Genomic DNA, 144,179 nt, shown 5'->3' with positions numbered 1-144,179 from the left:
AAGAAAGTGTGGGAGAAGAGGTGGAGAAAGGGTGTAAGCAAGACAGAAATCACAGTCTTTCAAAGCTCAACTTCAGAAGTGAAATCCATCAGTTTGCCACATTCTCTTTGTTAGAGACAAGTCATTATGTCTAGCCTACACATAAAGGCATGATACCAGGAGTTGGGGAGCATTGGGAGCCACTTTAGAAGGTCACCGACCACACTGTAGCAATTTGGAAGTTGTAAAGTGTATTAAATAATATGTTTATATTTATATTTCTCAGTTCACCTTAAAATGAAATGATGGTGAAAGATGATGAACTTAATCTACTTAGACTATTTTCTTCTCCCTGCCCTCCCCCTTTATGTTAGTTTTCAGAGCAAATATGATTCTTGTCCCTATTATCATCAAAATATTATTCTTTATATTATGTAATTTTTCTTTTAAGCATTATAGCAATTATATTTCATTTTATGACTTAGGATTCTAGTTACTTAAATATAATTTTATGTACAAAGAGATTCAAAGCTCAACACCAAACCTTTTCTACCTCATGACTTTCTCCTTTGTGAATTCATTATTGTTACTCATCTGTCCATTGTCTTGATTTTTTTTCCTCTGATAGATTCTTCAGAAGTTCATAAATGTTATGTTTCTTGAGCTCTTATGTATTTGAGATTTTCTTTTTCTTACCATTACATATGAAAGGTTAGACCAGGTATAGAAAATTTTTTTCCTTTAATATTCATTAACCACTCTTCCATTTTCTTCTGGTATCTAATATTGTCTGATTTCTTCATTTTTGAGGATGACATTTTTCCTTCAGCCTAGGTGACCATAGGATTTTTTTTTTTTTTACGGTCCTTGAGGTTTCCAGAAAAAAGCTTTTATTAAATTTTCTTGGAATGTGGTGAGCCCTTTCAAAATGTAATTTTAAGATCTTTTTTATTTCAGAAAATTCTTCTGTTACGTAAATTTTTTTGGTTCCATGTATTCATTCACAGCTTCAAAGATTGCAGTCATTCCTGTCAGTTTTCTCTTGTTTTCTGCCTCTTTCATCTTCCCCCTCGTCACTTTCATTCTGTGTCATTTTCCACTAAATTCTACGTGATTTTTTTTTTCAATAGCTTGCCCTCCATGTCCCAGTTTTCTTCAGTTTAAATTCTACTCCTTGATGCTTTCAGTGTGATTTTCAGGGATTTAATTTTTTCTACTTATTTCCTCTGCTTTTCCAGATTTCTTTTATTTTTACTGTTGCATGGGTCCTGTGCTATCTTTTTTCTTAATCTTTGAAGGAAGTCAGTGAGATCTCATTGATTTGCTCAAGAATAAAGTGAGCATCTTGCCTCCCCTTCCCTGTTTACCTGTGTACTGTTTGAATCATCCACCTAAAATGTAAACCAGAGTACTGAGTGTTGATGGTTCATAGTCTTTGATCAGTCATTGAGTGATGGATAAGCTGGGACAGGAGGAAAATCTGCTGTAAATAGAAGAGCCAGGGAGAAAGAAAGGGGGGGAGGGGGAGAAGGAGAGAGAGAGAGATTTACTTATTTCTTTTTTTTCCCCTTACTTATTACTAATATTTTTAAACAAAGTATTCAAGTGACTCATAATAATATAAGAAGCAATTTTAAAAACTACTCAATATCCAAATGAAAATAAAATATCAATACCACAGGTCGAAATAAAAATGAAGGTATGAAGCTGCAGCATCCTACAAAGTTGTTAAAATTAAATTATGGCTGAATTTTTAAGCTTCCTGGCAACCAAAGCAAGAAAAAACACATAATTGAAAAAAGAAAAAAGAAAAAAAAAACACGTACTTCAATATATGGTTTTCATTGACTCTAAATGAAAGTGTTTGAGTTATTCAGGGGGAAAATTTTTGTAACGTTTGGTTCTGAAAAAAAATAAAAGGGGGCAGGGTTGTTAATGAATTTGATTAGTAAATACAATAGTGGCATTCATTAAGCTATTTCTTATAGTATTGTTTAAATGAAAGGTGGAAACCTGTCATCTACATGTAGTCCAGAGAAGACAAATTCCTGTAGTTGAAATATAGTGGGATCCAAGCCTATTTGGAAGATAAAATCTTCTCTTTGGAGGAACAAATAATGTAACTGGGTTGAAATGTATCCTCCAAAAAGATATGTTGAAGTCCTAATCCCCAGTACCTTAGAATGTAAGCTTATTTGGAAATAGAATCATTATGAGTATAATTAGTTAGGATGCGGTTGTACTGGAGTAAAAGGTATTCCTGTAAGAAGAAGTGAGACATAGAGAGGAAGGTGCTATGTGAAGACAGAATCATAGAGGGAAGATGAAGGGAAAGACTGGAATTGTGCTGCCTCAAGCCAAGGGACACCTGGGGCTCCAAGAAGCTGGAAGAGGCAAGGAAGGACCCTTCCGTGGATGTGTCAGAGGGAGGTTGGTTCTGCCAAAACCTTGATTCAGACTCTGGCTTCCAGACTATGAGAGCATACATTTCTGTTGTTTTAAGGCACCCAGTTTGTGGTACTTTATTACGGCAGTCTTAGGCCACTAATACAGATGGACTGCATTTCATTCAACAGTGTTTTATAAACATTAGTTCTCCCAACCAAGATTTGATATTGGCCACTTTGATATTGGATATTGACATTTGGTGTTGGACAGTAGAGAGTTTATTAAGGGACTAAAGGAGGTCTTGTGTGCTGATATTGAGGATGAATCCATATGCTTTAAATGATAAACCTGTAAATATTGGTAAAGTAAATGTTCCTGGTGAACATTGTTATATCTAAAATTCACACCTGGAACGCTGGCCATCACACCTACATGTATGAAGCGTCAAGTGTACACTTGAAAACCAATTCCGGTTTTTTTTTTGTATTTTTTTTTAACAATGTGGGATCTGTTTTATCACATGAAATAAATAAACATTGCTGAGACGATTTAGTCTAGAAAGTTTACAAAATGTAATACCTTTCCCTTACTGTAAGAATTGGACTGACACAGGATCACAAGCCATAGATCAGTTAGAAAATGCAGGATAATTTTAGTATACTTGATAAGCCAGGATTTATAACAATGAGTAAATAGTAGATCAAATTGTTGTTGAAACTACCTCTAATTGTTGAAAACTCATCACTGGAATACAGGATACCTGCCCTCATGTTCTCCATAGTGGGAAGGATGTATGTATAGACTTCCCCAAAAATGTCTTCCTTCCTTTCTTATTTCTTCCTGTCCAGAGATTTTTATTCCCAGGCAGATGGTACTAAGAAGCAAAAGTTTGTGCAGCCTCATCCCCTTATCCAAAGGTCAAATTTTTGGACATTCTCCAAAACACAGCAGCAGTCTAGAGATATGGAAAGGAGGGGGTAGATCTTGAGATTTAGAAATAATCATAAACTCCTGAATTAAAATCATGAAGTTTGCAGTAGAGACATGACCAATTGGAGGCTGACTCAGTGGGAGAAGAAAGACACACTTATCAGCAGTTGTAGGGTGATTGGTTTACCTAGAGTAATGGATGTTATATAGTGAGATGTGTGCCCAGAGTGACAGCTGGACACAGAATTAGATATCTAGGAACAGGGAAGGATCCAGTGTTAAGTTTCTTATATCCTAAAGTTTAAGCAATTTGAAGTAATAAAAACACTAAATAAAAATAGGTGGAACACTTACTCTGAAGCACTTAACGTAAGTGATAAAATATATAAATCATTTGTTAAATGCATGGATAAATTTAAAAGTAAAATGAATGTTTAACATGGTAAGATAAATTTTAAGGGAAATAAAAATGTGAGGAAGGAGAAAGAGAATATAAAAATATCCATCACATTTGAAAAAGAACAAAATAGAACTTCTAGAAATGAAAGATGATAAGATTGAAATTAAAAACACAGTGGAAGAATTAAGAGTATGGAGGAAACCATAGCTGACAGGAGAATTAGGGAGTGGGAAGCATAGATTAGAAAACCTTACACAGAATAGGCACAGAAAGACAATTGCTGGAAAATACGACAGAGAGGTTTGGTCATGGAGGATAGAATGAGAAGGCTCAGTATGCCTCTAATCAAAATTTCAAGAGGAGATAAAACAAGAAAGGACAAAGCAATAGTTGAGGACCCAATGAATGAGGCATTTTTAGAACTGATGAAAGATAGTAACCTCAGATTCTAAAACCCAAAGAACCCTCAGTGAGATAAATTTAAACAGACACAGACACATAATCACCTAATCACATTGTTGTAAAACTTCAGAATACCAAAGACAGAAGATATTAAAATTATCCATAAACCAAAAATACAGTTTACTAATAAAGGAATGACATTGAGAAAGGTGAATTCTGAGCAGCAAAAATGGAAGACAAAAGATTGTGGGAAAACATTTTAAATGTGCTGAGAGATAGTAACTGAAATAACTATTTAGCCATTAAAACTGCTTGTCAGAATAAGTTAGATTATGCTGTGGTAACAAATTAACTCTGAAACCTCTGTGGCTTAACAAAAGTTTATCTCTTGCATTATGCATTAAGGAGAGGTCAGAGAGTGCCCTGCTCCACACAGTCACTCAGGGACCCAGGCTGACCGAAGCTCTGCTCTTTCTAGCTCCATCACCAGAGCTTCATGAGCGATGAGGTCATTTCAGGAGGGAAAGAGGAACACAGAAGAACACAGATTCCAACTACCTTTCTCTGGAAGGGAAACACGTTACTTCCAGTTACAGTCCTTTGACCAGAATGAGTCACAAAGTCCCACACCATATACAAAAGAGAGTGAGAAATGAAGAGAATTACACAGATATTTAGTAAATACTAACTTTCTCTAACACAACTATTTTTTTCAAAATGGGGATAAAATAGAGGTAGTTTAGATCAACAAACACTGAGAAAATTTAACATCAGTAAACTCTTAATAAAAGAACTAAGGATGTCTTCAAGAAGAAGGTAAATGAGGAGTGCCTGGATGTCTCAGTTGGTGGAGTGTGTGACTCCTGATCTTGGGGTTGTAAGTTTGAGCCCCATGTTGGGTGTAGAGATTACTTAAAAATAAAAAAATATATATATCTTTAAACATTTTAAAGAACAAGAAGAAGGAACGTCTGATCTAGAAGAAACGTCTGAGTGACAAAATCTAATGTTGAGTAAAGGACAAGACAAATGGTTGAGTAAACCTGAACAATACAGAGAATACAAATAATAAATAATAAAGTACAACGTGTGGTATTAAAAAATAATAGCTTTTAAGGTAGAGTGATGATAGGAGTTCCATCCTTACATAATTGGGAAGGTTATAAAAATAATAAGTACAGACTCTGTTAGGTTAAGTATACATATTCTGATTTCAAAGGAACTACTTAACAAACAACAATAAAGCTTATAATTCCAAAACTAGAGGAGGGAAAATTTTGGAATTAAGAAATTGAATCAATTAAAACAAGGCAAGAAGGGAAAAACAAACAACAGAAAAGTCAGAACAAATAGAAAGTTTAAAAATTGGGGCGCCTGGGTGGCTCAGTCGGTTAAGCATCTGCCTTCAGCTCAGGTCATGATCTCAGGGTTCCAGGATCGAGTCCCATATCGGGCTCCCTGCTCCACAGGGAGCCTGCCTCTCTCTCTCTCTCTCTCTCTCTCTCTCTGTCTCTCTGTGTCTCATGAATAAATAAACAAAATCTTTAAAAACAATAAAAATTGATGATAGAGATAAATTAAAATGTATCAATAAAAGTAAATGGACTAAACATCCGGTTGAAAGTGAGATTGTGAGATTGGATTAAAAAATCAAAATCTGTGTCTGTGCTGGTTATCAGAGACATGCCTAAAATATAAATAAAGAAGAGTTGAAAGTAAAAAGATAAAAAAATATATTTTGAGCAAATACTTAAAAAAAAGAGTTGGAATATATATATCATATAAAATACATCTTAGGGCAAAAAACTTGATAGACAAAGGAGATCCTTCAGTAATGATAACAAACTTAATTCACTGGGAGAATAAAATGATTCAATTTTTACATACCTGATAACATAGCTTCAATATCATAAAAGGAAATGTGACATAATTACAAAGAGAAATTGTCAAATTCTCCACTATAGGGAATCATTTAAATGTATCTCTCAATAATTAATAGATAAAATATCCCAAAAAGCATGAAAGGTAGGATTAGGCAATACAGAAATTGAGTTTATCCTTAGAACACAGAATAGTTTAACCTTTGAAAAATCGATTAATGTAATTCACCGAATTATAGGTTAATGAAGAATAAACACACGCTTATCTCAAGAGTTGCAAATTGTTGTATAAAATTTAATATTCATCTTAAGACAAACAAGCAAGCAAACAAGAACTCTTAGCCAACTAGGAATAGAAATTACGTTCCTTGAGTTGATAAAAAATATTTGCCAAAGACTCACAACAATTTTACTCACTGGTGAAAGGTTAGAAGCATTCCTTTGAAATCAGTAAGACGAGAAGAATGCCTGCTAATGCTGTGTCTAGCCAACACATAATGGGAGTCCTAGCCACACAGTTAGAAAAGGAAAAGAATAACAAGTTTTAATTACCGTTACTTAATAGATGATGTAATTAGCCACATAGAAAAATAAAAAATCTATGGAAAATTATTAAAATTAATAATACAATTTGATAGATATGAGATTAATATCAATTACCATCAAAAAGAGTAAGAAAACATACTTTGAAAAATATATCATTTTCAAGTACAACAAAAATGTAATATACCTGGGAATAACTCTCATCAAATATGTGCAAGATTTTTATGAAAACATCATATAACTTTATTGAAAGACATTAGAGAATGTTTAAATAAACAGAGATATATCATGTTCATGAATAGGGGTATTCATTATTGTAAAGATTTCAACTCGACCACAAATAATGTATAGTCACAGTGAAGTTGTAATAAAAATCTCAACAGGGTGTTTTGAAGAAATTGAGCTGGGTCTAAAATATGTGGGAACACAGAGGATAAAGAATATCTAAGGCACTCTCAAAAAGGAACAAGGGTAGTAGAGATTTGTCTTATCAAATGTAGAGATATATTACAGAGGTAATGCATGAAGAAACTGTGATATTGGCAGAAGAAGAAATAAATTGACTAATAGAATATAAGAGAAAGCCCCCAAATGGACATGGTATATGAGGAACTTGATATGATGTAAATGGCACACAGGTAAGTGTATTTGGCCTTGGACAATTTGTTATCCAGGTGATGGAAGATACAATGCAATTAGATCTTTGCCTCACATCATACCAAAAACATCAATTTCAGATGGATTAAGAACATAAATATGAAAGGAAAATCTTTACAATTTTTGGAAGCAAATATAGGAGACCTCCCTTATGCCAACAGGATAAGAAAGAATTTTCTAAAGACACAAAAATATAATTTGTAAAGAAAAATATTGAAGAAATTCAAGCACAATCAGAGTAGAAACTTTGGTTCATCAGAACATAAATGGGGAGAAAATATTTGTAGTACATTTAACTGACAAAATACTAATATCCAGATGAATAAAGAATTGCTATAAATTTTAAGAAAAAAGCTAGCAACCAAATGAAAAAGCAGGCATTTCACAGAAGAGGAAACCCATGTGACCAATCAACATATTAAAATATTCAATCTCAATATTAGCAAAATAGAAATCCAAACTCTGAGATATAGTTTTACACCCCCCAGACGGGCAAAATTTTAGAAGTCTGAGCAGGCTGCGTTAATGAGGTGTGGAGCAAGCAGAGCTCTTACTTTGCTGGAGTGAGTGTAAATTGGTGTGATTAATTTGGAAAATAATTTGGCATTATGAAGCAAAATTGAAAATCCATATACCTTATTATTCAGCAATTCCACACCTAGGCTTATAGCTGTGGTACACAGAATAATTCATACCCTCCCATGCCCACATCCTAATCCCCAGAACCTATGGTTGGGTTGGGTACATGGCAAAGGAGCATGAAGGTTGCAGATAGAACTAAGATTGCTAATCAGTTGATATGTAGTTGATTATGTAGGTGGCACTACCTTGTAATCTGTAGTGTATTCAGTTGTCTCCTCCACCAATCGTCTGTAATGATAATAATAACTGTTATGTAGGGAGCAGTTCTAGGCAGGTGACATCCCTCAGTTCTAATTGCCAGTCCAACTCCAAAAGGTACTGATCTTTAGCTGCACTTTAAGGTTGAAGAAACTGAAGTTTTGAGATCGAGGTAGTAAGCATGGTCATGCCATTATAATGGCAGCATCATACTCACATCTGGTTCCATTAATGTCTTATTTGATTCCATCTGTCTAGCACCTGTCATTAGTGCTGACACTTTCCTGGTTAGATGGATGTGAATGGATGGATGGCCTGGGTTGCCATAAATCCAGGTTTCAAAGAAAGAAAAACAAAGCCAACTTGAAATCAGGCCGAGAATACTTGTGCTTGGGTTGGGTTTCTGCCTCTATCTAGCTGCTAAAATAGGAGAGCTCTCTAATGGTAGGTATGTCCAGAGGCGATTAGTGTGGAAAGTGGCCTTCTGGGTGGAGAAAGAACTTGGAAATACAGGCTGCGGATCAGAGGGGAGGCCAGAAAGAGTCTTAACTCAAAAGTGGGGTGACCACAGATGCAAATTTTCTTTGCGGAAGAACTATGTTGTCATGCAATCTTTATCTTAGTTCCCCAGATAGGGAGATAGCGCTTTGCTATCTCTGTGTGCAGCTGTGACCAGAGATTGATGTGGGCTCGGTCTCAGTGCAAGTGCATACACACCGCCTACCTTTTTGGTTTGTGTCCAAGGGGGCTGTTTTCTGAAAATAGAAGCTGATACTGCCTCTGACTCAATCCCTTTTACCTCATGTTCTTTCTGGTACATGTGCCCTAAAGTACCAACCCATCTCAGATTCCTTGCTACATGCCAGATTTGCAAAATCTGTGAAATTTGTGAGTAATTACTGAGAGATTTAAACTTTCTTTTATTAATCCCTAGAAGCTGATGTACTGTGAATCAGAGGAAATATATATATATATATATATATATATATTAGGTTGCTTCCTTAATGATATACAAGGTCATGGGGGGTCTCCTTTACTCTGAGTCCTTTGAATGAGGTAACAGAATTCATTAAATCCACCCCCTTGGGGTCCATCCCACCTCAGTTGGCAGGGAGAGTTTCTGCTTCTGGATTAACCTTTTTAATTCCCGTGACTTCCTGACTCCTCTTAATCCTTCCGCAAGAGCCCTCTCCTCCCCTCTCCTCTCATGTCTTCCCTTTAAAGTGACCGTTTCAACAGGGCTTCTCGGCAGCCCATGTAACAGGAAGTGGTAACGCTGCAAGTTCTCAGCACCTGCAGAGGCTCCCTCTGTCTTCTAGTCCGTGGGTTCCAATCTCCAACTGGCATCTCTACAGAGAAGCCCCGAGGAGGATACTGCTTTGCCCTCCCACACCCACCTGCCCCACCCCCAAGTTGTGAGACTTAAAGAGTAATGGTCACTTTTCAGCTCTTTTTGTATTTTCATCGACCAGTTAGGCTCTGAGCATTTCATTTCCTATGACGCAAACTCTCTTAGTTGTAGGTAACTAAGTCTGTCTGTTTCTCCCTGCCTTACTATCTCAATCAATATAGTATTGATTGGGTAACGGCAGAACCGATTCTATTTTTTGCCTCTAATTCTCTTTTCTCTCCACCAAGAAAATCAAGGATTTGGGGGGCAGGCAAGTATCTGGTCCATTCAGTGACGAACTAACTTCCTTCCCTTTTCTTTTTACATTTAGTATTTTTATTATGAAGGTAATGCATGCCCATTATCAGTAACCCAATTTTAGTATATGTGCTGCCGAAGAGAGCACCATTATCAGTAACCCATCTAGGACTGTAAGAATTCCCCAATCTTACTTCTTGCTAATGGTGTAGTATCTTTCCAGTTATTCCTAGGAATTTACAAAAATAAAATGAAATGAAATAAGATAAAATAAAGTAAAATTCACACACAAAACACACTTTACATACACAAATAGAATGCTACCAAAGATATGGTTCTGTAAATTGACTTTTTTCATTTGATAATCACTGTGATCATCTTTTATATTTGTCTGTCTATTATTCTCTTAATGTTTATAGAATACTTCTATTAGTTAGAACACTCTGACTGCAAGTTACAGAAACCCAACTCAAACTATCTCAAGCAAAAAAAAAGAGAATTTACTGGTACATAAGAGTGAGAGGAAAAAAGGCAGGGCTGGCCTCAGAAAAGGATATGTCCAGAGACCCAACAGCATCATCAGGATTCCTTCTCTTTCCATTTCTCAGCACTGATGCTCTGTCTTGGCCTCATTCTTTCCTAGAGCAAAACAAATTTTTTCTTCCATGCAATAGGGACAGGGAGAGTTGCCCCTGCTGACACCTTCAGGCTAACGCCATCGCAGATCTGCCAGATCATGTACCCAACCCATCCACAGGGGTTGGGTAACCCTGAGCTCATTTTTCTGCCTCTCCTAACTGCAGCTCCATCACGTAAGCAAATGTCCTTGGGCTCACTCTCCTGAGCCTCTCCTTGTGGCCCAGCCAGTCCCAGGCCGGGTGTGGAAACTGGAAATCCGAGAAGCAAACTTTCCTATTGCTGTCCTGCAGGTCCCTGGAGGTGCAGAAGGCCCCTCCTGGGAGAGAAAGACGACCACATCCTTGAAGGCCACCTGCGGGCCGCATCTTGAGTTCATCCCTTCTCACCTGTGCCTGGTCTCAGATAGCCGATGTTGGCCCTTCATTTTATTGGGTGCACTTTCAAGGGTAGAGGAAGAGCCGCCCAAACTATGAATCTGTCATTGATTGTCTCTCTAAGTAATGAATAACCTGGAAACTCTCCCACCCAGTTTTTGGGACTGAGACTGTTTGTCCTCCCAGGAATTCCTAGAGTTACACCTTATTATTTCAAAAGTATGTTTCAGAAGCCCTAACACACTGGTGCCCATGGGTGGAGCTTTCTTACAATAAAGATTCCTGGACTCTGCCCCCTGAGATTGAATCAGTGGATCTCAGACAAGGCCCAGGAATCTACTTTTTTAAAGCAACACACCTGATTTTATGATCAAACAGACTTAGGAAGGACAAACACAAATCCTCCTACAAATTCTCTTGTTTAACTGTACCTTTCCAAAGGGCAGAATCGGGGGAGTTGTTAACTCCTTTCCTGGGGTATAATGACTGGTCCTGGCCAAGTGGGCTTAACGGGTGTGTCCAGGTCCTCCTGCTTTTACCCAAGTCAGTTATTTTTATTCCCAAGAGATGTCTAAGATGGAATGTTTTTCCTAAGTAGGAGAAGATCTAGGTCTTGTTGATCCTGAAGTGTATGCACTTTTTTTTTCTTTAAGGGAAAAAAAGTATGAATACAAAATCCAGTCTAGAGTGCTAGAAAAGGCTTCATAATTAAGCTTCATCACCTTCATGGGAATTCTGCCTCTGAACAGCTCTCTCATTCTGGAGCAAATCAAAAGAACTCTGTTGTTCACATTGTCTACACGTTCTATATATATTAGATGAACTGAATTTGTGGAGAAGAAAAGAAAAAAGACCATAAAAATAGATCGTTTTGGCCTAGGTAAGTCTGAAGCTGAGTTTTTATCCATAACATGGTGGCCTAAGTTTTGTTTTTTGGTGAGTTTACTTGTTATACTCTATATTTTCTGAAATTGAAGGGAAAGCAACATGGTTCCTTTATTACCCACATCCCATTACCTTTCTGACCACATTCCTGCTACTTTCCTCCTTGTTGGCACCTCTTCAACCACACTGGTATTACCTGAGCTAACCTGGTACACTTTTGCCCTACAGCCTCTGATCTTGGGGTTCCTCATCCTAGAATGGTGCTGTCACCTTCTTACAGAGAAACACACGTGGGCTCAGAAGAGTGAAGTGCTTTGATCAAGTGATTAAAACCCACGAAAATTTTTTTACTGGTCTCCTTCTCGACTCCCCTTTTTCTCTCATACTTCAGTCAGTCAAAAAACCCTGTTGGCTCTATCTGCAAAATAGGTTCCGAGTTCAACCATTTCTTCCATCTCCGCCATTATCCCTTGGGTGGGACCACCACCATCTCTTGTCTGCATTACCACCACAGCCTCCCATCTTGTCTCCCTGCTTCTCCCCTCACCCCTTATAGGCTATCTCAACATGACAACCAAAGTGATCCTTTAAAATATAAGTTAGATCATGTCACTTCTCTGCTCAAAAATCTGTCGTAGTCTAGTGAGTCAAAGCCAATGCCCTTACAAAGGCCTATAAAGCTCTATAACTTTGCTGTCCAAAGAGGTGACCACTGTTGGCATGTGGCTATAGATCACCCGAGATGTGGTCAGCCTGAATTGAGATGTAAAACACACATTAGATTTTGAAGAATTAGTTTGAAAAAAAATGAATGTGAAGATTAGTGGTTGCCAAAGGCAGGGGCTGGTGAGGGGTGGTGGGTAGGGTATTGGAGGAAGAGGTGAAAGGGTCAGAAGGTACGAACCTGTAGTTATATGATACGCAAGTCATGGGGATGTCATGTACAGCATGGTAACTATAGTTAACAATACTGTGTTGTATATTTGAAAGTTGCTAAGAGAGTAGATCTTAAAAGTTCTCATCATAAGAAAAATCATAACTATGTGAGGTGATATAAGTTAACTAAACTTATTGTGCGAATCACTTTGCAATATATACATACATCAAATCATTATGTTGTACATCTTAAACGAATACAGTATTACATGTCAATTATATCAATAAAACTGGAAAAATAAAAAATAAAAATGTAAAATATTCAATCATCTTTTTACTGATTATATATTGAAATTATAATATTTTGAATATATTGGATAAACAAAATATATTATTAAAATTAATTTCACCAGTTTCTGTTTACTCTTTTAGACTGGCTAATAGAAAATTTTAAATTACATATGTGGCTCACATTTCTGGCTTGAATTATATTTCTCTTGGTTAGCACTGGTCTACAGTATCTGGTCCTTCCCTAAAACCTTTCTGGATCTTGTTTTCTGCTCTCTCCTGTTCTTACTCACTCCAGTACAGCTATGCCGACTTTCTTGCTAGTCTTTGAACATAGGAGCTTACCAGGCATTCTCCTGCTTCAGGGCCTTTGCACCTGCTGTTTTCATTCCTTCCTTTCCTTCCAATTACCTGAATGATTTGTTCCTTAACCTCCTCTGGACTTTATTCAAGCCTCACCTTCTCAATGAAGCTTTCTCTTTCTTCATTGACCTCTCCTCCTGTATTCACTGAGCTCCTTTCCTAACTTATTTTTCTCCATAGCATTTGTTATACTATATATTTTTTGTATTTATTTTTATTGTCTAACTTACCCTCTAGAATCCGTGAGGGTAGGATATATTGTTTAAAGCTATGCTCCCAATGTTTGGAACTATGCTTGGAACATAGTAGATTCTTAACAGATATTCGTTGAATAAATACTGAATGAATTTTAATCAATCATTTAACTATACAGGTGAAGTAACTGGGAATAAGTGGAGTTTTCAGGGTTTCACAGTGAGTTAGGGGCAGAGTATATGTACCCTCAGTAAGATCAGATGCTATCAATCAGAAATGCAGGTGCCACTACCTAGAGTCCTGGCCCTTTACTGATATTTGTGTTTCTTCACTGGACTGTCCACATTTTCATGTCTCTTCTAAGTCTTACGCTTAAAGAAAGATCTACTCCAGAAATATATTTCACCTCAGTCATCACACCTGGGAGATGACCTTTGACGTTCCTTTTAGCTCCAAAGATAAATCTTTGAGATCTTTTTTTGTAGACAGGAATTCTAGATCTGCCTGGAAACTAATGACACTTCACCAGGAAAGAAGATTTCTTGGAGGAAGTCATTACATTTGATTATACAATGGAATATTTAATTTATAGCCTAAAGAATTTAAACTAGTTTATGTATTTGACTAACCAAAACATTTTATTGAGCACTAATATATGCCAGGCATTGTTTTAGGTTCTGGAAACAAACACGATTTTCAGGGAGCTAAGAGTCTAGTGTGTGTATATGGGGTGGGGGGTGTGTTTAACAAACACACACAGGATGTATGAGTTTCCTATTGCTGCTGTAACAAATGATCACAAGTTTAGTGGCTTAAAACATTTGTTCTCTTATGGTTCTGGGGATCAGAAATCTAAACTGGATCTTATTTGACTAAAATCAAGGGGCCAGGAAGCTGTGTCCCTTTGGAAGCTCTAGAGGAGGATTCATTTTCTTGCCCTTTTCAGCTTTTAGTGGCTGCCTGTATTCCCTGCTTGTAGCTCCCTGTTCCTTCTTCAGAGCACATTACTCCAGTCTCTCCTTCCACCATCTCTGGCTGTCTCTCTCACTCTGAATTCTCCTGGGTCCCTCTTACATGGATCTTTGTGATGATATCCATCCACCCACATAATCCAGGCTGATCTCTCTATCTCAGGATCCTTAACTAAATCACATCTGCAAAGACCCTGTTGCTATAGAAAGTAAAATTTGTAGGTTCTGGGGATTAAGACATGGATACCTTGGGGGACCATTATTCAGTCTACCACACAGGACAATGTGACAGGTGCCACAGTGGAGGTAAATGCCAGATACCATGTAAAAAGCACAAATGACAGGCCAGACAGGATGTTGGAGGAGGAGTGGGACAGCTTTATGGAGTAAGTGACTTTTGCACTGAGGCTTACGTGATGGGAATGGACGGTAGGTATCATGTATAAAGAAATGTGCAAAGGAAATGAGGTATGAATGAAGAGGACTTTTGCATGAATTATCTGTTGCTACATAAGAAATTACTCCCAAATTTAGAACCTTACAACAATAAATGAGATCTCATACAGTTGCTGAGAGTCATGAGTCTGGGCGAGTCTTGACTGGATGGTCTTGCCTTATGGTCTTTCACGAAGTTGCTCTCAGGCATTGGCTGGGGCCACAATCATCTGAAGGGGCTGGAAAAGCAGTACCTGAGCTCAGTCATGCGACTGTCAGCAGGATGTTTCAGGTCCTTACCATGTGAGCCTTTCATAGGGTTACTTACACACGTGGGTTCCCTGAGGGCAGGTAATCTGAGAGACAGAGTTCCAGATAGGCGCCTCAGTCACTTATAACCTCATCTCGCAAGTGACACACCACCTCTGCCATTCTATTGGTCACCCAGAGCAGCTCTGGGACAGTGTGGGAGAAGACTTAATAAGAGCATGAGTACCAGGAGGTGGGGATCATTGGGGACCATCTTGGAATGTGACTACCACAATATTCTTGGAATTAGAAGAGTTTCCCATTGCTGGACTGTGGGGCAATCATGAGAGATTGGCAGGAATGAGGTTGGCATAGGAAGGGAGAGCCAGAGCATGGAGGGCTATATGTTTGGCCCAGGAGTGTGGAGATTATTCTTTTATTAATAGGGAGTTATTGGAGGGACTTCGTTAGAGAAGTGACATGACCAAACTGCTTTTTAGAATGACCACTGTATGTGTGGTAAGGGGGTAAGAGGGGAAAGCAGAGGGCAAAGAGATTAGGGAGAAAAAGTGGCTAAGAGGCCATTGCAGTAGTGCAGCAGAGAGAGGACGAGACTTGATAGAAGGCACTGGTGGTCAAGGAGTGCCAAGGGTGATGGGTTCAGGGTATTTTCAGGAGGTGGAATTGTTAGGGAGGCCGAGGGTGAGAGACGGAGGCCTCAGAGTGAGTCCTGGTTTGCAGGAAGGATAGATAACAATCAACAAATCCAAAACAATGGACATGGTTGATATGAGAGTCATTTTCTAGATGCCATCTTTATAATAGCATCATCTTTAGATCTACCATTTTTGAATGCCTGCTGTATACCGTACCCTGTGCTATGAACCTTGCGTTCATTTACTTCATTTTGTCTTCACACTAACCCAGTGAGATTTGTCATGTTGTTGTTTCCTTTGTATAGATGAGGAAACTGAAGTAGGTACTACTAGTATCCTATTTTACACGGGAGGACATGGGCTTAGTGTGAACAACAGTGCTCAAGTTATATAGCAAGTACATGACAGACACAGGTCTCAAATCCAGATCTTTTGACTGCAGACCCCATGCCCTCAACTGGAGAGACATTTTCCAGCAGGGTTGGGGTGAGGTGAAGTGATGATTTATAACCTCACATGTGAGAGACAGCAAATAAATAAAGCAGGAACAAGGTCAGGAATCCACATACGCAGTGGTGTGGAGAAAGGGTCAAATGCCCTCTTCCTGTTAAATATGTAGAGACTTCAGCATATTGGCAATGCTTGCTAGCTTTCCCCTGGGACTCTCTGCCAGTTTTTTGTTATTTCTGAAAAAATGTGCAGAATTATTTTCATTCACTTAAAAAGACCCGAATTGCTTATTTTCTTGTTATGGGAAAGTCTAGTGTCTTGTGTTCGCCAGATGGCCTTTCAAGTCTAAGACTGATGCAAAGGTAGCTTTACCACAGCACATTTTTCATTAGAAAAGAGAAAGTGGAGGGGGTGAATGAAGGATGTCAGACAGATCATGTCTTTTTCTTAGAGAGGGTTCCCATAACAGCAGATAAATTGGTCTGGAAATAGCTAGCAGCCATTTCTTTATGTAAAACTCAGGTTAAAAAAACAAGTTCCCATACCTAAGGTTATGCTATGGAATTTAAGAGGGGATAAAGGGAATGGCAGTCATGCCCTGCTTTGTAACTGGCTCCTAGACTCTTGGTGTCCTAGAGAAGATGGACCTCTGGACGTCAGGTTTCCTGCACATCAGAGTGTGAGAGCACAGGGTCCCACCGACAGGCGAGAAAAACTTCACAGCTTCTCTGCAGTTGTCTGGAATTTCCCGGAGAAAGCAAAAGACAAGGCTAAATATAGCCTTTCACCTTGAAATGCCATAAAGGTAATAAAAACAGGGTTATGATAGGTTGGTTTGCAACGCTCCCACTTCACATTTTATGTGAGTTTCCAAGCAACAGAGCTTCACTGAAACCAGAGAAGTAGGCAAGTGAGTGAGGAGCCCAGAACGTTCAGCCATGGAGGTGCCCAGACAGCTCTGGCCATCAGAGAGCTGCCTGTCCCATCTCCCTAACCTAACCCCCTCCCCACCAACCTGCCTCTCCCCTGCTCTACCCTCAGAACCTGCAGAACCCAGCACACAGTAGCTGTTGAATCGGTACTCTCGTCCTTGCCTCCTTGTTACCTGACCAGACACCGTACGTTTCCACCCTGATTTACCTAGGAACCATCCAGTGTTAGAAGGAAAAGAGGTTCCATCTTAATTTTCTTCAGTATTTGTTAGTGAGGTATATAAAGCAGCTTATTAAGTCATCATCATTCAACTTCTAGGACACAGCTCTCCCTGTGCGTATTCCTCGTAGGTCTTGACAAAATTTCTGGTTCTAGTTTTGGGTTTCAAGATATTTGCATTTAATTAAAATTAATTTAATGAAAGCTCATCAACGGAATTTTCTTAACTAATCTCAACACATAATGCTTTCTACTTATAACTTTTATTTTTCTATTGAAAGAAATGTCTATTAAATAAGAGAAAATGGTGAAACTTTTCCAGTCTGGGTTAACAATTAATACGGTGCTTTGGTGCCTATCAGTATACTTGTTTGTACTAACATCATAAAAACCACAAGTTCCCACAAATGGGAAGGACAGAAAATGGGCTAAGGACAGAAAAAGCCATGTAAAGACTGCCTGACAGGGAAGTAATCCACATTTCCAGGAGGCCCACTGTAATAAAGTCAAACGCTGAATAGATGGAGATTTATGACACCTTAGCATGATATTACCACACGTTATATGGCTAAGTCAGTCATGGGAGATCAATTCAGGGCCAGAAGGAAGTCAGTCCATGGACACACTTAGCCTTCAGTTTGAAACTGTCTTATCTGCCACAGTCACAGGAATCTTTGAGTGCTGGAAAGTCAGCGTCTCCTGGACGTTAACATTAGGACATTAGCAAATGTTGGCTGAGTAAGATTTTAGTAACAAGTGTCTGTTTGCACAACTTGTCCAAGTTTTCTCTAATTGTCTTTATAATCCTACTATTATGAATGTTTCCAGTTGAAGAAATCATCTGATGACATTACTGAAATGAACATTGTCTGGCAGGTTTTCAGAGAATGAGAGAAAATTCCAAAATTGTATTTCAGAGTAGAATTTGATGTGTTTGGTGTTCTCCCTTCTCAGGGACACATCTAGCCATCTCTAGGGAGAGGTGGCACCAGGAGCCCCATAGAACAGGAATACTCAAGCTGGTGCTCTATACTTCTGAGGTCCTGATGGAACCAGACCGACAAGTCCCAGCACCTTACTCTGACTCCATGATAACTCTTAGCTTCTCTCCCCGGTTTGTCATCTTGTTAGTTCTTCCAGTTTAGAAACTCTATGCCAACGGATGGGCTTTTTTCTTTCTTCTTCCATATCCTCTGTGTTTTCTCCCCTCTTCTTTGGTCCGGTGCCTGTTTCAATCACTGGTCTTGGTAACTGTCCTCTCCTGCTCAGTCCAGGATCACTTCCTGCTGCAGTGCTGCGCCATATCCAGGAGACCTCAGCCAGCTCCTGAGTTTCTTTCAAGACTTTACTTTCTTAGAGTAATTTTAGGTTCACAGAAAAATTTAGAGAAAGGTACAGAGATTTTCTATATTCTTTCCTGCCCCCCCTCGTGCATAGCCTCTCCCATTAGCAACATCCCCATCAGAGTTTTATATTTGTTACAATGGATGAAACGCATTGACACGTCAAAATCATTCAAAGTCTATAGTTCACACTAGGGCTCACTTTTTTTTGAACATTTGACACACAATATTACATTACTTTCAGATGTACAATGTAGTGATTCAACTTCTCTATATGTTATGCTATGCTCGTCACAAGCGTAGCTACCATCTGTTACCATACGACCCTATTACAATACCATTGTCTATATTCCCGAGGCTGTACCTTTTATTCCCATGACTTATTCAATCCATAACTGGAAGCAAACCTGTATCTCCTACTCCTCCTTCACCCATTTGCCCATCCTTCCACCCCCATCCCCTCTGGCGATCATCCATTAGGGTTCACTCTTGGCATTGTGCATTCTGTGGGTTTGAATGAATGCATAATGACATGTATCATCAGAGTGTTTTCATTGCCCTAAAAATCCTCTGTGATCCACCTATTCATCCCTTTCTCCACAACTAACCCCTGGAAATGACCATATCCATAGTTTTGCTATTCCTGAATGTCATAAATTTGGAATCGTATAGTAGGTAATCTTTCAGATTGGCTCCTTTCACTTAAGTAGTAGGCATTTAAGCTTCCTCTGTGTTTTTTATGGCTTGATAACTCATTTTCTCTTAGCGCTGGATAATACTCCATTGTCTGAGTGGACCTCAGTTTATTTATCCGTTCCCTTACAGAAGGACATCTTGGTTGCATCTAAGTTTTTACAATTCTGAGAATAGCTGTCATAAACATTCTCATGCAGGTTTTTGTGTGGACATAAGTTTTCAATTCTTTTGGGCAAATGTCAAGGAGCACGATTTGCTGGATCATGTGATAAGAAGATGTTTAGCTTTGTAGGAAACTGCCAAACTGTGTTCCAAAGTGACTATACATTCTGCATTCTCACAAGCAGTCTATGACAGTTCCTGTTGCTCCACACCCCACCAACATTTAGTGTTGTCAGTGTTGTGGATTTTGGCCATTCTAGAAAGATGTGTAGTAGTAACTCATTGTGCTTTTAATGTGCATGCCCCTGATGACAGATGATGTGGAGCAACTTTCCATATGCTTTCTTAAAAAATACAGAGCATTTGTTATATCTTTAAAATATCACAAGATATTTTATCAAGAATCATCTTGATAAAATATGAAGAACATCTATCATTTTGTTTCTGTTCCTGAACAACCTAGAAGTTATTCATCAGCCTGAGGAGCTATTCCTTTTTCAGAGACATAGATCCATCCCCAAATTTTCTGACATCCTTGTTTTCAACTGTTGAGGCTTGCTGAATCAAAGCAGCTGAATTTGATCTAAGTTCAATGTTGTTTCCTTCCAGAATTAATTCATCTTTCTGGGCACGAGACACTGAACAAAAGCAATGCCTGGCCTCATCCAAACCCTGCAGATGTATTTTTCACCCAGGAAATTTTCAGTAAAGAGACCTGTTCTCCTGAATAATGACATTGATGGGGAAGTGAGCATACATAGATCTCATCTTGTAATGAAAGCCCAGTGTGACACCCTTGATCACATTCTGTACGTGACTACAGAAAGTATGAACAGTACCAGCTCCTTTCTATTTCCCCACCATTTGTCAACGCAGAGCCTCTTCTTTTTCTTTCCAAGAAGACTGAGTTTTTGGGGTGCCTGGGTGGCTCAGTTGGTTAAGTGACTGCCTTCGGCTCGGGTCGTGATCCTGGGGTCCTGGGATCGAGTCCCACATTGGGCTCCCTGCTCAGTGGGGAGTCTGCTTCTCCCTCTGACCCTCTTCCCTCTCGTGCTTTCTATCTCTCATTCTCTCTCTCTCAAATAAATAAATAAAATCTTAAAAAAAATTAAAAAAAAAGAAGACTGAGTTTTATATTGAATATACTGTGCTTGAAGTCCTTCTGCAGGGTTCTTCTGGGGCTCTTCACATTAACTGTGCATCCTTTCAGAGTGATGTTGACATTTTCTGGAATGTCAGTCATCTGATTGCTGAGAATGGTCTTCATTCTCACAGCTGATGTGGCAAAGAGCTCATATGCTTTTTTGTCATCTCCAGGTCTTCTTTGGTGAGGTGTCTGTTAAGGTGTTTGGCCCATTTTTAGCTAGGTTGTTCATTTTCATATTGTCAGGCTTTAAGAGATCTTTGTGTATTTTGGGTAACAGTGCTTTATCAGATGTGTCCGTTACAACATATGCTCCCAGTCTCTGGGTTGTCTTCTGATTTTCTTAACATTGTCTTTCACAGAGCAGAAGTTTTGGGGCACCTGACTGGCTCAGTCAGTGGATCATGCAACTCTTAATCTTGGAGTAGTGACTTTAAGTCCCACATTGGGTGTAGAGATTACTTTAAAAAATAAAGATAAAAAAAGTAAAATAGTCACCCTTCTTGAAAATTTTCACAGAGCAGTGGTTGTTTGTTTGTTTGTTTGTGGTGGGGGGAGAGACAGAGAGAGAGGGAGGAGGGGCAGAGGGAGAGGGAGAGAGAGAGAATCTTAAGCAAGCTACATGCCCAGTGTGGAGCCCAACATGGGGCTTGATGCGGGGCTTGATCTCACAACCCTGAGATCGTGACCTGAGCCAAGATTAAGAGTCTGATGCTTACCAACTGAGCCACCCGGGAGCCCCCAGAAGTTTTTAATTTTAACAAAGTACATTTTACCAATTATTTCTTTCATGGATTGTGCCTTTGGTTTGTATTTAAGTCATTTCCATGTCCAAGGTCATCTAGGATCTCTCCAATTTGATCTTCCAGGAGTTTTATAGTTTTGTGCTTTATATTTAGGTCTGTGATCCATTTTAAGTTAATTTTTGTGAGGGCACCTGGGTGGCTCAGTTGGTTAAGCAACTGCCTTCGGCACAGGTCATGATCCTGGAGTCCCGGGATCGAGTCCTGCATCGGGCTCCCTGCTCAGGGGGGAGTGTGCTTCTCCCTCTGACCCTCACCCTCTCATGCTCTCTCTCTCTCTCTCTCATTTTCTTTCTCAAATAAATAAAATCTTTCTAAAAAAAGTTAATTTTTGTGAAGGTGTAAGGTCTAAGTCTAGATTAATTCCTGGGTAGTGAACAAACTGTTATCTGGCAAGATCAATTAAGAATAAGAAAAATAGAAGTTTTTTATTTTATCTTCACTATTTCTTCTCTGATGCTCTTCCTTTCTTTATGTAGATCCAAATTTCTGATCTGTATTATTCTCCTCTCTAAAGAACTTCTTTTAACATTTCTTGTAAGGCAGGTCTACTGGCAACAGATTCCTTCTTGTTTGAGGGAATTTTTATTTCTCCCTCGGTTTTAAATATTAATTTTGTAGGGTTCAGAATTCTAGGATGTTTGGTCTACGTGGATGGACTAGGATGATTTCTGAGAAAAAGCCAAATATAATTCTTACCTTTGTTCCTCTATAGGTAAGATATTCCCCCCTCCCCTTCTGGCTTTTTTCAGGACTTTTTCTTCACTTTTGATTTTCTGTCATTTGAAAATGATATGCCTACATGCAGGTTGTTGGTGTTTGTTTGTTTGTTGCACGTATCCTGCTTGGGGTTTCTGAGTTTCCTGGATATATGGTTTGGTATCTGACATGAACTTGGGAAATTCTCATTAATTATTGTTTCAAATCTTTCTTCTGTTCCTTTCTCAATTTCTTCTCTTTCTGGGATTCTCATTACATGTATATTACATCTTTTGCAGTTATCCTCAGGCTCAGAGATTCTTTCCTCAGCTGTTCCCAGTCTACTAATGAGAGCCCATCAGAGGTATTCTTCATTTCTTTTATAGTGTTTTTTTTCTAATCTCTAGCTTCTCTTTTTGGTTCTTTCTTAGGATTTCCATCTCTCTGCTTACATTGCCCATCCATCCTTTCATGCTGTCTGCTTATCCCTTAGAACAAATCCTAGTTGTTTTAAAGTCCCAGTCTGATAATTCCAATGTCCCTGCCGCGTCTGGTTTGGTGATTTGCTCTGTTTCTTCCAAAAAAATTTTTTTTTGCTTTTTAGTATGCCTTGTAATTTTTTCTTGATAACTGGACATGATGTACCAAGTAAAAGGAACTTCTGTAAATAGGTCTTTAGTAATGTGGTGTGAGGTGTGGAGAGAGGGAGAGTTCCACAGTCCTATGATTAGGTCTCCATCTCTTAGTGAGTGGATGCCTCTGGACTTTCAACTTCAGAAGTATTTCTCAGGGTTTGTTTTCTCCCCGCTCCCCACTTTAGGTGAGACAGGATGGGCTATTTGGAGTTGGGTATTTCTCTTCTCCCAGGCTAGTTAGGCTCTCATAATACCTCAGCAGGTTAGTTTCTGGTTAATTCGTTTCCCCTGTAGGCAGGCCTTGTTGACAATGGAGAGCTCTGGCGTATTTCAAAATGGTTCCTTTTCCCCTCTCCCTGCTGGAAGCCCATGGGGATTTTTCTTGGCTATTTACTGTGAGAACCTGGTCAGGTTCTTGGGGATAAAACTCACAAAAGTTTGGGGCCGTGTCTAAAACTGGGTTCTCCTGTAGTTTTGAACTCTCAGACCTGCCCACATTGAGCCTTTTATAATTCATTAATTGCAAGTCGGGTTTTCTTACCCTGGTGCTGGTTCCCATAGCAGTTTCTGCTCAAGAGTCTGCTCAGGTAAGCTGTGACTTCCCATATTTGCCTGTCTATCCAATATTAGGGGTAGTGGTTTGCCTTTTCCTCCTCTCTCTTATATGTTCAAGAAGCACTGTTTATTTTTCAGTTTGTTCAGCTTTTTACTTGTTGTGGGGACAGAATTGTGATTTCCAAGCTCCTTACATACAAAACTGGAGACTGTGTTCCTGGGTTTCTTGCCCTGGCTGGAGGAATTTATGAAATCTCCAGGCTGGGGCACCTGGGTGGCTCCGATGGTTAAGCGTCTGCCTTTGGCTCAGGTCATGATCCCGGGCTCCTGGAATTGAGTCCCGCATAGGGCTCCCTGCTAGGTGGAGAACCTGCTTCTCCCTCTGCCTCTGCCTCTCTCTCTCTCTCTGACTCTCATGAATAAATAAATAAAACATTAAAAAAAAAAATCTCCAGGCTACCTGGGTCCCAGGTGAGAAGAGCATGTGGTATGAGTGGCCTTCCACCTGACCAGCCAGGCCCAGGAAAAACACTTACATGCAGGAGAATGTTCCCTGCTCAGAAAATATGATGGGGCTCTGCCGGAGATGACTTTCTGTCTCTATGAATTTACTACTCCAGGTACCTCAGATAGGTGGAATCATATTTGTTGTTTTGTGACTGGTATATTTCACTTAGCATCATGTCTTTAAGGTTTATCCATGTAGTAGTATCATGTGTCAGAATTTCCTTTTTAAGGCTGAACACTCTTCCATGTATGCATATACCACATTTTATCCATTTATCCCTCATTGGACTTTTGGGTTGCTTCCATCTTTTGGTTATTATGAATAATGCTCTATGAACAGGAGAGTACACATATCTGATCCAGTTCTTGCTTTTAGTTATATTGGGTATATACCCAGAATTAGAATTGCTGGATTGTGTGGTAATTCTATTTTCAATATTTGTGAGGAGTTGCCATGCTGTTTTCCTCAGTGGCTACCCCATTTTACATTCCCTCTAGTGGTACACAGGAGTTCCAATTTTTCCACATCTTAACCAACTCTTGTCATTTCCTTTTCTCCTCCTCCTCCTTCTTCTTCTATAATTAGCTATCCTAATGCGTATGAAGTGGTACCTCATTGTGGTTTTGATTTTTATTTCCCTCGTGATTCACGATGTGCATCTTTTCATGTGCTTGTTGGCCACTTGTGTATCTTCTTTGGAGCGATGTCTGTTCAAGTCTTTGCCCATTTTCTAATCATGTTGCTTGCTTTTGAGTTGGGTCAGATCTGATTGTTTTTAATTGTCAAACAAATTTTATTTTATTTTATTTATTTAACAGATAGAGGGAGAGAGCACAAGCAGGCCGAGCGGCAGGCGGAGGGAGAGGGAGAAGCAGGCTCTCCGCCGAGCAGGGAGCCCGATGCGGGGCTCCACCCCAGGACCCTGGGATCATGACCCGAGCCGAAGGCAGCCGCTCAACCGACTGAGCCACCCAGCTGCCCCTCAAACAAATTTTAAATATTGGTTACCAATTAACCATTTAAAAAACATGGGAAAAAAGCCCCAACAACTGTGGAGGTCAAACAAATCCTCTCAGCCCATGGCGCTGGCCCCAGTGTTGCCCACTCACTGCCTCAGCCCTTGATGGGTATGGATGGCTCCACTGGGGATCGTCCAGAAAATGAAACATGGTGGGAAAGACCAGAGGAAGGGCATTCCTTGCTTAACAAATGTGGTGGTTTCCAAAATCCGGGTTTGTTTCCTTCTGTTTCTGAAGCCTTACCTGCGCTCACTACAGCTATGAAAGCAAATTACATATTTGGTTTTATTTAAGGGAGGGCCTCACCTGGTGAGGAGTCAGAGAAAACTTCCCATCAACCAGATGTGGAGCATTAAAGACCTTTGTTCCATTGTACAGAATATTCCATTGCAAAACATCTGTTAACTTGCTATATGCAGGAGGAGAAAATAGCACATTGATCTGGAAGTATGTATATATATATATATTTCTTTTTTTTTTTGAAAGTATATTAACTAGATAACTCAAGGAGATGGCAATTGACCTCCATGCTGCTGTCTTCCAGTACTGCTGGGAAAGGTGCTTCAAGTGAGCTCAGCGGAAGCGACCTGCCGTGGAAGGTCCCACGATTGATTCTGCCCCTGCTACTGTCTGGTTGTGACCTTCCGTTCTGAGCTCTATTTCTTCCCCTTATAAGATGGGCTTAATAATACGTTACTGGAGGAGCTTTTGGAAGGAGTAAAAGATTTTTTCTTTTGAAAAGTAGAGGTGCTTTTAAAATGTAATGTTCGATGTAGCCCTAACCTTTGAATCTCATTTTTTCCATTGGTCCTGGGAACAAGCGTGGGAGGGGTGACACTTGCAACGGTGTTTGGTTTGGGTGTCCTCGAGTGTTTTAAGCAAAGCTCCAAGCCCCCTAGACTTTGCCTTTTGAAGTCCAATGAAGTTTTTTTTTTTTTTCCTGCTGTAATTATTATTGTCCTTGATGTTTTCCCTTGGCAACTTGCATGTTTCCTCCTGGCTTCCTTGGAAGCCACTGCCATCCCCCTCCGACACATCCCTGGCAAAGGCACTGCTATGGTTAGCCAGGGGGTCCGTGTCCTTTGCAACCCACAGAAAGACAAGCTCAGGGCTTGCTCCTGAAATTCTCGTCCACACCCGCTCAGGGCACAGAGGCAGCTCCCTGCAAATGATCACCATTCTCCAGGCCAAAGTCTCTGAGACTCAAGCAAAGTGAAGGCGCTCTAAAGGAAGAAAGCATTCTCACAGACCCTGAGAATACATTTGAGGACCTCCAGAAATCCTGGGCTCCCGGTGTAGCAAACAGTGTTCCAGGAAACCCAATGATGGAAAACGGGAGAGCACATAACAGACAAAAGCATGGCCTTTCCATACCCCAGGCCCTCTCCTTGCTAGCTGGGTCACCTTGGGCAAGTTTCCCAGCGGCTTGAGTTTTAACACCCTCTTCTGTAATACTAGGGTAGTAATATGATGAAAGAGCTAAATGAGACCATCTTATCAACATGATAAAAGGGCTGAATGAGACCTCAAACTTAAAGTGCCTGGTGTTTGGGGGATCATAATAAAAGTTAATTCCTTAACAGTTTGGAGGTGGAGAACCTACCAGTGCCAGGGCCATGAAGCATTTGCCAGGTACCAGCAAGAAGTGCTGCCTGCACACTTTTCATTTTCGAGTCGCTGGGGTCCAGGAGGGATCTAAGCTCTGGGCATCCTCGTGCCATCCAGTGAGTTTCCTGTACTTAATGGGTGGTTTCCTGGGACGTGGGAGGTTGCATTACCTAAAGTCAGTGTCCTCTCAGCCCATCCTCTGCCCTTCTTTCCTACTTCTCCTGAAAGACTTAGGAGCCCTCGTACAAATACAGCTCCTGGACTCCTGGGGGTCTGCCTGACAGCCAAGTTGTCCCAGCATGGGTAGGAAGATTGGGCTCCTCACTGTGCCTTTCTACACAAATGGCCACAGCCATCATTATCCAGGACTGTGCCCGCAGAGAAACTGTATAACTGTGCAGATTAGGGCCATGACAAATTCATGGTTTTCCCCCAATCAGTTAACCCTTAATGATCCTTTTGTCAAGGGTCTGCTCCTTTTCATATTTTCCTCAGCTACTCTGCCAAGCATTAGCCCCTTTCCACAAACCTCTTTTTTTTAAAGATTTTATTTATTTATTTATTTATTTGAGAGAGAGAGAATGAGAGATAGAGAGCACGAGAGGGAAGAGGGTCAGAGGGAGAAGCAGACTCCCCGCTGAGCAGGGAGCCCGATGTGGGACTCGATCCCGGGACTCCAGGATCATGACCGGAGCTGAAGGCAGTCGCTTAACCAACTGAGCCACCCAGGTGCCCTTCCACAAACCTCTTAACTTACCTCTGCCACACCTTCTCTGCATATGCCCTGGCTTCCAATTTTCTGAGAAAACCAGTTTTCTAGGTATCACCTTTCCCATTCTCACATCTCTGCATCTTCAAAGTTGTCCACTCTGGCACCCTGCCTCCTCAGAGTCAATCCACAGGCTCTTGGCAGAGCCACTGAGATGTGGCCTATTTATTTTACTGAGACTCTTGGCCTTATAGACCATATAATGATGGAGATGGCGGGCACCATCTTTGCTACCACATGGGTACAGGCTGCTTGAGAAAAATGAAACCAAGTGCGGGGGGTGGAGAGAATCCTATAATATTTTGATCTCTCTTTAGAGGCAGTCATGCCTGGTTTTTTTTCAGTTACATGAGTTAACTCTCTTTTTCTCTCAAGCTGGTTGGCTTCTGTCACTCACAACTAAAGGAAACTGAAAGAAAGTACACTCTTATAGACTGTAAATCTCAGCAGGGAGGGACTAAGTCTGTGTCTATGTTGTTTATTCCTGACACATAGGGCAGTGCCTGGCACATAGTAAGTTCTCAATAAATATTTATTGACTAACCCTACCTGTGCCTAGTGTTGATGGTCCCATTTCTTCACCTCAGCTCCATCTTTGTTCCTTTTTCATTTTCTTTCCCATGTTTTAAGCCTCTCCCTTCCTCCGACGGTATATATATTCAAGTCCCCTTAATCCTAAAAATAGAACCAACCACATAACAACAAAATAAAAATCTTCCTTTATTATGGCATTTCTTTCTAGCACCCTGACCTACTTTCCCATCTCATCTGAGCTTTTCAAAAACATAATCTTAACTCACTGCAACCTGGCTTCCATTCCAACTATTTCAGTGCTGTCATACTCATTCCTGACATCCCTGACATGAATGCACATAGCACTCTCTGTCAACCACTCTTATTATAGTCCACACAATTGACTGATAACTCCTTCTTCCTAGAAGGCAGGATGTCCCTTGGAATCTTCTAGATGCTACTTTCTTGATTTCAGCTCATGGCTCTTCCTTTTGCCTGAATGCTCTGCTTCAATCCTAGCCTTCTGTTAACAGAATTTGGAATTCTTTTCCTGCATTGGAACTACAGCAGCACAACACTCTCCTTGGCCTTGGTAATTTACCCCCGGTGGCAAAGTAGATCAGGCCTCTGTCATCCAGTGTGTCCAGGGCCCATGCTGATGTCACATTTTGACCTTCAGAGTTATACCAAGTGGAGGAAGGCCACTGTGGCTGTGAGGCTGATGTTCTTAGCTCAGTAATTTTCAGAGGCCTGGGTCCTAGGTCCACACTTTAGGTATTGAACTGGAATTTCCTCTGCAACCTCCAGGATTAGGTGAGAGATAGATTTCATTTTCTGGAGGATAGTGTACTATTACCTAAGGCCATTTCAGGAATGAGACTATGAAAAGAGGTAGCTTGTCACACTGTTCCAGGGGCCCTCTGAGAATTAATCCTGGCTGGTTCTGATGACCTGACAAGTAGTGGAGGATTCTAGGCATCTAAGTAGAAAATTACAGCCTCACCCATATAACAAGTGAACATGCATAAATAACCTGAATTGTTTAATTTATAGAGGCTTAAGAGATAAATGATCTCTGCTCTTCCTGCTAGCTGTAGGAAACGACAGGGTCCTCCAATGGCTACATCCATTTCATTTGTGCACTCAGCAAATATTTGGCAAGCACCTACCGCCTGCAAGGAGTTTATTATCCACCCAGGGACAAAAATCGTGCAGGTAAATAGCTTTAATAAAATGTGGCATTAAATTTCAAATGGGTTTCCTTCTGTTAAAAGGCTACAAGGAGCCTTAAGAGTAAGAGCTGAGTCAACAAACACGAAGGACTCATTTAATCTGGTAAAACGCCAGTTGATCTCATTCAGTGATGGCTGAAGATGGCTCGGGATCAGCCGAGAGCAGGGGCCTGGGGTGGATGCTGGGAACTGATATTTCTAACCATGTTCCAGAGTGAATCCGATGTGCCCCTGGGTTTGGACAACATCGGTACATTTCGTTCTTTGCCTCAGAGATGGGCTTGCCCCGGTGTCCCTCGACGGCATCTTCTTCAGAGTGGGTCCTCTCTTGGTTATCCAACTATACTCTCTGGTTCTTGCCTTGTTTCCCTCAGTCTCTTTCCCTGGCTACTAACTTTCTATCAGCCGTGCGTTGGTTTTCTATGGCTGTCAGAACCTCAAATAACACAGAGTTATTTTTTGCAGTTTTGTAGGTCAGAAGTCCAACACAGGTGTCACTGGGCTAAAATCCAGGTTTCAGCGGGGCTGTGTCTCCTTCTGGAGGCTCTGGGGGGAATCTATTTCCTTGCCTTTCCCAGTTTCTAGAAGCTCATGGCCCCCATCCATCTTCAAACCAGCAACATGGGGCTGAGTCCTCACGCTGCATCACTCCAGCTTCCTCTTCTGTTGCCCCCTTCCACTTTTGAAGACTTTGTGATTAGGTTGGGCCCACTGGGGTAATCCACGCTACTCTGAGCAACTTCGATTCCATCTGCTGCCCCCTTTGCCATGTATCCCAACCTCTGAAGAAGTTCCGGGGGTTTGGATGTGGATGTCTTTGGGTGGGGGTCAGCTCTGCTGCTGCCAGCCCCTTGCTGTGGTTGTTCTGTAGCCCTTTCTTTGCAAGCCAGGCCTTCAGAGCCAAACAGGTGGTGTGAGGGAGTAAAGCTGGACAGGGGTGTAAAGGGGCACTGGCTGATCAACTGGCCAGTTGTTACTATGTGAGAATGGGCACCCATTGTTGCCAGATCCTTTTGCTTTTTCAGAAAAGTCAGAACTTTTGATTTTGTTTCTTTTCTTATATTCCCCAGCTTTTAAATATTGGCGGTAAATTTTAATATTTAAAAGCATTATGCAAACCAAACCAAACACTTCTCTTGCTATATTTGACCTTGAGCTGTCCATTTATAACCTCTGCTCCATATATTCCCCCTGGAAATGAACTCATTATGCCTGAGGATTCAACCATCACCTGTACTGTGCATGCTGATTCCCAAACCTCTATGTTTATTTACACTTCTTGGATGTGCCGAGAACAGCCTTGCCAACTACATTTTCAACAGCCACATTGACTCATGCTCCCCCTGCACAAAACTGCTTCTGGAGCCCGAGACCTGGGAGCCCCTCACTTTCTAGCCCAGTGGTCACCAAGTCCTACAGTCTGTCCCCTCCTTTGTACTTGCGTCCACGATTGCCTCCTTACTGGATTATTATAACGTGTTCTTTGCTCATCTCTCAAGATCCATTCTTCCTGATTCCAGTCTACACTCTAAAACACAACTTAGACCACATCATCTTTCGCTTCTACTGAATATTCTTCAGTGGATTCCAATAATCCACAGGGTGAAGTCCAAGGTCCATAATACAGCATTCCATGCCTCTCACGTACCTCTCCAACCTCATTTCTCACCACTTTTCCATTGCTCTCTGGTATTTCCCTATTACAGAACGTTAATGGCAGTTCCCTGTATCTGGGCCATGGCTTAACACTCACTGGTCCCTCTGACTGGGATGCCTTTCCCCATGGAAACACCTGGAGACCTTCTCCTCCTTACCCTGAAGGTCAGGGCTGACTTAAGCTGTGAAATGTTCCCCAGCTCCTTCCCCTGAGCCTTTCCGCAGCCCCTCCTCCCAGCAATCATTGTGCCCTGCTTATGCGTTCTTTGTTGCATCTCTCACATGGCTTTAATTATTTGTTCACGTATATGTCTCCTATCTTTGTGTCTTATCATCTTTGTGTCATGAGTACTTAGCAGAGGGCCCTCACAACTGACACGCCTAATAATATTTCTGAATGAACAAATGAATGAATGAAGGAACCATGCTACACAGATGGCATCTGTCCTATTTATGATCAAAATTACCCCAAGGAGTTGTAATTCTTTGATGAGTTTCTCATTCCTCTCTTCAAATAAGTTTCTATCTTCCGCCAGCTGCAGAGGCTCTCTGAATGATTTAAAATGCAGAATTCAAAATTGGCTGCCAAGAAATGCCACTTCATTTCCTTTCTAAAATAACGTGACTTTCCCCATGACCCAGACAAAAGAGCAACCCTTAGATAATGTTTCATTAAAAAAAGGATTTTTTAGGGAAAAAGAGGTGAACTTGAGTGGATTTTAGCTTTTTCCCTTTCCTTGGTGATCCCTAGATACTTCTTTCCAGGTGTGACTACTCTTCCCTGTGTAGATGCTACAGGGGAAGGCCACTCCAGGTCCTGCTTTTAATCCCACGGTGATGCCATCTCAGGAAGTGCCAGGAACCTGTGAACCTTACAGGTTCCTGCAACTTAGTCATAGAACTGGGCAAGGACCACAATTTACAAGGCATTTCTCTCAGACAGGGAGCAGATGAGTCATCTTTCTAAAAATGGAAGGAACAGGCACAAAGGGGCACTTGTCTTCACAGGGAGCCTGGCCAGCAGAGCCTCCAGCAAAGCCTGTAGACTGACTGGAAGACCTGGGGGGAAGATCAGCTCAAGGGCAGTCCCATGGTCACTCCTAATCTGCCTGACTGTATAAGGGCAGACCCAGGGGCAAAAAAGAAACCCAGCTCCTGGACCCACATAGTTACCAGTCATCACTTTTTTTTTTAAGATTGATTTTGTTTATTTATTTGAGGGGGGCACAGGGGGAGGGAGAGGGAGAGAATCTCAAGCAGACTCTGCACTGAGCACAGAGCCCACTGTGGGGCTCTATAGCACGACCTGAGCCGAAACCAAGAGTCAGATGCTCAACCTACTGAGCCACCCAGGCACTCCCAAACATCATTTTTTTGATGCCTGAGGTTTTCTCTTCTCCTGTGTCTCTGAGTATATTATCCCCCGCAACCCCCACCCGGCTTGAGGGAAAGAGAGAGGGGGGAAGGAATTGACATTCACTGTATATTCACTGTATACCTATTGTGAATCAGGAAATGTGTTAGATGTTTTAATGTTTGTCTTTTTTTAACTTGTTTCAATTTTATTTGCCTTCTTAAATCTCCATTGTACAAGTGAGGAGATTGAGCATCGGTGAGGCCAAGCGACTTGCTCATTTCTGAACCACCAGTGAACGATGGGGCCAAGGTATTATTCAGTAGATGTTATTTTAAAGCCCACGCTTGTTCTACTGATGACGTGGCTGATATAGGAGAAGAGCTGTAAAATCTCATTTTTGTGCTTGTGTGCCAGAATGGACGCTTCTGTGAGCCTATTCAATTTCTAATTTTATTGGCTAACATGTCCAGAGTATTCTGAGGCCAACATTCGGGCAACAACTCAACACCTGTTAGATGAAGGGTAGGGCCTGCCAGGTTGACCCCAAGGGGCATAAGAACCAGCCCCTGTCTGCCTGGACTCGGAGGCTTATCTGGTGAGCTCTAACACTAGAGCGCATGAGAGCCCAGGACCTGCGGCAAATAAGCATTTGGCAATTCTGGACATTTCTGCCATGACACGTGCTCTGATGATGTTCTCATGGGTGACACACTCCCCTGGGGGCTTGTGGGGCCGGAGCTGCCATAGCGTCTCTTTTGCTCACTCAAGAGCATGCGTTAGACTGCAGGCAATTGAGGGCTTGCTGTTAAAGGGATTCCTTGAATCAAGGAGGATGTTTAGTATTTTCATCGTTAGTAGTGGCATGCCAGGGGCAGTTTCACGACCGATGGCAGCACACGCATATGGCCGGAGCTACAGTGCCTGACCATCACTGCAGAGGGCAGCCAAACTTCTAATGTGGGCAGAACATGCTGTGACCTGAGATGGGGGGACACGGTGGGGCTGGAGCAGGTGGGGGTGTCTTACCTGGAGGAGCAGGTGACATAGACTCAGGCCCAGCGTCGTGCCCGACATGTGGCGCTTAACAGATGAATCAAATAGAAAAATGCAGGGCACGCCCAAGGTCCAGCATGAGGCAGGACCCCCTTTCCCCAGTGCAGTGAGGACACACAAGTGAACTGCAACCCCCACGCCCTCCTGCAGACACATTATCTCAGTAGGGGGTCGGGGAGCGGAAGCTCTCAGGAGAGACTGAATATTTTCTAAAGGGGTTGCCCAATGTATTAGTCTGGAGTGTGGTTTTAGTCAAACAGCATAATAACTCTTTCTTCCCCTGGCCAGAGGGTGTTGGGGGAGGACTGGAGTGATAAGGAGCAAAGGAGTAAATATTCTCTGCTTTAAGCGGCGTATGCAGAAAATTCTGTGACTCTACCACATTGATATTGTTATTTGCTGGTTTTTCCATTTTAGATATTATACCACCTCGTGTCACTTTCTCCCTTTTCATCCCAATTTTGGATAGTTAACACTATCTTTAGTTCTTCTGTCAGTATCTTTGTGTGACTTCACATTTTGTACTTAAGTCTTTCTTTCTTATTTCACCAACTTTCGGTGATGTCTCTGGGTTCCTATTTTATTTTATTTTATTTATTTTTTTTTTTTAAAGATTTATTTATTTATTTTGAGAGAGTGAGAATGAGAGAGAGAGAAAGAGTACATGAGAGCGGGGAGGGTTAGAGGGAAAAGCAGGCTCCTCGACGAGCAGGGAGCCCGATGCGGGACTCGATCCCAGGACTCCAGGATCACGACCTGAGCCGAAGGCAGTCGCTTAACCAACTGAGCCACCCAGGCGCCCCTCTGGGTTCCTATTTTATAAGGTAAGGACACTTCCATCTACTACTCTTTCTACCTTCTAATTTCTGTAATTTGGCTAATTCATGTTTACCTTCTACTCTGTAACCATCTTCAAGTCTATTTTACATTATATGCAGGTTGAGTCTAAAAGGTTGGGTATCAAAAACGGATTTGTGCTACTTTGACTCTGAAATCCTTTTCTGTGTGGGGTCACCTCTCAGTGTCATGACTCCTGCCCTTTGCGGAGGGCATTAGCCCCTGGCAGCTGCTGTCCCAAATTGCTATAGACTAACCCTACCAAACACCACAGTTGCTTAGTGACTGACTAAGGCAACACAAATCTAGGGTTTTGGGAGTCAGAAGTCCTCCAGGGGTCTCACTGGGCTAAAATCAAGGTGTCAGCAGGGCTGTACTTTTGGGGGTTCTAGGAGTGAACTTATTTCCTTGCCTTTTCCAGCTATTATAGGTCACCTGCAGAGGCTTGTGCCATTTCCAAAGCCAGTCATTGGATTTCTCCAATCCTTCTTCCATCATCATGGTTTTCTCTGATCATAGCCTGGAGATGTTCTCTGCTATGAAGCACTCATGTGATTAGATGGGACCTAACTGGACAATCCAGGGTAATTTCCCCATCTCAAATTTCATAATCTTCATCACATCTGCAAAATTCCTTTTGCCATAGAAGGGTAACATAGTCACAGATTCCAAGGAATGGGGCATGGACATCTTTGAGGAGTCCTTCTTCTGCCCACCACAAAAGATAAAATGTTCCTGGTGTTTAAAAAAAAAAAGAATGGATTCTACTTACACTCCATCACTGCTCAGAAGCCACACTGTATTTTAATGTGCTTCATTTTATTAGACTTTGGTTTTCTTGTTTAGATTGTTTTTGTTTTAAGTGGAGTCCTTGTTAGTATTTTGTTAGAAGTATGGTTTCTGTTCACCAAATCCTTGTATCTTCCTGCCTTTTACCTCTATCTTATGTATTATTGAGATCCATTTTAGCCTTATTTATTTGTTTGTTTATTTTATTTTTAAAGATTTTATTTATTTATTTGAGAGAGAGAGAGAGAGAGAGAGAGAGAGAGCATGAGCGGGGAGGAGGGGGAGAAGCAGGCTCCCTGTCAGCAGGGAGCCAGACGGGGGCTTCAATCCCAGGACCCTTGGATCACGACCTGAGCTGAAGGCTAATGCTTAACCAACTGAGCCACCCAGGCGCCCCACCCTCTTATTTTTTTTAAGCTGTTTTTTTGGGGGAATTCACCAAATTCTTATTCTAGTGTGGACCAATCACTTTCTAGGCCCGATGCGCTTGCATTTCTTGTTCCTGAACTTTTGGTTTGGTCTCACCATTTCTTATATTCCACATCTTTATGTTGTGTTTTACCCCAGTCTCTAAACAACTTGCCGTGAACAATGCACGGAAGATAACCTCTCTCAGTTCCTACACGTGAAAAATATTCCCCCGCCCCCAAATCTTTTACATTGTTTTGCCATCTTATGTTCACTTCATGCTGATTCCTAATATGCCTGGGCTTTCTAAGAAAAATTTGCCATTTATATTTTTTAATGAATTAATGATATTCTTTTTTCTTACTTTTAGTTGGGTTATCTTTTGCTAGGACTCTTTATGTACAGTGGATATTAATCTTTTATAATATAAATTGCAAAATTTTTCTTCAGAATTTATTTTAAAATTTTGTTTATGGATGCATTTATATTCTGTGTTCTTCTATAAACATTATTGTCTTCAATCAAAGCTTACTCCTTTTTCATTATGTTTAGTCTTTAGTATAATACAGTTTTGTTGATATTATGAGGGGTTTTAAAAATAACATTTCCAATTATTATTTATTTAAATCATAAGAAAAAATGATTTTTGTAGGTTGATTCTATGGTTAGCCATCTGACTCTATTCTCTTATTAAGTCCAATAATTTTTCAATTTATTGTCTTAGATTTTAAGTGTAGACACATTTTGCCTGCTTAGTGCCAAAATTTAAACCTCTGCTGATTTTTCGGATGTTATTTAATGCATTGATTAAGGTCTCAAGAAAAGGTTGAATAATAATAGTGTCCTGTTCTTCACTTAAATGTGAGTACTTCTAATATCTCACTATAAAGTAAATATTTGTGATAGGTTTCTTGTATGTTACCACTACCATGTTACTAAAGCTTCCTTCTTTTCATAGCTTACTAAAATATTTTTTAAATTTTAAAATCAGCAATGGATGCTAATGTTGTGAATTCCAAGAACAGAATAATTGATTTCCTAAAGTTGAACCACATTTGAATTGAAAGGATTTTGTAGGATTGATCAGTCTTTTACCCCTCACCCATGATGTTATTGGGATAAATTTTTTTTTTTAAGATTTTATTTATTTATTTGACAGAGAGAGACACAGCAAGAGAGGGAACACAAGCAGGGGGAGTGGGAGAGGGAGAAGCAGGCTTCCCGCAGAGCAGGGAGCCCGATGTGGGACTCGATCCCAGGACCCTGGGACCATGACCTGAGCTGAAGGCAGACGCTTAACGACTGAGCCACCCAGGCGCCCCAGGATAATTTCTTAAGAAGTGGCATGGTACAGTGAAATTTTTACACCCATCACTCTGGTAAACCCAAGAAGTTTTTCCAGAACACAAAATAATTCTTTTCCATACAAAATTGTTGGTTTTTGCTGTGGAAAATGTAGAAGATTTTGGTGAAGGTCAACTTTTTGACCAGCACATCTTTCTGTAGAAAACTACCTCTCCCCAGTCCTCAGAATTCTGGTGTCAATCATGTCTGTCTCCTCGCCCAGGCCCAGACGTAGGCTCTGATCCAGGCTGGACCATGAGTCCCCTTGGGGAATTCACATAGTACAGGAGAAACCTCTGAAACCTCCGTCTCTTCATCTGGGATCATGGGCACTTTCACAAGTGCAAGCCTGGAGGAGCTGGTGGTTTTATTTTCTGTTTCATGGAGAGTGCCTATTGAGGATGAAGTGAATTCTGAGGACAGGGTCAAGAGGTTGAGAGAGAGGCAGAATTTTGATGATACAGTTTGGTCTTTTAGACTTCATTGTGACAGAAGTCCGCCCTCAGACTTCCTGGTTATGTGAGTTCACTGCTTCCCGCCCCCCCCCCCCCTTTTTTTTTTGCTAAGAGTGCTTTGCATTGTGTGGTCTCTTACTTGCTAGGGAGAGAGTCTAGGACTACTATCAGTTCCCAATGTACAAAAGTAAGATTCCTAGTTTTCCTCTTTATAGAAAGAATTGGTACCAATATTCAGAAGGGTACAAAGCCAGCCCCCATAAATAACAAGTATGTATGGAGAGAAAGCTAAATGAGGGGGAAAAATCACTGGCATGCTATCTAGAACAGTGTAGGTAAGACCACCAGTGAGAAGATCCTACACTCAGTTTTAGGTGTTGAGTATCTGTGAAGTGCTCAGCAGATTTTTGTTTGTTTATCATATGGAAGAAAACTTGTGTTTGGTTTGTGATTATTTTCTGAGCCATGGTATAGACAGGAATGAAGTTATCCACAGAGCAGTAAGCAACAAAGAAGGACATTGCTACTTGAATGAAAGGCTTTTTTTGGATGCCAGTAACCACATGATTTATTCAGAGAGAACAGGCTGCACTTAACTTAGCTGTGTGCTTCCTGACTTTGACTTAATATAAGGACAATAGTAAAATTTTAGTAACAGGTTGGTTGTGCTCATTGAGTATGAATTTTTAGTGTACTCTGAAGAGATGGGCAGCTAAGACAAAAGTCTTTTTTTTCCATATGGCAGTGGTCTGGCTGCTAAAGGGAAGGGTACTCATGAGCTTGGGAAATGAGGAACGAGATGAAAACATTTCTTCGTGGCAGTGATAATGCTCATGAGGCCATTTCAGTGACATCTGGTGGTTTGCTCAAAAGCATTATCAGTGATATACTATCTCATTTTCAATCTTGAAAGAAAGACTTTGGGATTTCTTAAGAAGACAGCACTCTGGTGAAAATGGCTTAATTGCTAAGAGTAAGTCTCATAATATTGGATGATTTTTAAAAAATGGATAAGAATTTCAATGCTCTGTTATTGGGCATATTGATTTTTGATTAATTACTTTATCATTATAAAGAATGCAAGCAAGTCAGCAAAGTACAAAGGAGAAACTATGAGATAACCCCAAATCCCATATCAGGAGTAACGTCCCAGGCTTCTTCCTACGCACATATAGAGTCAGAAGGTCAGAGAGACGTGAGAGGTACATCACTAGATAGCACTCGTTTTATAAAAATTACATCATACTTTTTAGCAGAAAGTGTTCAATTTCATTTTACTTACATTATAAAATCCAATTTACCAGGAGAAACTGAAATGAAGATAAATGTAATTGAATTTAACACAAGAAAAAGAAGTTGAAAACTGCTGATAAATGGTCCTTCCTTACAAAATAGTTACACAATTATAAAAAATCATTCAGAAGTTAGAGCCATTATCTTATTTAACCACACATACTAATTTTAGATTCTATTAGTTGACTTCCTGTAATAAAGGGTAAGGAATTACCAGTCTCACTTCCTTTCCCCACCTTCCAATTTTGCTAGTTACCTGATTCCAATTTTGCCAAGGTTTAAAGCACTTACATTTAGTTCTATAGTTCTAATTACCATAGTTGCTTATAATTAGTATGACATTTAGACAGATTCAGTGTTCACCATGGGCTTTTTCTCATGGCTTCTTTATTACTAAGTTCTTTATTTTGATTCATATATCCAGTTGGATATGAAGGGCTCATAGGTTTTCAATTTCTTTCTTTTGGTTGTTAACAGGGACCTGTCTTGTGTGTTTATTATGTATTTTTTTTTTTTTTTGAAGAACAAATATTTTTATTTTTATTTTATTTATTTTTTATTATGTTCAGTGCTTTTAAATTAAAAGTAACTTGGCTAGGTATAATACTCTTGGCTCATACTTTCTTTCCTCTAGAACTTTATAGTCATTATTTAATTGTCTTTTGGCACCAAGTATTACTGTAGAGACACCTGAGGCCAATCTGTTTCTGCCCCACCTTAAGGTGACTTCATTCTTATGCATAACATTTTAATCTTTGGAGTTCAAAATCCTTACCATGGTTTGGCTTGATGTTGAAAACTCTATGTCACTTTCCCCTGAAAAACAGTGTAGTCTTTCAATATATAAATTCAGTTTTCGCTTCATTTTAGCAAAAAGTTTCTATGTGATATATTTGAATATTTTTTCTGTTTCAATCATTTCAAAATTCAGGTTGCCAACAGTGGATCATCGTTGTTCTCAGTATCTATTACCATTTCTGAATTTCTTTAATCTCTTCACCTTTTGATTCTCTGCTCTGTAATTATCTCATTGTAATAAAAATCTTCTCTGTATGTTAGGTAAGTCTGTGGATGCATCTCCACTGTGTATTTTCCATTGTGTTTTTGGTCTGTGGAGATGTTTATTTTGTCTTGAATGGAATCTATGCCCTTAAAGATATTTTAAAATATATTCCATCATTTCTATATGTTTGGGGATGGAGGGCAAAAGCAAAAAAGGAGGGTCTGTGTATCTTTTAAATTCTAGCATGACCAGAATTTTTAAAGCTCTTCTGTGTCCATCTCATTTTTATTCCTAATGATGGTTTTTTGGGGGTGGGGGTGGGGTGGGGGTTCCTCTTCAAGCTTTCCAGAAGCTATTTCTTCCTTGTGGGATCATTTTCCTTCACAAGTTCCTTACTGAGTCCCTGTTGGTTAAACACATTTACAGTGTATTTTATTTGGAGTGGCCTTTATTTTACCCCTGTTGTTTCTTCTCTTACTGTGAGGGCTAGGATCACCTTTGTTCTTTCTTCTTTTACTATGATGGCTAGGATCCTTCAGCATAATGTAGAATAGGAGTGATGATAATGGGAACATCAATTGGAGTCCAGCTGGGAAAACAGCAACCATTCTAGGTATTTCAACAGAGGAGATTTAATAGAAGAAATTGGTTATACAGGTGTTGGGAGAATAGGGAGTCCAACAGCTGCACTTAATATAGGAAAAAAAAGTATTAGTCACATTACTACAGAGTTTTTAAAACCAGCCAAAGATAAAGACAAAGACTTCACCATAAAGATAAAATGGTGAAGTCACCCAAAGATGAGCAGCAGCAGAGCAATTTATCACCCGGCCTGGAGGAAAAAAGGAAGAGTGGGGTTCACAGAGCTCAGGAGCAAGGACTACCCAGTGGAGAACCATAACAGTGACCAGGCTGGGATAATAGAAAAGACTCCAGAGATGGTACAGAAGAGAGAGAGAGAGAGAGAGGGAGGGAAACACTCTGGTTATAACTTTCTGCTCCCTCCTATGTGTTACCATCACTTCTCACTGGTCAGACCTAGCTGGTTGCTAGAGGGCTAGGGTGCCTTGGAACGAATGTGCCATACCTTGCAATGAAACAGCCGTTTGCTTGCGGGGGAGGGGGGGATATAATTTTAAGTTAAAAAAAAGTTACTCAGAACTTTGGAGACATTATTTTCCATTTTTATGTCTCCTTTTTTTTTTTAAAACTTCAGACAATTATGTCTCAAGGCTGACTTCCCATGTTTCTTTTCTCTCATATTTTTCTATCTCTACCATTTGAGTACAAATTCTGAAAGATTTCCTAAACTCTATCTTCCAGATCACTAACGTTCTATTTTAATCGTAATCTACTCTAAAATTTGTTTCCTTTACACAATTGTTTTTTTTCAATCATCTTTACAAAGGTATAATGTACTCATTTTAAGTACATAGTTCAATGAGTTTTGGCAAGTGTAGACCATCAAAATGCTTTTAGATGCCACTCATGTTGCCGCTTCTATCAGTAGCTTGTTCCTTTTTACTGGTGAGAAGTATTTAATTGCATGGATATAGCGCCATTTGCTGATCTGTTCATCTGCTGCTGTTTGTTTGAATTGTTCCCATTTTGGGACTGTTACAAAGTTGCTGAACATTTATGTCTTTGTATAAACATATGTTTTCATTATCTTGGGTAAATACCTAGAAGTAGAATGGGCAATCATATAAGTGAATGGTTAACTATATACAGACTGCCAAACGGTGCCATTTTACATTCCCACTGGCAATGCATGACCATTCCATCCAGTTGCTCTCCAGCCTCACCAACACTTGGCATTATCAGTATTATTAATTTTAGTCTTTCTGTGGGTGTGTAGTGATGTCCAATTGTGGTTTTAGTTTGCAATGTGCCAGTGAATAGTGTAGTGATATTGAGTATCTTTCAAGGTATTCAGAGCTGATTTGCTACTCAAGTTCCCCAACAATGTCCTTGAAAATGCGCTGCCTGCTAGTCACTCCACTTCAGGAAAATCTGTTTAAGTCTAGCTTCTGTCTGAGTTGTGAAAAGACTGTCTCTACTTCTGCCTTTCAGATAATCACATTTTCCACCTAAAATGACATTAGTAAGTGTGGTAGGCAGAATAATTTCTCCCTCTTCTCCCTCTGCCCCAGATATGTTCATGCCCAAATCCTCAGAACCTGTGAATGTGATAAGTTACAGGGCAAAGGGGAATTAAGGTTGCTTATTAGCTGATCTTATAATAGTGTGAATAGCCTGGACATCCAGGTGGCTCAGCATAGTTACAAGGGCCTTTAAAAGTGAAAGAGGGAGGTGGAAGTGGAGCTTAGAGGGATGCAACATAAAGACTCAGCCCAATATTGCTGGCTTTGAAGATGGAGGAATGGGGTCACAAGTCAAGGAAAGTGAGCAGCTTCTAGAAGCTAGAAAAGAAACAGATTCTCCCCTAGAGCCTCTAGAAAGAATACAATCTTGCTGATGCATTGATTTTAACCCAATGAGACTCATTTTTGATGCCAGACTTCCAGAGCTGTAAGATAATACATTTATGTTGTTTTAAGCCACTAAGTTTATGGCAATTTGTTATAGTAGCAATAGAAAATTAACACAGTGAGGTAATAATTTACAGTGACAGTTACTACCAATGAATAATCAGATGACGAACCAACTACAGTTTATTCATCAACACTTTATCCCCATTCCAACTTCCTTTTGGCCATTTCATTAACATCACCATTAAGAGATGGCAGAGACTCTAAATTTAATGATTTGCTCAATTTTAGGTTGTATTAGCACAGCTTCAAGAAGATAGCTTGATAGCAAAGTAAGTCTGACCAGGAGTTAGAAGTGGTTTCAGCTACCCATGCTTTCCCCTATGCTCAGTAGCTACTGTTTTCTGTTTCCTGCTTATATTCCAGAAAAAAATAGAAGGCAGCAGGTGCACTGAGGTTTGTGACCACACTGACATAGTTTTTTGTTTTGTTTTGTTTTTATTTTTTGCTTATGGTAAGTTATTTCAATTTGGGCCAAATATAAAGCATTTGAAGTCAGATCAGTGCAAGCCCTTCACCAGGGGAATACAGTGTACACACAGGAGTACCCTTGGTAAGGGGTGTACTAGTTTTTTTTTTTTTACCACAGAGTGGGCAGATTAAACAACACAAACTTATTTTCTCACAGTTCTAGGGGCTAGAAGTCCAAGATCAAATTGCTAGCAGGGTTGGCTTCTTTTGAATCCTCTCTCCTTGGCTTGTAGATGACCATCTCCCTCTTGTCTCCACATGGTCTTTTCTGGGCCTGCGTTCTTTATGTCCCAATCTCTTCTTAAAAATTCACCAGTTATCAGATTAGGGCCCATCCATAGGATTTTATCCTAATTAAAGATCCTACCTTCAGGGGCGCCTGGGTGGCTCAGTTGGTTAAGCATCTGCCTTCAGCACAGGTCATGATCCCGGGGTCCTGGGATAGAGCCCGGCGTTGGCGTCAGGCTCCCTGCTCAGTGGGGAGCCTGCTTCTCCCTCTCCCTCTGCGCCTCCCCCCCAACTGCTCATGCTCGCTCTCTCTCAAATAAATAAAAAAAATAAAAAAATAAAGGCCCTACCTTCAAATATAGTCATATTCTGAGCTACAGCAGGGAGAGTTAGGACTTCAACATATGAATTCTGAAGAAACACAATTCAGCCCTTATCAGAGAGCCATTATCAAAGGCTATTAAATAAGGCATATAGAAAATGTTCAAGAAAACTAAAATGAAAGTATTTAACTTCACATCCAATATTTATGCATGAGAAAATTTAAATGGATTTCAAATGATGATTTGGAGTGAAGATATGCCTAGATTTTTGTAATTAGTTGTATAAGGAAATGAGAAAACTGGCGTTTTGTGTTAAGCCCTGATAGTGATAAAATAAAGCAAGCACTGGTATAAAAATAATAAACACAGTGTTATAAAGTACATCAATATTTGTAAATATTTACAGTAACAATCCTAACGATGAAAAATGGTAAGCTTTTAAAATAATTACCTAAAACGTTATTTCTTGAGTTCAAGGACAACTGTAGAAACACACACTAACCAACCTGGCTGGAATCATAAGAGGTAATGTGAACTCAACACTTCTGAAAAAAGAAAGTAAAAATTCATAGTTCATTGTTTCAATACAAGGATGAGGTCTCTTGCAGTGTCAATCATTTAAATATGAATATTTTCAACATTCTGTTAAGAGTAGTTTGGACTAATAGCATGAGGAAGTAGAAACACTTTTTAGAAACTATGGAATGAATCTAGTAGTTTCTTAATATACACTGAGTTGGACCTGATTGGTGGACGTTTCTCCCCTATTACTCTGTTCCCACTATCACAGACCAACCCAAAACATAAAAACTGGAATCTATAAACATCTGTAGTACCTGCAGAAAAGAAATCAGGAGATAAGGGCACTAAATAGAACACAAGACTTAATACACTGTTTTACCCTTTGAAGATACTTTAATTTTGCTGTTATGATTAATTAAAAAACACAGTTGTTTTCAGCATTTCCTAGCTACAGTAGTGCATAGGAAATTCCATTCTAAACAAAGAATTAATTAATGAAATAACAACACACCTTAACATTTTACATTGATAGGTTACAGTTTACAAGGTGCTTCCACATACATTATTTCATTTGAGTCTTACAACAAGCAGATAAAACAGTCAGTGGGAAAGAAAAATGTTTTTTTTTTTTTTTTTTTTTTTTTTTTAGGCTTACGATGAGTATTTTCAGGCCAATGGGCAGTCAATACAAGAACATATCAAAAACAAGACAGCAATACCCACAAGCCACAGTATCTTTTTTTGGTAGGTTGACAGTTTGATATCAATTGGATATTTAGCATCAGTGAAGGAGGAAGGAATCAAAACAGACATGAGGTCCTCATGATATTCAAAAAACTGTAAGAACACTGTAAGAGATAAGGAGAAGAAAGGCCCTAAAATATCGCCTTACCAAGACTCACTTCAAAGCACATTATCCCTTCAAACTGTCAAATAAAAAGAATCTTGTCATGACATGTGAAAATTAGAAAAGACCTTAGAAACTGCCTAATGGATCTCATTTTGAAGAGCTAAGGCCAAGGTCATGCTGACTGTGACAGACCAGCTTGAGACCCAGATGTCTTTGACTTTGAGTCGGGGGGTCCTTCCTCTGCAATGCCATCTCCTTATTATTTACTGAGGAAAAATGTAATTTCTTCTGTTTCAAATAATGTAATCTGAGGTTAAATACTGATTCATTCCACTTATTTCTTAAGTTTTTATCTTGTTCTTGGCTAAACTGTGGTTAAAACTGTGCGTTTTATATAACTTTAAGATATTCTAATTCAGTGTACTTGATTGGTTGGAAATAGACTCCCTTGACATATCTGAAAGCTTGCTCATGTCCTTTAAATGGAGAGTAAAACAGGAATGGCGAAATAGCCCTCAAAACCAATGTACGCCTAGGGGTACATCTGCCCAGGCAGAGTTTACGGCAAGTTGTGCAGGGCAATAGTAATTTTATTTAAAACATTTTTTTTTAGAACTTACAGAAATCTTTTTAATTGCTGAAAACTAAAATGTAATAATCAAATTGTCATACCCATGATTTATTAAAATAATTTTACAATAATATACAATAAAGCTACCATAGAATTTGTAGCATACACATAGAATACAAAGATCAGCATGTTCTTGGGCCAAAAACTCATTAAGATATTTTATACAAATGATGTTTTAAATTTATTAACATGATGATATATTTTTGTCACATAAAACTTGATACAGCAAAGTATTTCATATTTTTCTTGCACATTTTAAATATAGGTGGACCAACTGAAATCAGTATCAGCTTTTAAATGACATAACCATGCAAAAACACTTGACAACCAAAAGATGTACAGATTGATGCAGAGAATATTCCAGACAGGCTTTTTTCAATGTCTTCAAAGGTTTTACAGAGGTGTGGTACAGAGGAAAAGAAATAAGAGTCAGTGACCTGCACCAATAATGAAGCAAATAGAATGCTTATATACACTAAGATTGGTTTGATTAAAAACAACTTATATGCATGTAAATTGATCATAAAAAATGAACACAGTTTATTTTTGACTCTTTTGGTGTGTTGTTTTAAGATAGGTCACTGACACATGGAGATAAAATCAGATGGCAAAATTTAAAAGCAAAGAAAAAAATATTTAAAAAACGGAGGTAAGCCATGGATTCTCAACAAACATTGAACTAAATGTGCAAAAGTGCTTGAAATTTCCACATGACAGCAATTTTGTTGGCAAGGAAGTATAAAAAAATTAAACTCAAATACTAAAATTGTATCTGCATGATCATACATTCTGTTTCCTGAAAGAAAAGAGGCTTGAAATTCTGACATGTCTAAAAATATCACACCTCAAAATTAAAATACAGTTGTGGCAGTTTTAAAAACTTTGTCCCTTTTCCTCATTTATGAGGCATAAGATGAAAGCTGAAGCTTCAACAGCGCCTCTACCTCAGGCTGACATACAGATTATAACGGAATAACCTGGCAATAATTCCTTTTGTTCTACCTCAGGCTGACATACACATTATACCGGAATAACCTGGCAATAATTCCTTTTGTTCTACCTCAGGCTGACATACAGATTATACCGGAATAACCTGGCAATAATTCCTTTTGTTCTTAACTGTGACAAAACAAAGCAAAGCAAAACAAACAAAAACCTCATATAAATAAGAATGTCTCTATACCGTTTACAAGTATCAAGCCATTTGTTTGACTCAGCGAAGTATTTGTCCGCATTAATGTTCTTTTTAGTTCATTTCTTTTCTTTTAAAAAGTTTACAATGAGGACTATTTGAGAAACTAAAAAAATTGTCACTTTCTTCATCAGTCATGTTCTGTTAAAATACTGGCTAAAACCCTTATGGAGGAGTGAAGGTTTAGAAATCTTAGAGCTAGCTCTAATACCTACAGAAAGGCTGGTACCAAGCGATGATCCATAGCATTAGTTTTTCCTGTGAATGAGACACATTTGTCACACTGCACAGCTGGTCACTTAATTACTCGAGGGGAAGATGATACAAAAGGCAGTGAAGGGAAATAGAGCCTCTGATCTTCAGGAATCCAAATTGCTGGGTCTAGCTACTCTAGGTTAGTCTACCCAAGTGTCTTGCCAGAACAGTGAATTCTAGGAAAGTTACTGTTTTGTTTTGTATAAACTGCCTTGTTGATAAGACATTCTGTCTTCAAAAATTGTCAAAAGTTTTGGCAAAACTGAGTCTGAGCTACTCAAAGTAAAAACAGTTATTGGAAGTATATCCTCAAGCCACTGACCAACAAAAATAATGGCAAGAACTACCAAAGGCAACACTCATCCTTCCTTTCAAATATCACAGAGCCATAACACTGCCCATCTGAAACACCAACAAAATAAAATGGAGTACTGTTTGGAGAAAAACTGATGAAAATGAAAAAAGGAAGAAATGGACGTAGGGGAGGAGAAAGACAAACCAAAGGGAAGCAGGAAAGTGTCTAGTTGTGTGTTATGGCACAGACAATGCTTTGCTTAGCGGTGCCTTGTTACATAGGTGGATGCAGAGCGCACACACGGATGGCAATAAAGACCTCACTCAGTCGCTGGAATGACAGAACTAGGTAACTGCTTCAACAAGGACGGTCTCAGCTCCACCGTATCTCTCAACAGAGTGCAAAGACTGAGTGTAAGCTCTGATGTTATCTTGTTGCTCAGCTTTAAAATTCACAAAATTCTTTTGCACATTTTTCTGTTATAGAGACGCGGATATCTTCTTCTTCATAGTCATCAAAGTTGCTGGTATCTCCAGAGCCTCTGAACTTTGGTATGAATGGTGCTTCAACCTGTAATTGAGAAGGAAACCTAAGTGTGATATGATATTATGATTATAATAAATTTGGTCTTTGTCCTAGTCCCCAGCACAGAGCTCTTTAAACTCTTGGATTTCATAAATGTTATGTTAATGAGGCGACTTTTGGAAAGTCCCTAGCCAACCTAAGGATGGGCGCGGGTTAGACACTGAGAACTTTCAGTCTTATCCCCTGACCTCCAGGAGACAAGAGGGGCTACAGGCTAAGCTCAGTCGCCAATGGTCAATGATTTAAACAATCATGCCTACGTAATGAAGCCATAAAACTTCAAAAGGATGGGGTTTGGAGAGCTTCCAGGTTGATGAACAAATGGGGATTTGGGGAGAGTGGTGTGCCTGAAGATATAGCAGGAAGCTCTGAGCCCCTTCCACATACATGTCCTATGCAGGACATCTGGCTTCCATCTGGCTGTTCCTGAGTTACATTCTTTTATAATAAACTGGTAATAGTAAGTAAAGTTTCTGAGTTGTGAGCCGCTCTAGCAAAGTAATCAAAACCCAGGAGGCATTTGTGGGAACCTCTGATCTATAGCCTCTTAGTCAAAAGCACAGGTGACTAGACTTGTGATGAATGTCTGAAGTGAAGGTGGGTGGGGGGCACTCTTAGAGGACTGAGCCCTCAACCTATGGGGTCTGATGCTATCTCCAGGTAGACAGTGTTAAGACTTGAGTTAACTGTGTGGTGGTGGTATGTGGGAGGGGAACACATGTAATGGAATAATAAAGAGGAAAACAAATGCCCGGGAGTTTCTAAACACTAAGGAAAATAAATTCCCACTATTACTATATCGTAGCATCTATTTAAGTTTTTTTTTAAGATTTTATTTATTTATTTGACAGAGAGAGACATGGAGAGAGAAAGAACACCAGCAGGGAGAATGGGAGAGGGAGAAGCAGGCTTCCCGCCGAGCAGAGAGCCTGATGTGGGGCTCGATCCCAGGACCCTGGGATCATGACCTGAGCCGAAGGCAGACGCTTAACGACTGAGCCACCCAGGTGGCCCGGTAGCATCTTTAAATACCTTTAAGTCCCTAAATGATAACAGCATTACAAAATGCAGCAAACAGTAGGTTTGCTATTAATCTCAACATTTTCATTCAAGGAATGGTATAATACTTAAGAGATTTCTAGGATAATCAACTATTGGCATCACAATGTTGGCACTTCAGGTTACAGAATTCTATTATCAGTTCCTTCCTTTTTTAAAAAATTATTTATTTGAAAGAGAGAGAGAGAGTGAGAGCGAGCAGGGGGAAGGGCAGAGGGAGAGAGAGAGAATCTCAAGCAGATTCCACACTGAGTGCAGAGCCCAGTGTGGGACTTGATCTCACAACCCTCAGATCATGACCTGAGCCAAAACCAAGAGTCAGTTGTTCACCCAGGTGGCTCATGATTCCCCACTTCTGATACAGAGCTCTTTCTAATATCTAAACCAGTGGTCTCTGAAGTTTTTTGATTTATATGGCTTTTAGTAAAACATTTTTGAGTATATAGCACCAACATATGTGGAATTATTTATAAATTATTTACTCACACAACTATGTTAGTATAAGATATATGCACAAACAAGACATTTAAAAAGAATAAGGTAAAAAGTATGTAGGACTGGGAAGTCTAATATCATCTTTTAGTTTGCCAGCTGGTTGCCTCGCATGCATCTCTGGAGACTGCTGTTCTGCACCTCGCAGAGGAATCAGCTAAGCAGACAGCTGTCTCACATCTAGCAAGGCAGCAGTTTAGGATCACACCTGTTGGGATCATCTCTACATGTACAATGATTGCACAGTTTGAGTTGTCCAGGTCTCTTTCTTCCATTTCATGTCTCTCTGCTAGATGCCTTGGACTATTTCATTGCTCGTGAACACTTGGTCAGATAATAAGACTATGAAAACTATTCAAATTATCATTTTTGTATTGCTGTGCATAGTTATAATTGAGATGACGTTAAAACAAATGGCTACACTGAAGTACTGAATTATTTCTACTTATAAATTATCCAGGGATCTCCAAGTCCATTTGATAGTCAAGATTTGCAGTTGACCAATCTGTCCAATACTACAACCTGTTTGCTATAGGGTGCTACTTGGCAGATAAGCTGTTCACTAGCTAAGGTAAGTCAAGCCCTCTGGAAAGCACACGAACTCTAAATAAGTAGTAGTAGTTCAGTTTTATCCCACTTTAAGAATAATTGTAGGGGTCCCTGGGTGGCTCAGTTGGTTAAGTGTCTGTCTTTGGCTCAGGTCATGATCCTGGGGTCCTGGGTTCCAGCCCTGCATTGGGCTCCGTGATCAGCGGAGAGCCTGCTTCTCCCTCTCCCCGTTACCCTCCTTGTGCTCCTTCTCTCTTGCTCACTCTCTCTCAAATAAATAAATAAAAGCTTTTTTTTAATAAAAAGAATAACTGTAAAAATATAATACACAATATGGGTAGATTAGTAAATGCTAACAGCAGAAATTTTTCTTTTTAAATATAAATATGAAAAGATTAAAAATATATCATCTTTAAAATACTAATAAAATGGGTAAACCTCAAGCAAATCTAATAAATATATCTAAATATAGCATTAATTAACACAAATATGACAATAAAGGTCATATAAACAGTGATAATAGGGGGGTATGGATGATTTTATAAGAAAATATAAATTTCTGAAATTAAAGAAGAGGCAAAAACTTAGAGACCAATACCCAAAGAAAAATTAGTTTGTTAAAATTTCCAAGTTAATTCTTTTTTTTTTTTAAAGATTTTATTTATTTGACAGAGAGAGACACAGCGAGAGAGGGAACACAAGCTCAGAGAGTGAGAGAGGGAGAAGCAGGCTTCCTGCTGAGCAGGGAGCCCGATGTGGGGCTCAAACCCAGGACCCTGGGATCATGACCTGAGCTGAAGGCAGACGCTTAACGACTGAGGCACCCAGGCGCCCCTCCAAGTTAATTCTTATTTCCTCAAGTTTCCCAAAGAATAAAAAGACATGGAATCAACTCCAGAAGAACAAAAACCGCAGGTAAGTAAAACTTATGACTATAGAAGCAAAGATCCTAAATAAAATTTTAGCAAATTGATTTTGCATATTTTAAATAATATTTTGCAGGTATAATAATAATACCTCATGATTAAATGGTGTTCAGGAATGTGAGGATATCTCATTAATATAATTCATCATGCTAATATGTCAAAGAAGATAAAGCATAATAAACTAGGAATCAAGGATATTTTCTTTTTTTGGTATGTTTTTTGTTGTCTTTTTTTGATATTTTCTTAACCTGATCAAGGATATTTATCCAAGACAAACAGCTAACTTCATATTTGAAGCTAAAACATGAAAGGCATTCCCATTCAAAACAGGAATAAGACAATACAGCTCAACAGTCCTACTCTTTAAAAATATTATTTTAGACATTCTAGCATATACAATAGAGCAAATGGAAATAAAAGATATAAATATTGAAAAAGTAAAGGCAAATGATACCTCTGCCCACTGTAATTATTTGTCAATAAAATGCAAGGGAATCACCGAAAAACCTATGGAAATCAACAACAGAATTTAGTAAGGTGGCCAGTTACAACACAAACATAGAAATTATGTTTCCCCCTACATTCTACTATAATGGGAAAGCAAATGCATTTGCAATAGCAATCAAAGTATAAATTTAAGGAATAACTTTATTTTTTTGAGGAATTTTTTATTATTATTTTAAATTAGGTTCCATAAAGGTCCCATTCATAGTGAAGTAGAGATTTTTGTTCTTTAAGAAAGAAATTGGACCTATATGGGGCAGGCTCTCTAAGACTTTACCGAATGACAGAAAATATTTGAATAAATGTAGAAATATAACATGTTCATTATGAGGAATTTTCAAGATTTTGATTCTCTTCCAATTAGTATACTGTTATCCCAATTAAGAGCCCCAAATACGATATAAGTATCTGGAAAGACTAATAAAACAGGGAGTTATTGTTTAATGGGTACAGAGTTCTAATTTTGCAAGATGAAAGAGTTCTGGAGAGGGATGGTGGTGATGGCGAAAGAACAGTGTGAATTTACTTAAGACCACTGAACTGCACATTTACAAATGGCCAGGATAGCAAATTTTGTTTTGTGTATTTTCATACAATAAAACTATAAAATCTGAATTTTGTATTCTTTTCCATGAATATTTATAGGCATTCCACATATTATATATTTTGAAAATTAAAAAGACCATAAAGCTATATAAAACAGTGAAGTGTGCAATACAAGAATAGACAAAAGGAAGTCATAAAAATAAAGTTCAGGAACAGACTGAAATATATAAATATATAATAAATTAGCATTAGTAAAGGTGGAATTTCAAATAAGGGGCCAAATAAGGATTATTCATTCAACAAATGCTGAGAGAATAATTACCTAATTATGAAGCATCAACAAAAAAGAAGTCCGATCAAAAAGCACTAAAAGAAAATATAGATTCACTAAGTCACCCAAATAGTATTGCTCTTGGCTATACAACACATCCAGCTGAGATAATGATGCTAAGGGCTATTTCATGATTTAATGGCTAGGGAGTTTCTGAACCTATCTTATGAGATGCAGAGACTACTGCACTCACATTGTTTTGGTCTTTGCTGCATTATTAAATTCTTTTAATGCTTTGTTTTTATAATTTTTTCTAAAAGATATCAACTCGGAAAACTGTGCTATTAATATTCAATTACAGGATTTACATTTTTTTCCTAAGGAAATTCATTCGTGCTGCAGAGCATCATTAAATATGGCAAGTCTCTGAAACATTAGGAGTTTTGGTTTTATGAAAAAAAATATATATTCAAGATGTAAACACTTTATAAATACAAATTATCTTTAACTGGGCATTTAAGAAGCAAAGGAGAGATAAAGGTAATTCAGCACAGCAAAATCTTTTCTTAAATGTCTCAATTTGTTAGAAAGGGGAAGTGACAGAGACTGAAAAATATCTGATGAATCTAGCTATTGAATGTTATTAAATCTAGCTTGTGCCAATTCTGGGTGGGAGACTATATATTTGTTTATATGTTGTCTTTCTTTCTTTCTTTCTTTCTTTCTTTCTTTCTTTCTTTCTCTCTCTCTCTTCTTTTTCTTTTTCTTTCTCTCTCTCTTTCCTTCCTTCCTTCTTTCTTTCTCTCTCTTTCTCTCTTTCTCTCTCTCTCTTTCTTTTTTCTTTCTTTCTTTCTCTCTCTCTCTCTTTCCTTCCTTCTTTCTTTCTCTCTCTTTCTCTCTCTCTCTCTCTCTCTCTCTCTCTCTTTCTTTCTTTCTTTTCTTTTTATATGTTGTCTTTCTAATGTGGCTTCATACCAGTGTTGAAAAGCAAACCTTTGGGACATTGTCTACTGTATAATTACCATGATATTGTGAAGAATAAGCGGCATGGGTAGGAAAAATTTGACACTGAAAACATTTCAGGCTGATGGTCAAAATAGAATATGCTTTCTCTTATCAGAGAGAAAACTCATTTTTAAGTTGTGGGCTGGAAAGGTCCCTTAAGTCCTGCATAGGAATAATTCAAAGGTAAAAAAAAATTAAAATCATGTGTTAAGCTGAAAATATCTCTATTATAATTTAAATACCAACTTGTAAAAGCTTTTAAATTAAAGAAACGGCTCACCTTCCTCTGGTAAATAGCAATCCAATCTGTGGTGGCAAACCACTTGTGAGTTTTTATATCACTCACGCCATTCTTCAGGTTTCCAAACCGCTTCGTCAAATCCACCTGTAGCAGGTTCCTTAGAAGGTCCTTGAGATCTGAACTGAAGTGCGATGGGAATCGGACCTGTACCAACACACCATGTGGTCAAACATACGTTACCATGGCCTCAACTTCCAACAGGGCAGAGACCTCTGAAGAAAATGCTTTAAAGGGTTAACAGATCCCTTTCAGAGCTCCTTGCATTCTTACCGTGGTTCTCTCCAAGTGCCACCATCACCTTTTGACTCCTATTGCGTGTCATGACATTGCCTCAGTTGATCTTCATTTAGGTATGCTGCAATATCTGTGTATGTCTCTTTCCCCCAGACCATGAGCTTCTAGAGGGAGGATACTGTGCCACTTTTGTTTGCTATTCCCAGAATTTATTACATCATTTCAAATAATGTTGTTTGTCCAGTTAACAGTTATTGAGAGCTACTATGTACTATGCTGCTCTCATACTGGATATATAGCAATGAGCTATGACATACTTGGTGAATATGGTATTAATTCTAAAGATGGAGAAACTAGGATCCACAGACATTGAATAACTTACCCAATCATTAGACTACAAAGTGACAGAGTTGGGACTAAACATCTAGTCATGATTCCTAGGCTCATGAATTTTGTTCTTTATTACACGGTCTTCAAATATATAGAATTCCTTAATTTATATTCTGACATTCAAAAAGCTCAACATGATGCACATTCTCATATTGTCAAAGTATAAGTTAAATCATTAGCAGGCAAAGCTAGACTCTGCGGCAAAGCCAGATTCATGACTATAGTCTTCTGACTGCTACTTAGGCTATTTTGTATGTAAATGCTTCTCAAAGTGTGTTCCTAGGACCCACTTTCATCAGAATCAACTGGGAGAGTGGAGGGATAAAAATGCTGATTCCTGGGGCTTACTTCAAATGATGGGGGCATTGGGTCTGAAATTCTAAGGTTTTTATCTCCACGTGATTCATTCATATGTGCATGAAAGCTTGAGAAACACTATTTGCAACTCTATTCACTACTCTGTGCAGAAGTTTTATTTTTTTGTTAGTGACAGATGAACAAAATTTTAATGTAAACAAACTAAAATCATCATACTAGAGGAAAACTAATATTTGTGTCCAACAACCAAAGACTAATTGAAGGTCAAATAGCTAATAACTGAACAGGATTTGGGGTCAACTCATATAAATTAGCAACTAAAAGCCTCATTTTTGCAAAGCCTATATTATCACAGATTATAAGAGGGCTTATGTTCTAAAAAAAAAAGATGTGAATTGCCAATATCTTTAGTTTTTAATTCTAAAAGTAAAATTTTATTTATATAATGGCTTATGAGAAGTTCGTCACTGTGCTAAACTTTATGCGCACTGGCTCATAAAACCCAAAATTAACATTAAGGTAAACATGATTTGATCTCCATCTTAGAGGTGATGCAATTGAAACTTACACAGATTAAGTTATTTGCCTGAGATTATAGAGCTAGTAAGTGGTAGTAGAGCTATAATTCCAAACCAGGTACTCTGACTTCAGAGTATACACTCTTAATTATTCTATACTGTTTTCATGATTCAATAACCTGAAAATAGTTATTGTCAGGACACTTCCAAAAGACTGAAATTTTCATCTCAAAAATATTTGCTGCACACTTCCTCCTTTATCCTAGTTGGAGTAGAAACTACGGAATATGCTGTACTCAAAAGGCATACTGTCTAAAAATAATGTGATTTATTTATACAGTGGTTATATTCCAACTTTGCTTAGATTCCAAAGAAGTAACTTATTTGAAGTAGAGCTATCTTTGTTTGGAATAGAGTCTGCATGAACAGTTCAATGTAATGTGCCAGTTATTTTCCCTTTCATGATGTTCAGAACAGTAGACAATAATGTACCACATATAAATTATCTTTTGAATTCAGGTAATGTGCAATAGAATGCTTAAAGAATATACACACCTAAATAGAGTAGTTCTTTATTTTGACTCCAGATAAAGTGTTGGTGTTGGATTAGTTAAGGTGTGTGTATCTTTGTAATCTTAAGAAGAGTGATTCTCAAATGAGGAGTTGTGGTTAGGGGGTTGTGATGGTAGACATCGGAGTCATCTGGAAACCTTGTCATATGATAGACATATCCTCTTCACCTCCACGTCACACCCTCTTCTTCCCGAGATTCTGTTAGGTAGCCCACACTCACATAGTAAGCATGTTAATGAGACTATAAGTCAGATCCTTTAAGTATACTGAAGGAGAAATAATGGGAATCATTATGAAAGTATTTTTTCTGTTTGTTCTGAAATGTAATCAGAAATGTAGTTTCTTTGTTGATTTGACTTTCCAAAGAGCCATGTTGATTCATCAAACTGAAATTAGCAAAAACCAGAAAATGACTTAAACACAATTATGTTTTAGATGCAAGACTTTTATTTATGGTATATTAACTTGGAAACACCAAAGATTTCTATAATGGGAAGAATGACTAATTTTTCCTTCAAAATTATACTAAGAAGAGTATTATTTCTATTACTATTATTATAACCGCTGTAGAAATTGAAATCAGAACCCTAAAATATTGGAGCAAAGGGAGTTTTAGTTTAATTTAGTCCAAACCCTCATTTTAAGATAAGGAACCCAAGCTCCAGTGAGACTACCAACTCAGTTTCATTGTTGGGAAAATAACTTAATCCTCCTGACTTCTACGTCTTTCTCCCAGTCCATTATTGGGCAAACAATGTGAAAGTAGCTGAAAAAGAGCCTGATAGGGAAAAGAAAAAATCTAGATCCATTAAACCATTAGATCTGAGAGATAAGATCACTGGAAACGGGCATTAACATGAAAGAGGTGTTTGCACAATATACACTTCCTAGAATGTTTATTTGGTTTTTTCCCCCTAATTATTTCCTGGTTAGGATTATTTAACAACCTTTAGGAACTAAGTTACTGCTGAATTTCCTAATGATATATTCTTGAGAATAAATCTATTTCTACAGGTATGAGGTATAGACATACAGAACAAGCTTTTGACATACACTGTGTATCAAAATAGTCTGTGATAATTTAAAAAATACAGATGTTTGGAGTACACAGAAGACCAACTGAGTCAGTATCTCTGAGAGTGAGTGTCCACTTCTTAAAAGCTTCATGAAGGCAGAGACCATAACTAATTGCTGTATCCAGCACTGGTCTGACATATAATATGAACTCAATGAATATTAACGCAATAATTCAAATTTGACAAATAATGATCAAACACCTATGTGCTAGGCACATAGTGCTTAGGACATAGTAGTAAACAAAATAAGACAGAGTCCTACCTTCACAGAGTTTACATTCTAGTGAGGAAGAGAAATGATAGTAATTTAGCAAAATGTTGTCATCCTCACCAACTCTTGCACTGTAAGGTCTTTGATTTTTACTCTGAAGAAAATGGGGAATCACTGCAAGGTTCTGGAAGGAGTAACAGGATCTAATTTAACATTTTTAAAGAACCAGTCTAGTGATTCAGAAGACAGCAATAAGTGGTGGTAAGAAGTGGTTGAATTCTGTGTATATTCTAAAGATAAAGATAGAGCCAAAATGTTTTTCCTGTGCATTATATACAGAGTGAAGACTCCAGGGTGTCTTGGCCTGAGTAACTGAAAGGATGGTGCTGCCAACAGCTGAGATGGAAAGAGCAGTGGGAAGAACAGATTTGCTAGGGAAAACAAAAGTTTGTTAGTTTTGGACAGATTTAGTTTAAGATATTTATTAGATACCTGAATGGAGATCTCAGATAGGAAGTGGGCTACAAGGGTCTGCAACCCAGGAGTCAGGTATGGACTGAAAAAGTGAATTTGGAAATCGTCAGTTGGCATTTAAAGTCATGAAACTGGATGAGACCACCAATGGAGAAAGTGCAGAGAAGAGAAGAGGACCAAGGCAAGGAGGTTGATAAGGAAAGATTAGTAATGCAGGAATAAAACTAAGATTGTGAAGAGTCACTGAAGCCAAGGGTACAGATAATAAATGAACCACTGAATTAGATTTTGTTTCTGGCTTTGCCACAAACTACCTTTCATCTCTGGGCAATTCTGAATCTTGATTTACCTACATATAGGATAAGAGAGTTAAACTAAATAAAACAACATTCTTAACCATCTCAAAAATTCTACCAGCCTATCATTTTTGTAGAAAGAATACCTGGGTTTGAGTCCCAACTCCAGTCACATACATGCTCTATGCTTTCAGGCAAACTCTTTCACCTGAGTCTCAGTTACCTCATCTATAACATGATGAAAGTATACTTCATCCCCCCCAGGTACGAAAAGAAATTAGGTAATTTTTATGAAACTGACACAAGGCACTAATTCAATACATTTTTAATTTTTTTCAACCATTCTGTTAGAATATTTTAATGATAAGGTGAATTTTGAATCAAAGAAGGAACCTGGAAGACAGCAATATCTATCACTAGATATCTAGACTACTCAAGGACAGTCTGTGCTAGAAAAGTCATTTGGAGAATGCAAGAACTTCCTTCTTATGCTCTACCTATTAATTTATAGAAAAGCACTTTCTTCTTTTCTAATGGTACTTAAATTTGGTAGAGTGAAGGAGAAAAAGGAAAACTATGACCCTATTTTAGAAAGACAGTATTGTAAATATAGCTGATATTTTAAGCAACTTCATCAAATTACATTATGTAATATGTTAACCAATTACAAAATTCACTCTGAATTATGCAAACTTGATAGAATATTGGTCTGCTTATAAAGTCTTATACATTTTGGTTTTAGGAAAGATTAATATTTTCTAAAAATTAAGAGGAAGTTACATCCATAAAGCAAATCAGATCATGTTGTTACCATATCCATACTGGGTGATTTAAATTCACTAACCACTTTACCTTTTTTTTTTAGTTTTAGAAATAAAATAAGACCAAAATCAAATTTGTCTACACTCAGTTTAATCCACAATTACAAAATTGATCTCTGAAGAAGGGAAAATTTTTACTGCTATTCTTCTGCAAGTGACAGGGAGATGGCTTAACTAGTAACAGTACTTTTTATGCGTTGGGATAAAATTTACTGGCTTAAATGACTCAAAAGAGTTTGCACACAGCCAACAAGCAATAATCTGTTAACTTCTGTCCACAAGCATGTTGGAATAAATTTTTAAAAATTACTTTTCTGCATCTGAAACTAATGATGTACCATATGTTGGCTAACTGAATTTAAATTTAAAAAAAAAGAAAAAAATTACCTTTCTAAAGTAGGTACAGTTCTAAGAAATCTACATCCCAGTAACAAATTTATCTAGCAAAAATGAGCACATTTATTAGTAAATTTTTCAAAAGGCATAACAACTGTCATACATTAGGCTTTCTATAGATATGGTGCCAACCTCCACACTGCTTCATAGGACCCGAGGCAACTTTAATCAGCCTGGATCCTATATATAAAAAGAATGAGTACATTTAAAAAATACCTATTAAATATTAGTACTACAACTGTGGGCTCTCTGGTCTGTTCTCTTACCTGTGCAGAAAGAGTGGTAGTTACAGAGGGCCATTACCCACCCGATCCTCTTCCCTCCACTGCAAAACAAGTTGCCATCATTTGCCCAAAAGACCACTAGAGTAAGGACTGTCTCAAAGAAAGTATTAAGAAGAATTTTGAATGACCACAGCAAAGTGTTAAGAAATGGCCTGGGTTTTAGGCTTTGGTAAAGCTGCTTTTGAATTTTATGGAAATGACTACCAAGTTCTCTTGCTTCTTTAGCTATAGCCATAGACAAATAGAAAATGGCATTTAAATTTCCCCAAAAGCATTAACAATAGCATCTTAGAAAAAGTGTAGTGGTATTTCTGCATATGTGTATATTATTTAGGAAATAGAATCTGTGCAGAAAAGAGATAATGTAGCAGGTTGGGGACTGTTACCCTTAAGGAAGGCCTGCTTGCAAGTTTAGCCCTGGGCAGGTTATCTGGGAAGTGGCATGGTAACAGTTCCTCACACTGATATGAAACTTTCCCTAAATAATATGAGTGGTTCACTGTACCTAGATTGTTTGTACAAACGATATGGCTTATGGGGTGCCTGGGTGGCTCAGTTGGTTGGGTGACTGCCTTCGGCTCAGGTCATGATCCTGGAGTCCCGGGATCGAGTTCCGCATCGGGCTCCCTGCTCGGCAGGGAGTCTGCTTCTCTCTCTGACCCTCTTCCCTCTCATGCTCTCTATCTCTCATTCTCTCTCTCAAATAAATAAATAAAATCTTTAAAAAAAAAAACAGTATGGCTTATGCTGAATATCTACTTTGCTCTGTGAGTTTGGGATGCAGGTATGCACTAAGTAGAAGGTGTATATGCGATCCCAATAAAATCCTTGGGCTCTGAGTCTCTAATGAGCTTCCCTGGTAGATAACAATTTGTTGCTAAAAGAATTAAGTTCATCCCTTGTAACTCAACTGGGAGAAGACTCTTGAAAACTTTGCCTAGTTTCCTCAAGAGACTGCCCCATGAGCCTTTCCCTTTGCAGATTTTACTTTATACCTTTTTGTTATAAGGTACCTTATAGTGAAGGTACTTGTTACAATAGAAGATATTCATTTCTTGAGTATTACTATATGCTGAAGTTTGTGAGTCTTCCTAGTGAATCACCTAACCTGGGATTGGTTCTAGGGATCCATGACAAAAAAAAGGAATAGCCAGTTAACTGCTAATCAATTACCCTTCATGTGAATGTGAATTTCCCTTGAGGAAAAAATGAACTGCCTCTTTGATCATTCTATATATACGTATGTTTACAACTTTCTATTTTGTATACTGTCTCCTTGTACATTTTTGGTGCTCACTAAAAATAGAATGATATTTACTTTATATATAATGAAGCTCAGAATTTTTTTTTAATTATGTAAGTCAAGGACTATAAAGTTATGGTTTCCACAACAGCTGTTACTTGACTGCCTTATTTGCAAGTATCATTTTTGAACACAATATCAACTGTTGTATTTCTAAGAGTAATGCAACCAGATAGAGTTGCTGTAGAAACCATAACTGATACTTGTCATGGAGTATATGGCACTGAAGTATGAAATTTAAAGACCTCAGCATATATATTGCTAGGATATGGCAAATATGATGCGAAAATTGTAAGACATTTCTGTCAACTATGCATTTCTAAACCTGAACCTTGATACTGCGTGAATAATTTGACATTTAAAATACCACCTCCTCCTTTTTTAAAGGCAAAATACGTGGAGGAGAGAATCTAACAAGCTGATTGATTATCTTTCTGTGCATTTAAAAATACCAACCTGAGTTAAAATATTGTAATAGAGAAAGTACTTAACAATCAAACTTTCAAATGTATGTATTTCAGTGAATTAATCACTTCATTAAATACATTTTATTTTAATTTTGATGTTACACATAATCTTTGTAACACGGTTTCAGAATAGAAAAATGTAATCAATATAAAATGTCGCATAAAATAACATACTTTTAAAAAATCAGAAAAAATAATTCTCATTGAAACATTGATTTTTAAATGATATATCATTCAAACCATTAAAGATTTTAAATAGAAATACAGGATTTGTAAGACCATAATTTGATTTTTAATGACTCAAGCAATTAAAAAATTTAAATATTAGTCTCCAATTTGGCTTTTATTTACTAGTTAGAGAAATAATACTTTTGTAAGGTAGACAGAGATACATCCTAGTTTGGATTTGAGTGTTGAAACAAATGGTTTTATTGGGAATGGTGCATATGACTTTATGTTCACATAAAACAGATTCTAGAGATCACTTAATGGCAATATTCTGCTTTCATGAGTTCTACTTTAGCAACAAAACGGAAAAGGGATGAAAATAACTTTATATTCAATATGGGAAGAGATAATCTGGCACCCCTAGTTAAAAACAATAGTAGACCAAACATCCTCTCCCATTTTTAAATAAGTGAAGAAAAATATCTGTGATAAGATAAAATTTTATGTTGCTAAGGTGTTGTTAAGGTGACTCAGATTTAAACAGTTATGATTTTAGACTATATGCAGATTTAAATATTAAGTTAATATTGTATCCTGACTATTAAAATTTAATGTGAAATAAAAACATATTCATAAGCAGTTAAAAAATTTTTTAGACAATGTAATGATTGGCCAATGAAGGCCAAGTCATACAAATGAAGATACATTCATTTTAAATAAAGCAATTTTTCTAAGTAAGTGAAATTTAGGTATGGCATCCCCTTGTCAGACAGTTTTATTCCTTTTATAAAGTTAAGGATAAATAAAAGCAATGTAGTAAAGATTCAGGAACTTTGTAATGATCTATAATTAAATTATTCGGAACTATTAGTGTAATTTCTGCATTCTTAATTTTGGCTGTCTTTTCCCATGTAAACCTACTTCTGATAACGCGTAATTTATGAATTAGGCACAGTAAGAGACTAACAACAATGAACAACTCTAACACTATGCCGCTGTAATAAAAGTTACATGGGTGTGGCCTCTTCTGTCTGTCCCTCTCTCAAACAATCTTGTTGTATGTCCCTCACCCTCTTGTGATGACGTGACACGATACCAGGCCTACGTAAGGACAGGAAGTGAGGTGAATGACGTTGGTGTGTGACGTAGCGGGAGGCTATTACTGACCTTCTGATGATACCTCAGAAGGACGATCACCTGCTCTGGACCGTAGTTGACTGCAGGTCACTGGAACTGCAGATAAGGGTGGACTACTGTATGCTTCTCTCATTCAGTGATTTTAAAGTATTTTAGTTCTCTCAACATTCTTCATATCATCTTTGGTTCTTATTCTTTCTTGGGATTTTACATAACCACTTTTCAAATTCTTAAAAAATAAATACCTGGCTTATCTACTAATTTTTCTTGATATTTATCTCAAAAGTTCTTTTACAGGGACTTTAATATTCTCCTGGGTGAAAACAATTACAAGGGTAAGAAGCCTGAGGCCTAGAGATCTACAAATGTAACAAGGACAGCAGTGATACCTTTTTTTTTTTAACTAAATTTATTTATTTATTTTTATTTTTTAAATTTTATTATGTTAGTCACCATACATTACATCATTAATTTTTGATGTAGTGTTCCATGATTCATTGTTTGCATATAACACTCAGTGCTCCATTCAGTACATGCCCTCTTTAATACCCATCACCAGGCTAACCCATCCCCCCACCCCCACCCTCAGTTTGTTTCTCAGAGTCCATAGTCTCTCATGGTTCATCTCCCCCTCCAATATCCCCCCCCTTCATTTCTCCCTTCCTACTATATTCTTTTTTTTTTTTTTAACATATAATGTATTATTTGTTTCAGAGGTACAGGTCTGTGATTCAACAGTCTTACACAATTCACAGTGCTCACCATAGCAAATACCCTCCCCAAGGTTTCCTGAGATTAAGAATTCCTCATATCAGTGAGATCATATGATACATGTCTTTCTCTGATTGACTTATTTCGCTCAGCATAATACCCTCCAGTTCCATCCACGTCGTTGCAAATGGCAAGAGTTCATTCCTTCATTCCAGTGTGTGTGTGTGTGTGTGTGTGTGTGTGTGTGTGTGTGTGTGTGTGTGTGTGTGTGTGTGTGTGTGTGTGTATCACATCTTTTTTATCCATTCATCTGTCGATGGACATCTTGGCTCTTTCCATAGTTTGGCTATTGTGGACATTGCTGCTATAAACATCGGGGTGCACGTTCCCCTTCGGATCATTACATTTGTATCTTTGGGGTAAATACCCAGTAGTGCAATTGCTGGGTTGTAGGGCAACTCTATTTTCAACTTTTTGAGGAATCTCCAAACTGTTTTCCAGAGTGGCTGCACCAGCTTGCATTCCCACCAGCAGTGTAGGAGGGTTCCCCTTTCTCCACATCCCCGCCAACATCTGTCGTTTCCTGACTTGTTAATTTTAGCCATTCTGACTGGTGTGAGGTGGTATCTCATTGAGGTTTCGATTTGGATTTCCCTGACAACAGTGATACTTAATTACTACATATTCAATTCTGCCTTTCTGTATTACCTTAGTGTAAATCTTTCAACAGCTAGCTTAATTATCTGTAAGAAGTATTTATTTTTTATTTTTGACATTACTGAAGTGTAAGTTCTTTAGTTAGTCCCCTAATTTGTGAATACTGCCATAAAATAAAACTTTCCCCATAAAATGAAGTAAAGGATAACTGAAAATCTTGTGATCCCTGTAGACTACATCTGTACTGTGAGATATGGAACAATACTATGTTGATATGTGGATTCTAGGTGGCTGGATAAGACTCATTCTATTGGTGTCTTGTTCTTACAGTCCAGCTCTGCAGCATCCATGATTTAAATTTGGATCTCGGTAAAAAAGATAAATTACTCCATTAGGAACATTCAGGGAACCTTCTGAATAGGTGATATTATAAATTTTAAGTTCACGGATCAGAAGGTCAGCTTTCACATGAGTGTGAATCTGGCTGAGATACAAAGAAATAAGAAGCTTCAATGATTTAATATTTATTTTGTTATCTTAAATGAACACTAGATACAAAGGTAGCAACTATGGATATTTTTGTATTTTTCCCAACTTAGGGTAATATTCTCATGACATTAAATGGTGTCGATCTACAAAGCTTACTCATTATAGAAATTATGAATGACAGAGGAATAATAAAATGTATTACTTACCTTTCCAGAAACAATCTTTTCATAAATCTGAATTGGTTGGTCTGCAAAGAATGGGGGGTAGCCCGCTGCCATTTCATAGATTAACACGCCTAATGCCCACCAATCCACTGCCTTATTGTAGCCCTAAGATAAACAGCAGAAAATATCATTTATTACTTAATCTACTCAGAAGGGAATGAAGTCACAGATGATTTCAAAATGATCAAGCATATGAAATTTGTTAAAGAGCAGTTGCTGAGCAGCTACATATTCAGGATAGAATAAAAAATGAACAAAATATATCAGGTCACATTTTATCAAATAAAAGGAAATAACGTACATGAAAGTACACTACAACCCAAATGTACAATTCTAAGGTTAGTTTTAATTGTTTTTTTCTCTCATACTAAACTTGCCAAAATTAAGAACTAGCAGTATTTATAAGAAAATAAAAATAAAATATTAACATGTTTACATAAAGTTTGTTATCAATTATGATCAATGTCAGTTGGCACAAAAGATTATGGGGGAAAAAACCCAACTCAATCATGGAGAGAAATGAATTGAGTTCTGAACTTGCCACATCTTTTGTTCTGCCCTCAAATTACCTTCACCACTCCCCATACTCCAAATTTTTGTAAAATTTTAGCTTTACAAACCATTTAATTTTCAAATTATTAGGTAAAATATACTTAATATAGAGATTTTTTTTCTTTATGTGTTTTTAAAGGGAGACTAGCATAAAAAGAATAGCACTTTGTTTCACTAATAGAAATGGGCATCAACTTTGCTTTAATTCTTTTAATTCAACTCACAATTAATGTCATTCATTACAATATTTTTACTATAATGAAGGCATGTGATGTTGAGCCAGAACCTTTTATTAAACTTTGATTTCTTTTTTGAGATTGTTGTGTTAATGTTTATAAAAACTATACCAGATATTTTAATACCCTAGGTATAGAGAATTAAATCAGTAAGAAAAACTAAATTACAACAGATAAATGGGCAAAGGACATGAACTAATAATTCAGATACACACACAACTAAAACCCACCAAATGTCTATAAAGCATTAAAAAAAATCTAATAACCAAAGACATGAGACTTAAAATAATAAAATATCATTTATTGCCTATTAGTAATGATTTTAAAAATAAGAATATCTAATGCTAGACAGTGTGACTAAACAGTCATTCTCACACTGCTAGAAGGAGTATAAAATGTTACAATCTTTTTGAAAAGCACTCTGGCAATATTTATGGAGAGACTTAAAAATGTTCATACCCTTCATCCCAGTAATTCTACTTCTGGGAATCTGTCCTGAAAAAATAATTTGAAATGCAGAAAAAGCTTTACGCACAAAATGTTTATGTTTATCACAGTTATTTATAATAGCAAAAAAAGAAAAAGAAAAAGGAATGACCTGAACATTTAGCAATAGAAGAATGGCAAAATACCTTTTGATATATTTGCAAATAAGCCATTAGAATGATGTTTGCATGCTTGTTATCATTCAAGTGTAAAAAGCTGAGTACAAACTATACATTCACTATATCTCAACTATGATAACATGCACGGAAAAATATTTTGAAGTATTTTTTTTTTTTTAAAAAGGCTGTCTCCGGATGGTGGGATGATAGGTTTTTTGGTTGTTTCTTTTTATTTCTCTGCCTTTTCCAAATTTTGTGCAATGAACATCTATTACTTTTATAATATATACACATTTTTTAAAGTTTTGGTGCTTATTCTGTCATCACATTGTTAAGTGTTCTCACAGAAAAAATGTGTTAACAGCAATGATATTTAGATTACAAAAGACTGAAAAATTATAGATGATTTAAATTATAAAGATAACAAGAGGAAAGTTGAATGAGGTCATTTATTTTATTCTTATATTTCTATAGGTTAGCCAAATTTCAATTATTCAAGGGGTAGTTTTCCAGTTTGTAAATATCAAGGCCATGTGTGCTATCCATTTTTCTTTCCTTGTCACTATTTGTGTTCAGTCATTGTTAATTTCTCCTTTCTAGCTTTCCCCACATAGGGAGGGCAGTGGGAAGGAAAACAGAACTGAAACCATCCTTTTAGGTATGATACAAATTTCTCTCACCATATTTTCACTGCTTTGAAAAGTAGAACTATCTTCAAAAAGACTATATCTATTCAATTGCTATAATATACCTGTTTTAAACTAAAAAGAAGTTTGCATACATTTCTTTCATTTAAGTGGTAAAGTTGAAAGAGAAGAATTGAGAGCTAGTATATATCATTTTTACATTTGCCTTGTGGGATAACACACACAAAGGTTTCCCGCCTTCCTGTTACTGGGAATAATTATGAAAAGGCTATGATTTTGCTTTCAAAACATGGACTTTCTCCTTTTCTTTTTACTACATCTATATGAGATGATGTATGTTCATTAAACATATTGTGGTAATCTATTCCACAATCTATATAAATCAAATCATCATGCTGTATTGTATGCCTTAAACTTATACAGTGATATATGGCAGTTATTCTCAGTAAAATTGGAAGAAAAAAATATGGATCTGGAGGTTAGATTTATTCACATTATTTTTTTGAAGTATAGTTGACATACAGTATTACTTGCAGGTGGACAATAGAGTGATTCAACATTTTATTTTATTTTTATTATTATTTTTTAAAGATTTTACTTATTTGACAGAGAGAGACACAGCGAGAGAGGGAACACAAGCAGGTGAAGTGGGAGAGGGAGAAGCAGGCTTCCCGTGGAGCAGGGAGCCCGATGCGGGGCTCAATCCCAGAACCCTGGGATCATGGCCTGAGCCGAAGGCAGACGCTAAACGACGGAGCTACCCAGGCGCCCCTGATTCAACATTTTATTTATGTTATGAAATGGTCACCACGATAAATCTAGTTATCATGTGCCACAATACAAAGTTATCACAATATTATTGACTATATTTCCTATGTTCTACCATACTATTTCTCTTAGATCTAGAGTTAAAATTGAGAGGTTACTGGATTAGTGGTAGACTGTAAGTAATTATTATTTTAGTAATCAGACATAAATTCATAATTTAGATTAGGTAAAAGTGTAATATTAGATCAGTAAACTATTTTTGTAGAAGTCCACAGTGATGCATGCCTTATATTTTTACTTCTTACATAATGGCATTATAAATATACCTTGCTGAGGATTATCTCTGGAGCCAAATATTCTGGAGTACCACATAATGTCCAAGTTCTGCCTTTAACTCTTTTGGCAAACCCAAAGTCTGTAACCTATAAAAGAGAAAGCAAACAAACTTGTAAACATTCATTAGTTCACAATAAATGTATTTATCATACCTAAGTTAAAAGTTAAAAATCAGGGTTAAATTAAAACCATGAAAAAAAATTAAGTCAATATAATTGAGATTAATCCATTCAGGCCACTATTAGTGAAAGTTCTATAACAGAACTTTCCCTGACTCAAAGAAATAAACATCAAAAAAGGTAACAGTAAATAGTTTTAAAAAAAATGAAGCAGTGCCAGAAGTAGTCCTTGAGTCTAGCATATGCTCTGCCATGAATTATGTCATCAGAAGTGCAAAAGTGTCAACAGGAGAACCTACAGATAACTGTAAATAGGAATGCTCTCACTCTACTGATAAAAGAAGCAGAAAGAAAACACCTCCACTCGTTGAGTACTGGTAGCCAGGGCGCTTTGGCAGCTGCACCGTAGTGTTAAGGGGCATAAACCCGAGAGACAGACTGGGTTCAAATTCTGACTCTACTGCCTGTGTGACCTGCTGTGCCTTAATTTCGTCAGCCTTAAAATGAGGATAACAGCAGTACTTATACTTTATAAGGTTATCAGGACTAAGAAAGATGATACATGTAAAACACTTGGAATAATGCCTGGCACCAAATGAGAGCTCACCAATTTAGCTATTCTATATATTTCTGTATGTAGGATTCTGTGTTCCGTCTACAACTATAGACTATGGGAGGTATAAACAGGTTCTATTCTTGATGGGATTTTAGGTCTCTGTAATAGTGGCAGAACTATGAGCTCAATTTAAGCTATCAGGAAGAAGTAACTGTCTCGCTCAAAGAAAAAAAATCCAATATTGATAGTTGAGGTTAAAGACATACAACTTGTACCTAGTATTTTCTCAAATACATTATATAAATGTGTTCAAGTCATACCTGGATATACCCTTGATGGTCAATTAAGAGATTTTCAGGTTTTAGATCTCTGTAGATGAGGTCTAGTGAATGGAGGTACTCGAATGTTAGCACTATCTGAGCTGCATAGAACCGTGCATGGGGTTCACTACAAAGAAAAAAACATTGATTTTTCTATAAAGTGGGTTAACACATGGTGATTAATAGATTATGTAAAAAACTTAATATGGGGTAGAGATATTTCGGAAGCAAAAAATTTTCTTTTAAACATATATAAAGAATCTTGTTAGTTTCCGAATCTCTACTAAACCTCTGAATTATCTTCAAATAATACTTTTTAATATACTTAGGAAGTAGCATATATTGAAGAAAAATATAACTCTAAAACAGTCATCTTATTTTAAATTATTATTGGCCATATTAGAAGATACTGATGTCTTTATAATAATGTCTGACCTTGAGAATGACTGAAAAGCAAATGTGTCAATTACATTGTCTATCAGGCCACTGTTACTGTTGATAGGCTCTGTCTGCCTTTCTCACAAATTTAAGTGCTTAAAGAATTTCACTACACGAAGTTGTTTAACTGCATTAATCTGAAGACTAATGTCATTTCACCCAGACTATTCCTATTACAAAAATGATACAGTCTCATTATAAAAATCATAAAATATTGATGAAGATTAAAGAGCACCCATAATCCTATTCAGAAACCATAGATACAATCCCGGTGTCTGAATTTCCAAATCTTCTACTATGCATTGTTTACACAGATATATAAACATAGGTGTAAACAGTATGTGTAAACATGTACAGTTCTCGTATGCACAAATTAGATCAATTGATAGATCACTGTAATGTTGATGCCACATTCTGAGTATTACTCCAAAGGATGTACTGATTTTCTAATTTGAGTTTCTATTTCATCTTCTAGTGTACACAATGAATTCTGCTAACTGGCCTGATAAACTGCAATGACTTTCAGATTTATGTCCTCAATGAGTAACATGAACTATGAATAGAATTTCCCTCAAGATGGCTGGCATTAATTTGATCTCATAGCACCAGAAATAGAAATTCCAAAAAAGATTATATATGCTGCTCCTTTTACTTGTCACTATATTTCCTAGGTTCTAGCCTGATACATATCAGATGCTCAGAAAATATTTATTGAGTAAATGAGTATGTAAAGAAAAATACTTTTAGGGGAAAATATTTTATAATACCTTTAGAGTTTCAGCCCCACCTCAAGACTGTAAAATCTGTATCATACATTGTATGACAAGGAATGGGGGAGGGACATTTTAAAGGGAAATTGGAAGAATCATCCTTGTCACTGAAACATCCCTAACTTTGGCAATATTTGACTTGGAAGGTCCCCTCCAATTTTCCATACATCTGTAAATACAAGATGCACTTACCATTTTATACTTATAAATAAATACAAATTTATCAGAACAAATATAAGATGCACTAAGCATTTTATATTTATTTCCACACACTGACATGTGAGTGGAGGAATATGAACATTACATAGATCTGTAATCAAATTGTTGAAAGAGGAAAGCAAAATATTCTGTAGGAAGACTTAATGCTGAAACAGCTTTAAATCTAGACAGTTTATGTTTAAGTAGAGAATCATAGTGACTGCCCTGATTCTGGTTAAAGCCATGCTCAACAATAACTCAGTATTCTTGTTGCCTCAAAGTTTCTAAAATAGGAGCGAGCAACCTCTCAAGTATACATGTAGTATGAGTGAAAGATTAGATCTTAAAGACAGTGTCTCAGTGTGAATTACTGCAGTCAACTTGCTTTTCCTCCTAGTACCAAGTCAAGTATTAGAGAAATACGAGTGTGGGGAGTTGCAAAGGAAAGAAATTAGTTATTATAGAAAATGGACAAAATAGTTTTTGAAGCCAGGTTTAGGTGTAGTGTTTCAGTGTAAAACTTTGAACTATCATAGGGCAATCTGCGGATTCTGGGCCTGTGTGGACAAGAGTAGTAGGGAAGAGGACAACAGGAGGTGAAAGGAATCATTAAAAATAAACAGAAGTTGCTTTGCATTAGCACAGTGCCTGATACAAACTGGGTGCCTTATCATATTAGGTCAAATGAATTCTGACTTAGGCCTCAGGTAACTAAAATAACTCTAATGTTGGCCCATAATTGAATATGATCTTGTGATAATCTGAGTCTATCATCATCTTTTTTCCGAGTCGGGTTACCATGATTGGCCCAGTTTGAACTCTTACATGTGCTTTCATCATGCCAACACATAATGTGTAAATGAAGCTGGACCTGCTCTGGGTTTCAGCTTCATTCTATTAGTGATTACTAATAAACAGTAGTAGCTTACAAACTATTACACATAGGTAAGGTTGACAGAATCTCTTTTTAAAACTGTGTAGCCTTGTAAGTAATAACCTAATGTAAGGTAGAAACTCTTTATTTCTTTTAAAGATTTTATTTATTTATCTGAGAGAGAGAAAGCAAAAGCAGGGGGAAGCAGCAGGCAGAGGGAGAGGGAGAAGCAGGCCCCCCGCTGAGCAGGGAGCCTGATGTGGGGCTTGATCTCAGGACTCTGAGATCATGACCTTAGCCGAAGGCAGACGCTTAACCAATTGAGCCACCCGGGCACCCCAAACTCTTTAAATTACATATATATTTTTAAAACTGAACATAGCAACAACTTTAAGGAGAATTAAATTTGTTTGAAACAAACTTTCATAATCTCATCATTATGGTACTGTTATTATCTTTTCTATGTACTCCCTTTCTTATCTTCATCTTTACACAAACCTCTTCCCCAGAGTTGTATTATTAATATTTGTTCAATTGATATTAGTATGTTTAAATTAAATTTTTGCATCTTCTGAAAATTCTTTACATAATGGACCTTCATAATACTTACCAATGGTAGAATATTTACAATGCTAATATGGTGCTTTCATTTTTATTTTTTTTTAAGATTTTTAAAATTTATTTGAGAGAAAGTACACACAAGCGGGGGGGTGGGGGAGCGGACAGAGGGAGACGGAGAAGCAGACTCCCTGCTGAGCAGGGAGCCCAGTGCAGGGCTTGATCCCAGGACCCTGGGATCATGACCTGAGCCAAAGGCAGATGCTTAACCAACTGAGCCACCCAGGCACCCCTTTCATTTGATTTTTAAAAACTTAGTATGGTGTGGCCTCTTATTAATGTTTCTACATAATTTCTTCATATAGCTAACATATTACTAAATTAAATGAAATAAATTTTTAGCATTGACAATAACTTAAAAATTTGGTTTTAAACCAACACACAGAATAAAAAGATTTGAGGAGGATAAAATATTAGTTACCTGAACCTTCCAATTCTTCTTAGATGTGAAAACATTTCACCCCCAGGGACATATTCCATAACCATGTATAAATTAGAATTATCCTATGAATAAATAAGAATAAATCAAAATTATGAAACCTAGCTTATTTCAAGAAAATATTTTAAGATAACACCATGTTAAATTAGAAAAAGACAAATTTAAAAATCCACCTGAGAGATTACTAACATTGGGAAAGAGAGAATAAATGGAAGATGTTCTAATTTTTCTACAATGGGGAATTCATTTTTTTTTCCTCCTAGTTTTCTTGCCACAAATTAGTCTGGGATTTTTGCTGTTCCTGTCCTTGCAGGGAACACTAACTTTTGAACAATTAGACACTGAGGCAATGACTTAATGCTATAGTGTATGCAAAGGAATAACAGTTAAAATAACAATTTGAAAAAGAATGTTTACATTTTATGTACTAAATTAGGTCAGAGAGACTAATGATTTTTAACATCATCCTAAATACACAGATGTTCATCTGATTTAAAGAATAAAGGAGGAAAAGGAAAAAAGTTAAAATGGTTCATATGAATCAATATTGCAGAGATGCCAAGAAACATTCTAAAGAGCTGAGAAGCTGCCAACTTCAAGAATAAATCTTGTGCAATTTTATGAGACACTTGAATGGAAGGCCAAAGACTGTTCTGCCTTATATAAATGGAAAGACTAAAACAAATTAACATGGAAAAGAAGATGGTAAGACTGTATCAGAAAAGGTTTAAAAGGAAGGGTATGTGGTATATTCATTTGCATGAGTTTAAGAACTGCTTAATAAGATATTCCTATGGATTTTGATAAATTGAAAATATTTGAATTTATAATACCATCTCATGAAAAATTACACATTACCTTTAAAAATTTCCCTACGGAGAACCAAAACCTTGTCAAATGTTAACCTAAGTTTATAAGCACAATAGGATTTATTACATAAAATCTAAATATATTACTTTTTTGTTTATTCATATTCTCCAGGTTTATCATCTGGCTTAGAAGTCTATCATAGTTTCATATTTTTAAAAATATATGAGGGTAAAAATATTTTATTTGAATTCTGTAAATTCTACCTTAAAAGAGTACTCCAGTCGAACAAGAAAAGGAAAATTCACCGCCTGTAATATTCTTTTCTCATTCAAGGTGTGCTCTATTTGCTTCAGTTTAACAACCTGTGATTGAAAGATAAATATATTTAATGTACTTGAACAGAATTTAAAATATCCTATAATTTTAAAAGAAAAAACTTAAAATGCTTTTCATATAATAATGAGCTTGGATAAGCAAAATCACTAAGTTGGATAAGGTGATAATAACTACCAACTAGGTTTATCAGATTCAAATGAAAAACCTAACAGCAGATTTAAAATTTGGTCTAAAGAAGGTCAACTATGATTTTTCAGTCAAGAAGCAAAAGCTAAGAAGAAACAGACTCCTAATACATTACTTAAAAAATTAGTATGTGAAAATGCTTAGCTCCTAATGACTTATAGTCAGTACACTAAAGTAGTTGGTACAAATCACTGGTACAAATCACTGCAATAAGTAGGTATTGATTTTAAGTCTTCAGAAGATCAGCAAGGAAATTAAGGATTGAAGAAAGCCAATAATTGAAAAACAGTGGGTAAAAATGAACAATCTGTTCATTTCCTAATACCTGAATAAATACAAGATTAAATTCTAAAAATTCAATTTGTGCAGCCACAAGAGAGGACACACAAAATACTGGCAAAAAACCAACTATGTCTTTTTTTTAAATTTTTTTAAATTTTATTTTATTATGTTACGTTAGTCAACATACATTACATCATTAGTTTTTGATGTAGTGTTCCATGATTCATTGTTTGCATATAACACCCAGTGCTCCATTCAATATTTGCCCTCCTTAATACCCATCACCGGGCTAACCCATCCCCCCACCCCACTCCCCTCTAGAACCCTCAGTTTGTTTCTCAGAGTCCATCGTCTCTCATGGTTCGTCCCCCCCTCTGATTTCCCCCCCTTCATTTTCCCTTCCTCCTATCTTTTTTTTTTTTTTTAACATATAACGTATTATTTGTTTCAGGGGTACAGGTCTGTGATCTATCTGTCTTACACAATTTGCAGTGCTCACCAGAGCACATACCCTCCCCAATGTCTATCACCCAGCCACCCCATCCCTCCCACCCCCCTCCACTCCAGCAACCCTCAGTTTGTCAACTATGTCTTTATAACAAATAGGTCATTTAGGATTAATCAAGCTTCCTCTGGATTGTCTACTCAATTAATACATAGCAGGGAAAGCAACATGAAGACTATGTTTCTATCCCACATGTGAGTCCATTTTTAATTTAAGAAAAGGTGACCTTAGGGAGATATAAATAACTGTCCAGTATATGTGTAAGTCATTAGAATGTGGCATTCTTTCTTGCTAGAGGCTTACTGTCAGTGTGGGGTAGTCACAGAGTTCAAGAAGTTGAACATAAATAAGAAAAGTAAAGATAACATCCAGTTATTAGTATATACAATTAGAGTATAAGAATAATACTGAGCAAAGATTACTTGACTGAGAGTCAGAAGATCTGTATTCTAATCTAGGCCTTCTAATCAAGAAGTTTTGTGATTCTGGAGATGTTATTTCAACTCTTAGGATTTCAGGGTTTTTTTTTTTTTTTAATCTGTAATATGAAGTGTTTGCACCACTTCCATCCAAATTCTAACTAGTTACAGAACTAACTAGTCCATACTTATTACAATAAATTATGTAACATTAGCTGGAAAATTACTATTGCTTTGTATTTACTTTTAAAAATATATAGGCTTTAAAATTTTTTTTTTAATTTTAGCAGTTTCAGGTTCACAGAATTGAGCAGAAGATACAGAGATTTTCCATGAGACTCCCTTCGCCACACAGGCATAGCCTCCTCCACTATCAACATCCCCCCACCAGAGTGGTACGTTTGTTACAAGTGATGGACCTACATTGACACATCTTTATCATCCAGAGTCCATGGTTTATGCTAGGGTTTACTCTTGGTGTTGTACATTCTGTGGGTTTGGACAAATGTATAATGACATGTGTGCACCATTATAATACCATACTGAGTACTTTCACTGACCTTAAATTTCTCTGTGCTCCACTTAATCATCCATTCCTTCCTACTAACCCCAGGCAATCACTGATCTTTTTACTGTCTTCACAGTTTTGTCTTTTCCAGAATGTCATATAGTTGGAATCATAGAATATGTAGCCTTTTCAAATTGGCTTCTTTCACTTAGTAATATGCATTTAAAGTTCCTACATTCTTTTCATGGCTTGATAGTTCATTTCTTTTGATGGCTGAATAATATTTCATTGTCTAGATGTAACACATTGTTTATTTCTGTATATTATCATATAGTAGCCTTTTAGTTAGGCATTGACAATGTGTTTCCTTTGAAGTAAGTAATAAAAACTGCAATAGACAGGCTTTCTGCATTACAGCTCTAAGGCAACTATGTGTATGGAGGGCATAACAATTAAAAATAGAAATAAATATAATATGATATATATATGATAAAAGAACTGGCAAAGCATAAATGCCTAGTTAATTTTTAAGTTAATTTAAAAAGTTAACTAATTAAAATCTAATCTACTTTTAAATGTGCATACTACTACATACAAGGCATAATAATACAATAACACAACAATACAAAGACAATGAAGTGCCTGCCTTAATGCTGCATAAAATCTATTTGGAAGTATGGTATATGAATATGTGAATATTAATATGCGAATAGTTGCCAAATGAGAGTTTTATCATGTTGTAAATGTTCAGACATGAAAACGTTTATGTTAGGCCCAGTACATAATCTTTCTAATTCCAGATTCTTCATCTATAGAACGTTGATAATAATACCTACTTTAAAAGTGATTGTGTTGCATAAAGCATGTGAAGGGATTAACACAATGCCTGGCACAAAATAAAAGCTCAAAAAAATATCAACTGTTATAATCTACTAAAAAGGGTGAGAGTTCAGCTGGGCCTTACAGATGAATAGATAACAAAGATTAGGAAAAGACAGAGGAGATACTGTAGTCAGGGTTAATATCCAGAACAATTACCTGAAGGGGGAAATACACAAAGGTAAGTCTGAGTGCTAGTTTCATCTGACAATAGCTTAGGACAATGCTTCTCAAGATTTGGTAATGAAATATCCCTAAATGGCAGAGAAAAACATAACAAGTAACCCTGGGAGTTTAGTCCATGTTTTATTTTCAACATCCATATAAAATTTATATTTACTTCTTAATATTTCTGTTGGTTTAGGTATATTTAAAAGCATTTACAAATGATAACCAATTGGCTAATTCTTTTTTAGCCAAATACTTGCAGAGTTTTTGATAAGGAAGATGGGCTATATATCATCACATACTCCCCCCAGCCCACCGAGATGGCACTGTATTCTCCTGGGGGTCAAGTTTCAATCAGAGAAGTAGAGAATAGAGGACCTGTAGGGGAACAGTGTGAAATAAGACTATGGTAGAGTATGGAAGAAAGTTATGAAGAGTTTGGAAGTAGGATGCAGAGTTCTGCTTTTATTGAATAAATATTAGGAAACTTTTTGAGTGAGTAAATAAAATCATATGATATGGTAAGAAAAACTTTTTTGGCAGTGAGGAAGGTGAATTAATAGAAGGTGAAAAGTCTGGGGTTGTGGAAATTAAGATGTTACTGGGAAAGCCCAGTTAATGTTAATGAGGGACCAAACTAGGTGGTGGTAGAAAGGATCTTAGGGGTAACAAATACATTTTAAAGGAAAAATTAACAAGAAGTATAGGCACAGAAATCAGACCAACCTAGTCAAATTCTTGGTTTATCTTACTAGCCTGTTTGATTTTGGAAAAACTACTTGAATAGAAAGATCATTGGCTTAAAAGGGAGATTAATGTCACAGTCTTTAAAGAGTAGACAGGAAAAAATAATAGGAAAAGGCACCTAAAAAAGAAGAGCCTAGAAAGGCGAGCATAATTAGAAGAACAGGGGTTACAGAATTCTGGGGACAAGACAGTTTCAAGGGAGTGGTCAGCACAGTCAGAGGCTCTAAAATGTCATATAAGATGAGCAAAAAGAGCCCACTGGTTTTGTTGATTAGGCCACTGGATTGGTGATAGAGCCATTTCAGTGGAGTAGCAAGAGGTAGGAGATAAACAAGGAGACAGTTAACTTATTGTGGGCTAAATAATTAAGAGGAAGTGACTTAGTGGACAGAGTGATTAAACTATATTTTCAGGAAGCAAGTTAAAAAAGTTATATGAAAAAGGGCAGTATTAATTAAATGTGTGTATGGGTGTATTTAATTTTAGATGTAAGTCATTATTCTTTTCACGTTGGAGGTTAAATTTGTTTTTTATTTTAGAGCATTTTGGACTGGAACTTCAGACCAGTCTAATGCTGTGCTGTCCAACATGGTAGCTACTAGCTACATGTGGTTATTTAACACTTGAAATGTGGCTAACCTGAATGGAGATGTACTGTAAGTGTAATATATACATCAGATATTGAAGATTTAGTATGAGGAAAGTAAAATATCTCCATTTTTTGTTAATTACATGTTGAAATGATAATATTTTAGATATACTGGGCTAAATAAAATCTATTAAGATTGACTTCAACTATTTTTTTTTACTTTTTAAACATGGCTACTAAAAAATTTAAAATTACTTATGTGGCTCACATTCTATTTCTATTGGACAGCATCAGTCTAGCCATTTGTACCCCTGACTACTAGCTCAATTACCGTTTACTCCACATCCAGCTCAGTACTGTTTACTGTTTACCCACATTTTCCTACATTCCAGTAAGCCAAAATGTTATTGTTGGGAACCTATTATCTAATATCAAGATTTACCCTTTTTCTTTCACATTTCCTTAATTGTACATGATTACCAGGAAAACGGAAGTTTAACAATTAAAGCATGAATAATTCAGACGTCCTGATTCGTCAGATATGCCAATATGTGATAAAAACTTATAAACCGTTTTTTCTCAAAATGATTTAGTCTTTTTACTGAGATATAACTGACATCTAACTTTATATTTATAAGTTTGAGGCATACAATATCATCATTTGATATTTTTTATAGTATTAGTATTCCAACTTTTTTCTGGTTTAACTGACATTTTAAATTCAACAAACTCAATCATGTTAAACAAAGGGCTTCTACTGTCAACCAAAACAAGTCATAAAATAAAATCACCAAGTTTTTGTTACCTCAATCTAAAGATCAAGTACAACTGATCTCTACATTTTCCACAAGGCAGAATGTAGTAGAGATGCCTGTTCTTTACATGTTGAATTCAGTATTTTGTTAGTAAACATACACATACCTATTATATAAATATATTGAAATAATAATGTATCCCCATATACTTAACTATTAACTACGTATCATATAGTCACAATAAATAAGGATGAAATTAAGTGCAACAATAAAATTATCTGAAGGTATCAATGGAAAGTCATTATATTGCATCTGTTTAATAATCTAGCTGATAAAACTGAAGTTTACCCTTCAGGTAGATAAAGACAAATACACTAACCTTCTGCTTATCTAAGATCTTCATGGCATAATACTGTTCAGTGGCTTTATGTTTCACCAACATGACTCTTCCAAATGAACCTGTTCCAAGGGTTTTTTTTCCTTTCAAAATCCTCCAGCCCGGCATTATTCTACATATACATGAAAAATAAAACTTTAAAATTAGAAATTCTTATAAGACTATGGTAACTATAATAGATTTAGTTATATATAATCACAATACAAAAAGACTACTGAGATTGCAGGTTATTGGCTCTATTTTTCCCTTTGAATAAGAAATGAACTAATATTTGAAAAGAGAATTACATTGCAAAACAAAGCATAACAGTAGTGGGAGGAAATAAGAGCCTAAGCTGATGTATTAAAAGTTATAATGAATTCCAATATGAATTCCTAGTATCAGACTTTTAATAAATAAGTTCCATATTTTAAGAATTACAAACTGACCAGCAGTATACTGACACAATCATGGAAGCCATACAGTCTCAGTATACTCACAAATTATATATATATATATTTTAGAGTCCTTTCACTAGGGTTACCTCTGAAGAAAGTGCTATCTTACTTCATTTCTATCTTTATACAAGCTTATAGGACTAGATAATAACAGCATGAAAGATCCAAATGGCTCTTTCTCTGATGTTATAATAACCTGGTATTACCTAAAACAGTAATAATAAGGAAAGAAGAGTTCCTCATTCCCACAAAGATAACCAAAAGTCAGAGTCTCAGAACAATAATCAGTCTCTTTTTCTCACTCAATAGATGCTTTGTTATGAGCAAACATCTTTGTTTGGCTTTGACTATAGCATAGAAGCAACGAACTGGAGGCATCAATCTATTGAATTTGTTGCTGCCACAACAAAATGAAAATTACTGGGAAGAAATTACGTGCTAAGTAGTCACAAGTAGTAATTGCTGACCCATTTGTTTAATACGTTTCATTGCAAAGATCTTCATGAAAATCTTGGAAAAAAATATTTGCAAGGGTCAGTCTGTACAGTGTTATAGCTTGAGAAAAATGTGATGTGATTCTTGTGTAAGTAAGAAATCTGGACAGTCACTGCAGTTCACTGTCATTGGATTTAATCTCAATTACAAATCAAAGCTTGCCTTTGGAGACATAGCATAGTTTCTTGCTGAATCATTATAGAGAGAGCAAGCAGGTCTAAGTTATAAAACTTGTTTCATCAAATTTAATTTCAAATTTCTAATGATTTTAAATTGCTATGAGATTCTATATCAATGTAGAAAGAAAAAGCTCTTATAATTCTGATGGAATTATTTAATTTTATGGATTAATGCTTAATTTTTTGGTTTTAACAATACCATTTGAAATGTTTAATATAATTCCCAAGTACATAATGGAAACAGACTTACTAGACAACAGAACATCTCTTTTTGCTAGTTATTGCTTTTCATACAAATGTGCCATCTTCCTCACCTTCCTCAATGTTTCATGTAAGATAATGTCTAACTTTTTATGACTGCTAGAGTAACTATGTTTTAAAGTACAGGTCTGCTTTTAATTTTAGTATCCTTATAAAAAATGGTGGTATGATGGTATCTTTATAAAAAATAATATTTAGAATTAAATATTTTTTAGTGAAAAAGATATTTGAAATAAAAATTTTTGTGGTAGGAAAATAGATGTTCAAAATTGAATCTAGTATTAAAGTTCATTAATTATTTATAACTTCAAAAAGAAATTTTTTGGCAAACATAAATGGCTCTTTTTATACACAGTTTTTAGGTCTCAGTTACAATTTAAAGTACTTAAGTTATGTAGAATTTACCTCATCCAATGTTTATGAAAAAGGATCCCTGTGTACTTGGTATGTTGCCAATAGCCATGTATTTGTGATTAAGAATTTGAAACTGCACAATAGTATCCCTATTGCTGTAATTAATAAAAATAACAAATATGCTATCAAAGGCACAAATCAAATTATACATTAAAAATATCAAGAGTTTGTAGCAGCTTATAATTAGTATCAAAATTTACATAATCACATATTATAATGGAAATTAGGTTCTTCTCCAATTTACGTATACATAAAATTATTTGTTAGCAAATCAAAACATAATATTATAATATTATGGCAAAATTTCCTATGTTAAGCTTACTTTTTAAAATGCACCTTGAAAGTTTAATGCTATTTTACAGTGTTTAAAGTAGTAAATTACCTGGGCAAGAATTATGATTTTATATAATAGGACTTTTAAATTATAGAAAATTTTAAATATTCCTTACCGGAGCAGGATTTTCCCATTTTTTAAGAAAGTCTTCTTTGGCTTTGGCTAGAAACTCTTTCACTGAAAATATAATTAAAACAAAAACAACAAAAACAAATTTTGTCTTGTAAGAATATTTATATTATGTATAAATATACTTTAAAAACACAGACTTATGTCAACTATTGTTACCATGAAACATGTATTCATAACCATGATAAACTAGAGGACTATTTACTTCCTCTAAACAAGAAGCAAATATTTTTTTTTTAATTTCTAAGACTCTCTAACACTCTTCTATATGGAGATCACTTTCATAATTTCAAATCTAATAATAAAAATGCCATTCCTGAAAACATACTTGAAAGTAATGTAAAGAAGTTAGAAATCAATCTAGAAGAAAATATTGATTGTAAATAAGCCAGCAGTGGTATTAACAAAGCTGTTAAATATAAGAACTGAAGATATCTGGAGAATGTGAACTTGATGATTTGTAGAATTTCAAATATAACTGATTTTGATAAAAGGCTGTTTTCAGGTATAAGGATTTATGTTATTAGATTTGTGTTTTCTCTACCGATGGTAGAGAGAAAAGGAAAAAATACAGGCTATACTTAAAGGATACCCACAAAGACTTAAAAATAAAACAGAACAAAACACCAAAAACAAAACACCCAAACAGCTTTAAAAATCTTATTCTAAATCTGGAGCAAAGCCAAATGACTAAATGCCTGAATGCCTAATTTAAAATGTGCAGGAAAGTAAAGCATTCAAAACCAAATGTTTATCTAGTGATCAATAACAGCTACATTATCAAACTGTGGTTTGAAGTTTTAAGATTTGTTAAATGATGAATCATTTAAAAGGTTTCCTCTTTTTCATTTTCTTTCCACAAAGTTGCCATAATGACTTCTGTTTACAGAATGACTTCAGGAGTTTAAAAACAAATAGGAAAAAGATTCCAGAGATAAGACAGTATTAACAAAATGCATTCTTGTTCCTATAGTCAGGTATGAGAGCAAAACCTGGCAATTCAAGAAGTATTTATTTTAGTATTTCTTTTTGTTTGGAAGTTCCCGATATTTCTCTGATACCTAAATCTATAAATAAAGAAGACGACAGAATTTAAATAGTGTTGAAATAGTAAAAAGCTAGGCAAAATGAACTTAGAGTGGGACACTGGCATTTATTTCAGAAATACTAAGAGTGATGATAATGATGAAGAAGAAAAGACAAAGCTAATAGTGGAAGTGAGGGGCTCACAAATTCTTTGATAAGATCATCTAATGAGGTAGTGGTATTAAAGTGAGGCATTTTAAGATATACATTATTATTTCCTCTTTTACCTTTGTAAAGTACCTTTGCCAAAACACTGTTGCTAACCAAAAAAGGCTGTTGGCATTCTAAATGTTTTGAGATTTCAAAATGGTGATGATAAGCAACAGGAGCAGACATTAGTTTTTAAGTAACACTGGAGTGTTCGTTTCTGAAGACATTATTTTACTACTTCATATAAACTGTCACTTGTATTTTGCTGTAAAACACTCTCAAAATACCTATTTTAGAAAATTTGAGAAAAATAATTTTTAAAATTAGAATCTTCCCATTGTATGAAAATCTCAACCACCAAAACAATGAATCAAATAATTGCACCTAATTATGCAAATATGATCTAATTCTTCCTGGGGGTGGATTTGGGGGTGGAAAAGTCTTACATTTTGAGTTTAGGATGGTTCAAGTCATCCTACTTCTAAAATTTAATGTACTAGTTATAACTGAAGAAGAGTGGTTTTAGAAGATTGTATTGTATTTTATTTATTTTTCTTGTGGAGCAGACATATTTGCAATGGCATTGACTTAGAGATGACAGCTAAAATAAATTAAAAACATAATTTCCTGTTAAATGCAACTGTGGCTTTTAAGAAACAACTTGTGATTCTCAAAATATACATCTCATTTCTTTTGAAAAATATTTTTGGTTATCTTCTATTTATAGAACTTGCACATCAAGTTGTGGTATAAACTTTCCAGATGCCTGCATGAGTATAGATAATTTGGAGACGAGGAAGAGAATCAGGCAAAGAAAAACAAAAAAACAACATTCCTAACATCCTGTTTCAGCTTCTCCTGTCACTTCCTGCTAAGTGGATCTGGAGTTAAGAAAAAAGTAACTGGTCAAAGGAAGGACTGGTAGTATTTGCCAAGGATGGTACACTGAAAGCAAATTTCCTTCTCCCTGCTTGATGTTTGAGCTAGAGGAAAAATTTCAGGTACTACTTAATTTCATTCACTAATAGGATATTCAGGAAATTCTCTGTACTCGTCAATATTCCAAGTTCACTGCTAAGTAACATTATAGAAAGTAACAGTTCTCAAAAAGATCTTACAGGAAAATTATCAGAAAAGGATAGGAATCAAAGATATTAAATTTTGTGAATTATTTCAACAAATAAAGAGATTCCCTTTTAGAGTAAGGATAAGTATTAATTATAATGTCATTAAATAGTTCCATGAATTAAACTCTACTCCTGAACACTTTTTGTCACATAAGTATATATACATACATAAAATCTCTAGTTCATATATGCACTGTTTAGATGCAAAGATGAACACAGTTAACTCTATAAAAATACAAGTTAACCAAAATATACAGCTTACAAATATAAACACATATGCTGGGTTATGAATAACTAAAACAATAGCAAGCAATCTAGAACCACGTGTATTCGCTTTGGTTTTTACTATTTTTAGACAGTGGTGAATTTCACTTTCTAAATGTTTTTCTCTGGTTTTTTAAAAAACTTATATCCACTGACATAAGGTGTTGGCAGCTAATTAACAAAATAACTGGTAGGAGAGAGAGCCAAATTCAAATACTGCAGCACATTCAATCCAGAGTTCCCTATAAAGCATGTACTTGAAGTTCTCAAATTTTTTGGTTTTCTTGTATCCTAAAATGTATGCAATATCTATATTTAACCATTTTAAACCACTGTGATATCCTGGAACAGTCCTAAGTTTTGGAGTTTGGCATATCTGAGTTAGAAAATATTGACTTTAATACTTCTTAGCTACATGATTATGGGTAACTACCTAATGGTGATTAGTAACTCTCCTTACGAAAAGATCTCAATGAAGAATTTTTCTGCAAATATATTTTGTTCTGTACTGGTCAATAATGTACTACAAAAAATGAAAAGGACATACCAAAAATAAATCAATTTCTTTCTAGGAGTATAGATTTCAATTATATATTGTTTCCAAATAAATTTATTTTCTTTTCCATCTGTATCATTTAAAGATATCACATTGCATTCAAAAGAAATGAGCATACCAAAGAAATCTATTCCTACAAATAGGACTGAATGTTTACCCAAACTCATGAGATAAAGAACAAAGTGACAATTTTTATGTGTTTCCAAAAGTACATTAAAAACTTAATTCTTACCGCCCTCAAAATATTTTTGAATATATTTATACACAGGACACAGCTTAAAAATTAGATTACAAGTTCATTTTAAACATTAGGAAAATTAATTAAAAAGTCAAGTATGGCATATCTTTATTCCATCTTATGCAGATAATCCTACAATGAATAATAATGTTTCACTAATTACATTTAGTAAATGTATTTATTAGGCACTTTGGGATTCTGTGTTAAATATACTTACTGCGTATTATAAAAAGAGCATATTATTATAGGATGTCACTATCCAATGCTTAAAAGAGGTTGTCATTGATAGTTTGTAAGAAGAATTTAGAAATCTATTACTATACAGATTACAACTACTCTGATGTTAAGTTCTCCAATTTCTTTGTAATGAGATAAATGTCACCTCCCTTTTTAACACATCTTTTACAATAAAAACACAACTTTATTAAACTTTTATTTAATGGATGTCAGAAAAAGCAAAGAGAAACAATCAGAAAACAGAACAAAACAGACTATAAACTTTCTAGGGTAAATACCCAATTAAAATATTAGCTGTTTTGTTCCAAATTTACACTACATTTTCTTTAAAAAACCATTCATTAACCTGGGTTATCTAATTTAAGTGGTGTGCATTAATCTGCCTTCTGCTACCCTGTGCAACTCCCACTACTTTACAGTGTTATATTCGTTGTTTCTAAAATATCACATAAGAAACTGCAATATAAATCATTTCTATAGATCAACTCAACATAAAACTAACCACTTCCTCTATCAACTAAAATATTTTATTAACTCTGTATATTTTATAAAATATAACATGAGGAGCATAACAACTTGCAAACAACCAAATAGAAAGTTTAAAGGTAACATGTTTTATTAAAAGTAGTTGCCTACCAGATACTTCTGAAGAGGAGCAAGCTTGTATCCAAAAAAAATAAATTAAACAGTGATTAAAAAACACTCACACACACACACAAAAAACCATATTAGCATGATGTCACCTATACACATTTTCTCAGAATATTATGTACACAAATAAAACAATATGGAAACTCAATTTTTTGACATATTCAAAGAGGGCTTTTTAAAATTAAATGGTTAAGAAATAAAATCAGTAATCTTTGGTGTCAAAATCAATACCATTCTAATTCTCCTTAACTAACAAAAACTTAACTCTTATAGCAATAGTGCTAATAAAGTTAAGTAGTATATACTGAAATATACATCCAGTAACTACTGCAATGCCATCACTGGACTTCTATTATTTATTCAAAACTCCACTGTAGGAACAACATTATTAATTGTAACACTTTGTAACTCCCTTTTGAAAGACATTAGTGTCTTTCAGGCATTTACTTCCTTGGTGCTAATTTAACAATCTTTCAACAACATTTATTGAGCACTGTTTAGTGGTGCCAGAAACTGAGCTAGAAGTGTAGAGGTAAGAAGCTGCCCAGTCAGGAGAGCAACTATTTGCCATGGTGATGCTTTTCAATGTGTAGAAAGGAATGGGAGTAAACTGAGTTACTCACAACTGCTAGCCTCTATTTCTTTTGGGAAACAGGAAGCAAGATCATTTGCTAAAGAAGAGGGGGGGCCAGAGAGAGTAAGCATTTAAAGGTTGGGGTTTGAGGCCTGGGGATTTAAATCTTGATGGCTATCTATGTAGGGAATAAGGAAGAGGCCTATTCCTCTAAAAATTTCCCATTAGGAAAAGAGAAAGTATTAAGTACTATGAACAATGGTATGTTTCTTAATATTTTTTGTAATGATAGTTTAAAAATTTTCTTACTGAACAGATTCATGGGCCTCCTGATCTCTCTGCAATTAAATTATTTTTATCTCTCTTAATGAAAGGATTAGTCTATTTAAGAGTTATTTCGTGTATATCAGAAAGTGCAAAACAGGATGGAAACAGGTTAATTACCTGTGAAAATACCAAGTTCTATCAACAAATAACAGAATAGTACAATCCCTTCCAAAACCTCTGGAAAGTGTAAATCTAGTTGAGTGTAATAGTCTGTCTTCTGCCACCCCTATTTCAAACACCCACCTCTTTGGAGCTCTTTAATTGTTATTTCTAAGAATAACCCCCCCACACACATACACTGTACTACAAATATTTTCAGTAACTAAATATAAAACATTCTAGTTGCCACAAAATACCTAATAAATCCAATTTATAGCAACAAAGCAACAGAATTATTCTGTAAAAAATGGTTTCCTACCAGATGCTTCTGATGATTTGCGTGCTTGGTCAAAAAGAATAAATAAGTTAAACAGATTAAATAACACATAAAATAACATAACCACAAGAAGTAACCCATTCGTATATGTTCATTAGGATATTTACACATAGAAAAAGAATGAAAAATACTTGGGCATACGTAGTCAAAAGTGTTTTATCTAAGGATTACAACACATTCTCTGGACATATATTTTTTTAACCAACTAAACCCTATTCTGGAAATCTGTTAATGAAATATATTCTATCCCTTTAATGTGAAGACCAGTTGTGTTCACTTTACTGAAGGGACACTTTATTTGCTTCACCATATTCAAGCATGTTCACTCAGAGCAAATTCACTGGAATCTTAAAAATGATAGTATAAAAAACAAATTTAATTACTGCAATTATATTTGTGCATTTCAGTGGGTGGGACCATGCCTACTTTTGTTTACTAAGATATCATTTAGTCATGCATAAAGTCACACATGAATGGGTGTTTAGAAATTTAATAGGCAATGAAAACTTTCCACTTGCAATATCTATTTTACTCTTCTTTCTTTTTCTTATGTTTTTTAATTGGTTAATTCTTTATCAAGTCTTGGTTACAAGTGAACAGTATAATTGACTTTCACTAAACTGTTAAAAAATAATTTTTGTGAAACATATACATTTGAATGATAAAATTATTGAAACACATTAATTTATTTAACTAGCTTCTACATGGAGAAATGGATACACCATGAATCCACATAGTGCACCCATTCACAACTAATGACATGTCCATGCTTTCTCTCCCAACTTGCTCTTGATTTAGGGATGTTGTGGATTTTCAAGGCCATCCAAGTCATGTTTGTTTGGAGATGTTCCCTGTAGGATTTTGTAAAACTTTAAATTTATAGCAATAAATAACCCAATCAATCTTTGAAGTATTCTTTGAAATGTACTTGACTTCCTTAATTGCTCACTGAGACTTTTTCTTAGAGAAATATTATATCATCAAAATCAAAAGATTTTCCTTTTAGTTCTGAATTCAAATATTCTGTCTTGCTACCAGACAGCATAGAGCTAGGAGTGGATCCCTAGATGATAGAGTATGTACATTTTCAACTTTACTAGATAGTAATAAGTGCCTCAATAAATGTTGTGCCAGTTTATTTTGGCACCATATCTTTGATGATCCATATCCTCAATAAAATGTGTTACTAACATAATGGTATGAAATCATATTTTATTGTTAAAGATTAGGTAAATATCTCTCAGTAAAATTTTATAACTTTTTCCCTTACAAGTCTTATTATACTTTTATTAAATATAGTCATAGGTTCTTCAGGGTTTGGGTTGCTATTGTAAAAGGGAGAATTTGTTTATTGCTGATGTATGGTTAATGTTTATATACTGATCTTACTGTATCTAGCAAACTCTCTGATTAATTCTAAAATAACATTGGTAGAGTCTCTTGAATTCTCTATGCAGAGAATCACCTATCATCTGTGAATAATGACAATTTTGTTCCGTCCATTTTTTTATTGTCTTATTGTGCAGGTTATGACTAATAATTCAATACTTTACAGAAACAGACAATGAGCATCCTTTTCCTGTTCCTAAATTCAGAGTAAATGTTTCTAATTATTTTCTTTTCCCATACTTTACTTGTAAAGCTATACTTGACTCAATAAATAAAAAGTTTCTCCTCTTTTTCAATTCTTTGAAAGATTTTTGTACAAGACTGAAATTTTTGTTCTTTGAATACGTCCTAGAACTTGGTTATAAAACTGCTCAGTCTTAATTTTGTCAAGTTTTGAATAAAGATTTTAATTATGATTAGTTCTCATCATTCTTTTAAAAGTCTTTTCCAGGAACTAACCTTTGGTGCTAATGGATTTTAATTTTCTATTTTACTGAGTTTTGCTCATGTCTTCATTAGTTTTTTTGTTTTTTGCATTAACCACGCTGTGCTTTCTCTAACTTATTTACTTGAATACTTACATCATTATTATTTAATGTCTTTCTCCTTTCCTGATGTAAGCATTTAAAACTCTGTCTCTAAATCCACTTTAGCTGCACCCTGTAAGTTTTATACATAGCGGAATTTTAATTTTATGAGTTTATTCTTGACCTGTGAGTTATTTGAATTTTTTAAATCCCTAAATGTAATATTTGTGTGTTTGTTAATCTGTTTAATTAGTCCTTTTTACTGATTAAACTTAATTGCTTTGTGGTCAGAGATCATGGCCCACATCTCAATTCTTTAAAATATTTTGAATATGCTGGAGTCCCGGGATCAAGTCCCACATCGGACTCTCTGCTCAGCAGGGAGTCTGCTTCTCCCTCTGACCCTCTTCCTTCTCGTGCTCTCTATCTCTCATTCTCTCTCTCTCAAATAAATAAATCTTTAAAATATTTTGAATATGTTTAGTTGTATAATCAGTTTTGTAAGTGTTCTATATATTTCTGTGTATCCTCCAATTACTAGGTGAGAATTCTCTATAAATATCCATAAACATTATATATTTACAATTTCTTCTCCTAAATGGGTCAATTTTGTTTTCTATGTTTTGAGGTTCTCTTAGAGATGCATAGTCTTTTTTCTCTAATTTTATATTTCTTTTTTATGTGAATATTAATTTTAAATGGTAGTCTGTGACTACCATTCTACTCTCTGACATTCTTGGAAGGGTGTAATCCTGTTGTATCTGCTGAATACTGTTTGTAGTGTAGTGTGTGTGTACCTATTTTGATTTTGGATTGTGAATGTAAAGTTCAGTTGGGCTTTATCTGTGAGAAACCTGCAGGGCTTGACTTGAGGATATATTTTGCATTAGCTTCTTCCTGGCATCCAGCGGATGTTACTAGCCTGGGACTGTTACAATAATGTATTTTATTTTATTGGTGATTCTTAGACTACATAATTAATATAGATTAAAACATGAAATTTACTGGAGAAGCAGCTGATTACAAACTTTCGGGAGAGGCATCCCACACACATGCACATATATACTCCTCCCATGTCCCCAGGAATCTAAGCCAAGAAATACAAGCTTCCTTATTTTCTCCCTGTGTCAGTGGAGAGGCTTTATTTTCTAATCTATGCTTTTGCTGAGGTTATAATCCTTTGAGGATCCTGGTTTTATGTAGGAGTCTAGGAAATCCCAAGATGCATGGATCAAATAAGTTGTCTTCTATCTCTGTGAGGCCATTTAAAATGAAAGCCCTTTGGCTCTTTCCACTTTTTCATGTGTCTGTTGGCCATTGAGAAACAAACTGAGGGTTCTAGACAGGAGGGGGGTGGGAGGATGGGCTAGCCTGGTGATGGGTATTAAAGAGGGCACATTCTGCATGGAGCACTGGGTGTTATACACAAACAATGAATCATGGAACACTACATCAAAAACTGATGATGTAATGTATGGTGATTAACATAACAAAAAATTAAATATATATATATAAATTAAATGCAAAAAAAATGAAAGCCCTTTGGTTAGACAAGATAGGAAAATCTCAGGGTAGTCAAAGTATGCTCCCCCTTACAACTATGGCTTCCATTTACCACTTCACTTTTTGTACACTGAGGATTTCCATTATATTCTTGTGAGTTCAGGTATTCATTTAAAGGGATGCTTGATATATTTTATTTAGCATTTCTAGATGCTGTTGTATCACCATTAATTTTTGCTCTAGAAAGCTTTTCAAATTAATCTAAAATGTTTGGATTTTTTTCTTTGTAAGACAAGCTTTGAATTAAGTTATAAGATGCAAAGATAGCTTGACGTTTGTATAATTTTTTATCTTTGAAATTAAAAACTTCTATCAAGATATATTTAGGTGTTGGTGTTTGTATTAATCTTTGTCAAAACACAATGAGCTCATTGAATCTATAGATTCAGGCTTTTTTCCAACTAAGAAGTTTCGCTGAATTATATTTTTTATTATTGTTCCTATTTTATTGGTCATTATCTGTTCTGAAGGAATGCTATTCATTCCATTTGTAGAGTTTCTTACTCTAACACACTTTTTACCTCATAATTTTTATCCTGTCTATGCCCCCTAGATTCTGGTAGGTTTTATCAAGCTAGTTCTCCACATCATTTACTTTCCTGCAGTGATTATTTTGCTCTTTATTGCTTCTAATGCAGCTTTATGTTCTGCAAATGCCAGGATCATGTTCTTATAACCATCCCTTATCACAATTTCTTTTCTATTCCTGCCTGGCAGACAGCTCTCTTCTCATCCTACTCTCCTGTTTTGTTTTTTTAATCTTATCTTTCAAGTGAACACAGATTCATGTTCACTTGGAATTTTTAAGAATTCAACACAGATACTATTTATAATTTCTTATTTTTAAACTCTCCCCAACATATTTTCTAAATATAAGTTCACTCTTTTCCTCTTGAAGTCTGTGATTTATCCTTTAATGATGCATAATCTCATTCATAGGATCCATGTTGTTGCTCTTCTTGTTTATCCATTTATAAACAATGAGAAGCCTTTCAAAACTTTACAAACGCCCCCAAATAAGGTGGATCTCAGATCTTTTAATTGGTACATATTTATATTTTCACTTAAATAATTCAGGGACTTTCAGAAATGGGAATGGAGGCAGGACTGTAGGGTTTCTTGCTGATGGTAATACCCACCACATCAGGGAAGAGCCCTGTTATATCTGGAAGTAGAAAAGCCACATTTTCAACTTGGAATAGCTTAGCAAATTCTTGGCTGTCCCATAAGTGTTTTAAAATGAGTGTTGGATCTTCTACTCATCTCCCCCAAAGCCTTTCTTATAAGCTTCATCCATCCCAAGTTAGTGAGGGTGAAACTATTGTTTATTAATTTTCCATAAAGGCAAGCTACTCAAAGTAAAACTGTTAGTTAGACTTTGGTGTATGATCTTCAATCTAATACTGTATATTTCTGGGCAAGTACAGTTTCTTAATGCCAAAACTGAGAATTGATAAACTGTTTTTCCAGTTTTGTGTTCTTATATTTTTAATCTAGAAAATAAAGACCTAGAAAGGGGAGTTAAGTAAATGCTTGTGCTCAAGTCTGTAACTTTCCTGTCATTCATAGCAGGTTAAGCTTCTTCTTCAGAGATTTGCCCTCCACTGCAGCTAGGCCAATAAGAGTTCTCTTCTGCGATTTTGAAATAAGGGTGCTAGTTTTGTCCTGATAAGCATAGGAATCAAAACTAAAACACATGACTGATATTTTTCATTGATAATGTAAGAAAAGCACTCAAATATGGGTAATTTTTAGTCGTTCATTTATTCTACAAGAATTTATGAATTCATTACTACATCTGGTGCACTGGGATAGCTACTGGAAACACAAAGATTAACTCAGCACTATCCTGGATTTAAGGAGTTCAAAGTTTGGAGACTGGAAACTGACATTCCAATATATAATCTCAGTATAATATAAACAATTTAACAAGTTTATAAGTTTATAGTTTATAAGTTTATATGTCTGTTTTGGGAGTACAGGGGAATCACCTAACTCTATAAAGTCAATGATGAAGGCACTGAAAAGCATAGCTGGTTTTCATAATTTTTATGATATAAGATATAAATATGAAAAGGTAGCAAGGAATAATATGTAGTATAGTATGGCCAGATCAGAATTTTATGAGAAAGATGCAGATAAATAAAGCCAAAAAGGTAGGTCATTGATCTTACATACTTTAAGGAATTTAACCTTTACCTTAGAGACAATAAGGAATAACTGAAAGTTTTCTTGTTCGGTTATGAAATGGGCATACTGGCACTTAAAAAATGGGAGCATGTTAAATGAATGGTCTAGAGGGATATAAAACTGGAAGCTTAGAGGCTGGTGAAGCAATTACTAGAATAGGACTGAGGATATATGGAATGCCTAATCTTTAGCATTCCCAGGGTTAATATGACTAGAGAAAATTGAGTGATTTCTGAGGCATTTCTGATACAGAATCAATAAAAATTAATGACTGAGTGCCTGCCTGGGGTGGGGTTAAAAACAAGTTAGGAATTACTATAAGGTTTCTGTTTTAAATTCCTACATGGGCACTGGGATCATTAACAGAAATCAGAATCAATGAAAAAGGAGTAGATTTGGGATGGAAAGAGAAAATTCACATTTGAGCTGAATGTTCAGGTAACAACTGAAGATGTGGGCATGGATGAGATCATTCGGAGAGAATACAGCATTAAGAGAGGGCCAAAGATAGATTCTCAGAGAAACCTAACACTTAATAGGCAGGAAGGAGAAAAAGAGTAGCTTTTTAACTAGAAAAATACCACATGCATATAAATACCACATGTACAGCTATAAACTCAGATAAAAAGGACTAGCATTTGTTTATTTTTATAAATAAAATGACACTTCATTTGTGATTTCCCACATTTTGAAATGGCTAAGGTTTGTAACCATTCTGACAGGAGTAAAATTAGTTGAAATTGGACAATACTGAAAAAGTCAGAATGTCTAATTGTGATTACTAAGATTCCTGTGGTAGAAAGGGCTATAAGGACAAGCCAATATGATCAAGTATATCAAATATTATCTGAATAATCCATACATTCTTCAAAGAGAAATAAAGCAATAGAAAAGCAGCAACAATTTTCTCCAGCTAAATCCAATACATCCAACTGTAAAACCTCTAGAACACCACAGTGGTTACCTAAAAATTCTGTTTTAAATCAAACTTTCAAAGAGAAAACACTCATTGGCCAGAGTCAAAGAAATCTAATATTTTAAGTATGGTAACCAGGTATATTCAACTTTGATATCCATAGAAATCCTAAGGAATGTTAACATGTTGATTTTGTAGTATTAGCCCAAATTTAAAACACTAGATCAGAAGGATCTATCTACTAATAGGAAAATAACAATAACAATTCTTAGTATCTTGCATATAAAAATGTCCTTTAATGTCTAATATCATTTTATAAACAAAACCTAACAGTGTTGAAGAGGCTTATGGTATATGGCAACAGAATAAAAAAAATATTTATTGGCAGTAATGAGGTGATCTCCAATTATGGAAGAAAAGGTACATCTATTTTGAATTCTATCATTATATAGCAAAAATCCAACTCTCTCAGGTTCTGAATTCCAATTCCAAATCCTTTAAGTGTAAATTATAGATTGTTACACATTATAAGAAAAACAATATAACACTTCTCCTAAAAATGTATCAGATTCAAAGGTTAACTTATAAACATCCTCCTTTTTAGTTAAGCAAAAAAGATGCTAATGAATTATGCTCTAAGCAAATATTTCTCACTCTAACAACAGGATATCTATTTTTAGCCACAGGTTTGGCTTAAAGTGAACAGCTTTTACCCTATGATAAACTGCAGCATATACTGTAGGATATTTTCTCAAAAAACATTTTTGGAAATGTTTAAAAAAAAAAGTCATATTATAAAAAAGGAAACTAATCACAAAAGTACTTATTCTAACAAATTATTCCCCTAAAACAGTACCTCTGAAAAATTTTAACAAAGCTTCCAAAACCAAAATGTACATATTTATTTCATCATTAAATCTTTATTTCTCAATGAACTCTAGTTAAAAGCAACCAACACAATTAATCCACAAAATTCTGGCAGCATCTTATTTGAGATTAATATTTTGAAAATATCAAAAAGAAGCTAACAAAAATTAATATTAGAATGACAAGCCAATAAATGGGAAGTTTAATTATCTTCAGGATCAGATACTAAAAAGAAATTCCTCTCTTATCATGGTGGGTCTTTAAAATACTAATTTGTAACACAGTATCAACAGTATTTAATGAATACAATAAATCAAACCATAAAGAGAATTAGAAACTGATTACTGATATTGACTATTAATAGTGGTTTTACTTGTTCACAGTTCTCAATGGATTTTAAAAGCAAATTACTATAATGCCAAAATGCAAAAGCATCAACAGAAAATGTAATTCAGTATAGCTCTGGCTTTACAATTTCCCCTTTAGAAAATATTTTTTCCTCTTAAGGTTAAATATTTTTTAAAAACATATAGCTGCAGAGGCTCAGAGAGCATACTTACCACTCATGATGAAAACCAACCTTTCCAAAACATATTGCTCAAAACAACAATCCAACAGCAAAGGGAGTTATGCTAATCTCTAGAGGTAGACGAACCGATGGTGTAAACACATACACTGGAACATGCAGCACACAGAAAATGAAAATAGCTTTCTTTTGTTTAAAAAAGAAAAACCCCTAGAAGCAAAGCATAACTGCCCAGCATGAGATATCACTAGTAAACATCAGATTAATGCCAAAGATGTGTATAACTATATTTAATTTCTTTCAAGCTGGTTATCGTAGCCTCCTTCATATACCACTAGAACAACTCAAAATGGCAGGGAGAAAATGTTCAAACCAGGATGTATAAGATGTTCTCAATTATATCAGCATGAGTTGTTACCACGGCAACATTAGACCAGAATTATCGGTTCACTTGTAACCAAGGAGTAGCTTTTCTAAAGCTTTAATCAAGCAAGACAAATAAAATATCTTTTTATTTTAGAGCCACATGATTTAAAAATTACCACGTTTCTTAAATTTAAGCACTTATCTACCCTTTTTACATCTTTCAAAGATATAAAAAAATTGCTGTTTTCTTCAAATACTCACACAATCCCATGTTGAACCTGGCAAGGAACAGACAGCAGAATGATTGCACCTAAACGTCTTTCAATTACACCAGCTCTTACTGCTAGCTGTGGACCTCACTGATATTAAAATGCTGTGTGCTGTTGCTAGTGACTATTGGCGATGAATCTTATTGCCCAGATCGCTGATAGCTTTCATTTTTCATGAGCCAGAAAGCTATACTGCAGCACAAATGTTAACCATTTAAACATTCTGTATTATGGAAGAAACAGAATACAACACTATATATTTCTTCATTTATAAAGCAGACTCATAAAATAATTTATTTATAAACTTCCATTAAATTCAGCATTACAAAGAGCGTCAGATGCCACTTATGTGGTTTTCAAAAGAGAATAATATACATAAAGTCACTGGAGATTATTGTTGAAATGTAAAATTCCTTACATCAAAAAGGATGAAGATGACATATTGTGTAGCAAGGTAGGCAGACTGGATAACATGGGGAACAGACTATTTTGATCCCCAGAGACCAAATTTTATACCAAAATGGTACAAAGGATCGATAGAATAGTACCTAGTTAACTTTGGAACTTCAGCGGGTGAACTTGCTATTTTGAAAAGTTGCCAGGTGAGATAGGACTTCTGGTGATGGGGGAATGAGTTGAGTCAGCAAATCTTTTCTCTGAGAAACAACTATGAAGCTGAACAAAATTGTCAAAAACAACAATTTGATAGTTCTGGAAATCTAGCAAACACAAACAATAAATTGCAAAGCATGTATTCATGAAATACTGCTAAACTTTGTACAAGGACAGTGGGAGTCTGTGGTGGTCTTGCTTGGTGCTGCTCCTTTTCCCTCAACAGCTCAGTCAGTGCAGTAATTCTATCAGGTGGGGCTGGCCATGACTGCCAGAGAGGGCTGATGTGATATACAGAGGAGGCCAAAAAATAAATAAAAAAATAAAATAAATGAAAAATATCCCATACATGATGTTGTCAATAAAAAAAGCAAACTATAGGAAATGAATAGGGAGAGTGTCCAGCTTTGCTAGAGTAAAGTTGTGGCCTTTGGTAGGGGTGAGCAGCAGACTAGTAGTCTAGCAAGAAATTTAACACAGAAAATGGAAATGAGAGAGTCAAAGTGGACCTAAATAAGCTCTTCACATATCCCTGGCTAACTACAAAGCTATTCCCATAAGGGAGACCCAAGAGGGCCCTGCAGAGAGTTAAAGCTGGTACAGACTTGAAAACTGCCTGAACACTGAAATGTACCCTTCAACCACAAAAAGCTTCATCAGCACAGACTTGCTCAAAGTGTTTGAGCACAACCTCTGATCCATCACTGAATAACAACGAAGTAACATAGACATAGGGTAATCCCTAGCAGAGAAATCAGCAGCCAGACACCATGGGGGACAGACCATACATTAAGGCCAAAAAAGCTATTAAAAATAAATAAATAAAAACCAGGGAAGAAAAAATAATCAGAATCCAGAACTGCTACAAAAATACCATTTTAAAAAAAATCGATTTTTTTGACAAAAATATTATATAATCCAATAATGAAAGGCAGTCAATAGAAAATGTCTCTGAATAGGCCAAGATATAGGATTTAGCAGACAAGACTTTAAAATAGCTATTATAAATATATCAATGAATAAAAGGAAATGTTTAAAGAATTATAGGAAAATGTAATGGCAATGATATAGTAAGTTTCAATACAGAAAGAGAAACTATTTTTTTAATTTTATTTTATTACATTATGTTAATCATCATACATTACATCATTAGTCTTTGATGTAGTGTTCCATGATTCATTGTTTGCGTATAACACCCAGTGCTCCATTCAATATGTGCCCTCCTTAATAACCATCACCAGGCTAACCTATCCCCCTCCCCCGCTCCCCTCTAGAACCCTGTTTGTTTCTCAGAGTCCTAGTCTCTCATGGTTCGAAGAGAAAGTATTTATAACATAAAAATTATAGACTTCAAAAGCACAATACCAAAATTTACAAATTGACTACAAAGGCCCAAACAGAAGCTCTGAGGGCAAAGACTGAATCAGTGAAGGTGAAGACAGATCAATACAAATATCCAGACTGAAAAATACAGAGAACAAAAGACAGGAGAAAAATGAACAGAACCTCACAAACCTGTGGGATATCAAGGGTAGCAACATACATGTATAGGAATCCGAGAAAGACAAAGGGCAAAGAAAAAATATTTGAGGAAATACTGGTTGAAAATCCAACTGGATGGAAAACACTACCCCACAGATTCAGAAGTTCAAATAATACTAACTAGAATAAATACAAAGAGATCTATACCCAGGCACATCATACTCACGTTTTTGAAAGCGAAAGACAAAGAGAAAATCTTAAAAAGCAGCAAGAGAAAAATGGCTAATCATGTACAAGGAAAAAGGAATAGGATTGATTACAAGAAATAGGGAGCTTAGAAGGCAGTGGAAAGATATATTCAGAGTGCTAAGAGAAAAAAGAAACAAACCTGTTCACAAAAATTTTCTAACCAAAACATTATTCTCCAAAAACAAAGGTAGACATTCCCAAATAAATAACAGCTGAGAATGTTTCTTGCAAGCAGAAATACTTAAGAATGTCCTTCAGGCTGAAAGGAAATGACACTAGACAATACTCAAATTGACAGGAAGAAATGAATACTGGAAATGGTAAAAATATAAGTAAAAGACTTTAAAAATACATACTTTTCTGTCTTCTCTTAATTTCTTTAAAGGACTTAAAGTGTATGAAATTGCAATGCTGGGTTTACAAAAATATACATGTAATATATGTGAAAATAACACAGAAGAAATGGAGCTATATTGGATCAAAACAGCTATATTTTACCACAATTAAGTCAGTATCATCCTGAAGTAGATTGTGATAAGATAAAGTGTATATTATAACCCCTAAACATAAAGAAAATATCTTTTGAAAATTTAGTTAAAAAACAAAGATTAAAATGGCACCTAATATTTGTTTAACACTAAAGATGTAAAAGAAAAATAACAACAAAAACTATAAGACATAGGAAACAAACAGCATAATGGAAGGTGGAAATCCAACCATATCAATGTGAATGGAATAAAGACAGATGAAAATGCAGAAATTATCAGACTGGATTAAAAAAAAAAGCAAGGTCCAACTATATACTACCTACAAAAGCCAGATTTAAAGATATAAATAGGTTGAAAGGAAAAGGAAAAGAAAAAGATATACCATGCAAAAAGTAACCATAGATAGCTGGAGTACCTAAATCAGTATCAGAAAAAATGAACATTAAGAGAAAAAATAGTACTTCAGACAAAAAAGGACATTTCATAATGATAAAAGGGCCAATACATCTGAGAGATTTAACAATTAGAAATGTATACGCACTGAACAAGACAGCCCCCAAATACTAAAACAAAAATGGCAGAATTGAAAGAAGAACTAGATTATTCAACAATTAAGAGTTGAAGATTTCAATATTCCCTGCTCAATAATTCATGGAAAAACTAGACAGATAATCAGCAAAGATACAGGAAACTTGAATAATACCATAAAAAATTTGACATTTATAAAACACAGTACCTAACATCATCAAAATACATAGTGTTTTCAAACACAAATGGAAATTTCTACATTAAGCATTAGCTAAATGTTATATTAATCTGAAAGGACAAAAGTCATTCAAAATATGTTCTCTGATTACAGCAAAATTAAATTAGAAATCAACAACAGAAAATTTGGAAATCCCCAAATATTTGGATTTAAATCACAAAGAAATCTAAAGGACAATTAGAAAATGTTTGAACTGAATGTAAAAACACATACAAGAAATCAACATTTTGAAATGCAGACAAAGCAGAGCTTAGAGGGAAATCTGTAGATTTAAACACCTATATTAAAAAAGAAGAAAAGTCTCTAACAATCTAAGCTTCTTCCACCTTAAGAAATTCAAGAAAGAAGATCAAATTAAACTAAAACCAAACAGCAGATCAGAGCAAAATTCAATGAAATAGAAAATAGAAAAACAACAGAGAAAATGAATAAGACCAAAAGCCTTACTGATAAACCTCAAGCTAGACTGATGAAACATTAAAATTCATAAAACATAATAAAACCAGACAAAAGAGATGATACTAATTACCCAAATGAAAAATGAAAAAACAACATCACTGACACTAGAGAAATTTAAAAAATTATAAGGGAATACTATAAACAACTTTATCTTGATTATACAACTTAGATGAACTGGACAAATTCATAGAAAGACACAAGTTACTGAAACTAACTCAAGAAGAAATAGAAAATCTGAAAAGACCTATGAACAAATTAAAATGTTGAATTAGTAATTAAATTTTTTCCCACAAAGAAAAGCTCATGGCCATATGGTTTCACTGGGGGATTCTATGAAACATCCAAAGATATAATATCAATCCTACATAAACTTTTTCAGAATATAGAGGAAGATGTGACACTTCCCAATTTATTCTATAATGTCTGATACCAAAACTAGACAAAGCTAGACAAAGATCAAAAGAAAATTACAGATTAATATCCATCAAAATGCAAATATCTTTAACAAAATATTAACAAACCTAATCCAACAGTATATAAAAAGGATTATATACCATAACCATGTAGGATTTATACCAGGAATGCAAGGTTGGTTCAAACTGAAAATCAATTAATGAAATACACTGTATTAATAAAATAAAAGACAAAACCACATAATCATCTGAATATATGAGGAAGAAGCATTCCATAAAATTTAACACCTGTGATAAAAGCTTTCAACAAACTAGGACTAGGAGGGAACTTCATCTAGCTGATAAAGGGCGTGTGTGTGTTGGGGGTGGGTACTCTATAGCTTACATCATATATAATGGTGAAAGATGGAATGTTTTCCTCCTAAGACTGGGAATAAGACAAGGATGTCAGCACTCACCACTTCTATGCAATTTTGTATGAGAAGTTCTAGCCAGTGCAATGAGGTAAGAAAAAAGGCATATAGACTGATAATCTTTATTTGCAGATGACTTGACTATATGTAGAAAATTCTAAGGAATCTACAAAGAAACTACCAGAACTAATAAATGAGTTTATTAACATCATAGGATGTGAGATTAATATACAAAAATCAATAACATTTTAATATACTAGGAACAAACAACCCAAACATAAAAAAGAAACCACTCCATTCACAACAGTATTAATAGAAATATTTAAAAATCAATTTTAACAAGACTTCTTCACTAAAAAATAGGAAACACTGCATAGAAATTAAAGAACATCTACAAAATGGAGAAATATTTCATCTTCATGGATTACAACACTCAATATTGTTAAAATAGTGATTCTTTACAAATTAATCTACAGATTCAGTACAATCTCTATGAAAATCCCAGCAGACTTTTTTTTAAGAAACGATAGCTGATGCTAAAAATTGGATTAAGAAAATGCAGTAAAAATTGGATAGCCATATGAAGGCGGGGGAAAAAAGGACTTCACTCCATACCTCACATCATATACAAAAACAACTAAAAAAATCGATTTCTAGATGAAAGCAGAGAATAAAAATCTTCACTGTCTTGGGTTAGACAATGATTTGATTTGGCACCAAAAGTACAATCTATAAAGGAAAAAAATGATAAATTGTACTTCATTAAAATCACAAACTTTTACTCTTCAAAGACATCATTTAAGAAAATAAGCCATCGACTGAGAGAAAATATTTGCAAATAATGTATTTGGTAAAGTACTTGTGTTCAGAATATATAAAGAACTTTTAAGACCTGATGATAAGAAGGCAAAAATCCTCAATTTTGAAGGTGGGCAAAATATTTGAAAATATATTTCTCCAAAGAAGATACACAAATGGCTTATAAGAACTTATGAAAATATGCTCAACATCATTAATCATTAGGGAAATACAAACTGAAACCATAATGAAATACCAATTCACATATAACAGAATGGTTATAATCAAAAAGACTGATGATATTAAGTATTAAAAAGAATGTGAAGAAACTAACCCTCATACATTGCTGCTGGCAATGTAAAAGGGTAAAGCCACTTAAAACAATTTGGAAGTTTCAAAAGAATAAACAGAAACTTAGCATATGACCCAGCAATTCTACTCCTAGACATCTACTTAAGAGAACTGAAAGCATGTGTCCACTCAGTCTTGTATGCAAATGTTTATAGCAACGTTATCCAAATAACCCAAAACTGGAAACAGTCTTAATGTTCATCAATTGCTGAATGGATAAACTAAATGTATTATATCCATACAGCATGCTATAATTCAGCAATAATATTATTGATCTATAACATGGATAAACATCAAAAACATTATTTTAAGTGCAAGAAGCCAGAAACAATAGATTACATGTTGTATAATTCTATTTATATAAAACATCCAGAAAAGGAAAATCTGTAGTGACAAAAATCTATAGGGACAGAAAATCTGTAAAGATAGAAAATGTCCAGAAAAGGAAATCTGTAGGTCCAGAAAACAGGTCAGGGTTTGTCTGTGGTTGAGGTGAAAGTGGAGACTGATTACCAAAGGATACAAAAGAACTTTCTCAAGTGATGGAAATATTCTAAAAATGAATTGTGGAGATGGCTGCACAATTCTATAAATTTATTAATAAACATTGAACTCTACACTTATAATGACTGAGTTTTATGGTACATAAGTCATACTTCATTTTTTAAAAAGTTGTCAGGGCTCCTGCGCGGCTCAGTTAAGTGCCCAACTCTCGATTTCGGTTCAGGTCACAGTCTCAGGGTTGTGATATTGAGCCCCATGTCATATCAGGCTCCACGCTCAGTGGGGAGTCTGCTTAAGATTCTTTCCCTCTTTCTCCGTCTGCCCCTCCCCATGCTCGTAAGGGTGCATGTGTGTACTCTTCCTCTCTCTCTACAAATAAATAAATCTTAAAAAAAAAAAAGTTGTCAACTGTTCTTCTATGTAAGTAGAGACAGTTGACTGAAGCAGATCTTTGCTCTAAGAAGAATCACTTCAGTGGACAACTTAATTATGTAAATATAAGGCTGGTAGGCATCCATTAGTCTGGGGGAATGATCTAACAAAAACCCTTTGGAGCTAGTAAAGGCTGTTCCTTCCCAATACCTAATGGTAAACAAAACTAATTAAAGGGAAGGAGGTAAGTAGATCTGTATTAAAAATAAAACGGGGATCCTGAAAGGGAGGGATTATAACTAGACCCCATTTTTTCTAAGGTTCAGAATTACCAGAATTTCTTTCATGAATTTTAGTGATAGTATCTGTGGCCCATGAGGAGGCACACTAAAGCTTTATCAAAGAGTAAAGGAGAATCTGAGTTGGTGATTTAGGGTCCACATTAGAGGCACTATAGGCCAAATTTAAGTGCCTACAGGGGTCATATAGGCAAAACAATAGAAGTAAAGGCCAGAGTAAATCACACAGTATAAATCCCGATTAAAGAGGATATTCATTCAGTGCCCATTTATTCTTAAGTGGGAATAAGAGGCCACTGAAATCAACTTTTCTAATGGTTCAAGGATATGAAAGTCCAGTATTAGCATGAAATCTTTTGTTTTAAAATCATTATTTTATATTTTTATATGAAATAATGGTATCAAATTCAATTATTTAAAAAATACCATGAGGACCAAACAAAACGTACCTGTGAGCTACATTTGAGTTACAGACAACCAGTTTGCTATCCCTGGACAAGATGTTCAAGAGAGGAAGGCTGATTTTGATAGTGGGGGAAGGGCTAAAAGATAACCTTGTCCCACATTCAACCTGGCATGGAAGTCAGGATCATGAAACATGTAAGTATAAATTAAGGAAACTAAGTCCTGTGATATATCCCTTGGATAAGCATAACACTGGAAAGGGTGGTCATCCTCCTATTCAGAATCACTAAGGTCTCCACAAGGATCAGTGTCATCACATCAAGAGGAAGGATACATCAAATTCTTTGGGACCAGTTTTAAACCATGAAACTATGGAGCAGTAGCAAAATCAAATGAAGCTAAAATGAGACCACTAGCTTATATACTAATCAAAATACTCATCTCTTTTTTCATCTATGCTTTGAAAGGAAGATTAGCCTCTCTGTAATGAGTAAACTGTCAAAAGTTTAGCAATATGTGAAGGGGGCTGGAAGGAGACACCAACAAAAGAGCTACTTAGCAGTCCTGCTAATATGAACAGATGAGTGCAAGTGATTAATCTAAATATTTAAACGATGAAACGTTATTTGTATCCTAAGTGGGCCATACAAGTTATACAACTAGTCAAAAACTGAGTTAAAAGCAGCCATTATTTTAGGACTTTGCAAGTAACAGTCAATCCTTCAGAGAATGTATCACTCCAGTTTCGATTTATTAGCTCTTTTTTGGATGGCATCTTATTTTCAAAGTTCTCTTTCTAGCCTGTTGGCCTTCTTGGTCCTCATAATATGCATGCTGTCTCTGCATAAACAGGAAACCTCAGACACAAATCTTTGCTATAGGAGCCAGAGACCTGTTTTTCTAATCACATATAGAAAGATTTCACAGAATAGGTACTAAAAGCATGGGCTTTGGAGCCAGACTGCCTTTGTTCAAATTTCTTCCTTTGGATATGTTATCTTGAAGAAATTACTGTCCCTCAATGTGCTTTAGTCTCTTCATCTGTAAGATGTGAATGATAATAATACTTACCCTACTGGGTTTTTTAAAGGATTATATAAATGAATATATGCAACGTCCTTAGAACAATGTCTGACAGATAGTAAATAAATGTTTCATGTGATAATGTATATGACAGTATTCCACCCAGGGAATGTGGGAATGAAGGGGTAAGAGTCACTGCTATATTGCACAATCAGAATTACGTGATATACTTTATAATATGACTGAATCTCCAACCCAACTAGATTATAGTCTGTTGATTACCAAGGAACATCTAATGATAATGGTCTATTCAGCAACTAAAACATGTCTCTCAGACCATTTGCTACTAATAATTGATCAATTTTGAAAAGTGGAAAATTCTGATAAACACTAATAATAAAGGAGAAAATAAAGCATATTTGATGTATCAGAAAATTATACAAGGGAATTTAAACATCTTCTCTGAATACTGAAACAAATTTAACTCCAAAAGGATATATTACTTATATACCTGGGGTGCAATTAATTTAATGCAAAAGTCTTAAAATAGTCATAACAGTTCTCTAAATTTGTCCTATAAAATATAAAAATAATATGTACAATGATTTACCTACAAGGATGTTTATCACAGCATTTTTTTATATAATAGCAAAAGTTAAAAACAATCTAGATGGCCGGTGATCAGTTTAATAAATTGTGGTACATCCTTAAAATATAATACAAAACAGCCATCTTAAAAGATATTGTGGAACAACTCTTTATGATGAGCAAAAATGTAATGAAACACTGTGTACTAAAAGATCCAAATTTAGGGGCTGGTGGAAATTCGTTTATCTATGCAAAAACTAGTGTATAAATACAAAAGATATCTGTATCTATAAGACTATATATACAAAAGATGTTGGCAGTAGTTATCTTTTGGTGGAATTGTGTGATTTTTTACATTTTTCTTTGTTCTTTTCTAAGGTTTGCAAATTTTCTCCAATGAAGATATATTATTTGGTAATCAGATTAAAATATCACTAGGGAAAAAGTGCTTCTCTAACTTTAATGTGCATATGAATCAGCTGGGTAATTCTGTAAAAATGAAAATATGGACTCAGGTTTGATAGCACCTGAGAGTCTTTGTTTTTTTCTTTCTTTCTTTTTTAAATTATTTATTTATTTGTCAGAGAGAGAGAGCAAGAGCAGGGGGAGCAGTAGGGAGAGGGAGAAGCAGACTCCCTGCTGAGCAGGGAGCCCGATGTGGGACTCGATCCAGAACCCTGGGATCATGACCTGAGCCAAAGGCAGACACTTAACTGAGTGAGCCACCCAAGCATCCCGAGAGTCTTCCTTTGTTAACAGACTCCCAGATGATGCTAATGCTGTTGGATTGGGAACATACTTTGAGTAGCAAGACACTACCTAGAATATATACTTAATCTTTTTTCTCTAACCATGTTGTATGGCTATTCTTGCAAAACACAAGCAAATAGAAGCTACTCTTTATGTAATTACACTTGATATACTGCTTGGCATTGCTAAGTAGCCCATGGAAACATTTTCTAATTTTAAATTATTTAATTTTCCAATTAGTTTAAGTTCTGCTGATTATTCAAATTCTTATAAGCAATCATGATAAAAATACACAGATAACACTGAAGAGTTTAGTGCCTCTGGAATGTGGTATTCTCCATGCTCAGGTCAGCATTTTACTGCTTTTGGTTAATGACCATAAGCCTTTGAAATAAATTACAAAGATCATAATAGAACAAATTAGAGAATGCTTGTTAGTGTAAGACCATAGTGATATTTAACAGCAATCTCACAAACAACTCAGTGTTTATTGAGAACTATGCTGGCAATACCAAAAATAAATTGACAAATTTACGCCCTCTAGGAGTTCAAAGTCAAATAGGGGACATATGTAACTTAAGGACTAATGTAATATAACTTTAAATCTATAAAATAAACCATAACTGAAGTGAACCTAAAATGATAGGAGAACATAGGAAGAGATTATGAACTCTAATGGAATGAAAAACAGGAAAAGAATGCTTTGGTGATTTTGTTAGAAATAATATTTGAGCAGAGCTGAAAGTACGAGCAGATCTCACCACTGGTAGAAGAAAGGAAAAGGAATTCCAGGAAGAAGAAACATCTTAAATGAGCTCTGTTATTGTAAAGGGAATCCAGTGTCTGACTATTCATTTGCCATGGTCATGCAGTAACCAAAAGTCTTAGTTGTAATTACCTGCCCAGCTCAAATAAAAAATCTTTAGTATCCAAATACATTTCCTTGCAGAATAAGCAAGTTAACTTTTCCTTTATTATGTTAGTTAAAATTCTTTAGGCCCTTTTAACAAAGAATGCATATGTATTATTTTCCACTTTAAAAAACTGGATTAGCTCCCCACTGTCTTTTAGAATGTAGTTCAAAATTCTGAATATATAATAGATTTCAAAGATCAGATCTACAGACTACCTTTCTAGACAATATCTTACTATATCTTTTAAGTAAATCCTAAATTTTCATATTTTCACATATTTGTGTATGTTATTTATTTTCTTATAATAAAATAACCTTTTCTTCCTTTTCTGAGTCTCAAAATTCAATTCATTCTTTATATTCTTGAAGGTCCCATCTCCCCTTAATAAGTTAATTTCTTCTTACACTAAGCTCCCACAGTAAACTTATATTTTTAAGTAACCATTTCACTATACCTTAAATATTATGTTGTTTGTTATGTTTGCTCTTCCTACTCCTGTTTTTGAGGGTAAGAACTAGATCTTACTTTTCCCAGAGACCATTTATAGATTATGATAGAGTAAATTCTCAAAAAATTTGCCAAATGACTAAAAATGGATTACTACCAAGAAGCTTATGGAATAGCTGCTGATGGAAAAAGCAGATAAAAGGATAATGTGGATGGTCTTCTAGCATAGATGTTACAATGAAAAAAAAAAGGAAGTTAAAATCACACAGATTCAGTGGCCTAAGAAAAAAACATGAAAGGGGTACCTGGGTGGCTCAGTTGGTTAAGTGTCTGACTCCTGATTTCGATTCATGACATGATCTCAGGGTCGTGAGATCCAGCCCCACATTGGGTTCCACCCTCAATACGTAGTCTGCTTGAGATTTCTCTCTCTCCCTCTCCCTCTGCCCCTCCCTGGCCCTCTCTAAAACAAATAAATAAATCTTAAAGAAAAAAAAAGAAACATGAAAGTGAATTGTTTTAAAGACTGTATGAGCTTTGGAAAGGTAAAACTGACTAGATAAAGGGGTCTGATAACCCACTTTAGCTATCTAATTCTACCTGAAGAAATCCATATACAAAATTGTTTATTTGTTTAATATGGTATTTAAATCTAAAATTCACTCATATGGATTTGTATCTACCAGAAAAATAGCCTGTCAATTCATGGGAAAGGAGAATAAGAAAAGTGTTTGATGGTATTCACCTATTCAGTCCTTAAAATGTTATTAGACATTCATTAAGTGTATAAAGTCCAAGATTTAAAATGTGAAAACTTCAAGTTCAGCACTGTATAATTTGATACATTTATGATCAAAGGAAGATTTAAAAGCTAACCATAATACACTTGCTACAAAGAGAATTCAATGAATGTCAATTCAATGAATGTCAATACTCCTGTTCATTCTGAGTCAGAACAAAAAGCAGAATTCCTCCATGTTTTTCTTTTGAACTTCTTGTACTTACATGTAGATGGAATCAGCTGTTAAATATTTATGTTATCAAACAGGAATTCCTGTTACTTAATTTAATAATAAAAGATGAAACACAGTTAAGGTACCTGGAAACTACTATGTGGCTTTTATTCCGTATTTCTTCCTATATTTACTAGACTAGAGAAGAAACTTGGATTAAAACTTGTTACATTTTATAAATGCTTAAATTGGTAATTAATCTTTACTCAATAGTTCACAAATCTAATTTTTAAAAAATTACATGTATTTTCTGTGCTTAGTTGATTTCTTAAAATAGCACTTTTGGATCAAGCATATTCAGAGTGTTTATTATCAGGAGATAGCACATTCCTTTTTCTTATCAAACAAGTCATGCAAGTAGAATGCTTTAAAGTAGCCTTGAAGAATGTGGTTTTCATAAAAACTTCACGTAGTCAAAATTCCTTCTATAACTCACTCTGTAAATGATAATTTGTGTTTTCATCACAAAAATAAACCTTGAAATTTTGAAATGATAGGATTCCTCTGTTTCTGTTGTATCAGTGTTTTCTCCTCTACAGCAACATATCCCATACTATAGTACAAAAACTAGAGCTTGTATTCATTATACTCATCTTTATGTATATAAAATTATTGTGTCTTTTGATATTTTTGGGATGTGAAAGAGAAAAGAGAGTAGTATACTTGATTAATGAACATTCAGCTACTCTAAGTATTTCTTGTATCATGCCCATTATTTGCAGGGCTCTAGTTCTGCACCTAATTTTACTTGTGTTACAAGTGTACTATTTATTTTATTTTCCTTATCACAATAAAGAAAAATGTTAACAGCATTTTATCAGTCTCTTTTTTCTAAAAGAAATCATGCTCATGATGTTATCTTCAATTTCTAGGTTTTAAAATGTGTTTCAGAAAACATCACAGGCCCCATATATTTTTAAAAATGGGGACAGTATAGTTCAAACATAACTTTTAATTATTACAGGCCTGTGATATTCATTCATTGGAGATACACTAACTAAACAAATACCCACTATTTGAGGAATAGGTACTAGTGAAACCGAAACTAATTCAGTACTGTCCTCATTCTTCACTGAATGCTTAATTAAAAGGTCTTCAAAATGCATGAAGAAGATTCCAAAGGGACGTAGGAGAATGCAATTTAACAGCACAGGACAAGTGGAATGAATAACAAACTTCTGTTGTATGGTTAATTTTAGTAATGTAGTATTATTTCCAATATTTAATAGTTCATTAACTTGAAGATGTTTGAGATTCCTCATCTATCAATCTGCTTTACAGTAAGGATTAATTCTAAACAATCAAGCCTTTAAGTAAGAAAAATTTTAACAATATATGTGTTTTTTACTTTCTCCTTAAAACAGCTCGAAGAAGGTAAAAAATTTTTGATGCAGTAAATAAATAATTCAAATAAGCTTCTATAGAACCATGAAGGTACTATAAAACCAAGGAGTAAATTTTATAAACCATTCTTGGTTTGTTTTGTTTTTTAAACTGAGTTTTAAACTGCTATGGAATAGATAAACAGAAAAAGGCAAAACCTAGTGCTATTTGATTATCAAACACCACAAAAAGGGCAAAGGTACCAAGGGTAATTCTATTGTTCCTTTAGTCACAGTGACTAAAATACCTTGGGGAGGGTCCAAGGTGAGATGTGGAATGGAGGCACTGGTATTGTTTATACATGAAATTTATCTTTTAAAGTGCACGTCACCAAAAATGGTTACATGTCACCATTTTAACAAAGCAGCAAGTCCAAACATTTTAACATGCCTGGAAAGAATGTGATGTATGCATAAACAACTTTTTCCTCCTTTACCATAATTATAAATAACATAAAATATAATTATAAAAGCTTTTGATATTCATAATGTTATAAATATAAGATTTCACATACAGTGATTATACTATGCCTTCATATTAGAAATCCTGCTTGTAAAAAAACTGAAGTAACTTTCACACAGGCATTTAAAAATAAAAAATGGTAAACATAATAGAACTTTAATTATAAATTCAAGAGTCTTCTGCCCTTTTAAATTTTAAGGCTTATAAATCCAAAATTTTTTTAAAAAAATAAACAAATTTGTTTCTAAAATTTAGGCTTTTCACTTTTATATAAGAACAAAAAATAAAAACAAACAGTAATACACACTAGAAATGATATAAGAATTCTATAGAAAATTTCCTACTGATATGTGACTTAATGGTCACATATAAAACAAAACAATGAACTACACAATTCAGTTCAACTTATAATCAAGTCTTTGTGGAATTTTGCAACTTCATCCTGCAAAATGTCCTTGTGTAAATCATAAAAAGACAAAACATTGTTCTTTATGCTTGATTCTAAAACTCCAATTAGTATTTTAGCTTCTAGTTAAAATGTATCATTAAAAAAAAAAAAACTTACTTGATCTGTCCCATAAAGCAGTATGTTCAGAGAAATGAAGGCTGTCATTTTCCAGAGCAGTTTTCTGATCATGTGCAGTACTTTTAGAATGTCTATGAAATAATCGGCTAGCAAAACCTTCCAATTTCTGAAGAGCAGTTGTACCTGTATACTGGTTACAGGGTAGTTCTTTATAAGCTGCCATTCATGTGCATTTACACTTTACTTAAAGTAACTAAAAATATTTCCAGAAGGAGCTCAACAAGTTCTTACACAGAAGCTAAGAGCTATGCATGTGTCAAACTTCCTGTTTGCAGGGTATTCAAACCACTACTGCTGTTCTGTTTCCTGTTAATATAAAACAGTACATTACTGAGCCTTTCTTAGCAAACCCTTCATCTCAACTAGAGATGAGGATTTTAAAGACTTGCAATATCAGCCTAAAAGGTTTTATGCTTAAGAGTGTTTAATATTAATGAGAACATTAAAGATAAGATTTTATATATAGATAGACTAAAAAAACTTAAAAAAAAAAAGAAAACTAGTTAAACATGTATTACAACCCTATGCAAACAATTAAGGCCAAACCACTCTCCAAACAGTATGTTAAAAAGGCTGTGTTTTTTTCCAGGAAATCAGCTAATGTACAGATTTTATGAATCCTTATAAGCAGTTAACTTTTCACTGAAAACTTGTATAAAATGGATATTAAAAACTCTTGCAGAACAACTTTATAACATGTTTTAACTAAGAAAAATCTGAACTAGCACTTAAAAAAAAGAACCGAATTTTGCTAACTCACCGACTTAAGTCTAAAATATACAGAACTACAAAAACGTAGTATATGAGTACTGCTTAACAAACTTACAATCTGCTGACAAGTGTCTATCAGCAGTACATTTTTAAAACACTCTGCCTACTTGTGCTCTCTATCTCTCTGTCAAAGTAATAAATAAATCTTTAAAAAATTCTAAAATATGTAAAAAAGGAACAAAATATAAGATTTAGAGTTATATAAAATCAGCCACAGCAAAACATTTCAACTGAGAAAAAATTTCCTTCTAGTTTACTGAGACGTGTTAATTTCTAAAACTTAACACTAAGCACTACTGCTTCCCTGATCCCTAACTTTAGGTCTGACTTAAAAACAACTGTTTTGATTAAAGGTAAGTAAAATTGCCATTATCCATTTGCAGGAAAGAAGTAACCTGTAACATTTAATGATGATTTTGAGTACTTGACTTTTGACACTAATTAAAGGATGAGAAATCTATATGCTTTTCTCCTTGGGAGAAAGAGGATCTACCTAAAAATATCTTAGTCCAGATTTCCTGCCAACTGCTTGACAAGTAGAATAGGAACAATAATAATAAACAGAATAAATTGGAACAATAATATAATCAGTTTAGGACAAAACACACACACAAAATTGACTTATGAATTTTTCCAAGTAACAGCTCCATTATGTACATTTTGTTTTGTGTAACAAAATTAGTATCAATGTAACCAAACAGGGAACAGTATCTATAATACTAAGCTTTTAAAATTTGTAGCTTTCTGTGTAAACGTGTGTGTATAAGAATAATTTTTTATTGACATCTGACAGTGCTTTACACAAAACAGACACTGAAAAAGTGTCTGCAGTCTTGAAAAAACCTCTACAGAGCATGGAAGGACTATAGGGGCAGAAGTAGATGAAATTCCTTAATTCTGTCTTGCTTTCTTGACAGATATTCTATTCATCCTGAGGCTCACTCCAAGTGTCACCTCTTCACTGAATTTTCCCACATATTTCCTGGAAAATAAATTGCTCTCTTTCTCCACTGATTTAAACTTTTGTGTTACAACTTGCTGTTTATAAATTTATATCTCAAATTACATTACTTGAATTCATAAATGTAATGCATGTATTACATACTCAATAAATATGTCGAAGAAAGCATTCATTTTTAATAGATTAAAGGTCTAAGTAAGATCATCAAATATTTGAAAATGTTTTTAATTATGCAATGTCATTGAACTCTTTTTCATTATATTCATTACTTAATTTTGTTCATTCTTTGGGTTTCGTTTTTATAATGTGCAAATGTGGATTTCTAAAATTACTTGTTTTCCCTGCTTCCAGTCATTTTTTTCAATCACTCATCTCTGACACATTAACCTTCCCAAAATATTGCACTCATGGTATTCCTTTACCAAATGCATGAACTAATCCTAACATTTCAGCCCTACCATATTGATTTTTAACATGTTTAGGCATATTCAACGTTGCTTAAGCTTAGCACATATATTCCAGATTCCTAACTAGAACACTAAGATAAATTTATTTAAAACAATGCATAAGGCTATTACAGCAAAGTAAGTAGAAAAAAAAGGAGAAGGAGGAATTAAGTCTCACTAGATGAGTGAAAACCCTACATTTCAAACCCGGACTTTTTTTTTCCCCCCAATAAAACTGTTCCCATTTGCTACAAAGTCCTTATAGAAAGTAGAATCTTTAGTCTGCAGAGCAATGTTTCTATATATGGTAATGTGACCAGGAAGTTGTTGCTATGGAAGTACTTAGGCAACTTGATTTTTCTTAAAAAGAACTCTACTGGCATCTACTGCTAGAAGGAAACAACTACAGCTTTTACTAAAACTATGAATTCTTTCCTTCATAATTGAAATTAATCTTAAGAAGTATATTGCTTGTTATTCATCCTGATGGTATTTACAGAACTTTAATTTGTACTAAGATGTCTAGTCCTGTACTCCAAATTTGGTGTAATAGCATATTTTATACTCTATTAAATAATTTAATTAAATAATGTATGATAATAAAACCAGAGTAATCAACTTTGAGATTATGAAGTCCTTATTCATTTTGCATTAATTTTTGAGATTATAACAATTTTCAGAGTTGAATCTCCTGTGATTACCATAAGATACCACAAAATACTGTTTTTTTTCTTATATTTAGTAATAGTAGTGAAACCTTACATTTATTTACCAATGACTTTATAACATACAAAATGGGAGTTTCCACTGGCTCATCAGATCTTTACAAATGAAGTAAGCAGGACAGGTGTTTTTATCTCTACTTTAAGATGAGAAAATAAACTTAGAAACATTAAGTGACTTTCCCAAAGTCACTTAAGTCTTTTGGCTCCTAGATCAAAGCTCCTTTGTACTGCACAAGTGATTAACAAAGGAAGTAAAGATTTTTTCAAATGCAGTATTTTTTGAATAAGGATGGGGAGCAGTGGTTTTCAAATAAGGATAGGGAAGTGGGGGGCGCCTGGGTGGCTCAGGCGGTTAAGTGTCTGCCTTTGGCTAGTCAGTCATGATCTCAGGGTCCTGGGATCCAGCCCCACATCAGGCTCCCTGCTCAGCAGATAGTCTGCTTCTCCCTCTCACTCTCCCTCTGTGCTCCCTCTCTCTGTCTGTCTCAAATAAACAAATAAAATCTTAAAAAAAAAAAAAAAAAGGATGGGGAAGTGGAAATAAAAGAATAGCAGAAGGGTGGAATTAGTTCTTGGAAATACTGTTCAGAGTCTAAGAATCTGCTATTAGAATGTTTCCATTCAGATGGCCAGTCACCTTATAGCCATGTGACTTCACTGTCTACCTTTAGATTCACAATCATGCTGAGGCCAAGAATAACAATGTACTTTAGAGTTTCAAGGTTAAAGAAAAGAAAAACATGGAAGCATATTTGATACATAAATGATGTATTTGTTCCATGCAGAGGGCAAATAATATGACCATGACCCCTGCTATTCAAATAAAGTTTTTAGGGTAATAGTTTTGCCTTTCAAAAAATGTTTTAAATGGATTCATATCTTTTATAAATGGATTCAACCTTTCAAGACTGGCTTCTTTCATTTAGCACAGTGTTAACAACTGAAGCTCATCCACATTGTGTTTCAATAGTTCACTCATTTTTTTTTATTGCTGAATAGAATTCCGTTGTATGGATTTACCACAATTTATATATCCATTCACAACTGAATTGCCTTTGCACCTTTGTCAATATTTACAATATTTGTCTGGGTCTATTCTGGACTCTATCATATTCCACTGATTTGCGTGTGTGTCAATTCTTTCACCAATACCGTACACTGTTGTTTACTATAGCTTTCTAGTAAGTCTTAAATCTTATAGTGTAAATATTCCAACATTTTTTTCTTTTTCTTAATTGTTTTGACTATTAGAGTTCCTTAACCTTTCCATATGTATTTTAAGATTGTCTATGTCTACAAAAATAATCTTGCTGGGACTTCATTAAGATTGTTTTTATTGAGAGAAAGGACATCTAAATATATTGAGTCTTTCAATCCATGATCATAGTGTATCTCTTCATTTACTTGGGTCTTTGATTTTTTTCATCAGTGTTTTATAGTCTTGAGCATAAAGATCCTGAAAATATTAAGAGTTATACCTACATAACATTTTTTAAATTAGGAGTTATTGTAAATGGTACTTTAAAAATGTTTACAATTGTTCATTGCCAGTATACAGAAATATGTCTGTATATTTTAACCTTGTAAATTGCAACCTTGTTAAGCACACTTATAAGTTTTAGGAGTCTTTTTGTAGATTTCTTAGGATTTTCTATGTAGGCAATCATGTCATCTTTGAACAGATGTACTCTGTTTTATCTCTAGGACTTTCAGTAATAATGTTGAACAGGAGTATCAAGATGGATCCTTGCCCTATTCCCAATCTTAGAAAGCATTTAGTTTTTCATCATTTATTATGATGTCAGCTGTGGACATTTTTTGTAATTGCCCCTTATCGAAATAAGGAATTCCCTTTGTATTACTACTTAACTGGGTTTTTTTTTATCTTAGGGGGATGTTGAATTTTACCTAATGCTTTTTCAGCATCTATTGGTATGATCATACGGTTTTACTTCTTTAGTTGGCTAACATGATAGATTACAGTTAATGATTAATTTTCAAATATTGAACCAGTCTTGAATCCCCAGGATAACCACCTCTTGGTCTTGGTGTACTATTCTTTTTATATATTGCTGGATTCACTTTACTAATACTTTGTGTATATGTTTACAAGAAATATTATTTACAAATTTTCTTTTCATTATTATTTTTGAATGATTTTGATACCAGGTTAAGGATGACCTCATAAAGTATGTTGAGAGGTATTCTATCTTATTTTCTAGAAGAGACTTCAGGAAAGTGATATATATTTGGTAGAATTTGTCAGGAAAACTATCTTGACCAGGTGTTCTTTTATGAAAGGTTACAAATACCAATTAAATTTCTTCAGTGATATGGTACTATTCAGTTGTCTATTTCATCTCCAGGGAATACTGGTAGTTTGTTTTTCACAAAATGGTCTATTTCAACTAAGTTGTTAAGTTAATGTGAATAGAGTTATTTATAATCTCCCCTTATTACACTTTTAATGTCTGTAGCATCTGTAGTTATAGCCCCTCCTTTGTTTCTGATAGTGGTAATTTGCTTACTTTCCTTTTTTTGGTAAATCTGGCTAAAGGATTCTAAGTATTTTTTCAAAAAAACCACCTCTTATTTTCACTGATTTTCCCTATCTGTTTCAATTTTATTGATTCCTGCTATTTTTTCTTTCCTTCTACTTTTTTGGGGTTTATTTTGCTCTTTTTCTAATTTCATAATGTGAAAACTTAATTATATTAAGACTTTTCTCCTTCTCTAATATATAAACTCAACTCTATACATTTCCCTCTGAACAATGATTTAAGTGTATCTCACAAATTTTAACATATTGTATTTTCATTCTCATTCAGTTCAAAATATTTTCTAATTTCCCTTAAGACTTTATCTTTGATCAAGATTATTTAGAAGTGTGTCATTTAAATTTCCAAGTATCTGAGGAATTTCCCTGGTACCTTTCTGTTATTGATTTCTTTTACAAAAAAGATTTTATTTATTTCTTTATTTTAGAGAGAGCGAGTGCACAAATGGGGGCAGAGGGGGAGGGAGAGGGAGAGAATCTCAAGCAGATTCTGCGCTGAGAGCAGAGCCTGACACAAGGCTGGATCCCATGACCCAGAGATCATGACCTGAGCTGAAACCAAGAGTCAGAGGCTTAACTGACTGAGCCACCCAGGTACCCCTCTGTTATTGATTTCTAATTAATTCAATTATGGTCAGAGAACTTGATTTTTAATTCTTTTAAACTTTTTAAGTGTTGTTTTATGACCAAGAATATGGTCTTTGATGGTAAATGTTCCATGAACATTTGAAAAGAGTGTCTTCTATAGTTAAGTACATCATAAATATCAATTAAGTCAATTTGACTGATGGTGTTGTTCCAATCTTCTATATTCTTTCAAATTTTTGGTTTAATTGTTCTATAGATAACTGAGAGATTATAGAAGTCTTCAACTTTGTAGATTTTTCTATTTCTCTCTTTTCAGTTATATTAATTTTGCTTCATGTGTTTTGAAACTCTGTTTTTAGGTATATATATATTTAGGATTGTTTTGTCTTCTTACCGAATAGACACTTTTAGCATTATAAATGTCCCCTCTTAATCCTGGCTAATTTTCTTGAAGTAGACCTTGTATGATATTAATACAGCCAACACAAATTTTGCTGAAGAGTGTTTGTATTGCATATCTTTCCCCCTATTCTTTTGCTTTTAAACACTACATCAGTATATTTAAAGTTGACTTCTTGTTACAACACGTAGCTGAGTCTTGTTTAAATCATTTACATTTGCTGTAATTATTGATATAATTGGTTCTAGGTCTACTGTTTTCTTTTTTAAAGATTTTATTTATTTATTTGACAGAGAGAGACATAATGAGAGAGGGGACACAAGCAGGGGGAGTGGGAGAGGGAGAAGCAGGCTTCCTGCAGAGCAGGGAGCCCGATGCGGGGCTCAATCCCAGGACCCTGGGATCATGACCTGAGCCAAAGGCAGACGCTTAACGACTGAGCCACCCAGGCGCCCCTCTAGGTCTATTGTTTTATTTCTTTCCTGTTTGTTCCCTATTTGTTAAAAAAGCTTTCATCAATATAACTGACATACAATAAACTGCAAATATTCAAAGTGTAGAATTTGATGTTTTGACATATAAATACAACTGTGAAACCATAACCACAATCAAGATAATGAACTTTTCTCATGCCTCTTCATAATCTTTCCTTCTTTCCATTCCAAATCCCCAGCAACTTGATACTTCCTGACAAAATAGGCATTTTAAGACCTATATAAAATGGAACTTTTGGTAAAATAAACTTTTAATTTTAGAACAGTTTTAGATTTACAGAAAAATCGTGACGATACTATAGGGTTGCCGTATATCCAACACCCAGTTTCAACTATTATAAACATCGCACATTAGTATGGTAAATTTGTACAATTAATGCGCCAATGTTGATACATTATTGTTAACCAAGGTCCATAGTTTACTTAGCTTTAATCTAAAGTCCTTTTCCTGTTCCAGGATCCCATCCAGAATACTACATTACATTTAGTACTCATGTCTCCTTTGGCTCCTCTTGGCTGTCATGACTCATGTTTCCTTAGACTCTTTCTCAGATTTTCCTTTTTTTGATGACCTTGACAATTTTGAGTATTGGTCAGGTATGTGGTAGAGTGTTCTTCAATTAGTATTTTTGTTTTTGTTTTTGCTTTTCATGATTAGCTGGAGTTATGGGCTACCGAGGAAATACAAGTAAAGTGCCATTTATATCACACTATAATCAAGGATATATATTATCAACATGACTTATCACTGTGGATGCTATCCTTGTCACCTGGTTTAGGTAGTGTTTTTCAAGTGCCTCCACTGTAGTTACTCCCTTTCCCCTCATCCATACTATACTTGTTGGAATGAAGTCACTTAAAGAATGAGGAGTTATACTCTAATTTCTTGAGGACAAAGTGGAATTCCTCTGCCTGGACAATGTGTCTCTTCTCCCTGATTTATTCATTCAATCATTTATTTACATTCAGTATGGACTCATGGATATCTACTTTATATTTTGAGCTATAATCCAATACTATGTTATTCATTTTTTTGCCCGAATTATTCAAGCTTTGACCATTGTAAACTCTTTCAACTGCCTATGTCCCATTTATATACAATCGTATGTTTGTATGAGCACATGCACACATACATGTATGTTTGAACCCTTACTTTCTAACACTACAAAATGGCCCATGCTCATTTTGTGTACTTCCTGCTCCAATCCTAGAATCAGCCATTTCTCCAAGGAGCCCTAGTTCCTTTTACTGGAGAATGGTATTAGAAACCAAGATCTGAGAACTAAGTGAGCTTGTTGCTACTGGAGTGTTGTTGCCTCTAGGCCTTCTCAGCTGACGAAGCAAAGAAATATATGTGTATACAAATGTGTATATACCCATATCTGTAAGTATTTCTACATGTAATCATCTGTGTCTATAATGAGGTAAAGATGAGTTCTTCCTAGTATCTCCAACTCTAATTCATTACTGCATGATTCATTTTACTCCCCCTCCTTGCTTACTTGAAAACTCCCACTCCAACAGTGAGAAACCTGGCTTCCACCATCCACCATTCATTTACTTACTAGTTCAATTTCAGTATACACATGTGGCAATATCAGAATTGTTAACCTGGTATAGTTAATAACTTTATCCCCATGGGAAACAACTTTATCAACCAGAGTACACTATTACACAGTTTCTTTTGCTTCTATTCTTACAGATTTCCCTTATGTCCAAATTTACTTAGGTCAGCACCTTTTGCCTCATCTTCAGTAAGGTGGTTTCATAAGTTTGTAATACAGTTAGATTGTTTTGTCACAGTCTGAATTTCATTCTGGGATTCCTCAATTTTCTAAATGATGTTTTTAAAAATTACATATATTAAAAAATTACATATATTAAGATTTACTCTGTACTAAGGCACTATGGGTTTGGACAAATGCATAATGTCATGTAACCACAATTACATTATCACACTGTTTACCACCTTTGTAAATATCTTGTGCTTCCCGGATCATTGGTACCTACTGAACTTTTTATCATTGCTAGAGTTTTGCCTTTTCCATGGTGTCAAAATTGGAGTCATACCCCATGCAGACTTTTCAGACTGCTTCTACCACTTAGCAATATGCATTTAAAATTCAGGCATGTCTTTCTGTGGCTTTATGGCTTATTTCTTTTTATCACTGAATAATAAACTATCATATGGATATACCACAGTCTGTTTATTGATTCACCTACTGAAGGGACCCTGGTTGCTTCCAGTTTTTGGCAATAATGAATAGAAGCTGTAAATTTTCATGTGTAGGTTTTTGTGTGGACATAGTTTTAAAATCAGTATAGTAAATTAAATTCCTAGCAGTGTGATTGCTGGAATGTATGGTAAGACTATGTTTAGCTTTCCAAGAAATTGCCAAAATGTTTTCCAAAGTGGCTGTACCATTTTTTATTACCACCAATGAAAAAAGTTCCTGCTGTTCTGCATCCTTATTAGAAACTGGCAGTTTTGTGTATGTCTTAACTTTAATCATTCTAAAAGATATATAGTAGTATCTTATTGTTACTTTAATTTGCAATTCCCTAGTCACAATGATGTTGAGCATCTTCTCATATGCTTATTTACCATCATTATCTTTAGTGAAATGTCTGTTCAGATCTTTTGGCCACTTTTTAACTGGATTTTTTTTCTTTTTTTAAGAGAGAAAGAGACAGAGAGAGTGCGAGCGGCAGGGAGGAAGGGCAGAGGGAAAGAGAGAATTTTAAGCAGACTCCATGCCCAGCATGGAGCTTGATGCGGGGCTTGATCTCACCACCCTGAGATCATGATCTGAGCTGAAATCAAGAATCAGATGCTTAGCCAACTGAGCCACCCAGGCACCCCTGTTTGTTATCTTATAATCGAGTTTTATCTGATAGAATTCACTAGTGAATCCATCTGGTCCTGTGTTTTTTCAGAAATTATTTCTTAATTATTAATTTTCAAGTTATTGATTCAATTTTAATAGATATAGATCTATTAAGATTACCTATTTCTCCTTTTGTCAGTTTTGACAATCTACATCCTTCAAGAAACCGGCCCATTTCATCAGAGCTATCAATTTGTGGGCCTAGAATTTTTCATAGTATTCTTTTATTACCTTTTAATGCCCATAGGGGCTATAGTGATCATCAAGCTTTCATTTCTGATATTGGTAATTTGGGCTTTTCATCTTTTTCTTTTCATTAGGCTCACTAGGTACTTATCAATTTTATTGATTTTTCCCTAAAACAAACTTTTAAAAACAATTTTTCTCACATTGGGCTTAGTTTTTCTTTTTCTACTTTCCTAAGGTAGAAACTCATGTTACTGATTTTAGATATTTCTTCTTTTCATGCATATGCATTTAAGGTTATAAGCTGCCTGATAAGCACTGCTTTTGCTAAATCCTGCAAATTGTGATAAATTGTATTTTCATTATCATTTAAATTATTTTAAAATTTCTCGAGACTTCTTTGACCCATATGTTATTTGTACATTCTTTAATTAATTTCTATATTTGGGATTTTTCCAGCTTAATTTCTGTTATCGGTTTCTAGTTTAATTCCACTGTGATTTGAGAATATACTTTGCATGAGTACTATTTTTTCAAACATGGTAAGGCGAGGTTTATGGCCCAGAACGTGACCTATCTTGGTGAATGCTCCACACAAGCTGGAGAAGAATGTATATTCTGATGTGGTTGAATGGAATTGTTATAAATGTTAATTAGATCAAGCTGACTGACAGTGTTGTTCAATTATCTACATACTTACTGATCTTCTGCTTAAGAGGGATGTTAACATCTCCAACTATAGTGGCTTTTTCTATATCTCTTTTCATTTCTATCAGTTTTTGCCTCATGTATTTTGACACTCTTGTTCAGTGCAATATTTAGGATTGTTTAAATATTCTTGCAGAATTGACCACCAAATCATTATGTAATGTCCCTTTTTATCCCTTATAATTTTCCTTGTTCTGAAATCTACTTTGTCTGAAATTAATATAGTTACTCCAGCTTCCCTTTCATGGTATATCTTTCTCCACCCCTTTATTTTTTATCTAATTTTTTATATTTGAAGTGAGTTTCTTACAGATAATACATAGCTAGGTCTTTCTTTTATATAAGGGTCTTATTTTTTTTATCCACTCGGACAAAATCTGTATTTTAATTGGTATATTTAAACCATTCACATTAAAGTGCCTATTATCATAATTATATTAATATCTACCATATTTGTAACTGTTTTCTACCCATTGCATATGTTTTCCCCCTACTTTTCTGTCTCTTCTGATTTTGATGAACATTTTATATTATATTTAATCTACTCTCTTAACATATCAATTATTCTTCTTTTCAGAAAAATTTTAGTGGTTGTTCCAGTGTTTTCAGTATACATTTTTTTAAATAAGCTCTACACCCAATGTGGTGCTTAAACTTACAACCCTGAGATCAAGAGTTGCATGTTCTACTAACTGAGCCAGCCAGGTGCCCTGAAATACACATTTTTAACTAATCTCAGTCCACCCTTAAATAGCAGTATACTACTTCACTTGTAGTATGGATACCTTATAACAGAGTTTTCCCAAACCCTTTCTCCTATTCCTTATAGACACTGCTGTCCTTCATCTCATTTATCCATATTCCATAATCACCCAGTACCTTGTTGCTATTACTTTAAATAGTAATGTTTTAGATTAATGAAGAATAAAAAATATTTTACCTTCCTTTTTTTCTTATCTTATGCTTTCCTTTCTTTACGTACATCCAAATTTTTAACCTAAGTAATTTTCCTTCTCTCTGAAGAACTTCTTTTATCTTTTCTTATAGGACAAGTATGCTGACAATAAATACTCTTAGTTTTTGTTTGTTTCAAAGAGAATTTCTCTTTCACTTTTTAAGAATAATTTCAATGGATACAGAATTATAGGTTAGTGGCTTTTTTTCTTTCAACTTTTAAATATTTTACTCCACACTCTTCTCATTTGCTGGGTGATGAGAAGGCTGTCATAATTCTGTCATAATTCCTCTAATTGGTAAGGTTTTTACCATCCTCTTATGGCTTCTTTCAAGATTTTCATAGTTTCTAGTTTTGTGCAGTTTGAATATGATGTGCCTAGGTGTAGTTATTTTTATATTTATTTTGCTTGGTATTTTCTAAGCTTCCTGGGCCTCTGTTTTGGTGTCTGTCATTAATTTTGTAATATTCTCTGCCATTATTACTTCAAATATTTCTTCTGTTCTTTTCCTTCTCCTTCTGGTATTCCAATTATGCATATGTTACACCATAAAAAACTGTCCCATAGTTATTGATGTTCAGTTCTGCATTTTTCCCCCAATTCTTTTTTCTCTTTGCATTTCAGCTTAGGCAATTCCTGTTAATCTATCTTCAACCTCACTGATTCTTTTCTCAGCTGTGTCCATTCTGTTGATGAACTCATCAAAGGCATTTATGTGTTAGTATTTTTTTACTTCTAGCACTTGCTTTTGATACTTCCTTAGATTTTCTCTCTGCTTACAATACTCATGGTTTTTTTTGCATATTGTCTACTTGCATTACAATTCTTAACATATTAATCAGTTATTTTAAATTCCCTATCTGATAATTCCAACATTTGAGTCTGTTTCTGGTCTTTTACATTGTTTTTTTTTGTCTTTAGGCATGTCTTCTAATTTTTGTTGAAAGTTCACCATTTGGCATTGGGAAATAGGAACAGAGGTAAATAAGCATCTACTATGTGGATCTGTTAATCTGGCCAGGAGGTGAGCTGTGTTTGATATTTGTTATAGGTGTCAGAAGCTTCAAGTTCCTCTATTATCTTTGTTTTGTGTCCCTTATTGACTCTGGGCTTCCCTCAGTACTTCTCTTTCAGAGTCCATGCCTCTTTCAACTGTATTTCACTGTTACTATATTGGATTCCTGTTTTGTATCTGCATATTTGCATAGTTGTTTTTTTCTTTTTTTGTTTTGGTTATGGGGGTAAGGTTTGGGGGAGGAAAAGCATTCTATAATTTTAGAATTAAATCTCAATTTCTTATTTAGCCTGTTTCTCTGGGCTGTGACCTTCACAGGTGTTTCTCCATGATATAGCTTTTCTCCCTCTTGAGAAAGGAAGCCTAGAGGGGGCTGGAAAAGGAGGGATGCCCTCCCCAAACTGAGATGAGGCTCTGGTAATATCTTTTGCCTCAGAGTAGACCATTATTGAAGAATGCTTTTGGCATATTTCACAATGATTACCCTTCCCTCCTCCTGCAAGATTATTACTAATAACAAAGATGGTGCCATCATTAATATGGAATAACTGTTTCACACTTGGCAAAATTATATATTTTCAAATATATAAATAAATTTTCATAATCATACTCCATATTTTTCATCCTTACACTCTCCATAATGCCTAAATTATCACATAGTAAAAAATCTCAAAGTATAACATAAAAATCTCAAAGTATAACAACCTAAAAAAGTTTATAATCTTGCTTATTAAGGAATAAGATAAATTGATACAAAGATAGTATTTTATTATTCCACATCAAAAGAGAAATAGAAGTTTATTCGACATCAAGGCAATATTGCCCTTAAAATATGAAAGGTGTTAGTTCTCTGTATCCCATACTGTATGTCAAAACACCCTGTTTAAAACTGTGTTTTTTAGCAGATGGGGTACCTACGTTATAGAAATAATTTTAATGAAAAATACATTAGATTCTGAAGAATCCCGGGCAAAACGTTTCTTTTTTCTTCCTTTTTTTTTTGCATAATTAAAAATTTCACAAATCAGTTTTCTTTAAATAAAAAATTCTCATTGAACATATATTCATCTTTAATATAACTGTATGATAAAGAAGAAGATAACAGGAGAGGAAGAAAAGGGGAGTATGTCAGAGGGGGAGACGAACCATGAGAGATGATGGACTCTGAAAAACAAACTGAGGGTTCTAGAGGGGAGGGGGGGAGGGGGATGGGTTAGCCTGGTGATGGGTATTGAGGAGGGCACGTTCTGCATGGAGCACTGGGTGTTATGAACAAACAATGAATCATGGAACACTGCACCAAAAACTAATGATGTAATATATGGTGATTAACATAACAATAAAAAAATTTAAAAAAATATATAACTGTATGATATAATAGGAAATAATAAATTAATTCAAAGCATAAAATATATTCACTGAAGTATTATCAAAACAAACCTGTAAATCCCCAAACAGGAAAATAGTTAATATAGATAATTCAATGTATTATTAAAATAACTTTTCAAAAGTCAGAGTCCAGCAAGGAATAAGAACTAAGTTTGCTGTGTACAGCTATCAATATAAGAAAAACAAAAAGAAAAAAACTCACAAAATGCTCATTTATATCATAGTCAGTGACAGTAAACTAGTTCAGTAATGAATCAAGAATAAACAGTTATGGCAAATGATTAATTGTTCTGAATTCACGGTGTTTACCTAATTAAATGCAACTATTAGTAATACTAGCAGGTAAGTTAACTTCATTCTTTCCTGGAAAGAGATTTTTTAAAATACTGATACAGTTGAGTATACCTCCTGAGGAGTTCCACAGTACATTTTTGTTATCAGTTTTTATATTTCCAACAACTAAAGGCTTTAGAATACCTAACTCAATGTGTTATAGGAATTTTTAAGGGACATAGGGAAATTATCATGCTTACTAATGATATGTTTAAACCCCTGATGCACCTGTTTTGCAGATTTTATTTGATGAATCACTATTTTCTAATTTTTCAACTTGGGCAGCTTATTCTACTCTTTGGTTTTCCTCCTTTATTTATCTTCATCTGATGTGCAAAAGTACACATTTTATAATGTATCTGGGGTAACATACACAGTGGATTTTTTTCCATTTCCCTACCTTCTAGGACATATTGGTCATGTCTTGAATCAGTAAAATTCTTTTTTTGTTTTTAAAGATTTTATTTATTCATTTGACAGAGAGAGACACAGCGAGAGAGGGAACACAAGCAGGGGGAGGGGGAGAGGGAGAAGCAGGCTTCCTGTGGAGCAGGGAGCCCCATGCGGGGCTTGATCCCAGGACCCTGAGATCATGACCTGAACCGAAGGCAGACACTTAACGACTGAGCCACCCAGGCGCCCCAATCAGTAAAATTCTACTAGTGAATGTTTTATTCCTTGGAAACATGGCATGTATTTCCACAAATGAATTAGTTTTATTATTAACTTCTCAGAAAATATTTTTGATATTGGTGTAACGCACTCATTTAGTTAGCTTAAGTAAGTTACATTCCCGAGAACTTATGAACATATTCCAATGGACCCGGATTTCTTTTTTTACCTAATCAACAAAGAAACAGAGAGTATATAACCACCCACAAATAGGTACTGAGTATCCATAATGTCCAAGTGTTGAATTACAGAGAATATAAAATAATTATGTAAGAGTAACTACCCAAGAAATTTAGAAGTCAAGTAAAAGCTAGTAATATTTGCTATAGATAATAACTGAAGATTTATATGACATATAACTAAATATACAGCTATAGAATGGAGGCAAAATTTTCTATATAGTTAATCTTTTATGGCTTGAGATAATAATTTTTTAACAAAGTAAACTTACTGACGTACTAACTCAAACATGTCAAAGAACTCACATATCAAGGAACTCCAGCCACTTGTTCTATATGGAAGACACCACAGAAAATATAAAAATAAAGATTGACCATTTTAAAACTCTAACATCTCTATTAGCATTATCTACTTAAGAGACTTTAAAGCACCAAAAGATCATAAAGAATAGAAAGGGGAGTTCAATGTATACGAAGTACGAGGAAAATGGAATGGAATATGTAAAACTTGAGGAGGGTCTTGGAGGAAAAGTAGGATTTATATAGACCAGAAAAAGTGAAAAGAGCAGTTCAAGATCAATCTATATAAATGAAGGCTATAAGTAAGAATAAATACGACATGCTCTACCCTCCCCAGCCACTCCCCTTTTAGATCAAGAAATGTGAAGAAGGAAGTAAGAGAAGATATGCTAGAGTATAATTTGCAGGGAGATGATTATTTTATATAGGGTGATCAAAGATGTCTGAGGAACATGACTTTACTTTGACTTGTCAAGATCTGAAGTATAAAGAAAAGGAGCAAATCAAAGGCAAATAGAGAAAGAGTAATCCAGGAAGAAGACAGTAAATGAAAGACCCTGACAGAAGAATGGACAGAAACAACAGGACTACTAGGCAGAGAATGGATTGGGAAATGGACTGTGTAAGTTGAGAGTAAGAGTGGAAGCAGGGAAAACAACTGAGACTACTACAAAGTCCAGGCAAGAGATAGTGGCTACTTACACTGAGATTGTGGTGAGAGAGAGAGAAAAATGGACATATTTCATTTATATATTTTGGAGAAACAGGGAAATCTGCTGACAGAATGAAGCTGGAGAATGAATAAATGGAAGTTATAAAAAATAATACCAATGTTTTTCGCTTGAGCATCTAGGTAAATAGTCATGCCAATTACTAAGATGGGGGAAGGATGAGGAAAAGGTTGGAAGCATGTTGTAATAAAAGTTTTGTCAGACATATTAGACATCAAATTGGAAATTTCAGAAAGAGTTGGATTGGAGTCTAGAACACATTATTGCATTCTAAATTTTATTTTAAAATTATCTTATCAGGCGCCTGGGTGGCTCAGTCGTTGAGCCTCTGCCTTCAGCTCAGGTCATGATCCCAGGGTCCTGGGTTCGAGCCCCGCATCGGGCTCCCTGCTCAGCGGGAAGCCTGCTTCTCCCTCTCCCATTCCCCCTGCTTGTGTTCCCTCTCTCGCTGTGTCTTTCTCTATCAAATAAATAAATAAAATATTAATAAATAAATAAATAAATAAATAAAATTATCTTATCAAGTGTTTTAGATTTCTGGCTACCCAGGGGAAAAAAGAATGGCTTGAATTTACTTAAAATATTAAGTAAATCTTCTTGGTGGTGACTGTGAAACTGTGATATATATACCAGAGGTTTGGAGAAAAGGTACTCTTTTCTCTATGCTCCCAATGTCCTAGTTCTGACTCTCATATTTGCCATCTTACTAAAACACAATCCTATGTCATTCCAAAGAAAAACTCAAGTGACTTCCCATGGCCTACAAAAATCGAATCCCTTAGCACAGTAATCAAGGACCTTTCCCAACCTCAAGCAGGCCTCCGTTTATCTCCATTTTACCAATTTATATCTCAAACAATAATAATGCTAACTTAACTGCCATTTCTTAAGTACTACATGCCCTTTCTTAACTCTACTGCCTTTGCATATACAATCTTCCACTTTGGTCCAAAACCATACTTGAAAGTGAAACAATGGATCCTGTAAATATGTTATCATGCATGGCTAAAGAGACTTTGCAGATGTAATTAAGGTTACTTATTAATGACCTTAAAATATATTCTTATGGATTATCTAGGTGGGACTGATCTAATCATATTAGCTCTTAAAAGCAGAGACTTTCTCTAGTTGAAGCAGAAGAGAGCCAGGGCAAGAAGTTGTCAGATTCTAAGCATGAAAAGGACTCAACGCACCATTACTGGCTCTGAGACATTAGAGTCCATGTGCAAAGACCAGAGAAAGGCCTCTAGGAGCTATGGGTGGCCCCCAGATGACAGCCATCAAGGAAACAGAGATCTCAGTTGTGTAACCAAAAGGAAATGAATTCTGCCAAAAATATTAATGACCCTGGAAGTAGATTCTTCCCCAGAAATGCCAGATAAGAGCCTAACAGAACCGTAACCTAAAAAATTGTGAGATAATAAATGGATGTTGTTTTAAACCACTGAATTTATGGTAATTTGTTATGGTACCAAGAAAAAAACTGATACAAGAGTTAAATGTAATAAGGTGATGGGGGTGGGGAAAGTGGCATTCTATTTCCAGAATACTAAATATATGAAATTGAAAATATGAAGCTTCTAATCATAGTTGATGCATGCACTCTCTCCCTCTACCCCTTATAGTCCTTTATGTTGATGAGAATCTTCCATTGACTCGCTACTAACTCACTAGCCAAGATAACGGCCAGGTAGCCCAACATCTAAATCTCCATGAAGGAACTTTCTAAATCCTTGATACAGAAGTGAAAAATATAAAAGTTATCCCTTCAACTCCCACTACTGCTATATAAATGTATTCATTCTTTTCACTCAAATGAGAGTCCTCATCAGTATAGATAAGGGCAAACTCAGGCCTCAGGACTGCCAGTGTGATAGGCCTGCCTCCACAGAATGGGGAAGTGAATGTAGGGGGCTATAGGCTCAGATAACAACATTGCAAATGTCCACCCAGAAAAATACAGTTTGCCTTTACCCAGAATTACCACAATGGAAGCCAGGCCTTCCCTACTAAAATACAAACACCTGAAAATCTCGTTCTTTAGGTGATGTGTGACAAAGCATTCTGGATACGAAAGAAAGTATAATATTACTAATACGAAATGTGGGGATGTGCAAATAAACCAGTAGTCAAAATATTAAGCATAAAAGTTCTATTTAGGTAAGATGAGTTTCTCCTGGCAAATTCCTACTTGTTACCCAAAGTTTATTTCAATGTTATTTCCTCAGTTCCAACTCTAAAATACATTAACACCCACATTATTGTACTGACCACAGTGTACAGTAATTACATGCTTATACTTCTAACTCTTCTTCTGAGCTTCTCCCATAATTTTCTATCTCTAGAATCTGAAACAATGGTGACCACATAGTAAGCATTCAATAAATGTTTTTGAACTGATTCATTTTTTTAAGAGACACCATAGCTCTTTTATGAGACAATTTTAGATTTCTCAACTCAAATATAAGTCACACAAAGATAGGCCCCAGTATATCACATATATTTCTACAGTACTTTAGCAGGCTATGTGTTTCCACCATCTTCAATTTCTCTATTCTAATTTAACATTGGATATAAAACTGTAAGAAAATATAAAACATTGTCCAGGATATCTTGGAATCTATTTACTTATAAAATATATAAGAATATGAAATATATTCTGAATGTTGTAAGATTGATGATAATGCTTATTACGTCACTGTTGTAAGCATTTGTATTAAGTAAATAATGCTGCATATACTTCTCACAACAACATACCTTTAAGATGAATAATTATCTCATTTTCCAGATGAACAGAAAGGTAAAGCATGTTGTAAAAGGTCACAAAATTGCAATATCCTATATTCTAATTCCTTCTACCTAAAAAGCATATCATACTTACATTTCAAATATATTATATTTTCAAGTTTTAAACCTTTACCAAAATCTTTTTTGAATAAATGAAAATACACTGTAGAATAAAAAAACCAAGGAAGTACTAAGATTTCCTTAACATGCACGTGGTTTCTCCTTTTATTTCAAGCTCTGATAAATGATTATTGAACCTAACATTAGTTTCTAAGAACTTAGCACTGATTTTAGTAACTTCCATTTCTATATCACTCTCCAAATAGTTTTCTTATTGCGACTGTGATAAATATCTAACAAACTTGGTATGTCTTAATTTCAAGTAATATCTATTAATATTGAGGAAAAGCCAAAAGTAATTATAACTACATACTGTTAAAGGTGACAACACCTCACATCATCATGTGGTATCACATTCCAATCAATTCTGACACATTTTAGAACCGAGAAATAAATGTGAGCCTAGGGCACTAGAACTATGTTACAGCTTAAACTGACTCAATTTGAAATCTCCCAGGCCCCAAAATAAATGGTGCCAACCATGGTGCCAACCATGGCAGAACAGTTAAGTGAGTCTTAGTTCATACCACTAGAAGATACGAAGTCAGCCAGAAGGTGGCAGAACGGGGCCATTTAGGTTTCACATACAAATCCAGAGAAATCTTTTATTTTCATCACCTAAGGTTTTAGTGGTATACAAAAAAAAAAAAAACCCCACAATTTTAGACCCTAACACAAAAATATTATGTACTAGAGATATAAAAGAGCATCATTCCAAGTATACAAAATCAAACTAAAATGTGTTTATGTCTCAGGGACATGAGGGAAAGATGTGTAGATAAGGGAGTTGTAAGTGACCAGTCAAAAGAGAGGCAATTCCGTCATAAAGAGAGCTGAAATCCAAGATCCACAGCAGATTACCTGCCAAGCTAAAGAGCCTTAAATTTCAGGAACCCTCGGGTGCAGGGGGAAATTCTAATGCCCTGGAGAGACTTTAGCATTGTGTTCCCCAAAATATATGCTTTTGTAAGATTTGCAAAAGTGAGATATTTTAAACTACAATTGGTTAAAACTCCTGTCTCCTTTCATCCCAACTTTCCCTCTTCATATTTCCCGTTATGTCAGGTGTTAAGGAAGTGGCTCCAGGCAATTTAGAGAATTTGCTAAGAGGAAACTGATATAGGAATATGCCATTTTAGCTGCAATAGGGAAAAAGTTTGGGGATTTTTCAATAAAGAAGAAATTATAGACCTATGACTTGAACATACATGAAGAGTACCTCCTTTTTCATCTTTAAATTTATGTATTAAAGGACCAACACAATATTTAGGTAGAAACATAATGGAATTTGAAACAAGAAAAAGAGCCACAAAATCAATAAATATTATTCTTATTTAGAAAAGTGGTACAACAAAAATTTTCTAGGTCACACAAAAACACTAAATTATTAAAAAGAAAATGAATACTACTTTGTTTCATAATTAAATTAATGAAGAGAAATATGAACATGTTAGAAAAAGGTTTTTAAACTTCTTGCTGTTAATGTCTTATCAGATAAAGGACTAGTATCCAAAATCTATAAAGAACTTCCCAAACTTAACACCCAAAGATCAAATAATCCAATCAAGAAATGGGCAGAAGACATGAACAGACATTTCTCCGAAGACCTCCAAATGGCCAAAGATACATGAAAAATACTCAACATCACTCGGTATCAGGGAAATACAAATCAAAACCACAATGAGATAGCACCTCACACCAGTCAGAATGGCTAAAATTAACGAGTCAGGAAACAACAGATGTTGGCAAGGATAGGGAGAAAGGGGAACCCTCTTACACTGTTGGCGGGAATGCAAGCTGGTGCAGCCACTCTAGAAAATAGTATGGAGGTTCCTCAAGAAATTGAAAATAGAGCTACTCTATGACCCAGCAACTGCACTACTATATATTTACCCAAAAGATACAAATATAGTGATCCAGGGGTGCCTGGGTGGCTCAGTTGGTTAATCGACTGCCTTCGGCTCAGGTCATGATCCTGGAGTCCCGGGATCGAGTCCCACATCGGGCTCCCTGCTGAGCGGGGAGTCTGCTTCTCCCTCTGAACCTCTTGCCTCTCATGCTCTCTATCTCTCATTCTCTCTCTCTCTCAAATAAATAAATAAAATCTTCAAATATAGTGATCCAAAGGGGCACCTATATCCCAATGTTTATAGCAGCAATGTCCACAAGAGCCAAACTATGGAAAGAGCCCAAATGTCCATCAACAGATAAATAAAGAAGATATGGTATATATACATAATAGACCACTACTCAGCCATCAAAAAAATGAAATCTTGCCATTTGCAATGATGTGGATGGAACTAGAGGGTATTATGCTAACGAAGTAAGTCAATCAGAGAAAGAATTACTAGATGATCTCACTCGTATGTGGAATTTAAGAAACAAAACAGAGGATCATAGAGGAAGAGAGGAAAAAATAAAACAAGACAAAATCAGAGGGAGACAAACCATAAGAGACTCTTAATCTTAGGAAACAAACTGAGGGTTCCTGGGAGATGGGGTAAGTGGGTGATGGGCATTAAGGAGGGCACGTGATGAAATGAGCACTGGGTATTATATAAGACTGACGTCTACCTCTGAAACTAATAATACATTATATGTTAATTAATTGAATTTAAATAAAATATCTTGCTGTTTAACACAAAATATGAACACTGACAGAAATACATAAAACTCATAATAGCCAGTACAATGAGGCTGTTGAAGACAAACTGATTAATATTAACTCAAAACTTATTTAAGATTAATTATTGTCTGGAAAACATGAAATGTCCTGAAATCTTATATATGAAAGAAATCTGTCATAGTGGTATTTCTTCAACCATAAAAAACATAGATGTGAGAACCAGAGGATAGAGGTAGAAGTGGCAGACCTCACTATTTCACTGAATCTAAGCCTATCCAGTTGTAAGAATCATTATTATTTTATTTACCACTAAGAAAGAAAAAAGAAAAAAAGTACAGCAATTAAACTATGAGATAATGCTTTATTAGTTACAATTTTTGTTTTTCTTTAGAACTACTTTAGACCTATTTTGTCATAACTTTCTATCTTACATCACTTGTGCATACATAAAATGAAAAAACATACAAACAAAAAAATTGGTTAAGGAGTTCCTAAAACTCCTTCACATTTATATTTGAACTGTAGAATCATTTTTTGACTCACAGTCATTATTGTGTTTTTATACAATTATTGTCCTTTATGACATCAAGAATATTGCTCATGCAATATTTCTTGAAGTGCTCTACTACCACCTCCTAGATTTTCTTCCAATATATCTATTCTGATGTTGTGCATGCATAGACAATGACAAGTATGTCACAAGTACTGCCTGACAGATAGTAACTATAGGATACCACCAAGTGTAGGAGGCATCCTAATTTCAGAGACAGTAATGTATGAGAAAAGTACGTATCCTAGAATTAATGAAATATAGTATCATATTTAATTATCCATTTGAAGAATGTTTGCTTCCCATCCCTGTGACTTTGGATGATTTAGAAATCTTAGTACCCATGAAAGGGATACTTCTACCAAGAAGACATGACAATGAAACCCTTGAACTAGAAGTTAAGAGTGCCACCTGGGTATTCCGGTCTCCTCATTGAACTACAATAACAGGCAAAAAGGGGAGTTATTATTTTTGTTTGGGTGATTAATCCTGGTTATCACTGACACATAGGTTCTTGCTACAAAATGCAGGCAGAAAAGAATAGGACTGGATCCTAGGAGATCTTGTGGGTTGTCTTCTTGTAATTTCCATATTGAGTGGTGAAAAACACATGGGTTACCTCAGCGTTCCACTATGGGAAACACTATCAAGTTCTCAGTAACTCAAGAATGATGATCTAAACTACTACCCTTCTAACTTATATGCTGGCAGATAGAACATGGGATGAACAGTGGAGAGGTCATATATATAATACCAACCTCCAGACAAAACCAGGACTGTAGCAGCTATCCATAAATACTACTTGGCTCTGTATGTGTGTGCATATGAATGTGAGTGTATATATAAACACATCAATTTCCTTCTGCCCTCCCCCCAATAATTTCATATAAGGTGTGATAGTGGTGATTAACTTTGTAATTTAACACCAAGGCAGCAGAAAATCACTGTGATATTAAGAGCTGAGATGAGTATCATCCACAGACTGATACAGGAGCTGATGGTATTTTGAGTCTCTCCCTTTGGGTAGATGTTTGAGTGTGTTTTCATTTATATGAAGGATAGCAGCATTAAATTAGATGTAGTATATTGTGGCTGCCATTGTTGTATGGAACCATCAGTTAAAGGGTGCATATAGGTGATAAGCAGCCAAAGGAGTGAACTGTATTGGATGTTGCAAATTGGCTCATTCAACATCCTTTCCATTCTATAATAGTAGGAGAGCCTGGAAAGCTATAAAATATAGTTCCTGGACTTCCTAAAGTTTGGATGCAAATAAAGTTCTCTCTGTTAAATGCACTTCTATGATACTTGGAAGATAAAAATGGGAGGGTAAAGTTTCTGATGGAAAGCACAGATCATGGAAATAAGGTTTCCCAGAGTCAGTATTTCAGTGACTTCCAGCTCCAGGTTCTGACCATTAAAAAAAAAAAAAAAAAAAAAAGTATCAATACTGTAGGACAGAAAAAGAAAGAGAGACAGACAAATCTAATAACATCATTTAAGGTCGTGGATACCACAATTCCTAAAGCCAGTTTCATCACTTGAACTTTCAAATTATTTTAGAAAATTGATTCTCTTTGCATTTCAATCAGTTTCAATTAGGTTTCTACTTCTTGAAACTGAAAGAAACTCATTTAATACATATTCTGAAAACAAGCATAATTTTTTGTATTATACCACTTTTTATAAAAAGCAACTATTTTCTACAAGTAAATGAATTTTAAGAGCTGTTAGGTAGTGAGAGAAGTGAGTTCCCACTTTTCCTCAATTGAAGAAATGAATACTGTAAATGGTTTGAAAAATATCAAATTTTATAAGCAAGATTAATTGCTGTTTAATAAGAAATAGAGGATGGTAAGTGTGACACATGGCTATATGACATTCAAAATACTATAATCTGGAAAGTTCACTAATAATATTATGGCTCCTGCCAATAAAATACCACGATCCCTAAGTTCCTTCTGTTTCTAGGCAGAATCCTAGGTTTTCCTGTTGTAGTCACTGATGTGCTGTTCCAAAGGTCAGTGACCTTAATGCTAAGCTGTTGTTCTGGTATTGTTGCTGCCAGGTCTGCTTTGGGCTCACAGGGTTATCACTGACATTTTTCAACTTTTTTTTTCACTTTTACATTATTTTTTTTAAAAACACCTTTATATTAGGTAACCAAAAAGAAAAATGACTCTTATATATTTGTTCTTAGATTTTGGTTTCTTTTCTCATTCTTATTCCCATCATCCAGAAATACTACGGTTGATAATTTGGAATATTTGCTTCAAGTCCATTTTTCTATTTTAATACTTTAAAAAAATTAAGTAATTTTTAATTTTGAATAAATTTTAATTACAAAAAGGCCCTCCTGATTTCTATCCTCATCCTGACTTCTCTGCTCGGCTCCCTAGAGGGAACCACTATTCTAAATTTGTGCGTAGCCTTCAAATCTCTTTTTTATACTTTACATATACATAGTTCCACAGAAAACATATATATTGCTATTTTTTATATACTCAAATGGTGTCATGTTCTAAATATCTTTTTGCAAGTTATTTTTTTCAAATACACCATATTTTACTGTAGGACAGAAAAAGTTTCTCTATTGATGGGCCTTTAGGTTATTTCTGTTTCCATTATTACAAAGAATGTGATAATGATCATCTGTATCTCTCCCTCCCCCCCATCTCTCTTTCTATCTCTGTGTGTGTGTTTTCCATTTTGTTTATTTCTCTTAAAAGTCATGATATGTCTCTGGTCATAATTTCTTCCGGCTACCCTTCATACAAGAGTTGATCTACCACCTCAGGCTATAATTTTATGAAATCCCCAGCTATTAATCATTTTGAACAGTTTTACTAAGATACAATTTACATACCATGAAATAAAGCAGTTTTAAGTGTACAATTCAGTAGGATTTTTAAGGTAAATTTATAGTTATGCAATTACCACTACTTCACTTTAGAACATTTCTCATCACCCCCCAAAAAACTTCATGCCCATCTTCAGTCATTCTCCATTCCCACCACTAACCTTGGGCAACTACTAATCTACTTTCTGCTTCTAAAGATTTTGTCTTTTTCGCAGAAATGAAATTATACAATATGTGGTCTTTTGTCTCATTTCTTCCATTTAGCATAATGTTTTTGAGGTTCACCCATGTGTCACATGTATCAATACTTTGTTACTTTTTATTGCTTAATAGTATTTCATTGTATAGATACACCACCTTCTCTTTGCCAGTTTAGTTGTTTCTACTTTATGGTTATTATGAATAATATTGCTATGAACACTCATGTACAAGTTGTTGTGTGAACATTTGTTTTTATTTCTCCTGAATAGATTTCTAGGAGTAAAACTTCTGGGTATGGTAATTTGGTGCTTAACATTTTGAGAAACTGCCAAACTGTTTCCAAAGTGGCTGCACCATTTACATTCCACCAATGATGTATGAGGGTTCCAATTTCTTCACATCCTTGCCAAGTCTTCTCTTTTTTTTTTTAAATACATAATTGGTTTTGTACATATGTGTTTCTATTCAGGAGATACCAAAAAAGGGAAATTCCTGAGTCTAGTTTATACGCATTTTCAGTTTTAATAAATACAACCAAACCATCCCAGGAGTAGGCTACTCCAATTTATACTCAACATGCTTGCCATACATGTGACTTGTTCATCTTAGCTAAATCTGGCAAATGAAAAAAGACATCTCATTTTAAATCATACTTGACTGATACTTGTGAGGTAAAATTTTTATATGTCAATTTATCATCTGAATTTCATCTTCAGTAATTTACCTATTCATATACTTTATTTTTCTTTTTCATTTATTATCTTTTTGTTGACTTATATTTTCATTCTAGATATTAATCCTATCAGTTTTATGCACTGAAAATATTTCCTGCCAATCTCTTTTCTTAAGGAATATGAAACACTGTCAGAGTTCTACACAAAAATATTTTTCTGAACTATTATTTACAGTCTTATGCGCCTTGATTCCTGTGCCAAAGGGCTTAATTATGCATCCTAAGAACACTTTCCATTGGTTTACTGGGAGCCCTATGAAACATATATACAAAGAAGATCCCAAGTTGCTTTTTCTGGGTGGACATTAATTAATTCACTAATGTGAATCAGGTTCCCCTTTAGGACATATAGTAGGTTGTTGGTTGTAAAAAACAAAACAATAGAAAACATACTAGTTTAAGCAGAAAAAGAATTTATTCAATGGGTACATTACAGAATTGTTAGGAAGACTGGAAAACTAGGTAAAGACGTGAACCAAAGGAGGTAAGACACAGTTGAGAAGCAATCTGTTGTGAAATGAACAATCATCTCCAATGCTGATGGCAATGCCACCAATGAACAGTCATTGCTCTCACTATATTCTCAATTCTGCAAAATAATCTGTTTGATCTTGTGTCTTCAAGTTAAGTTCACAAGACTCACTTGCAATATTAATTTCTTATTAAGACACTGTATCTAATCTAACAAGTCAACCCTGGCCTGAAGTTGAAATACATGGTTATAATTCTCTCCAGACACATAATTATTAGTCTTCTCTACTGCTAAGTATACTACTAAATACTTTGATGGCTATCTTCCCAATCTTTTATTAGAAATAAATACAAAATAAAAATTGTTAGCACATCATTCTATAGGGTCAATAAGTATTTTTTGCAGTAATTTTTAGATATATCTAAGTTGTCATGGCTATACTTAAAACAAGCACCTCTCTGAAAAATATTTTCTGTCTAGCAAGAAACTATTCATTTATTCATCAACTATTTCGTGAGTGCCTACTAGGTGCACACACACAGTACTCTGGTAGATTTCAATCAGAGCAAAAACAGACATTATAGTTCAGTGGGAAGATTGTATTATTAAAAAAAAAAAAAAACAGTGCCATGATTCCATAAAAAGATAACAGGAGACTTTAATTTAGTGTGGGAAGATCAGAGAACACCTTCTTAAAAGCATAATGACTGAAATGAAATATGAAGGATGTGATGAAGGGTTCATCAGGAACTGGGAGATAAGATAAAAAGAACTCCAGACAGGAAATAGTATGAGTAAAGGCCTTATGGAAGAAAAAAAAAGTAGGAGGGTGAATTTCAGAAACTATAGCTTTAAAAAAAAGCATACTTACTAAGTAAAATATCATCAAGAAATTAGTAATCATGTATTTATAATACTATAACATATTATTTATATCTTTGGTTAATTCTTTTGAGATATTTCCATAAAATCAAATAATGGAAAGAGAGTTCAGGTACAGTAAATCTTCAATAATCCATACTAATGAAAGATATTAATATAGATAATCCTAAGCAGGAAAGAGCAGGCAAAATAATTTTGATTCAGTTTTGAATTAAGCCAATATATTTTCCTAGTATATTGATTTGTTTTGCTCAAAAAAAGTTGACTTGTAATATCTTAATAAATATTAGCTAGCAGCATAGAAAGAATTGTTTTGTATTTGAGACACATTTCTGAATACTACAACTTTGGGTGTTAAAGTCAGGAGCAATGTCAATGCACTCATAGTAATAACGTCTTATTGTGTCTTAAAAGCACTATGTGGTGTAACAGAAAGGAAATCATGCCCAATCATGACAGGCCTTACATACCACACTAAGAACAGATTCTATCCTATAAGCACAATAAAAATGATCTTAGGCAGGGAGTAATCAGATCAGATTTGAGATGGCTAAGAAAAATAAAGGTAGGGGATTGGTTAAGCAACTATTTTATATATTATGGAAAGGGATGATAAAGACCTGAAATAAGCTAGGTACAGTGAAACAGGAAATGAGGGGACAAATCATTGATAAGATCCAGTCACCAATGAGAAGTAGGGAATAAGAAAAATGAAAAAATCTAGGCTCCTAGATTTCTGCTTCACATGACTAGGGAAGTTCCCCATTTTCACCAGAATAGAGAATGGAGGTTTAGGGAAGAGAAAATTTCATCAATTTGACTTTCTAGGAAACACATCCAGTAAAAATTAGATATGCCTGGAGAATAGAACAGAGATACGTGTTGGTCACAAAGATAAGAAATAAAAGGAAGGGTGCCTGGGTGGCTCAGTTGGTTAAGTGACTGCCTTCGGCTCAGGTCATGATCCTGGAGTCCTGGGATTGAGTCCCACATCGGGCTCCCTGCTCAGCAGGGAGTCTGCTTCGCCTTCTGATCCTCTTCCCTCTCATGCTCTCTATCTCTCATTCTCTCTCTCTCAAATAAATAAAATCTTTAAAAAAAAGAAAAGAAAAGAAATAAAAGGAAGTGGTGGTACTTGAAGTAACTGAGTGAATGACTCTTTTGGTGGACCACTACTGAGTAGGGAAACTATTACAGAGTAAAGAAAAAAGTTCAGAGTAACACTAGGATTACTGATGATGCTTGCCAGACACATGTATATGTATGCATGTATGCTTGTGTGCATACACATACATATACACATACAAAAGGAAAGAAGAGAGCAGAATGGGAGAGTTGAAAATATGAGTAGGCCCTTTAAAGCATACCAAAGATAAAAACTGTAAAATACATATTCGATTACAAACAACTTATTTTATAAAGTTGAAGGATAAACAGGAAAAGTTTCTAATATATAAAACCAGAAAGAGTTAATAATGGTGTTAAATAGACATTTATAAATATTTCAAAAGAAATAGGAACAACAGAATGAGAACAGACTATTTATTAAAAATATAAAAATTGCCAATAAACATAATGTTCAACTTCTGCTGGAAATAAAACTAAATTAAAAATATGAGATGCTATCTTTTACTGAGTAAAGTTGTAAGAGTTATAACTCATTCTTATAATGTTTCAGTGAAACACTCATATCATTTGTATAATTATGTGCATAGGAAACATGTATCAGAAGTCTTAAAAAATAGACAAGACCATTAGTATCAATATGTCATATTTTTTTTAAAAGAATAGAAACAACTTAAATGTTCAACCATAGGAGGTACCTTTAAAAAAAAAAGTACACATCCATACAATGGAACACTACATAGTCATACAAATGTTACTGTAACACCCACCAGAGTGGTTGAGCAAAAAAGAAAGAAACAACCAAAAATTGGTAAGAATGTAGAACAATGAGAACTCTCATACAGTGCTGGTAGTAATGCAAGTTGGTACAACCACTTCAGAAAATTATTTGACTATATCTATTAAAGGTAAATATCCACAACTAGTGACATACTCTATAGAAATGCACACATATGTTCACCAAAATACATGGAATGTTTATTGCACCACCATTTACGATAGCCCCAAAATGTAAACTTATCACATTGAAAGGAATGGATAAACTATAATATATTCAAAAAATGGAGTATTATGCAGCAAAGAGAATGGACAATTTCCAACTATACTCAACCATAGGGATGAATCCCACAAACTGTCAGGCAAAAGAAACTAGACAGAAAAGAGCACATACTATATGATTACATTTATAAAACAGGAAAACTAATCAATGCTATTACAAGTAGAGAGAATGGTTACTGTTGAAGTGGAGAGTTAAAAAATTTGTTCTATAAATGTTATTATTTTAATAAATGTAAGATACTTAATGTAAAAAAATTCCCTACAAAATAATCTGGTAGCATGGAAAAATTCATGACATAAAAAAACAAACAATAAAAACAAACTGTAAGTCAGTATATTTAATATGGATGGCAGGTTAGAATAATGGTTAAAAGTGCAAGCTGTAAGGTAAAGATGGCCTGGATTTGAATCTCAGTTATATGATCTTGGGCAAACTACCTAACTTACTGCAGTTTCTTCACCTGCAAATGCGGTTAATAAAAGTACAGACCTCACTGGGTTGTGAGGTGGATTAAATAAAATAAACCAGATTAAAGCACTTATAACAGTGCCTGGCACATAATAAGCACTATGCTATTATTATTATAACCTCATTTTTTCTTATGCACCCATATACTTAAAATATATATATATTGAACAAAAAGTGTTAACAGTGTTTATCTGTGACTAAAAGGATTCTGGTTGAGATTTGTCTTCTTTTTTTTCTTATATGTAAGTAATGCTGAGTGGAAATTTTCACCTTAATAGTTATGAAAATCCCTTTGTTGAGAAAAATAGTTTGATAAGTTCACTCTGAGAAAAGCAAAAAAGCAAGTGTCAGTGCCTCAAAGTTAGACTGAATATTCTGTGAAAGAGAGAAGTTTCTCTGCAAATGAGGAGGTGGGAAGGAATTGAATGTTCCAGATGAAAACATCTAGAAGGAAGAAAATGACCAGGATAGAATTTTGTTCTAGAGAATGGTCAAGAGAGAAGACCTCTAATGCAATCAGAAGGACATTTGAGAAAAACTTTAATGCCTTATGAGAATTAAGTTGCTTACCTTCCGGTAAATTATATAAATTATCCTGAATTTCCTTTAAGAAATTTTCAGTCAGTAGCACTTTGCTAACTAAATGCTTTTGTGGGCAAAAAAAAAAAAAACTTAAGATTTTTTTTAAACTAAGGAACAGTACACAATTGTACCCTCAGATTATATCATTACTGTAGAATTAAGTCAAGGGATATGCTAGCTAACCATAACTGTCCAACTATTAGATGAAAAGTGGTAGGAATAAATGCATTATATGGAAAACCTGTAGGTGTAGATAGGTTCATTAATGATTGAAAAGGGGCCCCAGAGTCTCCTCTGTAAAGAAGAGGCACATAGTTTAAAATGTGTCTGTCAAATAAATAAAATCTTTAAAAAAAAATAAACCCTAAATGTGATTGAAGGCAATGGTTCTTATTATCTCTTTGAAGTTAGGCAAGTGACAGAATTTTTCTGTATTTCAGTTCCTTCATTTGTATTTCAGCTCCTTCGTTTGTATTTCAGTTGTATATTGCCATGTAATAAACACCAAAACTTAATGTTAAAACAATAACCATATGTTGCTCACAATTCTGTGATTTAAGCATTTGGATAAGGTACAGTAGGAATTGTTCATCTCTGTTCTACAAGGTCAGGTGTCAGAGCTGGTTGCTCAAACAGCTGGGGAATGGCTGGAATAGCACAACTGAGGTCATACATCTGGCATCTCACTTCCTACTGTTGGCTGAGTCACTCACTCATCTGGTGTCAGTTGAAGCCTGGGCTCATTGAAAGGTCTAAGAAAGCTTCATTCATTTAATACCTAGGAGCTACTCCACATGGCCAATCTTTTCACACTCTCACTCACCTTTCTTCCTCTCTTTCTCCAAGTGGCTAATTGGGCTTCTAACGGTATGCTGGTCTCAAGAAGAGCCAGACTTCTCACAAAGCAGCTGGCTTCTATGACAGAAAAGGCTGTCATTCCTCTCAAAGGCATAAGCCTGGAACTGACCAGCATCACATCCAACATATTTTACTGGTTAAACAATCACAAACCCAGCCCAGATTCAATGGGCTAAAGAAATCAACTATGCCTCTGCATGGAAAAGGTGGTTAAAAATTTGCACCCATCTTTACTGTCACAGTCTACCCTCTGGCCACATATTATTTACACTCCTTCATTTTCTTTTCTTCTTTTTTTAATTAACATATAATGTATTATTTGTTTCAGGGGTACAGGTCTGTGATTCGTCTTACACAATTCACAGCGCTCACCATAGCACATACCTCCCCCGATGTCCATCACCCAGCCACCCCATCCCTCCCACCCCCTTCCATTCCAGCAACCTTCAGTTTGTTTCCTGAGATTAAGAGTCTCTTATGGTTTGTCTCCCTTTCTGGTTTCTTCTTGTATCATTTTTTCCTCCCTTCCCCTATGACCCTCTGTCTTGTTTCTCAAATTCCTCATATCAGTGAGATCATATGATACTTGTCTTCCTCTGATTGACTTATTTCGCTTAGCATAATACTCTCTAGTTCCATCCATGTCGTTGCAAATGGCAAAATTTCGGGGTTTTTTGATGGCTGCCTAATTGTGTGTGTGTGTGTGTGTGTGTGTGTGTGTGTGTGTGTGTGTGTGTGTGTATACACCACATCTTCTTTATCCGTTCATCTGTTGATGGACATCTAGGCTCTTTCCATAGTCTGGCTATTGTGGACATTGCTGCTATAAACATTGGGGTGCACGTGTCCCTCCAGATCACATTTGTATCTTTGGGGTAAATACTCAGTAGTGCAATTGCTGGGTTGTAGGGTAGCTCTTATTTTCAACTTTTTGAGGAGCCTCCATACTGTCTTCCAGAGTGGTCACACCAGCTTGCATTCCCACCAACACTGTAGGAGGATTCTCCTTTCTCCGCATCCTTGCCAATATCTGTCGTTTCTTGACTTGTTAATTTTAGCTATTCTGACTGGTGTGAGGTGGTATCTCATGGAGGTTTTGATTTGTATTTCCCTGATGCCGTACAGTCCTTCATTTTCAAAATGTATTCAAACCCTCCCAAGGCCCAAAAGTCTCATCACATTACAACATCAGCTCAATGTCCAGGACCTAAACTAAATCAGGTACAGTTATATATATATGAGGCTTCTCAGATCCAGTTTCTTGGTTGCAGCTTCTCAGGTACAATTCCTCCAACCTGAAGATGAATAAACTAAAGATACAAGTTAACTGCCCAACACACACCTAATATACAATGGTCAGGAAAGAATATGAAAATTGCAGTGTTTTTTTTCCCCATTCAAAAAGGGAGAAAACCAGAGAACATAACAGTCATTGGTCAATAACAATTCCGAAATCCAGTAGGGCACATGTCATCAGTTCCTTGATTAGTCCTGCAGTGGTTCTCCATGTCTCTTAGCTCTACTCTCTGGCTTCTTGGCTGCATCCTCTGAGTCATCTTTTCATTTTCCATAAGAAATGGCCAGTGTTTAGAGCTGAATAGCTTCTGAGCCTGCATCCTTTTCACAGGAGGTTGAGAGCTCACAAGCTTCTTTTCATTATGAACTCTCTCTGCCCCTTTTAATCAATGAGATAAAATTTCTGTTAAAACTCTGTGGGTTAGGGGGTGGGACCAAGATGGCAGAGTAGGATGAGCTGCCTCCTCCCAGGGACACACCAAAATCTATAACTACATATAGAACAATTATCTCTAGGAATGAACTGAACACTAGCAGAACTAATCATACACAACTAAGGATATAAAGTAAAAGCCACACTGAGGGGGTTAGGAGGGGTGGAGATGTGGTTCAGTTAGGAACCATACCCTCAGTATGAGGACCTACAAGCAGGAGGGATATCACAATCAAACAAGTCCTCCCTGAGGAATGAGGGGAAGGAGCCCCTCATTAGGCTTCAAAGCCCAGGGTACCTGCACCAGTAAGACAAGCCCCCACAACTCCTGGCTTTGAAAACTTCCCCAGCTTATGTCCAGGGGAGCTGGGGGATAGTAGGAAATTAAGAGTTTGCTCTTAAAGGGCAAGTGCACAGTCTCACTCACTCCAAGTAGCAGGGCAGAGGCAGCAGTTTAAAAAGCCCCTGGGTAACACATGAAGGAGATCAATTAGTTATTGACTAATTTTAGAGCATGTGCCAGAGAAGCACCATTTTTTTTCTTTTGGCACTTCCCTTCTTCCTAGCTAGCCCAGTGCTGGTGGGTGCCATTTCTGACACTCTCCATCTACTGCACTAGCACTGCTCACCCCATTCCCACATTCCCCTGCAGAATCACTTCAGTCAATCACCCACCTGGTCCAGAGTACCTCCTGGTGAGTGGCTGGGCCAGCACCAAAGCCTCTCCCAAGCACCCCTCCCCTAGGGGGCCAGTCTGGCACACTAGAACACCTACAACAATCATAGCTCAACCTTGAAGTGAACCATGCCAAAGGACTGCCCCAACCACCTAGGCCCCTAAAGATATGGCAGCTGGGCCTTGAGGCCAGCCTTGCTAGGGGCTAACCCCACACAGTAGTTCACCTGCAATAGTTACTTACAGCCAAGCTTCTCAGCCAGATGGACATGGGGCCAGACACACACACTAGCTGGCTGAAGCAGTCATGGCTAGACCTTGCAGACAGCTATGCTGGGGGAAAGTTCCATGTACCATGAGTGTACCAATCACAACCCAGTCACAACAGGAGGGTCCACACAGCCCACACAGGTCACTCTTGGGGCACCTGGTTATGGTGACCAGGAATGTTTACACTACTGTGCTCCATAAGACATCTTCTGTATAAAGCCACTCCTTCACCAGGAAGACATAACTGATCTACTTAATACATAGAAAAAACAGACTTAGGCAAAATGAGAAGACAGAGGTATATGTTCCAAGTTAAAAAACAAGACAAAACCTCAGAAAAAGAATGAAATGAAATGGAGATAACAAATCTACTAGAGAAAGAGTTTCAGTAATGGTTATGAAGATACCAAAGTGAGAAAAAGAAGGTACACAGTGAAAACTTCAACAAAGAGATAAAAAAATATAAAAAAGAACCAATTGGAACTGAAGAATACAACAACCAAAATGAAAAATACACTAGAGGGAATCAACAGCAGATTAGATGATGCAGATGAACAGATCAGCAATCTGGGAGACAGGGCAGTGGAAATCAATCATTCTGAACAACAGTAAGAAAAAAGAATTTAAAAAATGAGGATAGTTTAAGGAAATTCTGTCATAACTCACACATACTAACATTTGCATTATAGGAGCCCCAGGAAGAGAAGAGAGAAAGAAACAGAAAACCTATTTGAAAGAATATTGGCTGAAAACTTCTCTAACCTGGTGAAGGAGACAGATATCCAAATCCAAGAGACAAAGAGAGTTCCAGATAAGATGAACCTAAAGAGATCCACACCAAGACACATAATCAAAGTGTCAATAGTTGAAGAGAGAATTTTAAAAGCAGCAAGAGAAAAACTAATCACATACAAGGGAACCCGCATAAGGCTATCAGTTGATATTTCAGCTGAAACTTTACAAGCCAGAAGTGACTGGCATAATATATTCAAAATGCTGAAAGGAAAAAAACTTATAACCAAGATTACTCTACCCAGCAAGATTATAGTTCAGAATTGAAGGAGAAATAAGATTCCCAAGCAAGTAAAAGCTAAGGGAGTTCATCAACACCAAAGTGGCCTTAGAAGAAATATTAAAGATCTTCCTTAAATGAA

At 35.6% G+C, this 144,179-nt stretch overlaps 1 protein-coding gene and 1 pseudogene across 1 annotated transcript; both read right to left on the bottom strand.

Annotated features, from left to right (window-relative positions):
* Positions 1-19,867: 19,867 nt before the first annotated feature.
* On the bottom strand, positions 19,868-20,668 carry LOC113933891 (annotated as a pseudogene).
* A 22,882-nt stretch (positions 20,669-43,550) lies between these two features.
* PRKACB (protein kinase cAMP-activated catalytic subunit beta) lies at positions 43,551-94,065 on the bottom strand. Its single transcript, XM_027609918.2, is given in 13 exon segments — positions 43,551-46,970; positions 52,618-52,782; positions 63,368-63,490; positions 66,520-66,615; positions 67,525-67,651; positions 70,844-70,926; positions 71,935-72,033; positions 77,425-77,523; positions 77,525-77,554; positions 79,678-79,739; positions 83,986-84,009; positions 85,320-85,343; positions 93,943-94,065. Coding segments are annotated over 13 exon segments (1,068 nt in total). The 5' UTR covers positions 93,953-94,065; the 3' UTR covers positions 43,551-46,844.
* Between the last annotated feature and the right edge of the window lie 50,114 nt (positions 94,066-144,179).

This window comes from Zalophus californianus, chromosome 4, assembly GCF_009762305.2.
Source record: "Zalophus californianus isolate mZalCal1 chromosome 4, mZalCal1.pri.v2, whole genome shotgun sequence".
Taxonomy (NCBI): Eukaryota; Metazoa; Chordata; class Mammalia; order Carnivora; family Otariidae; genus Zalophus; species Zalophus californianus.
Note: the sequence above shows the minus strand (reverse complement) of the source record. Positions and strands in the feature narration are given on the sequence as shown.